The following is a 144,179-nucleotide window of genomic DNA, read 5'->3' as shown; positions in this document are numbered from 1 at the left end:
ACAGGTGTGAATGAAACTGCAACAGTGGATCATGTTTCCCAGGATGAACAGTGATCAATCAAGCTTTAGCTTTTTGAGATAAGTTGTAAGTTTTTCTTTTTCTTTAGGGGAAAGAAGTTTATCCAGTGCGGATCTTAATGTTATGTTATTCTTTTTCTGAAAATTGAGTGTTAATGTAAATCTTATCAATGTTAATTTTTCCATACTTCTAGGGTATCGGTTTCATAAGGTTCAATAGTATTGATGTCATGTTTCCTCTACTGAACAGTGATGATATCTTAAACTTGTTGTGATAGATGAAGAGTTAATTTTCTCTTTTTTTTTTGGGGCGGGGTGGGGGGGGGGGGGAGTGAGGGGGGGATAAAGAAGTTTTCTATTTGACAATGGGGTTTATTTCAGTGCCTCTTTTGTTAATGTTATTTGTGTTTTGCTGTCTGTTTCATAAATATTCTAGGACGGTCCATTTATTCTCTGAATCTACTCCTGTTTTCTATTTGACAATGGGGTTTATTTCAGTGCCTCTTTTGTTAATGTTATTTGTGTTTTGCTGTCTGTTTCATAAATATTCTAGGACGGTCCATTTATTCTCTGAATCTACTCCTGTCATCCTTGATATTTTAGTATAATGTCAGTCCAGTATAATAGCTTTTCATATTAAACTTAGCCGCATGAGGTGCAAATTAATGTATTGTGTTTCTTTGATACACCATCAAAACTATCCATAGCACTGTCATGAACTTTTGGCATTACCCAACAGAGATAACAAAAAGTTTTGTATTTCTATGTTAGGATTGGGATTGCACAATTTGGGTTGAAACTTCAAATTGAACTCCCTCATTCGTTTTCTGCACCCTTTCACTTCCCTTTGGAATCTTCCTATTGTTGGAGGCAGACAAAACAAGTTGTTTGGAAAATTAATGAGGTTGATTCTATTTGCTTGGTAAACTGAATGGATATCTATTCAGTCTTAAAAAAAACTGAAAGAATATCTATACGTAGTAAAGTTTGTATCTGAAAATCCAATTGGGGTGCCTATTTTCAGCTAAATGATCGTCATGGTTCTGAATCCATTTGGCTGTGGCATTAAATGGGGTTTTCAGCATATGATGGACATTCTTTTCATTTTGAGTATCACCATTAAATAGTTTCTTGATAACATTGGTTTCCATATCTAATATGATATAGTGGTTGCTATCACTGACCATGGTTCTATGATTTTATCATGACTAGAAACATTCATATCTAGCAATTGCTTGATGTGTTTAGACTACTTCTTTATGTCAGAAAAATATTTCATCTAGTCTGCTGAAAACTCTCTTGAAATATCAGGTTTCAGCACCTTTTTTTAATTGTTTCTTTTGGATCAAATTCTTTAAGAATTCTATTGAATCCCTACTTTATTTTCCATTTTGAATTATGAAGACATTTTCATGAACCTGTTTTACTTGGAAGGTTCCTAGAGATTGAGGACCATTTAGCTGAAAGACGGATTGTTGGCTTTATGCAGATAGACAATACAAATGGGTTTGATGTTCCACATTATAATATGGTTTAGCATATAGAATCTTTGATTTCATCTCGTCCCATTTTGTGCATCTAGTTTTGTTCCCAAGAAAAACTGATTTTGTAGAGTGCAAGATTCTATTAAAGAATTTCTGGAAAACGTTGCATTTCTGATGAAGTTTTTGGGGTTACTGTTATTGTCCAGGTTGTACTAAAAGGCTATTCAGAAGCAGTCTTACAAAGTTAAGTCTTCGACTCTACATGCTAGTTAGATTTCACATACCAGTATCTCTAGAAACACAAAATGAGATTAGAATTTAAGGGTTGAAGCACGTGGTACGGATGCCCAAGGAGCGTACTCTAGGGCATTGACTCACCAGCATTACTGACATCCAGAAGAAGCATTTTCCTTATGATCCCACGTTCAATATATGGTCCTTCATGCAATATTACTCGAAGTTCTACATGGCAATCTTATGCATCTCTATTATTGATACATCTCTTTGTTTTCCATAATGGTTTGCCTCTTCATTCTGATTCCAGATTCTGATCAAATCAAAATGCAGATGTCAAAACTAGCATTTTGGAAGGAACAAGAAAAAGAACTCTCGTTCTCTCGCTCATACTCATCTTATGGGGGGCCACAACCCTCCCTGCCTGGCCAAATCATGTCCTCAAAAGAACTACAGAAAGTATTCTATGATACACGACTTTGTAAAACCCATAATCACGAGGGTGGCCACCGTACAATCAACGATTCGACAGTGATGGAGAGGGAGTGGGATCCGCTGTTTTAGAACCATGTCATGGCAAGTTCCATTCTCTTCATAACCGTCCTGACATTTAGATTTGGGTTTTTCAGTCAAGTGGATTATAGCCTACTTTCACAAACAATTAATCTTTATTTTGCAACTACCTATAGTAGTTATTGATTGTAAGGCTTATTAGCTGAAAGATGAAAACCCCGAAACGATCTCTTTTGATATAAAGCAATTAGTGTCTTTTCCATTAGGAACTTACATGGTATCAAGGAATCTTCAACTTGGATCCGGATCACAGCCCACCGATTCTGAGCTGGCTCGGCATATTCTAAAGGGAAATTTCTAAAATTGCTGATGAGAGAAGAACAATTTGACAACTTACTTATATCTTTTGATTTAATTTCAAAATACCATGATTTTGTGTTGGAATTGTAGCAAATGAGTGGGAAGAGTTGCAAATGAGTCGAATGTTAAAATATCTTATAGGTATTTTGATAAATTTCCCGATTCTAAAATGGTGCTCCCTCGTGCTTTAATCTCCGGGGCACAAATGCCATGATTCTTCTCTCACAAGGAGTGAGAAAGACTTTAGGTTGGAAGAGAGAGAGAGAGGTCCTCAAACCCGAGGTGGGCCCTATGGAATGGGACATCTCGGGACATCTCAAGCGTTCCTTTGAACCTCCGACAGTTGAAAGGAATCTTACACAAAAATGTTACGATGAACGTGATGTACACTAAGTTTGAATTACATATACAGGTCGTTAGGTGCCCAAATCCTCATTGTCTTATCACTTTTCTTACTCAAAAAGGAAAACAAAGGAAAAATTGCCTAAAACCTCTAAAAATAGACTTTCTAAGTATTTTATCCACTTCAATTTTTTTTAACATATTTTTTTCAAAAATCAAGTTTTATAGCAAATAGCCTCCCATACAAAGAGTTCATTTCTGTTTTACGAAAAGACCTATGCTGCACATAACAAATCATTTTCGGATCCCAATAAAACGAAACTCCGGACCGCAGTTGTATATTATCGGAGCGGAACTGTACACTGTCCGGCCACCTATTCCAGACACAATTTTAAATTTTGCCGGACTGTAGCTCACAAATGCCGGACCTCCATGATGAAGTGTCGGACCGTCATGGTGAAGTGTCGGACCATTTCAAATCAATGACTTAAGCGCCGGACTGCTTCTTCCAAATGCGGGACCACCATAGTGAAGTGTCGGACTGACATGGTCAACGTGTGAGGTAAATGAGGGGTATGTTAGTCTCTTTTTTTTTTGAGCTGGGGATATTTGCTAGAAAACATGTTTTTGGGGAAAAGTTAGGTTATAAGTAAATTGCTTAGAAAGTCCATTTTTTAGGATTTTATGCAATTTTTCCAAAAAAATGTGTAGATGTATAGGTGGTCCGCGTGATAGTTGCCACAACACTATCCCGTAAAGGGCCTTTTTCCCACTGCTATATAGACTGGAAAAGTATATAAATACCAAGAAAGCATATGATGAGACCATTTACGTTTGATACAAAGTAGTCACAACTAATCCCTATACAAAAGGTAAACGGTCTCCCACTGTTATATAGACTGGAAAAGTATATAAATACCAAGAAAGCATATGATGAAACCATTTACCTTTGATACAAAGTAGTCACAATTAATCCTTATACAAAAGGTAAACGGTCTCATTGTATGCAATCCCATGTATTCAGTTCCAAATACATATATAAATGGAAAAAGTCTCTAAACAATCGAATTAGAGCCCACCTTAAAATTTCACTTGAAGAAGTTGTTTGATGCACAAATATCTTCAAATTGATCATCTTGACATCAAGATGCATGGATTTCAAATTTTGAAAATAGCACATATTATAACACATTTTTGGACAGTAAATTTTCAAGATTTTCATAGATCTGCTCGATCGACACTATTTTTGAAGCTTTAACTTTTATAATTATAGATGAAAATATATTTTAAGGCTATCACAAAGATTTTCAATATTAAAACCATATTTCTCGACACTATCTTAAGGTACGCTTTACTTTGATTGTTTAGAGCCTCGGCTCTATGTAAAGCGCAACCTATATAAAGTTTCCCTTTTTGTATTTCACCATGTCCCATTTTCTCATAAATTACTAAAGATAAGAGCTGCCGCGGAGTATTGACCTAACTATTACATTTCCGTAACAAAAACTGAAAATCCACAAGTGCCTTAAATTTTCACAAAATTCCAAGGTATTCAGCTGTAATCTAACTAATTTCCGCAAGATATCGGCTCACTTCTCATTGTAAAGGTCCATGAATCTCCTCTCTGCCTAAGATTATTACTCTCTCTCTCTCTCTCTCATTTCCACCAAATTTTCACTATGTCGAAGTAGATTCTAGTCCGAGTCCTAGAGATAAAGAGTGAGTTGGTCTTCACCAGAATCCACAGAGGAACGCTTCGGTCGAAGATTCTAATGGACCCGAACTTGAATCAATTTTTGATGACTGTAAAGCATCCTCATATTTGACCTGGACATCCGTTCCTGCAATTCCATGCTTTTGCTGCATTATCAGAAACGGGGAATCGATCTTTTGTAATTGAGAAGCTGAAGCATCTGGTTTTTCATGGGGAAGAAGATTCAAATCTGGCTTTGCTTCATCGGCTTTCTCCACTTCTTTGGACTGCTCCATTTCAGATGGCTTCTTGCTCTTAGCAATAGTGTTCTGTAAAAAAGCGAAAAGGGTTGGTTCCGAAGAGAGAGAGAGAGAAAGAGAGAGAGAGAGAGAGAGGGGTTGGGGTGACCTTCCTGTAGGTGGTGCCATCGTCGTCGACGTGCCAGCCAGCCTCTGTACAGAGCGCCTTGAGCACCTCATTCTGGTCAGAGTGGGTGGGCAGGTTGTAGTTGCCATAAGCTCTCAGCCCCGCAAATATCCTGGCCGCCACCGCCCTCCTCTTCCTCTCTCTCCACCTGTTGTTCTCTCTCTCTCTAGCCGATGGCCTCCTCAATGTAACAGCCACCTCATCACCCTTGCTTCCTCCTTTCCGACGTCTCACAATCCACGGCCCCGCGGTTCTCTTTATGCACCCCCTCACATTGCGCCCCCTCTCTTCTCTCCCACTCTCCATTCTCGCCTCTCTCTCTCTCTCTCTCTCTATATATATTTCAGGCTTTGTTTTTCCTCTTTAAATAAGAACCCAAAAGTTTGAGATGCATTCTTCTCCGCCACCCTTCATTCTTTCTCTCTCTAAAAATTTCGATACTCTTCTCTCTCTCTAAAAAACTTCGATTCTCTTCTCTCTCTCTATAAGAAATGCAAATTGATTGGAGCGACAGCAAATATGCCCCCACGAAGTATCCGTTTGGCGAGGTGGGAGGCGAAAGACGAAAATGCCCATGCATTTTGCAGATTTTTTGCTAATTTTCGGCTCAAAATACCATAGTTAGCACAGCATGCACTTACTCCCTTGGCATTTAGCAACTTAGGAATTTTTTTTTTTTTTTTTTTTAATGGAATTTGACGATCCCATTTAGAATCACTAATGAGTATTTTTTAGAAAGAAAAGAAATTCAAATATCAGTTAGTAAACACTTTAAGATTTGACCATTAAAATTTTTGAAGGGTTGTTCACAACAAATAGTTGGGATAAAACTCGGATGATAAAAAATTAGAGATACTATGTTCCATCTTAGTACGTTGTTTGTTTTAAGCAGTTGAAGTTTGCATTTTTTTTTCCCTTACGTTTGTTGCTAGATTGAGAAGGTTTCATTACCAAGATATGGGATCCTAGAATGGAGATTTAAGAGTGAATGGATCATGTGCCCTGTAAGAGCATGTAATCTTTTGGTAAATTTTAGATCAAGAAAATTATTCACCAGGTTTCCGATATAGCTTGCATAAGGTTGCAACATTAAATAATCGAAATAATGCATGACTTCAAATTTTATCATAAGATGTAATATTGGTGCCATAATTTCTTAGGATGACCTGGGAATTTATTTTCATCTCTCTTAATACCATTTCAAACTCCAATAGTTGTTCAAATCAAGTAAATTTATAAACACATGAAAATTTTGAAAAATGGACGGTCTGGACTCTCTTAATAAGACACTACTTTTTGACTTTTTGGAGCTCGATTTTTTTTAAAAAAATATTTTTATACATCATGATGTCGAGATGATCAATTAAGAGGGCTTCCAACATCAAAAACAACTTTTTCTAATGGATTTTTGTGGTGCACCTTATATAAACTTTTTTCGACATATTTTTGGACAAATTAGTGTAGCACGTGCTCCCATCGTGCAATACTTCTCCCTCACGTCAGAGCAAGTGCATGCTGTGCTCCCACAATAAGCACTTTCCACCTATCTTGTCCTTGCCAAAGGAATATATAAAGGTGCAACTTACAAATTTGATGTAGTGGTAGAATTCATGGAATGAGTGCAAGTTGAGCAAGGTTCAAATCCTCCTGATGGCATTCTTTTTACTATGGAGATTTGTCCAAAAAAACGATTATATCCTGCTGCAAGAACCCAATCTTTTAACTTCCTTAGGGCAAAACTCTATGTTGGCATGTGTGGTTTGCGTGAAAATATTTTTTCACATTTTTTCACAAACCAAATGTGCATGCTATTTCATGCAAACCAAATGTGCATGCTATCACCAACCCAAGGACTTCAAATTTTCAAGATGTAAAATCTTCAATTGAACATCGTGGCGGAGCTTTGCAAAATAAAAATCATAGTATTTTACATAAACTTGAACAAAAACAAACATCAAGACCAAATTTTTTAAGAGTTGAATTTAAGTGTTTAGGAATGCAAAATAATCATCTTTTGAATAATCTCCAGTAATTTTGAAGTGGACCTCAAAATTTCACATGGCGATAATCTTAGAAAGTCGGTCTTTTTGCTCAAGGAAAGAAATTTGTGGTCCTCATTTCATATTATTCTCGTATGAATATTTGAAGAAACGTCAATTTGGATCGTCATCGTCCAATCCCGATCGAAAATATGTGGGACTTGTTCGATTCTTCCTATTTATCAGGAACCGACTGGTTCTTTAACAAAACCAGTCGATCCGGCCGCACCTTTTATTATTTTGAATTTTATTTTTTCTATGCATTTTTATTCTTTTATAAAAATACCGATTCACTTGGCTGGTTAGTTTTCTACATGATCAATCCAGGTCCTTGATCCATTTTTCTAAACAATACTTTGTACGATCTTTTTAAGTTGCCAATATTTACAGAAATGCCCTTCAATGAGACCTCCAATTGTGCATCTTTTTGCTTGGGATCGTATATTATGAGGCTTTTTTTTTGTGGTATGGAAAGTCACAATCATTTTTAGCCATTCATGTGAAATCCAATAGATGAAAGGATGTCAAAAGATTTGATAAAATTTTATTTTAGATACATTCTCAACCACCCGATTTCCAATCTGATGGTCAATGATAATTGCGACGTGTCAAAAATAAATATAGAGTCCAGCAAATACCTTAAGAAGACGAAGGCGTCCCTTCCAGTAAAAAGGCCATTTACCCAGAGTGCAAAACCCCAAAGCTTAATTTGCGGCTGCAGGCTACGATGGCAGTATCGTCTTTTGCGTCCTGAGAAGCATGTTTAGATGTGAAACAATAGGAAGTATTTAAGGGCACTACAGTAATTTTGGATTTGTAAGGGCAACAAGTGGACGAATCCTGTCACACGTGCGAAGGAGGCAATGCGTGGGAGACATGACTGGTGCTCCTCAGGAGACAGGCAGAGTGTGCATGTTTGAATCGCTTTTTTCAATTTCCCCCACAATGAGCTATTTTTTCCCATACACCTATGGTGTATCATATATTATACACTTTAAAAGAACATCCACCGTCCAAACCTGGTGATGGACTATAGCAATTGATCGTCTCCCATCGCAATCCCTTTCACATACACCAGTGATTAGTGGTGTCTATGGTACTCTCCCCTCCCATCCCAAACCCTATTTTGGACCCTCGATTCAAAATTTAGAGAGAGAGACTTTAGCTGTCTTTTTCGAGAGAGAGAAATTTTGGTGTCCTCTAGAGAGAGAGAGGGAGATTTTGGTTGTCTTGTGCTTTTACTGTGATCCGGCCTGTTCCCATATCCCGCACACGTGTGAGTGAGTTTTTTGAGGGCGGGGAATATTTACCGGTTTCCTATCGTGCCAAACCGTTTTGAAAAAGAATAACATTGTCGTCCTCCGTGTGCCAAATTTTATCCTGCACAGTCCTAAATGTCAGTTATTACAGTTGTCCTTAAAAACTTGCTATGTTATGTTCGGGTGTGGTTTGTATAGAGCTTAGGCTCTAAACGATCAAATTAGAGCCTACCTTCAAGTAGTGCCGAGAAATGTGATTTCGATACCGAAAATCTTTTTGATAGCTTTAAAATATATTTTCATCTTTATTTATAGGAAAAAATTTATATAGAGCCAAGGCTCTATACAATCAAATTTGAGCTTACCTCAAAAATTGCACTAGAAGAGGTTGTTTTGATGCCAAAATATCTTCAAATTGATCATCTCGACATCAAGATGCACGGACATGAGAAAAAAAATGGATCTCAAGTTTTGAAAATAGTGTATTTTGTAATGCATTTTTGGATCGTCAATTTTCAAGATTTTCATAGATATGTCGATCTACACTATTTTTGAATCTTTAAACTTTATAAATAAATATGAAAATATATTTTAAGGTTATCACAAATGTTTCCAATATTGAAACCACATTTCTCAATACTATTTGAAGGTAGCCTAGGCTCTATACAAACCACACCCTTATTTATAAAGTTTAAAGCTAAAAAATAGTGTAAATCGAGAGATCTATGAAAACTTGAAAATTTTGAAAATTGACGGTGCAAAAATACGTTACAAAATAACTATATTCAAAAGTTGAAATCTATTTTTTTCTCATGCCCATGCATCTTGATGTCAAGAGAGGATATTTGAGCATCAAAACAGCATCTTCAAGGGAAAAAAACGAAATGAAATTGCTATAAAAAATCTGGGCAAGAAACATTGACTCCACTCATTTCAAGCTCCAAACATAATACATTGGCATTAGTTATCTTAGGAATTTCAGCAGATCAAATAATCAAGAACCATGTAGGCCTTTATATATGAGTCTAAGTCATGCTACTATATATACACAAGGTCAAAAACCATATGTTTGTAAAAAAAAAACGAAATGAAATTGCTATAAGAAAATCTGGGCAAGAAACATTGACTTCACTTATTTCAAGCTCCAAACATAATAAATAGGCATCAATTACCCTTGGAATTTCAGCAGGCCAATAATCAAAATGCTACCATATATACGCAAGGTTAAAAACCATATGTTTGCCAAAAAAAACGAAATAAAACTGTTATAAAAAAAATCTGGGCAAAAAACATTCACTCCACTCATTTCAAGCTCCAAACATAATACACAGGCATCAGTTAACCTTGGAATTTCAGCAGGCCAAATAATCAAGAACCATGTAGGCCCTTAAATAGGAGTGTAAGTCATTATACCATAAATACACAATGTTAAAAACCATATGTTTGCCAAAAAAACGAAATCAAATGGCTACCATACAGTACTTTATCAAACCTAAAGCTGTTATAAGAGCCCTAAAGCATAAGAAAGTTTCATATGAGCATATTAAGATATATCAAATGATCATATTCTGATATATTCTTGTTGCTGTTACTTGAACATTCTAACAGAAATTTAAAGAATTGTTTTCAACTCATGCCCCAACGAGATAAAGTAGGTCATCTGAAATAAATTTGGAGTAAAGGTAAAAATCTCATCACTATAGTGTGCTTTAAATTTCTAGCCTATACATATTAATTAGAACGAATCAAAAGTCTTACATTTTCAAACAAAGAGAGGGCATTTTCACCAACTTTTACATTTTCACCCATTTTTACACATATAAACAGTATTGCAACAGTATTCCAATACTAGGCAAAATCTGAGTGAAAATGCTTTAAAAATGAAAACAAAAATCTGGAAAAAAAATGCTATAAAAAAATCAGGGCAAAAAATGCCACAGAGAAAGAACCATATATACACAGGGTTTTGCTCAGTATTCAAGATATTCAAGAAATGAAAACAAAATTTGGGTAAAAATGCAATAAAAATGCAAACAAAAATCTAGGCAAAAAAGGCTATAAGAAAATCTAAGCAAAAAATTCTAAAAACCATGTAGTTACCCGATTTTGCTCAGTATTTAAGATATTCAGAGCAAAAATACTCAAATTGGGTGTTGTTCTTTGGAGCTTTCTGGGTTTTATACTTGAAAAGTGTTAAAACCAAAGGGAGAGATGGAAAAAGAAAAACCAGAGAGAGAGAGAGAGAGAGAGAGAGAGAGAGAGAGAGAGAGAGAGAGAGAGAGAGAGAGAGAGAGAGAGAGAGAGAGAGAGAGAGAGAGAGAGAGAGAGAGAGAGAGAGAGAGAGAGAGAGAGAGAGAGAGAGAGAGAGAGAGAGAGAGAGAGAGAGAGAGAGAGAGAGAGAGAGCATGCCCTGAATGGGAGAGCGCTTCTGTGCGCCTAAGGGTTTGAGGAGCAGGGGCAAATGGTAGCTGCAGGAAGCAAGATCTGCAGGTCTGCAGAGGTGCCTCTGTATACAGAGAGAGGAGAGGGAAGACGTAGAGAGCTTGGCCGTTGAGACAGAGCGGGCGGAGAGCACACAAAGACAAATGGAGGGCTAGGGTGCAAGATCTGTAGGTCTGCGAAGGTGCCTGTGTATACAGAGAGAGGAGAGAGAATGCGCAGAGAGCTTGGCTGCTGAGACAGAGAGAGCGGAGAGCACGTAGGGACAAATGGAGGGCCAGGGTCCGAGATCTGCGAGTCTGCGGAGGTCCTATGTATATAGAGAGAGGAGAGGGAATACGCAGAGAGCTTGGCCGCTGAGACAGAGCGAGCTTGGAGCACGTAGAGACAAAGCGAGAGGAGAGAGAACCTTCAGAGAGAGCGAAAGGAGAGAGAATACATAGAGAGATCGAGAGGAGAGAGAGGCAGTCCTTTCCCATTCATTACTCTGTGGGTGTCAGTACCCTATTTGACAACTCCATTTTAAAATACCCTTTAAATGTTTAAAGCAAGTACCCGAGGGATCCCATCCTGGCCCTCCATTCCAACGCTTTAAATCACCGCCCTTGGGTGCATTTGAATTATATAGGCACGGCGGCCAAGCCCATCCTTTCCCTTTATATTATTGTATAATTCATAATATATAAATATCTTATATTATACTATAATAAATATTTATATTATTTTAATATGAGTAATGATCTTATGAGACCCTCCCACACCCATGTGTGTAGGACCTTAAAAGATCACCATTAAATTTGACACAGATCTCTAGAAAAGTCAAGTTCTACACCCATGTGATAACTTTTCTTGAGATCTGTGCCAAATTTAATAGTGATCATTAGGGATCCTACACACATGGGTGTGGGAGGGTCTCATATGATCATTACTCTTTTAATATATAGTAAAATATAATATATTTAAATATTACATATAATTTAATAATATGAATATTATATATAATATAATAAATAATAATATAAATGTTATTGAAAATTATAGATACCGTCCCAATTAAAACATCCATTGCATAATTATATTGCTTCCTATCGTAGTAACTTCATTGATTTCAGAACAATGGTTATGCCAAAAAAAGATATCACCCAAAATGAGGAGAAGTTGTTTTCAATAAATGACCTTAATCCCATTCCAATCCATAAGAACTCCCCTCTTCGGTAAATCTGTCACGCCCCCAAGAATTTACAATACTGATATTCTTGAGATGTGAAGGTCAAAACATATATACATCTCTTGATAGGAAAAATTTACAGTGGCGAATTCTTATAAAGTAACAAAAGAAAGTTTAAGCATAACTACAATATCTTTCAGAGTTGATCCTGATGAGCACTCAAAAAGAAACCGAAGTTATCTTGAAAAAATGTTTACCATAATTTGATGAGTTTGGCTACTCAGTAAGTGACCATCATAATCCTAAAAATAATCATTATTGAAAGATATCAATATTTTCAAAAAAAGAAATCTATTAACAGAAATGCATTAACAGTTTCACTTTAAAAAATGCATAATTAAGTATAATCCGAATAATTGAAATGCATATAACATTTTAACGGCATTGCATAATTCAAAGGATTTCACAAATTACCCTACTGACGTCCCAAGTAGGTCACCTATATACCCCATCAGCGTTCTGATGGGTCAACTTAATCCCTATCGGTGTCTCAGATACGTCCACTTAATCCCTGCAAGTTCACTTATACCTCACCGGTGTACCGGATGAGTCAACTTAATCCCTACCGCCGTACCGGATAGGTCCACTTATACGTCACCGGCGAACCGGATGAGTCCACTTGCATACTTAAAGTATTTCTAAATCTCTTTAAACATTCGAAAGCAGCAATATCATGTACTCAACATATCACTGAAATTATTAATATGAATTTCACTGAAACCATTAATAACAGACAGTTTCAATAACATCTCAAAAATAATCAGTCAAATATTTTGAGCTCAAATTTAGAAAGGTAGCAGTTTGTAAAGACATTTTAGCATAAATGCCAATCTAATATGCATAGAAAAATTCTTATAGAAATTCAAGAATACGGAATTATCACAATTTATGGGATGTTAATTCGTAAATAAACATTTCACAGACAATGCTATAATCAATTGCAAAAATATCAGTTTTCAAATAATAAGGCAGTCATTTGCACATGAAATTTACAATGTCTAAATATTAAAAAACAGTAGATAGAAATCTCACAATTTTACTAAAAGCAGAAATATTACATTTATTTTTAATAATTTTTCAGTATCTAAAATTTTCTAACAATAGACAAGAAAAATAAATAAATTTATTTTTCTAAGAATTTACAGCATTTAAGATTTCTAACATAGATAAAATATCATAATTTTATTAAAAATATTATTTTTCAGAATAATGAGGTCGCTTGCACATAAAATTTATCGCGCCTAAAATTCATGATAATAAGAAGAAATAATTATTTCATTTCATTTTTAAAAAGAACGGATTATTTTTCAAGATAATGAAGTCACTTACTTAAAGTATTTGAGAGGGAGCTTTCGATAAAAATTCGACTAGAGAGAGAAATAGCTCATTGCGTTTCGACTAGAGAGAGAAAGATCTCAAAATTTTTTTAGGGTGGGAGTCCTCACCTCACCTATTTAAATTCTTAAGATACATTATTATATTATCTTATTAAGTTACACCTCATACATGAGGTGTAATAATTATATTACACTTGAACGTTTAAAGCCCACGTCTACTAAAGGACGTGGCAAGGCAGCAAAAACTTAAACCAAAAGCTTTTGAAAGTAGTGGTGGTTCCTAAGGACCATCATGCTCATATGGACCATCACTTATTAAAAGTTTCTCTATTTTCTTTTCTTTCTTTTTTTAATTTTAGGATTATTACATTCTTCCCCCCTTGAAGAAATTTAGTCCTCTAAATTTGTATACCTGATTATTGAAAAGATAAGGATATTTTTCTCTGATACCATAATTGTCACGCCCCCAAGAATTTACAATACTGATATTCTTGAGATGTGACGGTCAAAAGATATATACATATCTTGATAGGAAAAATTTACAGTGGCGAATTCTTACAAAGTAACAAAAGAAAGTTTAAGCATAACTGCAATATCTTCTAGAGTTGATCTTGACAAGCACTCAAAATGAAACCGCACTTATCTTGAAAAAATGTTTACCATAATTTGATGAGTTTGGCTACTCAGTAAGTGATCATCATAATCCTAAAAATAATCGTGATTGAAAGATATCAATATTTTCAAAAAGGAGATCTATTAACATAAATGCATTAACAGTTTCACTTTAAAAAATGCATAATTAAGTATAATCCGAATAATTGAAATGCATATAACATTTTAACGGCAGTGAATAATTCAAAGGATTTCACAAATTACCCTACTGGCGTCCCAAGTAGGTCACCTATATACCCCATCAGTGTCCTGATGAGTCCACTTAATCCCTATCGGCGTCCCAGATAGGTCCACTTAATTCATGCAGATCCACTTATATCTCATCGGCGTACCTGATGAATCCACTTAATCCCTACCGGTGTACCAGATAGGTCCACTTATACCTCACCGACGAACCGGATGAGTCCACTTGCATACTTAAAGTATTTCTAAATCTCTTTAAACATTCGAAAGCAGCAATATCAGGTACTCAACATATCACTGAAATTATTAATATAAATTTCACTAAAACTATTAATAATAGTTACTTTCAATAACATCTACAAAATAACCAGTCAAATATTTTGGGATCAAATTTAGAAAGGTAGCAGTTCGTAAAGACATTTTAGCATAAATGCTAATCTAATATGCATAGAAAAATTCTTATAGAAATTCAAGAATACGAAATTATCACAATTTATGGGATGTTAATTCGTAAATAAACATTTCACATATAATGCTATAATCAATTGTAAAAATATCAGTTTTCAAATAATAAGGCAGTCATTTGCACATGAAATTTACGATGTCTAAATATTCAAAAACAGTAGAGAGAAATCTCACAATTTTATTAAAAGCAGAAATATCACATTTATTTTTAATAATTTTATAGTATCTAAAATTTTCTAACAATAGACAAGAAAAATACATAAATTTATTTTTCTAAGGATTTACAGCATTTAAGATTTGTAACATAGATAAAATATCATAATTTTATTAAAAAGATTATTTTTCAAAATAATGAGGTCGCTTGCGCATAAAATTTATCGCGTCTAAAATTCATGATAATAAGCAAAAGTAATTATTTCATTTCTTTTTTAAAAAGGACGGATTATTTTTCAAGATAATGAAGTCACTTACTTAAAATATTTGAGAGGGAGCTTTCGATAAAAAATCAGCTAGAGAGAGAAAGAGCTCACTGCGTTTCGACTAGAGAGAGAACGATCTCAAAAAGTTTATAGGGTAGGAGTTCTCGCCTCTCCTATTTAAATTCTTAAGATACCTTATTATATTATCTTATTAAGTTACACCTCATACATGAGGTGTAACAATTATATTACACCTGAACGTTTAAAGCCCACGTTCTACTAAAGACATGGCAAGGCAGTAAAAACTTAAACCAAAAGGTTTTGAAAGTCGTGATGGTCCCTAAGGACCATCATGCTCGTATGGACCATCACTTATTAAAAGTTTCTCTTCTTTTCTTTTTTTTTCTTTTTTTTTTGAAATTTTAAAATTATTACAAAATCTATCCATTAAAGCTAGGTTTAACAATCAATAAATCTTACAAATTATGAGAGAAAGGAAGTACTTTCAAATTAGGAGAGAGAAAACCCAATTGTTTTGAATAAGAATTGGACCAAACTCAGAAAGAAATAGCAAAACAATGTTCATCTAGAAGGGAGAAAAAATCAGAAATGAATGGGTCGGCAATGTTCAGTTCAACCGCTTTATTTGAAGAAGACGGCAGATCCTTTTTTTTTTTCCATATTTCCGTGTCAGAAAAGTAAAAAGATAGAGAGAAATATTGGTAGTGTGAGAAAATGATGGCCAGGGGCTTTAATCGTTCATAGAGAAGAATATTAAGCATAGGCTTCAGCCCGCATTAGATTCAAATGGCGGCTTAGGTTAACCCAACATGTTCAACTGCTTCTAATTTTGTAAAAGATGGCATTCTTTTTTTTTTTTCCTATTAACTAAGTACATTTCCATGTCAGCAAAATAAAAAGGAATATTGGTAGTGATGGCTAAATAGAAACCATTCATACATAGAAAACGGGCAGGCACAAAATAATAGGTCAAATCCAACGTGTATGAGGGCCCCCAAAACAATAGTGCAGTGTACACTATTCGTTTGTAACTATGCCTTGGGAAAATAGTAAAAACTATAGAAAACTTTTGATATCGAAAGCGGTTGGTCCACAAAATTTATGATTTAATTTGTGAAAAAGTAAGCCAAAAAACTGAGTACACTTTTCGACAAAAATAAGGCCCATTCTACTTTCGTCTTGGGAGCTACTTCCCTAACGAACCACATGTGTGGTTCAGCTATGATCAAAATTAGATGTAAAGCTTAATCCTTCTAAGCATGACATATTTTGAGACTCTCTGATAGAATTTTGCTTCTTTCCATTGGTCTGAAACATCGATTCACCATTTTATCTCTTTCAGTATCTTCAAACCACTAATGAAAACGAAATTTATATGTGGATACTGGGACGCTATTTCAATTGTATATGATAGAATGGTCATGCTTAAGGACTCATTTTCTGAGACAAGTTTTTTTGAGGGAGAAGAGGAGGCGGCTTTTTTTGAGCAACAAGAGGTGGCTATTGAGAGAGATATAGTAACTAGAGAGAGTAAGAGTGTGTGGGGAGATGAAGCAAGAGAGAGTGAGAGAGATGTTTGTTTTATAGATGTCGAATCCTCACTCATGATAATTAAATTCCCCTCTTAATGTAATAATACAAGGGAGAGAGAGTGAGATCTGTTAATATGGATTGAATCCATTCGTATGTTGCTACCGGATCAATCTGTATGTCACTCTCTCATGATAAATCACTAATTAAAAGGTACACTTTGTTTGTTATATAGATGACGAATCCGCATTATTCCATTGATCCGAAGCATCAACTCACCATTTTATCTCTCTCAATTCCTATCTTCGAACAACTAATGAAAATGAAATTCATATGTGGATACTTGAACGTTATTTCACTCGCATAAAAAGTTCATGCCCCATTTCAAGTGATTCCCTGCTACCAAAATAATGCTCGGTGAGTTCTTATTTGTGAGTCTTATAACTGGAAACTTAATGGTGGCTAAAGACTATTTTTCTTAGATAGGTTTTACTGAGGGAGAAGAGGAGGCGGCTTTTTCTTAGAGAGAAGAGTGGCCATGGTTTTTAACGAGAAGAAGTGGCCATTGAGAGGCTAGAGAGAGTAAGAGTGCGTGGAGAGACAAAGCATGAGAGAGTGAGAGAGCTATTTGTTATATAGACGATGAATCCTCACCCATGAAAATTAAATTCCCATGTCACTATAATGAATACAAGGGACAGAGAGTGGGATCTGTTAATATGGACCTAATCCGTCTGTATTTTACTACAATCTACATGTCACTCTCTCATGATAAATAAGTAATTAAAGAGAGCAGTTTTGTTTATTATATAGACGACAAATCCTGACTCTTACAATGGTCCGAAGCAACAGCTCACCATTCTATCTCTCTCAATTTCTCTCTTCGAACTACTAATGAAAACAAAATTCATATGTGGATACTTGAATGCTATTTCACTAGCATATGATAGAAGGGCCATGCCCCATTTCAAGTGATTCACAACCAGTAGAATAATATACAGTGAGTTCTTATTTGTGGGCATCAGAATAAGAAACTTAATTGTGACTAAATACTCTTTTTCTGAGGCAGGTCTTTTTTGAGGGAGCAGAGGAGGCAGCTTATTTTGAGCGAAAAAAGGTGGCCATTGAGAGAGATATAGTAGCTAGAGATAATAAAAGTACATTGGGAGGTGAAGCGAGAGAGAGAGTTGTTTGTTATACAGACGACGAATTGTCACTAATGATAATTAAATTCCCCTCTCACTGTAATAAATATAAGGGAGAGAGAGTGTGATCTGTTAATATGGACCACATTTGACTGTATGTGACTACTGTATCAATTCGTATGTCATTCTCATGATAAATAATTAATTAAAGGGAGCAGTTTGTTTGTTTTATAGACGACGAATCCTCACTCTTATAATGGACTAAAGCAACAACTCATCATTCTATATCTCTCAGTTTTTATCTTAGAACCACTAATGAAAACGAAATTCAAATGTGGATACTTAGACGCTATTCACTTCCATATGATAGAATGGTCATGCCCCATTTCAAATGATTCCCTACCACCAGAAAATTGCTCGGTGAGTTCTCAATTGTAGGTCTCAGAATTGGAAACTTAATGGTGGCTAAAAACTATTTTTCTGAGGCGGATTTTTCGAGGGAGAAAAGTAAGCGACTTTTTTTAAGCGAGAAGAGGTGACTATTGAGAGAGAGATAATAGCTAGAGAGTAAGAGTGCATGGGGAGGTGCAATCAAGAGTGAGAGAGTTGTTCGTTCTATGGTCGAGGAATCCTCACTCAAGATAATTAAATTCACATGTCATTGTAATAAATACAATGGAGGGATAGTGGGATCTGTTAATATGAACTAAATCCATCCGTATGTACTACCGAATCAATCCATATGCCAGTCTCTAATGATAAATAATTAATTAAAGGATGCAGTTGGCTTGTTATATAAACGACAAATCCTGAGACCATTCTATCTCTTAGTTTCTATCTACGAACCACTAATGAAAACAAAATTCATATGTGGATACTTGGATGTTATTTTACTTGTAAAGGATAGAAGGGTCATGCCCCATTTCAAATGATTCCTTGCCATTAGAATAATACTTGGTGAGCTCTTATTTGTGGGTCTCAGAACTGGAAACTTAATGGTGGCTAAAGACTCATTATCTGAAGCGGGTTTTACTGAAGGAGAATAATATATGACTTTTTTTAGCGAGAAAAGGTGGTCGTTGACAAAGATATAATAGCTAGAGAGAGTAAGAGTGCATAAGGAGGTGAAGCAAGAGAGCGTGAGAGAATTGTCTGTTATGTAGACAACGAATCCTCACTCATGATAACTAAATTCCCATGTCACTATAATGAATACAAGGGAGAGAGAGAGTGGGATCTGTTAATATGGACCGAATCCATCTATTTGTTACTACCAGATCAATCCGTATGTCACTCTCTCATGATAAATAATTAATTAAATGGTGTAGTTTGTTTGTTATATAGACGAATCATCCCCCTTCCATTGGTCCAAAGCATCGACTCACTATTCTATCTCTCTCAGTTGCTATCTTTGAACCACTAATGAAAACGAAATTTAAATGTGGATACTTGGATGCTATTTCACTTACATAGGATAAAAGGGCCATGCCTCATTTCAAGTAATTCGCAGTCACAAGAATAATGCTCAATGAGTTCTTATTTGTGGATCTTAGAACTGGAAACTTAATGGTGGCTAAAAACACTTTTTTTGAGGCTGGTTTTTCTAAGGCAGAAGATGAGCTTTTTTTGAGCTAGAAGAGGTGGCCATTGAGAGAGGTATAGTAGCTAGTTAGAGTACGAATGCATAGGGAGGTGAAGCAAGAAAGCTTGAGAGAGCTGTTTGTTATATAGATAACGAATCCACACCCATGATAATTAAATTCCCATATCACTGTAATAAATACAAGGGAGAGAGAGCGGGAACTGTTAATATGGACCGAATCCATCTATATGTTACTATTGGATGAATCCGTATGACACTCTCTCATGATAAATAATTAATTAAAGGATGTAGTTTATTTGTTATATAGACGACGAATCCTCACTCTACCATTGGCTTGAAGCATCAACTCAATATTCTATCTTTCTTAGTTACTATCTTCGGACCACTAATTAAAACGAAATTCATATGTTGATACTTGGACGTTATTTCACTTGCATCGCATAGCAGGGCCACACCCCATTTCACGTGATTCCCTGCCAATAGAATAATGTTCAGTGTGTTCTTATTTGTAAGTCTGAAAACTGGAAACTTAATGGTAGCTGCATACTCTTTTTAGAGTTTTTTTAAGGGAGAAGAGAATGCGGCTTTTTTTAGGCAAGAAGAGTGGTCATTGAGAGAGATATAGTAGCTAGTGAGAGGAAGAGTACGTGGGGAGGTGAAGCAAGCTAGAGTGAGAGAGTTGTTTCTTGTATAAATGATGAATTAAATTCCCTTGTCACTGTAATAATTACAAGGGAGAGAGCGTGGGATCTTTTAGTACAGACTGAATCCATCCACATGTTACGACCGGATCAATCCGTACGTCACACTCTCGTGTTTAGAGCCTCGGCCCTATATAAGCTTTTTCCTCCTTGGCCCACGAAAAAATAGAATAAATGTTCAATGGGGTTACCTCCTTAATTCACATAATTTATGTCTCATTTGCGAAAAAGTAGGTAAAAAAATTGAGTTCACTTTCTGGCCAAAATAGCTCCCATTCTACGTTCATCTTGGGGAACTACTTCCCTAACGAACCACATGCGTAGTTCAACGATGATCATAATTGGACTGAAAGGCATAACCCCTCTAAACACATCAATCTTTGATTGCACACTCTCACACCATGTATCCATACTTAGGTTTGAAGGATTGAGAATTGCAGGAGGAATGTTGCGTTCTTCCATTGGTCCGAAGCATCGACTCACTACTCTATCTCTCTCAGTTGTATCCACGAACCACTAATGAAAATGAAATTCATATGTGGACACTTGGATGCTATTTCACTTGCATAAGATAGAAGGGCCATGCCCCATTTTAAGTGATTCCTTGCGACCAAAATAATGCTCGGTGAGTTCTAATTTATGGTCTCAGAACTGAAAACTTAATGGTGGCTAAAAATGCCTTTTTTGATGCGAGTTTTTATGAGGGAGAAGAGAGTTTGAGTGTGTGAGTGAAATAAATAGGGTGAGAGGGACTTGTCGTCATGTAAGAGAGTAATTTGTCGTAAGTCCTTGTGAAAGAGAGAGAGTGAGAGTAGTTTCTTCTTAGTCCTTGAGAAAGAGAGCTTTATGAGAGAGAGAGTTTGAGAGACCATTTATGAGAGAGAGAGTTTGATAGACCATTTATGAGAGAGATAGTGAGGTACATTCAGTATTTCAAAAAGCATTATGCAGCACCTAGACGGTCGGGGGGTCTAGGCCGCTCAACGCCTAGGCAAGCACTCAGAACCTTGGAGACCTAGTAGAAATTTTTTTTAGGTTTTCTCTATCTAAAATAACTTCTAATGGGTTTTAGGTTTCAAATGATCCTAAAACCCACAATTTTTCCCTTTTGGTGTTTAAAAAATGTCCCTAAAGGAACTGCATTTCTACCCCTGGGTGGGGCGCAAGCCCCGGGTGGGCGCTTAGGCAAACGCCTAGGGATATCCACTTAGTTTGGCCGTTTAGGTCGCCCATGCCTTCTAGACCGCCTAGACAGGCCGCCTAGGTGTCCGCTTTTTAAAACTATATCATGGATACATGGTATGAGAGCGTGTACTCAAATGATGACGTGCTTAGAAGGATTAAGCCTTTCTGTCCAATTATGATCATCGTTGAACCATACATGTGGTTCCTTGAAGAAATAGCTCACAAGCTGAATATAGAATGGGCCTTATTTTAGTCAAAAAATATACTTAAGTTTTTTACCTACTCTTTCGCAAATCAGATCATAAATTTCATGAACCAATGAGGTAACCTTTGAACATTAATTTGGTTTTTCTCGTGGACCAAGGAGGAAAAAGTTTATATAGAGTCGAGGCTCTAAACAAAACAGAGTGACATACGGATTGATATGGTAGTAATATACTGTCGGATTCGGTCCATATTAAGATATCACACTCTCTATTCCTTGTATTTATTACAGTAACAGTGATAGGGGAATTTAATTCGTCTATATAAGAAACAACTCTCTCACTCTTTGTTGCTTCACCTCCTCATGCACTCTTACTCTCTCTAGCTACTATATCTTTCTAAAGGGCCACCTCTTCTCGCTCCAAAAAGCCCGCATCCTCTTCTCCCTCAGAAAAACCTGCCCCCAGAAAAAGAGTCTTTAGCTACCATTAAGTTTCCAGTTCCGAGACCACAAATAAGAACTCACCGAGCATTATTCTGGTGGCAGAGAATCACTTGAAATCAAGTAAACCCTTCTATCCTATGAGAGTGAAATAGCGTCCAAGTATCTACATATGAATTTCATTTTCATAAGTGGTACGAAGATATAAATTGAGAGAGATAGAATGCTGATTCAATGCTTCGGACTAATGGAAAGAAGAAACAGTAAACCATGAGTCTCAATCTTCAAAACCTAACCATGGATACATGGTGTGAGAGCGTGCAATCAAATGACATCGTGCTTAGAGGATTAAGTCTTTCTATCCAATTATGATCATCGATGAACTACACATGTGGTTCATTAGAGAAGTAGCTCCCAAGATGAATGTAGAATGGGTCTTATTTTGGGCGGAAAGTTAAATCAGTTTTTTTACCTGCTTTTTCACAAATGAGATCATAAATTTTGTGGACCAAATCCACCTCCTCTTCTCCTTTTGAAAAACTTGCCTCCAAAAAAGAGTCTTTAGCCGCCATTAAGTTTCCAATTCTGAGATTACAAATAAGAACTAACCTAGCATTATTCTGGTGGCAGGGAATTACTTGAAATGGGCCTGACATTTCTATCCTATGCAAGTGAGTTATCGTCAAAGTATCCACATATGAATTTTGTTTTCATTAGTGGTTCGATGATACAAACTGAGAGATATAGAATGGTGAGTCGATGCTTCGGACCAATGGAAGGCAGCAACATTCTACCCACGAGTCTCAATCTTCCAAACCTAACTATGGACACATGGTGTGAGAGCGTGTAATCAAGGGATGGTGTGCTTAAAGTGATTAAGCCTTTCTGTCCAATTATGATCATCACTGAACCACACATGTGGTTCGTTTAGGGAAGTAGCTCCCAGGATGAATATAGAGTGGGCTTAATTATTGTCAGAAATTGTACTCCATTTTTTGGCCTACTTTTTCACAAATAAAATCATAAATTTCGTGGACCTAGGTGGTAACCCCTTTGAACATTTATTCTTTATTTTTTTGGACCAAGGAGGAAAACGTTTATATATAGTCGAGGCTCTGAACACGGGGAGAGTGACATACATATTGATCTGGTAGTAACATATGGATTGATTCAGTCCATACTAAGAGATCCCACTCTCTCTCTCTTGTATTTCTTACAGTGACATTGACAGTGTAATGTAATTTGTAGTCTATATAACAAACAACCCTCTCACTCTCTCTTGTTTCACCTCCCAACACAATTTTACTCTCTATAGCTATTATATCTCTCTCAGTGGCCACCTCTTCTTTCTAAAAAAAACCGCATCCTTTTCTCCCTCAAAAAAACCCGCCTCAAAAAATGAGACTTTAGCCACCATTAAGTTTCCAATTCTGAAACAAAAAATAAGAACTCACCGAGCATTATTCCGGTGGCAAGGAATCACTAGAAATGGGGCATAGCCCTTCTATCCTATACAAGTGAATAATGTCCAAGTATCCACATATAAGTTTCATTTTCATTAGCAGTTCGAGGATACAAACTGAGAGAGATGGAATAGTGAGTTGATGCTTCAGACCAATGGACGGAAGCTACATTCTCCTTGCGAGTCTCAATCTTCCAAACCTAACTATGGATACAAGGTGTAAGAGCGTATAATCAAATGACGACGTGCTTAGAGTGATTAACCCTTTTTGACCGATTATGATCATCGTGGAACCACACATGTGGTCCATTCGAGAAGTAAGTCCCACGATGAATGTAGAATTGGCCTTATTTTGGCCGGAAAATGTACTCAATTTTTTTACCTACTTTTTTGTAAATGAGATCATAAATTTCGTGGACCAAGGAGGTAACCCTTTTGAACATTTTTTTTTTTTTTTCGTGGACCAAGGACAAAAACGTTTATATAGAGCTGATGTTCTAAACACGAGAGAGTGACATATAAATTGATCTGATAGTAACATATGGATGGATTCGGACCATATCAAGAGATCCCACTCTCTTTTCCTTGTATTTATTATAGTGACAGTGAAAGGGAAATTTAATTTGTCATCTATATAAGAAACATCTCTCTCAATCTCTCTTGCTTCACCTCCCCACACACTCTTACTCTCTATAGCTTCTATGTCTTTCTCAATGGCCACCTCTTCTCGCTCCAAAACAGCTTCCTCATTTTCTCCCTCTAGAAAACATGATTAAAAAAAAAACTCTTTAGCAACCATTAAGTTTCCAATTCTGAGACAACAAATAAGAACTCACCGAACGTTATTCTGGTGGTATGGAATCAATTGAAATGAGGCATGACCTTATACCCTATGCAAATGAAATAATGTCTAAGTATCCACATATAAATTTCGTTTTCATTAGTGGTTTGAGGATACAAACTACGATAGATAAAATGGTGAGTCGATGCTTCAGACCAATGGAAGGAAGCAACATTCTACTTATGAGTCTCAATCTTCCAAACGTAACTACGGATACATGATGTGAGCGTGCAATCAAATGATGGCTTGCTTAGAAGGATTAGGGCTTTCTGTCCAATTATGATCATCGTTGAACTACACATGTAGTTCGTTAGAAAAGTAGCTCCCAAGATGAATGTAGAATGAGTCTCATTTTTGGCAAGAAAGTGTAGTCAATTTTTTGACCTACTTTTTCGAAAATGTGATCATAAATTTCGTAGACCAAGGAGGTAACTCCTTTGAACATTTATTCTTATTTTTTGTGGACCAAGGATGAAAAGTTTATATAGAGCTGAGACTCTAAACATGCGAGAGTGACATACAGATTGATCTAGTTGTAACATACGAACGGATTCGATCCATACTGGGAGATCTCACTCTCTCTCCCTTGTCTTTTTACAGTGACAGTGAAAGGGAAATTTAATTCGTCATGTATCTAATAAACATCTCTCTCAATCTCCTCCCTTCATCACCTGATGCAGTCTAACTCTCTCTAGCTACAATATCTCTCTCAATGACCACCTCTTCTCACTAAAAAAAAAGCCGCCTCTTCTTCTTCCTTAGACAAACCCGCCTCCAAAAAAGAGTCGTTAGCCACCATTAAGCTTCCAGTTCTGTGAACAAAAATAAGAACTCACTGAGCATTATTCTGGTGGCAGGGAATCACTTGAAATGAGGCATAGCCCTTCTATCCTATGCAAGTGAAATACCGTCCAAGTATCTACATATGAATTTCATTTTCATTAGTGGTATGAAGATATAAAATGAGAGAGATAGAATGGCAAGTCAATGTTTTGGACCAATTGAAGGAAGCAACATTCTTCTCGCGAGTCTTAATCTAACATGTATACATTGTGTGAAAGTGTTCGATCAACGGATGGCGTGCTTAAAGGGATTAAGCATTTCTTTCCAATTATGATCATCATGGTACGTTAGAGAAGTAGCTCCCATAATGAACGTAAAGTGGGCCTTATTGTTGCCGGAAAGTGTACTCAATTTTTTGACTTACTTTTTTCCAAATAAAATCATAAAATTCGTAGAGTTAGGAGGTAACCCCTTTGAACATTTATTCTTTTCTTTTCGTAGACCAAGGAGGATAAAGTTTATATAGAGCCAAGGCTCTCAACATGAGAGAGTGTCATATGGATTGATCCGATAGTAACATACTGATAGATTCGGTCTATGCTAAGAGATCCCACTCTCTCCCTCATATTTAAGTGACAGTGACAAGGGAATAATTTGTTGTCTATATAAGAAACTGCTCTCTCACTCTCTCTTGCTTCACCTCCCTACACACTCTTACTCTCTTTCGCTACTATATCTCTCTCAGCTCTCTCACTCTCTCTTGGTTCACCTCACCACACACTCTTACTCTCTTTAGCTACTATAACTCTCTCAATGGTCACATCTTCTCGCTCTAAAAAAGCCGCATCCTTTTCTCTTCCAAAAAAGCCCGCCTAAAAAAAAGAGTACTTAGTCACAATTAAGTATCAAGTTCTGATACTACAAATAAGAACTAACTGAGCATTATTCTGGTGGCAGGGAATCACTTAAAATGTTTCATAGCCCTTCTATCATATGCAAGTAAAATAGGGTCCAAGTATCCACATTTGAATTTCGTTTTCATTAGTGGTTCGAGGATATAAATTGAGAAAAAGAGAGAAAATGGTTAGCCAATGCTTCAGACAAATGGATGGACGCAATATTTTACCTGCGAGTCTCAATCTTCTAAACCTAACTATGGATACATGGCATGAGAGCGTGCAAGCATAGGATGACATGCTTACATGGATTAAGCCTTACTGTCTAATTATGATCATCGTTGAACCCCACATGTCATTCGTTGAGGACGTAGCTCCTAAGATGAACGTAACATAGGCCTTATTTTGGCCAGAAAGGGTACTCAGTTTTTTGACCTACTTTTTCACAAAAGAGACTATAAATTTTGTGGACCAAGGAGGCAACCCATTTGAATATTTATTGTTTTATTTTTGTGGACTAAGAAGGAAAACATTTATATAGAGTCGAGGTTCTGAACACGAGAGAGTCACACAGCTTAATTTGGTAGTAATATACAAACAGATTCAGTCCATACTAAGAGATCTCACTCTCTCTCCCTTGTATTTAATACAGTACCAGTGATTGGGTACTGTAATTCATCGTCTATAAAAGAAACAGCTCTCTCACTCTCTCTAGCTTCACTTCCCCAAACACTCTTACTCTCTCTGACTGCTATATCTCTCTCAATGGCCACCTCTTCTCCTACAAAAAAAGCCGCATCCTCTTCTCCCTCAGAAAAATCAGCCACAGAAAAAGCTTCTTTAGCCACCATTAAGTTTCCAATTATGAGACCACAAATAAAAACTCACTGAACATTATTCCGGTGGCAGGGAATCACTTGAAATGGGGCATGGCGCTTCTATCATATGCAAGTGAAATAGCGTCCAATATCCATATATGAATTTCGTTTTCATTAGTGGTTCGAAGAAACAAACTGAGTAAGATAGAATGGTGATTGGATATTTCAGACCAATGGAAGGAAGCAACATTCTACCTGCGAGTCGCAATCTTCTCAACCTAATTATGGATACGTGGTGTGATAGCGTGCAATCAAAGGATGGCGTGCTTAATGGGATTAAGCCTTTCTGACCAATAATAATATTCATTGAACCACATATGTAGTTTGTTAGAGAAGTAGGTCCCAAGATGAACGCAGAATTGGCCTTATTTTTGTCGGAAAGTGTATTATGTTTTTTTACCTACTTTTTCGCAAATGAAATCATAAATTTTGTTGACCAATGAGGTAACACCTTTGAACATTCATTCTTTTTTTTTTCATGGACCATGGAGGAAAAAGTTTATATAGAGCCGAGGATCTAAACACGAGAGAGTGACATACGGATTGATCCAATAGTAACATACAGGTCCATACTAAGAGATCTCACTCTCTCTTCCTTGCTTTTATTATAGTGACAGTAACAGGGGAATTTAGTTCGTCGTCTACATAAGAAACAATCTCTCTCACTCTCTCTTGCTTCACCTCCCCACACACTCTTACTCTCTCTGACTATTATATATCACTCTCAATGGCCATCTCTTCTCGCTAAAGAAAAGTTGCCTTTTCTTTTCCCTAAAAAAACAAACCTAAAAAAAAAAGTATTTAGCAACCATTAAGTTTACAGTTCTGAGACTACAAATAAGAACTCTCTGAACATTGTTTTAGTGGCTGGGAATCACTAGAAATGAGGCACGACCCTTCTATCCTATACAAGCAAAATAGCATCCAATTTCCATATAAGAATTTTGTTTTCATTAGTAGTTCACAGATACAAACTGAGAGAGATAAAATGATGAGTCAATGCTTCGAACCAATGGAAGGAAGCAACATTTTACCCGAGAGTCTCAATCCTCTAAACCTAACAATGGATACTTAGTGTGGAATCAAAGGATGGCATGTTTAGAGGGATTATGCCTTTTAGTTCAATTATGGTCATCGTTGAACCACACATGTGGTTCGTTAGAGAAGTAGCTCCCAAGATTAATGTAGAATGAGCCTTATTTTGGTCGAAAAGTGTACTCAGTTTTTTTTTACTTTTTCGCAAATGAGATCATAAATTTTGTGGATCAAGGAGGTAACCCCTTTGAACATTTAATCTTTTTTTTCGTGGACCAGGGAGGAAAATAGTTATGTAGAGCCGAAGCTCTAAACACAAAAGAGTGACATATCCTTGTATTATTAAAGTGGCAGTGACAGAGGAATTTAATTCGTCGTCTATATTAGAAACAGCTCTCACACTCTCTTGTTTCACGTCCCCATGCACTCTTTCTCTTTAGCTACTATATCTTCATCAATGACCACCTCTTCTCGCTCAAAAAATGCCACCTCTTCTTCTTCCTCAGAAAAAACCGCCTCAAAAAAAGTGTCTTTAGCCACCATTGAGTTCCAAGTTCTAAGACTACAAATAAGAATTCATTGAGCATTATTCAGGTCGCAGGGATCACCTGAAATGGGGCATGACCCTTCTTTCCTATGCAAGTGAAACTGGGTCCAAGTATCCACATATGAATTTCATTTTCATTAGTGGTTCGAGGATACAACCTGAGAGAGATAGAATGGTGAGTCAATGCTTCGGACCAATGGAAGGAAGCAACATTTTACCACCGAGTCTCAACCTTCCAAACCTAACTGTGGATACATGGTGTGAGAGTATGCAACCAAAGGATGACGTGTTTAGAGGGATTAAGCGTTTTTGTCCGATTATGATCATCGCTGAACTACATATATGGTTCGTTAGGGAAGTAGCTCCCATGATAAACGTAGAATGGGCCTTATTTTGGCAGGAAAGTGTACTCCGTTTTTTGACCTAATTTTTTGCAAATGAGATCATAAATTTCATTGACCAAGGAGATAACCCCTTTGAACATTTATTCTTTTTTTTTGTGGAACAAGGAGGAAAACGTTTATGTAAAGTCGAGGCTCTAAACACGATAGAGTGACATGTGAATTGATCTGGTCGTAAAACGCAGACAGATTCGATCCATAATAAGAGATTCCACACTATCTCCCTTATTAATTATTACAGTGACAATGTCAGGGGAATTTAATTCGTCGTCTAATATAAGAAACAACTCTTTCACTCTCTCTTATTTTACCTCCCCACGCACTCTTACTCTTACTCTCTCTACCTACTATATCTATCTCAATGGCCACCTCTTCTCGCTAAAAAAAATCGGTCTCCTCTTCTCCATCAAAAAACCCTGCCTAAAAAAGGGATTCTTTAGCCACTATTAAGTTTCCAGTTCTGAGACCATAAATAAAAGCTCACCGAGCATTATTCTGGTGGCAGGGAATCACTATAAATGGGGCATGACCCTTCTATCCTATATAAATGAAATAACATCAAATTATCTACATATGAATTTCGTGTTAATTATTGGTTCGAGGATACAAACTAAAAGAGTTAGAATGGTGAGTCGATGATTCTGACCACTGGAAGGAAGCAACATTCTACCCGCGAGTCTCAAGCTTCTAATCTAACTATGGATACATAGTGTGAGAGCGTCCAATCAAATGATGGCATGCTTAAAGGGATTAGGCCTTTCAGTCTAATCATGATCATTGTTGAACCCCATAGCATGATCAGCGTTGAACCCCATATGTTGTTTCTTAGGGAAGTAGCTCCCACGATGAACCTAGAATTGGCCTTATTATGGTTGGAAAATGTACTCAGTTTTTTTAGCTACTTTTTCACAAATTAGATCATAAATTTTGTGGAGCAAGGAGTTAATCTCTTTGAGCGTTCATTCTTTTTTTTCCGTGGATCAAGGAGGAAAACATTTATATAGAGCCGAAGATCTAAACACGAAAGAGTGATATACGAATTGATCTGGTAGTAATATCCGGACGGATTCAATCCATTCTAAGAGATCCCACTCTCTCTCCCTTGTATTTATTACAGTGAATGTGACAGGGGAATGTAATTTTTCGTCTATATAAGAAAAAACTCTCTCACTCTCTCTTGCTTCACCTCCCTCAGAAAAACTAGCGTTAGAAAAAGTGTCTTTAACCATCATTAAGTTTCTAATTCTGAGAGCACAAAATAAAACTCACCAGGCATTATTCTGGTGGCAAGGAATCACTTGAAATGGGGCAGTGCCCTTCTATCCTATGCAAGCGAAATAGCAACGAAGTATCCACATATGAATTTCGTTTTCATTAGTGGTTCGATGATACAAACTGAGAGACATAGAATGGTGAGTTGATGCTTCGGACCAAAGGAAGGAAGCAACACTCTACCCGTTAGTCTCAATCTTCCAAATCTAACAATGGATACCTGATGTGAGAGAGTGCAATCAAAGGATGTGGTGCGATGAGGGATTAAGTCTTTTTATCCAATTATGATCATCGTTGAACGACACATGTGGTTCGTTCAGGAAGTAGCTCCCAAGATGGACGGGCATTATTTTGGGCAGAAAGTGTACTCGGTTTTTTGACCTACTTTTTTACAAATAAGATCATAAATTTTGTAGACTAAGGAAGTAAGCCCTTTGATTATTTATTCTTTTTTTTTCGTGGACCAAGGAGGAAAAAGTTTATATAGAACCGAGGCTCTAAATACAAGAGAGTGATATACGAAATGATCTAATAGTAATATATTTACGGATTTGGTCCTTACTAAGAGATCCCACTCTCTTCTTTGTATTTATTACAGTGACAGGGGAATTTAATTCGTCGTATACATAAGAAACAGCTCTCCCACTCTCTCTTGCTTCACCTCCCCCACACACTTATATTCTCTCTTGCTTCACCTCCCCCACACACTTTTACTCTCTCTTGCTGCACCTCTCCCACACACTTTTACTCTCTCTAGCCACCTCTTCTCATTAAAAAAAAACTGCCTCCACCTGACCTCTGAAACAAACTACTGAGACAGAATAAGCAATTTGGGCCCACGAGAAATACAACCCCATTTTCTAAGTTTCACCAACCAAATAATTGAACAATGTAGATTAGTGCAGCCCATTCTCAGGCTGCATCTTTACATAAACTTGATCCTCTAAAAATAGTAGAAATTAAGTAAGATTTCACACGATCACTAAACTAACATATGCATGCTGCATCCTTAAAAAAAAATAGAAACTATGTAAAACTTAAACAAACAGAAACTACAACTTTTTAAAAAACTGTATAAAAGTATACTTTTACAAGATATAAAAGTATAGAACGATGGGATTTAGGTTCATTTGAAACCTAAACCCACAAAAACCCCTTTTAGAGAGAAAAAAACCTCAAAAAAATACCTTTCATTGGATTGAAGTGTTTCTCAAAGTTTGGAGTTCGAGGAACCAAAGTAAGTGCAAAGCTTTGTTTTTTAGATTGCTTGTTTATTTTGAGATGTCTTCTTCAAGAGTTAGTCGGAGTGGAGATCCGGGTTGGAAACATGGATACAACCCAAATCCAAATGACAAAAATTGTGTTAGATGCACTTTTTTTGAAAAGTATACAAAATGAAGTATAAACTGGTTCAAGAAACATCTTGCCGGTGTTAAGGGGGATGTTGCCCCTTGTAAAAATATTTCTGAAGCTATTAAAGAGGAGGTTAAGTAATATATAAGTTATGTAAAACAAAAATAAAAAAAATATCCTTGTCATAGATCTATTTTTGCTATTTCTAGAAAAAGTGATCCGGGTTGGAAGTATGGGTACAACCCAAAACCAAATGATAAAAATTATATAAGGTATAACTTTTGTGAAAAAGATATCAATGGAGGTATTAGGTGATTTAAAAACACCTTGCTGGTGTTATAAGTAATGTTGCTTCTTGTACAAAGGTTCTTGACGCAGTTCGGGATGAGATTAGACATCTTTTGAATTTAGAAGAACTAGAAAATAATGAAAATAAGCCTTGTTCTCTTGAAATATCGTCTCCAGGCCTTGTTCTATTGAAATATCATCTCCAGGTTCTAGTTGAAGTGGTGTTCTAGGTTGGAAGTATGGTTATAACCTGAATCCAAGTGACAAAAATCGTATTAAATGTAATTATTGTGGAAATGATACTAATGAGGGCATTTACCGGTTTAAAAAACACCTTGCCAGTATTAAGGGGGATGTTGCCCTGTGTAAAAATGTTCCTGAGGCTACCAGGGAGGAAATTATATAATATTTAAGTTCAGATAAGCACAAAGAAAAGTGTAAAGCAGTCAAGACTCCTACGACCTCATCTGCACATACTGCACATACAAGTAAGAGGAAGGTAGAAGAAGAGGAGGAGGAAGAGGCAGATTCAGAAGAAACATACACAGACGAGCATTATATTGAAAAGGGAGATGACACTGATGATGATGGCCTCGACTCTGATGCATATGATGAGGCTTGCCCTATTGATATTCCTTCTAATTATGAATAATGATGACGACTGAAGACTCTTGTCTCTTGGTGCTGAGTATTGAGTTTTGACTGTTGTGTTGAGTCATCAGCGTTGACTTTTGTTAACTGTATATTTTCTAAATTTCTGTATATTTCTGTTGTGTTGAGTGTTGACTTTTATATCGTACGCAATTGTATGGTTTTACAGTTTACTGTTTTAACAATATGGATTATTAAAAATCTCTTCTCGACGTCTATCTTTTTTTTTTTTTCAACTTGGACTTGGAATATTGTATATTGGTAATTTGGTATAATAGTATATTTTTTTCAACTAGGCAGCCCGCCTAGAACCTACCTAACGCTATTTGATACATTGATCCATGGTTAGGTTTGGAAGATTGAGACTCGAGGGTAGAATGTTGCTTCCTTCCATTTGTCTGAAACATCGACTCTCCATTCTATCTCTCTCAATTTGTATCCTTGAACCTCTAATGAAAACGAAATTCATATGTGGACACTTGGACACTATTTCACTTGCATAGAATAAAAAAGGCATGTCCCATTTCAAGTGATTCCTTGCCACTGGAATAATGATCGGTGAGTTTTTATTTGTGGTCTCAGAACTGGAAACTTAATAGTGGCTAAAGACTATTTCTTAAGCGGGTTTTTTTTTTAGGGAGAAGAGGATGCGGTTTTTTTTGGCAAGAAAAGGTCGCCAGTGATAGATATATAGTAGCTAGAGAGAGTAAGAGTGTGTTGGGAGGTGAAGCAAGAGAGAGTGAGAGAGTTGTTTCTTATATAGACAACCAATTAAATTCCCCTATCACTGTAATAAATACATGGGAGTGAGTGGGATCTCTTAATATGGACCAAATATGTATGTATGTTACTACAAGATCAATCCATATGTCACTCTCTCGTCTTTAGAGCCACGGTTCTATATAAACTTTTTCCTTCTTGGTTTACGAAAAATAAATAAATAAATGTTCAATGGGGTTACCTCCTTGGTCCACAAAATTTATGATCTCATTTGTGAAAAAGTAGGTCAAAAAGCTGAGTACACTTTCCGGCCAAAATAAGGCCCATTCTACATTCATTTTGGGAGCTACTTCCCTAAAGAACCACATGTGTGGTTCAACGATGATTATAATTGGACATAAAGGTTTAGTCCCTCTAAACACGTCATCCTTTTATTGTATGCTCTCACACCATGTATCCATAGTTAGGTTTGGAAGATTGAGACTCGTGGGTAGAATGTTGCTTCCTTCCTTTGGTCTAATGTATCGACTCACCATTCTATCTTTCTCAATTTATATCCTCAAACCACTAATGAAAACGAAATTTATATGTGGATACCTGGACGTTATTTCAGTTGCATATGATAGAAGTGTCATGCCCCATTTCATGTGATTCCCTGCCAACAAAATAATGCTGGGAGAGTTCTTATTTGTGGTTTCAGAATTGGAAACTTAATGGTGGTTAAAGACTCTTTTTCTGAGTCAGGTTTTTTTTATGGAGAAGAGGAAGCGCATTTTTCTTAGCGAGAAGAGATGGCCATTGTGAGAGATATAGAAGTTAGATAGAGTAAAGAGTACGTGGGGTGGTGAAGCAAGAGAGAGTGAGAGAGTAGTTTCTTATATAGCTGACGATCGCATTTGTGAAAAAGTAGGTCAAAAATTAAATACACTTTTCAGCCAAAATAAAGCCCTTTCTACGTTCATCTAGGGAGCTACTTCCCAAACAAATCACATATGTGGTTTAGTGATGATTATAATTGGACAGAAATGCTTAATCCCTCTAAGCACGCAATTCTTTGATTGCATGCTCTCACACTATGCATCCATAGGTAGGTTTGGAAGATTGAGACTCGGAGGTAGAATGTTGCTTCCTTCCATTGGTCTGAAGCATCGATTTACCATTCTATCTCTCTCAGTTTGTATCCTCAAACCATTAATGAAAACAAAATTCATATGTGGATACTTGAACGCTAATTCACTTGCGTGTATGATAGGAGGGCCATACCCCATGTTAAGTGATTCTCCATCACCAAAATAATGGTCGGTGAGTTTTTATTTGTGGTTTCAGAACTGGGTACTCAACGGTGGCTAAAGACTCTTTTTCTGATGTGGTTTTTTCTGAGGGGGAAAAGGATGCAGCTTTTCTGAACGATAAAATGTGGCCATTAAGAGAGATATTGTAGCTTGAGAGAGTAAGAATGCATGGGGAGGTGAGCAAGAGAGAGTGAGAGAGTTGTTTCTTATATAGACGATGCATTAAATTCCTCTGTCATTGTCACTGTAATAAATATAAGGGGGAGAGAGAGTATTATCTCTTAGTATGGACCGAATTTTTCTGTAGGTTACTATCGAATCATCCGTATGTCACTCTCTCTTTGTCTCGAGCCTCGGCTCTATATAAACTTTTTCCTTAGTTAAATACATATCTCTCAAACTAATAAATGCGAGTAGTACAACGGATGTTATATGGATTTAAAAAGTTAATACATTATCCATCTCTATCTCACTCTCATGATAATTAATTATAGGTCTTTGTCCCCTCCTCATCACTCAAGAACAATTGTTTCACTCTCTCACCTTAATGAATGTGAGTAGCACAAAGTCTGATAATTAATTATGGCTCAATGTTCCCTCCCCCTCACTCAAGAACAATTGTTTCACTCTCTCACCTTAGTGAATGCGAGTAGTACAAAGTCTGTTATATGGATTTAAAAAGTCAATACATTATCTATCTGTATCTAACTCTTATGATAATTAATTATGCCTCTCTGACTCTCACTAATAAAACCCATCCGTATGCCAGTCTCATGATAATTAAATATATCTCTCTTTCCCTTTAATAAATGTTCTCTCACCAACATATCTCTTTCATCCTCTCTCTCTCTAATAAATTTTGATAATGTAACCTACTCAACCTTCTTCTAAGATGTGTCTGATGTTCTTACCATGGTTTATTTGTTTTATTGTGTAGGGGATTTTAACTTTATCAGATGGCTGGATGAGAATTCTTCGAACATTGTTTTAAATTCTCATATGAGAAGGTTCAGTGATTCTATTAATTCTCATGAGATGATAGAACTACTTTTGAATGAGGCGTCTTTTACTTAGTCGAATATCTATGTGCAGAACTTGATTCTCAATAAGCGGGGCCATTTTTTGGTATCCAATAATTGGGAATCATAATTCCCTTTGACTAAGGTTAATGCGGTTGGTAAATTCTCTTTAGATCATATAGGCACTTTTGTTACAAACTAAGTTATCTCTAATGGTTATAGACCTTTTAGATAGGAGGCTGCATGGTTGAAGGAGAGTGAGGATCAAGGAGGTATGGTATCGCACAAAGGTTTTTGGTGGGCAAGCTATAGTGTCTTTTAAAAACTTATGATTTTAAAGCATAGTCTTCTTTAGTGGAGAAGGGAATATAATTTCAATATCAAACTTCATATTGAGGATACAGTAAGTTGAGTTAAAACGATTGATGATTCCTTTGATAGTAATGGACAGGTACCAAGTGAAATGGTTGGTGAAAGAAGAGTTTTAATTAATACCATACATGAGCTGCTTAGGATGGAAGTTTACTGGAAGCAGCATTTAAGAGTGGAATGGTTGAATGAAGGTGATAGAAACACAAAATTTTTTCATGTAATTGCTGCTGCTAAAAGAAAGCAAAATGATATGTCAAGTATCACTTTACAGGGGTGAGTGAAAAGGACTCAGAGGCTTGGAAACTAAAGTTCGTAAATCATGTTTTAAAAAAAAAACTTTTCTTCAGAGCCTTTCCAGGTGAAATTGGATAGAGTTCATTTTAAAGTGCTTCCCAAGGCTGACGCTTTGGAATTGGAAAAGAACGTGGAGTTAGATGAGTTAAGGAGGGTTGTTTTTACTTTACTCGCTGATAAGGCTCCTAGGCCGGATGGGTATCCGCTAGTTTTCTTTCACAAATTCTTATCCATACTGAAAGATGAACTGCTGATGATGATCAATAAGTTTTTGGATAGGGGCATTTTGAATAAGGGCATTATTTCGACTTTCATTGTGCTAATTCCCAAGAAAAGCACAATTTTAGGAATCAGTGATATACGCCCTATTAGCTTGCTCACAAGTGTATATAAGATTATCTTAAAGGTTTTAACTGAAATGTTGAAAAGATTGCTACGCATTGGTTTTAGGGACTCAATCTAATTTTATCAGTGGAAGAATGATTATGGATGGGGTCCATATTATTCAGGAATAAATTCATGCTAGAGTACAGAGTGGAGAGCCAAGGATTTTGATAAAGCTTAATATGGAGAAAGCGTATGATAGGGTTGAATGGTAGGTGTTGGATGAGGTCTTGAGATACATGCGTTTTGGTAATATGTGGAGAAAATGGATTAGTGGATGCCTATCTTCAGCTTATTTTTCGGTTTTGGCTAATGAGAGTCCAAAAGGATTTTTCAGTGCATCAAGGACACTCAGACAACGGGATCATCTTTCTCCTACTTATTTACTCTTGTAGGGAAACTTTTAACTTGATGCTGAATTATGTGGTGAGGAGGCAATGGTTTAGTGATTTTCAAGTTTCTGGTGATTCCCCAATCATCTCACACTTGCAATATGTAGATGATACAATTATTTTTTGTGATGCACATATCGAGATTGTGCAAGTTAAAAAATTTTTGAGGTGTTGTCAAGTGGCCTTGGGACTTAAAGTGAATTTTGAAAAGACTTCCAATTGGGTTGGTATGTGATGGACCATTGGTGAATCAAATGTCAGAAATTATGAATTGCGAAGTTGAACACTTCCCTATTACTTATTTGGGTGTGCCTATTTCTAATTCTAGGTTGCCCAAGGAGGTGTGGGATCCGAATGTGAAAAGAGCACGTGTTAAGTTGGATTTATAAAAGGCTAAAAAATTATCTTTGGGTGGCAGAATCATGTTAATCAAATACTCCATTCCAATTTACCTATTTATCAAATGTCTTTTTTGGTAATGCCCTCAATGGTCATGAAAAAGTTTGAAAAGTTGATGAGGAATTTTCTTTGGGGCTCTGTTGATGATCAAAAGAAATATCATTTAGTGATTTGGGAAAGAGTGTGTACACCAAAAGGTGAGGGTGGTCTGGATATTCGATAACTAAAAAATACAAACCAAGCTTTAATTTCTAAATGGTGGTGGCGATGTTTAGAATAGGAGGACTATCTATGGAAGCAGGCTCTTTTTGCAAACTATGGGATGGACCCAGTAGATCAACTGGTTGAAAGAGGGAGAAGTAGTGCAAGGCAATCACATGTATGGAAATTGATTGGTTCAATGAGATCCTTCATGGCAAGGTACATCAGATGGAGTGTGGGAAGAGGTGATAAAGTTTTATTCTGGCGTCAAAGATGAGTATCGGAGGATGCGTTTAAATTTGAGTATCCTGATTTGTTCCATAGATGCTCGAATGAGATGGCCTAAGGCAAATGAGATTGTGGTGAGTTTAATGGTAAAGATGTGTTTTGGAATATCACTTGTCGTTATAATTGTGTTCCTCTTGTGGTCTTTAACCAATTGCCTGACTTGCTTCATCGGCGGGAAATGATGAGGCCATTTGGGAATTGGAGATGGATGGTAATTTTTCAGTCATATCTGCTTACTCATTGCTCTTCCATGATCGTATTTAGATGCCATTAACCGGACCTTCAGGATATTTGGAAATAGAAGATACTTTTGAAAGTTAAAGCTTTTGTTTGAGTTATGTTGCAGGGAAAGACTCCGATCTTCGATAATTTAGAAAGAAGGGGAAGATGTTAGTTAACATATGCTTATTTTGTGAGAATGATGAAGAATGATGTGCTCATTTATTCTTTTGTGCCCCTTGTATTATCATATTTGGCAGTGGGCAATGCATTATATTGGGGTTATGCTAGTTATGTCAGGATCCCTGATTAATTGTTTGCAAGACTTTAAATTGGTGGGCTTTCCAAAAATTAGAAGCACAATTTGGGGTATATTAAGAGAGGAAATAATTTGGGAGTTGCGGTTAGAAAGAATAGAAGAAATTTTGATGGTATATCCTTAGAGATCCTAAAAAATAGAATTTTGAATACAGTTTGGAGCTAGTTCAGAGTAACTAAGGAAGGCTTTGGGATCTCTAAAATTGATGTTTTCCTAAATTTGGGCAATCTTATTTCCTATTGGTTTCTGAAGGTTAAACCGAGATTGAGGTGGATACCACCGATAATCGGAAGTTTGAAGATTAATTTGATGGTTCTTCCATTGGAAACCCATGAATTACAGGTATTGGTGGGTTGTGTAGAGATTGGATGGGGAACATTATATTCTACTATGCTGGGTCATGTGGAGTAGTGACAGCAAATCATACAGAATTGGCGGCTCTTTTGCAAGCAATTTTGATTTGGGAAGGAAAGGGGTTGGGAAATGCTTTGATTATGGAAGGAGAATCTCTTAATATCATTAACTAGTGTACCTTTGTTTCTAAATGGTCTTGGCGTCGCAAATCCATGTGGCTGTAAGCGATGGATATGGTATTTTTTTTGGTGGTTGGCGTCTCAGATTCATGTGGCTGCAAGTGATGGATGTGGTATCTTTTTTGGTGGTCTCTTTCCACCATGTCTAAAAGGAAGCGAATGAAGTTGCAAATGACTTGGCTAAAAAAGGGGGGACTCTTGATTATGGTCTCTTTCCACCATGTCTAAAAGGAAGCGAATGAAGTTGCAAATGACTTGGCTAAAAAAGGGGGGACTCTTGATTATGTGGTTGTTTCTTCGATTTTTATTTGACCAATGTACTTTGATTATCCAATTATCAATAAAAGTTAAGTATTCTTGTTAAATAAAAAAAAAAACGCTGAAGAAGATGTGAGATCAAGCTCCATGGGTCCATGACTTGGACAGGGAGAAGCTTAAGACTTTAATAGGGAAAAACCGTAGAAGGTTAATCGCTATATGAAATAAAAATAAGCATATTTTTATTTATAGGAATAGTGATATTTAAAAACCCTGGTTAAAAAATTAAAAATATTTTGTATTTCTGTTTTAAACTAATTTATATTCTAAAACATTTCTTGTTTCTAAAATAAAATCTTAATCATTTAAAAAACAAAGAAACAAGAAATTCCAAATGTAGAATGTGCCCAAAAAAGGGAAATGCTATTGGACACTCTATAGAGTGTCGGACATATTTTTAAAAGTGTCGAATATGTGTCCATTAGGTGTCAACATATGGTTAGACCCTCATGCATGTCCATAGCCGTCGATGAATCAAGAATCACTCCTCTACAATATCGTAGTACCAATCTCTTCTATTAATATCCAAAGTGCATAGCGAAGATTTTATTGGCTATTTTGGCCCTGATCATACTTTAGAGAGTTTTATACTCCTCTAAGCAAGGCTTTTTGAGTGCTTCCTTTGGCATCTGATTTTCTTTTTAGCATTAGCATATCCAATTGGATGTGATGATGGGCCTCTTCCATCATCCAATTGTTAAGGTGAATTTTTTGTCATCCTTCCATTCATTCTACCATAAGTTCAATCTTTTTTTAATTATCATGGGCAATACTCAGCTTTGAGAACCAATTTCTATAGGTAATGCACATCTAAACCTAGGCGATGCCTAATCGGACGTTGTATGGAGTTTTCCATATGTACTACAAAACACACTCAAAACAGATCTCCCGTTGGCACAAAACGGACCTCCCGGATGGAGAGAGAGAACTTTGGGTCATCGATCTCTCTACAACCAATTTTTTCGCTCCTTTTTTTTTTTTTTTTTTTTTAGAAATTCTATCTTAAAAATCATCTTTCACAACTGAATTAGGTCACCTTTTGATTTGGAATAATTTTAGAAATATATATAATGATATTAGGGAAAATTGTAAATACCTTTTTTTTGGCGACCTCCCTCAACCAAACTTTTCTCTTCTTGTTCTTTTTTTTTTTTTGCAATTTTTACCTCAAAACCAAGTTTTATAGCAACCCCTTTCCCTCTAAAATAAAAAGTCATAATTTTTTAGACAAAAATGCTTTTTATAATAATGCCGAACCAAGGGAACCTTTTGTCATACTGCTCTTCACCTGTCAAAGCCCATCATGAGATTGCCAGACCGCAAAAGAAATATAAGCCAAAGTGTCGGATCGAGTACAGAAAGTGCTGGACCGCGTTAAGACAAATCAAGCGACAACTGCCGGACCGAGACATGGATGTGCCAGACCGTGCAAACAAGTTGCCAGACCCTTTATTTAGAGTGCCAAGCCATAGGCAAATCACATTGAGAAACGTCAATTTTTTACTAAACAGTATTTTTGTCAAAAAAAATTATGACTTTCTGACTTGAGAGAATATTTATTATAAAACTTAATTTTGGAATAAAAGTTGTAAAATCACTAATTCCAGAGTTTTTATTGTCATGGGCCAAACCAAAAAAAGATACTTCGAGTCTTTTTTCTTTTTACGTACCTTACCCGACATAAAAAATAAAAAATAAAACAATAAAAAAAAAGAGATAATTCTCCATTTTTTGTCCATGTACTCACACCTATCCTATATACAATAGGGGACTTGAAATGTAATCTCCTTTCATTATTTAGATTCAACTTATATTGGTGAAACGTTTATTAGTTTGATTGGGAGGAAGTTGTCAAGAAAGTCTAGTTTTGCGAGGCATCTGCATTTTCCCCAAGAAACTATTTACTTGTCGATCATATTTGAAATCTTGAAAACGTGCCATTGACTGACTCCCAAGGTTTTTCTTTTTTTTTTTTTTGCACTTTACCGTATGTGCCATTGACTAGACTCCAAGGTGTTTCTTTTTTTGTCCACTTTCCCGTATTTCTTTATAGCTCTCCTACACATCCATAAACTTGTCTTACCATCTCTCGTTTGCTCTTTACGACATATTTCCTTCAAATTTTCATACCGCCATGTCCCACAAGATGTGATTGGAAGCTGATCTCCATCTTCCAAATGAATAATAAACAGCGGTAAACCGCTGTAAGTTAACATTGAGTTGCCTAAAAACACTGTCATCAACGGAGTTGGAAAGTGCAGATAAACATCCAAATACATATTGTATGTGAAACCTTCACATTCAATACTCCCTGCCACATAAGGGCATGTTGATTCCTATCAAATTTTATGAAAAAAAAAAAAAATTCCTGAAAATATTTTCATATGAAATAACTCCCTCATATAACTAAGCATGGAAAATCTTTCATACCAATTGGTCTTTTTTTATGATAAACTTTCCTGCTGTTGACCAATTGGTGTGAAAAAATCCCATACCTAATCACATATATTATCACAAAAAAGATTTCATGCGAACCAAACATGGGCTCATGAAGAAGGGATTCTAGAGATGCAAGGTCAGGAAAAGTATGAGCAGAAAGAGAAGGTGAAAGTAAAACACAATATGGGCCCCAACCATGAAAGTATACACAAAGAACCAACTTAAACATGGGAATTAAGGGTTCTAACAAGCCTTTACCACAGAGATGGTGCAGCAAAATCAAATCCTCAATTGCATTAAATCAATGTTTCTCTTTCGTGCCCCTCAGCAATCTCTATCAGCAGCCCTTGTCACGCATACTCTCTCACATCAGAAAGTTCAGGCCCTAGGGTATCGAAAAGAAATCCTCCTAAACTACACCCAACTAGAACCTCCATACCTTTAAAGCTTTATCATAAGAACTAGAGAGACTTACCTCTCATCTTGTGCTCGTTTTCTGCCTTGCCTTCTCAATAAGAGGCTTTAACTGCTTCTTCTCGGCCAATATCTTCAAGAAATTGAACAGGAAGGGAATGTAATTATGCTTCCTCCTTATGTTTTCAGTCTTCCACTTCTTGAACTTCTCCTCCTCCATCAATATCTTCTCAGTCACACTCTCGATACCCAAGGTCACATCTGCAAGAGATTTCTTTAGCCCTTCAATCACACCAGTTTGGGTACTCAAATCTGTTCTCCCCCCCGATCTCTCCGGTTGAGCAGCCGCAAGCTGCTGAGTGATATACTCTCTCCTCTTTTGGAGCTCTTTAACTTCGGTTGTGTAAATCTCTTTCCTATTCTTTATGATAGCCATAAGGTTAAACCTAATCTCATTTTTTGAATACTTCTCTATGCGTTCTTGAATCACTGGTTGAACCATTTGAAGCCACTCCAAACCATCTCTTCCTCCAGGGCACTTTCCAAGGCTAATGGGGCCTTCTTTTAATCCATCGAGTTCATAAAGGACCCCATCAACAGGCAGATAGCTTATGAAATGGTACACATCGTCATCTTTTTCAGCAGGTCTTTGGTCATCGGCCACAAAGGGCTCAGGCCGAGCAAAACTGTTGTGAGCTGTGCGAATTGCTTCGCTATTGTTAATGGCCAATCCTTTTAGCTCAGGCGGGAAATTCTTCGTAAATTCCTTTAACATCGAGAGCTCAGGACCAATGTCAATTTCTGGGCAGTTCAGTAAGATAGCAAGAATTGCCTGGGTTGCACAAGCATTGTTGATTACCTGTAAACATTATTGGCAAATTAGACCATGAAAGTGAGATCATAACGGGAAAATATTGACATCAGTACCTTAAACTCCTGCATAATCATGCGGGTAGCATGCAAACTCGAAATAAGTAAAAGGACCAAAAAATCCTTTTAAATATAATTTACCTCCAGTTTACCTTTTCTCCCTTATTTTCTGATCTCTTGAATACCAGATCAGAGTTAAAATAGTCATTTTAGGGAGAAAAAAGTGAGCCCAGGTACTGTTGCCATCTGGGCCACCTGTATGATCTATGCAGGCAATTACATGCTCTCTCGTTATGTTCAGAGGCACAAGACCAATTTACCTGGCTGGCAAAAAATAAATTTGGGCTGTGATCTTTAATTACAAGTCTTTGATCTGTATCTCCTGGCCTCCATTTGAAAAGGAATATCAGACCATACACAGGCCTGTAATGTCACTACCAATATCATGCATCAAAGAGTTTCAATTGCCAAAGCGATGGGGAAGTAGTAAATTGAAGTCTGTTCAAGATATAGGTGTACCTAAGACAGTTGAGGGAATCCAGATCTAAGGAGTAAAGCTCTTCAACCTGTTGAGTACCAAGTAGCACAAATCAGACGCAGGATTAGTAGAAGACCATAGAGTGATAATGTGTTAGAACTCCTGATCAAAAATATGTCAAATGGTAAAAAGTTAACTAGCCAAAAACATAGAAAAAAGTCCAAGAGGAAAGAAAAATAAAATTTCTAGACCAGATCCAAACATCCCAAACTTTCATGTAACTGTCCAAACACACCTTTCAATGCATTAGCATTACATGCACCTAATTCAATTATCCCAGCACGGTTTCAAAAACGCTAGGCGGCCGGCCCGGCGCCCAATGCCCAGGCGGGCGCCCAAAACCTCGGGTGGCCTGTAGTACAAATTTTTAAGATATATACATATATTTGTTGTCCAAACGCACATATATGCATATATTTGTGTCAATTTTGTATGTATTGCATTTGAAAATATTGTAAGATACGTTTTTATATACAAACATATGACATATCGCATGTTGAGAATAAACTAGTTCAAAATTTCAAAATTCAAATCATACGAAAATAATTTAAATGAGAATAAAAGTTTAGGAAAAATTTTTAATCCACAAAAAATAATTTCGATTCTCAGAAAAGGTGTAGCAAAGAGATTGAGGTCTTTTTTTTAAAAAAGAAAAAAAAAAAACTTTTGGGGGTTAAAAAATAACCCCCATAACATATTTATACTATCTTGGGGTCAAAATGAAGCCTTCTGCCCTTTTGGGCAACTTAAAAAACGGAAAAGGGCCCACTACACTGGGCACCCGCCCAGGTACATCCGCCCATCTTGGGCTGCTAAGTGTCGAGCGGTCCGGTTTTAGAATCCTTGAATTATCCTAGAGAATGGAAAACCTCTGGTTATGTTCGAGGCTTCAGGAACCTAGACTCAAACCATAAAAGTTTCCATCAGAATGCAGGCATTCTCAAAACTATAGTCAAATAACCAACAATTTTTTCCATAGGTGCGGGAACCTGGGGGTAAGGTGACGGTCCCACCTCAGGAACTTGTTCCAGCGGTTCCCATAAGGGAACTTAGAGGGAACTCGGTTTGGAGAAATAGGGATCTCGCTCCCTATAAAATGGAATCTCCATCTACATACTCATTGGATCCCTCCAAGGAGAGGAGCTATACTTTTCATTGAACTACTGCTCCTCTCCTTGGTAGTATAGTCGTATATATTTATGTCTTTAGTATATGTTAAATTGTAGTGCATCTCACATTGTGATATACTAGAATTATAGTATTAAAAAACTATAGTTTAATATCATAGTAAGCCAATTTATAATATATTATTAAATTGTATTATTATATTAAATTGGAGTATTATAACTATGGTATTGGTAATAAACTGAGGTGTGTGATAATGGTTCGAGTAGACATTGATCGTAATTTTATCATATACTACTAATTGATTTTGTTTTATGTATAGTGGAACTTAGATCCCTCCAAGCCAAAACCTCAATTCCAGTGAAATGGGACCACACTCCCAAGTATCCTAGGATCTAGTTCCTTAACTGGTTGAATGTATGGACAGTGATCCTAACCCCAGCAAGCTTCTACCCTATGGCATTTCAGAGTTACCTGAACTGATCTCGCTATCGAACCCACTTCTGCCTCCAACAACTATTACTTTTTCAATAATTATCTGTCCCAGAGGCTGCCATCTCCATTAGGACTAATCCTCTCACACTACAAAATCAGATCGCTTTCCAGCTAACCTTCTAACTTCTATTAAGTTTGGTTCCATACCAAATAATGTTGTACACCATTATTAATCTATATTGATGCAATGAACGTAATTGGACATTCAAACTGTGGCTTGTGGACTTATCACTGTACTCTTGGACATTCCTACCTCAGAACTCCTCTCTAAGATGGAAATGTCCAGGAGTACAGTTATCACGAAACCACTTGGAATCTATAATGAGTTGGCATCACAACAAGGACCTGATGTGAGATCCAGATGAAGTTTCAACTAAGCATTTATGTCCTCTATATTTATTATTGAGCTTGAGAATTGAACCCCCACAACCATCAATCCCTTTAGAAGAAGAAGAACCACCCCAATCATTTGAAGGTCTAAACAAAGTACTCCATATGATGCTTTACACTAAAGTTTTTGCTGGTCTTCTTGCTACAGGCCAACTCAGAAATTGAAATGGGCGCAAAATGAAAGGTTATCCAGCAAATTGATACTACGTTTCCAGTGCAAAAGATTTATTCTCCAAACCAAGTCAACAATTCGAATATCCAATTAAGAATCTGATATTCATAACATGCACAAAACAAACTGTAGTGAAGATCTCTTCAAGGAGGAAGGTATCGAGCCATTTTACTAAACATATTTATATAGAAACGCTTAAACCACAAACCGCCTTCTTAGGGTAGGTCCGCAGTAGGAAGTTTCGCCACATGTTCACTACTAGGTAAAAGAGAGTAAAAAGTAATGTTACATCTCGGACATAAATTATATTTTAACCGTACCTGAACTCAAATCATAATCACGTAAAACTCTGAATCTTCATAACAAATATCCCTTAGAAAATTCATAGTCCATGCCAAATCCATAGTTGATGTAGATGCAAGTAGAAAGAAAATAAACAAACTAGAAAAATAACAATAAAAATAAATTGATGAAAGAATATACCCCCTCTCTAGTCTGCAAGTGAGTCCACCCTAAATGCTAAGAAATTTGACCCTATCTAGATCTACAAGGCCTACATGAAGTTGCAAATGGAAAAAATTACCAAAAAGGGATAGGGTGATCATTTCCTCCTCCCTCTTAAATAAATGAAGTGGGGCATCCAGGCTCTGCTTTAAGCGCCCTACTCCACGACCTTAACGACCTAAGGAGTCATAAGAAAAAAAATATATGAATAAAAATGAAAAAGCAAAAAGAAGAAATGAGTTCAGCCAACCCAGTAGGAGATTGAAGGACTAGGAGGCTGAGAGTTCCAAGTTTGAAGGGAAGCAATTCAAGAAAGAAAGATTCAACAGGAATTCAGTAAACTTTGTCAAGGAAGTGTAGGATATCAAACAAGGGCAAGGAAAATCTAAATATAACCAAGATTGGAACCTCCATGCCCTATGGAGAGGGAAGGATGATCGAGTTCTTATTTGTTTCTTGGGCGAAGTGCCGCAATAAGAAGAAAACACCAATGACTCGACTCTTCTCCTCCTTTGTCCCTTCAAAAGTTGTTAAAAAAAAAGGTTTGTGGATAGAAAATCTAAAAGAAACCCGCCAACCCGGAGCGTTGGAAAAAAGGCCATCGGGATGACCACTTGAAAGGGACCTTGGGATCGATAAAAAAATATATATATCTCTTTTTGTCTCTTCTCCAATATCCTTAGAAATTCTTCTCAACTTCTGAAGAGAAGTCAAAATGGTGTCAGAAAGAGAAAGAAATTTGAAAGCATCAGTCTAGGTAAACTTGAGGGCTCTCAACTATTTGAACTTCAAATGAGTGGTGGTGGATAAACGAAATTGGAAGTACAAGGAGATTCTAAGCACTCAGGAGCAATATCATGTACTATCCAAAACATTGGCTTGCTCAAAAACTTTAGAAAACTCTCCCTTGAGTTGTGATACAAGAGCCAAGATTGGAAAATGAGGGAGTACTTCACGAACCCTCGTCCTGAAAGGTCCAAAGCAAAGGCTAGGCAAGCTCATATTCGAAAAGAAACTCCATGCTAGCATGAGCCTAAACTACTTACCAACCTGTTTTCAAAATTCTCTCTTTTAAAAAACTTTCCCCTATGTGTCAGTGATTTTTAAAAAAATATTAATTTCTTTCTTAAAATCATATGTCCAGGCACTTGGTACTGTTTTCAAAAAATCCTATTTGTTTAAAAAATTGCTAAAAATATTTTCCAAAACGAAGGAGTTGGACAAGCCCATACATGATGTTTCCGTGTTTGCACCTTCTCTGAAAGTCGTGAAGCATAGGCTGAAATCCTTAGATAAACACGATATTTTAGGAAGAACAACCCATAGTTTGCCAAAACCTCAACCTGAACCAGTGGTTCTTAAGAATTTAGAATCAAAAGGTGGAAAGAAATTCAATTAGTCAGAAATTCACCACCAATCATTTCTTCTTCAAATTTCAAATCCCATTCAATTGAAAACCATGCACAAATGTAAATGTCTAAAGCCGAAGATGACTACACTAGCGTCCTAGGTAGCAATGGGGTGACCTCAATAAGAAGAAGTCACCGGCTCAAAGATAGCACAGTTTCTACTAACTGTCACTTCGGATCCCGGTTGTCAAAGACCTCTCCCCACCACTCCCTCAAAGATAACGTAGCGCCAATTCAATAACTTACAGATCAGAATATCCATCAGTGTACCCCCTTGGTACTTGCCCTTCAAAAGAATGACCCCATTTCTTTCCATCATGTCTCTGGTGACTGCTTTGCCATTCACTTGTGTCCCAGGTGAAATGGCAAAGAGGCAACTGTAGACAACCCCTAAAAATTCTGGCTATTAGGATTCCCAGAATTTCTAAGAGGCGTGTCTACAACCCCAAAAATATCTTTTTACAAGTCTCAACACAAATTTTTCCCTCTATTTTTCTCATCCAAAATTTATATATTTATTGAAGAAAAACCCAAAAACCTAATTTTCTCCTTAGGAACCTAACCACAATTATGTCATGGCCCTTCATCTATTTACCATTTAACTTCCAAATACACCCCTCAATTTTGTACAACAAAAAAGGCATGAAATTTGAGACACTTCGAAAGAAACATTGATTAGATAAGAATATCTCTTGGGTACATGAATTCTTTAAAAAATGTTTCAATTGCAATAAGGTAGAAAGCAGTGATTCAAAAAGCGGACCGCCTAGCGCCTAGGCAGTCCAGAAGGCTTGGGCGTATCGCCCAGGCCTAGGCAACCAATCTGGGCGGTACGGAACCAACCTAGGCGGCTGCCCAGGGCCTGCGCCTTGCTAAAGAGGTGCGGAACCCGCATAGGCGGCCGCCCCACCCATAGGCGGAAATTTGTTTTTGTCAAAGTTGATAAAAATTGATCAAAACATCACCCATTGATATTAGACTTAATTTTTGGTGTTTTATAAATCTATTGACGAGTTTTTTAAAAGATTTTGAGCCCTTAGAAGCATATTTGACTCGACATCCTTTTTGGATTCGACTGGGCCGCCTAGGTTCTGGGCGCCCGCCTAGGACCCGCCTAGCGCTTTTTGAAACAATGGTAGTAAGAGTGTGAGTGAATATTATAACCTTAGAGGTATGTAGGAAGAGCTAAACCTAAATTAACCTATTTCTTGTGGTGTTGAATTACAGAGGAAGCAACATGAAGAATTCAGACTTGCCAGATTTTAATCGGATCTAAATCCCGAGCATAGTTACCGAGAACGGGAGCAAGAGCGCGGAGCGAGTCTAGCTCAAAGTTCCTTAGGCGGCACAGTGAGCTCCATAGATGGTTTGGGCATGGGAGCAAGTTCCATGACTTCTAGTGAGTGCATTGTCGTCTGGACGGGACCGGGATCCGTACCAAAAAGGATCGCGTTGTGTCGCTCCTAGGATAGGGGTTCCAGAGTTACGAACGTGTTGTGTTGTTCCTAGAATCGGGGTTTCGGTAGTTCACTAATTCTGTATATTGTAAATTGGGAGCGAGTTATATTAGATAGCATGTTTAACTCTTTCCAAATCCACAATTCCAAGGTATCAATGCAGTAAAAAATCATGGCATTGAGATTGCCATTGAATTTTTAATGTCATTGGAGCATTATTTCATACCGAATTCAATGAAAAACCTTATTGTGATGCATTGGAGCATGATTTCACACCAAATTCAATAAACAACATTATTGTGGTATACAGTGCACCACTACACCTTAATTATACAATATCCTTCTTCAAACCGGCACTCCTAAGCAAGATTTACCCTTCTCAAGTCTATACTATTGACATTCAGGATAGGCTAGATTTCCCATTTCGACTAAGTTTGTAATCTACTATTGAGCACGTGTATTGTGCTCATGCACGAGCATATTGTGCATTACTCCCAAAGTCAAAAGGCGAAAAACAGCACACTAGGTTGATTGTTTTAGGCTAAAATTTTGGGAACCTATAGCAATTGCTAGATGATTTGAGGCACGAATAAAATAAACTTTGTAGGTGTAGCTTGCTCCATGGTATAGGATACTCGAAACCTACTATGATAGAATCATGGTTCCAAATGAGATTGGAGCAATGATCTTGGGCATGTCGATCTAGATCCCACTTGCTAGGAAACTCGTTCCCAAATAATAGGAATCGAGTTCCCATAACTCCAGATGCGAGATTCAAATACACAAGGAAGCGTCTGGAATAGAGATCCGGTCACTCGGAGCGCACGATCAAGTTTACGGGGCAAAAGCGGACCCCCACATGGGCACTCCCAGTACCTATGATCCCGAGTACCATACTGTTAGTGGACAGATTTTGGTAAGCAGTGAGCTATCGTCCCTCAATACCGTTTATGCATGCATTCAACGTGTCAATGTATCTACCACTCCTACGCCTTCTTCGAACACAATTGTCAATGATGGATTAGCACTTAATACATTTGTGGGAAGAGGTGATAAAGGCAGAGGTTGGGAATGTGGTCGTGACTTAGGAAGAGGCAATGGTAGAGGTAATCGAGGCAGGCATCGTTGAACCTGAAAGTGTATGCATTATGGGTATAGAAATCATATGGTTGATAAGTGTTGAGATAAAGTTGGCAAACCTGCTTGAGCAAATCAGGTTAGTTACAAATATGAGAGTGACGATGCTTATCTGAATGAATCCAGTGACCATCAACAACAGCCAAATTTTGTTGGAGACTATGTTGTACTTTCAAGAGAAGAATATAAAAAAATTGTTAAACAAGTACAGCAGCCTATTTTCCATCCTTCCACTTCCATTGCCTCCCTTGCTACCTAGGTTACCTCTGTGCTTTTTGAATCTCAAAAGCCTACTCCTTGGGTAATTAACTCGAGAGCTGACAATGACACGATTGGTGAGTCCATTGTTTTGGTATTTCTAGATCCATGTATTTCATGATTCCTCTGTTATTTTGGCTAATGAATCGTTATCTAGTGCATCCAAACAAGGTTCAATTATGCCTACTTCCTTTTCCGTGTCCTAGGTGCTATATGCTCCAAACTTTCATTCCATTTGTTGTATGAGTAAATCAACCAAATCTCCCCACTGCCAAGTAACTTTTTTATGCATCTTGTGTCTTTCAAAGGACAGAGTAAGATTGGTGGCAGGTATGAATCAGATGGCTATACTATTTGGATCATAGCATGATTGGTGCTGCTCTTCACTCTGCTGCTTCCCCCTTCTTATGGCATGGTCAGCTAGGGCATCCTTCTCTCACTAACTTGAAGTTGTTAGCCCCTTTAGACCATCCTCCTCTCTATAACTTGAAGTTGTTAGCCCCTTCTTTAGAGTTTGTGTCTACTTTGAGTGTGAGGCTTGTCGATTACGCAAGTATCATACGATGTCATTTCGTCCTAGAATTAATAAATGGAGACGTATTCTGTTTATACTTGTTCATTCCAATATATGTCATCTTATTAAACTACAAAGTTTGTCTGATCATAGATATTTTGTGACTTCCACATATGATTATTCAAGAACAACACGGTTATATTTAATAAAAGAGAGATCTAAGATATTATCCATTTTTTATTTTTTTTTAAAATGAGATCCAAACTCAATTCAATAGGAATGTTGGTGTTTTACATGTAATAATGCTCTACTAATATCTTTCCAGAGAATTTCTAAATTATTTTGCTCAAAATAAAATTTTACATCAAACTTTTTGTGCATATATTCCTCGTTAGAATGGGGTTACTGAAAGGAACAATCAGCATTTTCTTGAAATAACCTGCACTCTTTTAATTAATATACATGTTCCAATAGTTTATTAGGAAGATGCCTTGCTGACCTCATGCTATTTAACTAAAGTTTATTGGGAAGATGCCTTACTGACCTCATGCTATTGAACTAATCATATGCCCTCTTTAGTTTAGACTGGAAAAACACCACAATATGTTCTCTTATCTGATACTCCGTTCTTTGTTATTCCTTGAGTCTTTGGTGTTGTTTGCATTGTCCATGTTTTAGGCACTGGAATGATTATTTAGATACTCGAGTTGTCGAATGTGTTTCCCTATGGTATTGAGTATTGACACTCCCAAAAAGGTTATCGTTGCTATCATCCTGGTTTATGAAATAAATTTGTTTGTGCTAATGTTACCTTTTTAAAAAATACTCCTATTTTTTAGAAGAGGGTTGTATGCTTGATATAAATTACAAATTTCTTTTATAGATGCTCTGGAAGAAGTCTCAAAGTCCTCAACTTCTATAGTTCATGTTCCTGTTTTTATTAATACTTCGTCTTCACCTCAGCTACGTGGCCCTGCTTGCACCTATTATTCTACACATCATGATGAACTCAGAAGCAGCCCATAAATATTAACACGAGAAGGAAGGTGAGGATGGACACCCTCCACCGACTCAAGCAGCCACTCAAACATTATCTTCGCCAACAGATCACTTCTTGGTTCACCACGCATTGTGTTTAGTGAAAATAATCTATTGCCATTCGTGAGGTATAAGGTCATGTACTCAACATTCCATCATTGTTCATTTTGTTTCCTTTACAAATTTGTCTCCATTATATCGAAGCTTTGCATTAGCTATGTTATCCTTTCATGTTAGTTTTATCTGTCAATGTTTCAACCAAACTCTGTTTTTGAAAATTTCTGCTAGTCTACCGATATAGTGTACACCCCTAGTCCACCTTAAGGCTCACCTTTTGTTTTAATCTTTTTCTCCTATGGTGATGTGGGGTCTTTCTGTTATGTTTTATAATGCCTTGACACACAGCATAGGACGTGTAAGCTTCATATCACATTTAATGTGAGTGCTCTTTTTCTTTCTAAGCTTGTCATGATGATGCATACCATCATCATTTATCCATTTAAACACTCCTTTTGGTTTCTCTCTTAAGTTTTTTCTTCTTGGAAAATCATATGGCTTCTCACTCCGCACACCAAAATGCATTCATGCCCATTTCGTGCATGATGATCCTCTTCATACTCTGTTGATTTTATGATACGAGGTCATCTAGTACATGATGATTTGGGAAGGAATTTAACAGGTTACTTTCTTGTAACTTTGTTTTGTGCAGGAACTTTTCAGGATCTTTTATTGTATTATCTATTGAAAGATACAATTAAACCTATTCTCGATTTTTTCTGGATCTTTTCTTGTATCATCTATTGATAGATACAAGTCCACATATTCATGTGTTTCATACCCAATCAAAGTCTTTTAGACATTATTACTAATTCGAAGCAGTATTAGTTTCTTAAGCTGCACTAAGTAAGAGAGACATTTGTTGTTACATCGAATTATGGTTTCCAATCGATGTTTAATGGTACCGATTGGAAGACATATTCCAATCGATGTTTATTGGTACTGATTGGAAGACATCAGTTTTCATTGTTGGCGGGTTTAGGCAAGTCACTTGAGCATGCAACTCAAAGAATCAAAAACAGTAAAATTGATCTGGTAGTATCCTAGGGCTGTACCAGCCGGAACCGAATGCATCTCAGATTTTTGCGGAGTCGAGGGCATTTAATACTTCAAAGAAAGTGAGTTCTCTGTACCTCCAGATCCTAAACCTTTCGTCTTCCTAAACCTTGTTAGCAAATTTCAGTGAGGTCCCAAATTTACGGGACTCAACAAAAAACCCAACATTTCAATCTCTAAGTCTTATGAGGAAGCACTTTTTCATACTGGGTGAAGGAAAACAATGGAAACGGAAATGGATGCACTCAACCGGAACGATACATGGCAGCTCGCTTAGTTGATAGCTGGAAAAATGAATATTACCTGTCAGTGGGTTTATGCAATAAAATATCAGTCTGATAGCACTGTTGAGAGATTAAAAGCCAGAATGGTTGCCAAGGATACACCCAAACTAATGGCATTGATTACTCTGAAAGTTTTGCTCTAAGCTTATATGTACAACAACAAACAAGGGCTGACCACCGTTGCAGCTTGATGACAAGAATGCCTTCCTCCATGATTATTTACAAAAAATGTATATGGATCAACCATCAAGGTTTGTTGCTCAAAGGGAGTCAGACAAGGTATGCAAGTTGAAGAAAGTCATTACGGTCTGAAGTAGTTCCCACGTGCATGGTTTGAGAAATTTAGTGAAATTGTTGCGGCATATGGATGTCAACGCATCTATGCAGAGCATTAGGTGTTTATTTGGAAAGAGGACTCCAAGATAATTGTCTTAGTTGTTTATGTTCATAATATTGTCATTACAGACAATGATCAAGAAGGAATCAATCATTTAAAGTGAGATCTAAAAATTGTGTCAGCAAGGGTATTTTCTAAAAATTGATCAGACAATGTGTCAGCAAGGGTATTTTCTAAAAATTGAAGTAGCCACATCAAAACATGGCATTAGCTTGTCTCAGAAAAAGTACATTACTTATTTGCTGACAAAAATTGGAATGTTAGTTCCACGTGCTTTTAGTGAAAAAATTAAAAGAAATGAATCCCTTTTGTTTGGTCAAAACCTCACCTCGATTCAAAACCCAAAAATTATGAACAAAGCTTGTATCAAATCTCTCCCTATCATAGGGATTCTAGATCTAGATTTTTCAGAGCAGCAGTCCAACATTCCAAGGTAGATTGCGATGGGATAAGGAATTTTCAGGCGATGATTGAATCAACACCAGCCAATGAAGCCTTAGCAATAGGATTCATTGACGGCAACTGAAAAAAGGAGTTTCGAAAGGAAAAATACTTGGAGAAGCCAAGGTTAGGGTTTCTAAACTTAATTTTATTAAGTTATTGACAAGAAATTTGAAATTTTTTTTTTTTTGAGAACAGTTAACTGACAAGAAATTTGAAATTACTAATTTCAAAAGGATTGACAAGTGAAGGCAGGGTTACGAATTTGAAAGAAATCTTTTATATTATTTTTTTCCTCATTTTTTTTTCTTTCTTTTTTTTTTTTTTTTATTTATCAGGCCTTTTCCCTATTTTCTTTGCTTTTTCAGGCCATCTTTGAACTCTGCGCCAACTCAGGCAAGTTAGCTTGTTCTCGCTTGAGTAACTCAATCCAGCCAGCAATTGAGTTCCTTGGCCAAGTTGATTTTTCAAGCGCTTTTCTCCACAAAATCCATTGCCCTATTTCTACACCATCAACTTCCCACGCCCTAATAACATAGCAACCTCCTTTTGAATTCCATAAACATATCCTTAAGCCCTCAGAGCCCAATTTGGCCTCGATCTCAGATTGTTCCCTTCAAACCCAGCCAACTACAGATTTCCAGGAATATTGACCTCCATTAAACCTTTAATTCAGTTCCTAAATGTTCCCACCAAATCCATCACCTATTTCTATGCCATCAAATTAACCCTTCCCACGCCCTACTAACATAGCCACCTCCTTTCCAAATCCATAATACATATCCTTAAGCCATCAAAAGCCCAATTTGGCCTCAATTCACTTTGTTCCCTTCAAACCCATCCATCGCCCTAGCTGCACCTGCAGATTTCCAGTAATATTGACCTCCATTAAAAACTTTAAATGCAATTTCTAAATGTTCCCCAAACCATTTTTCCCTAACCCTAACTCCTTCCCGACTGTCGTAAACTTCAAATCATCCTCATGCATTCAATGCCAGAACAGCAACTTTCATTACAGTCAAACCTTAGACCCAAATAACCAAAACCCAAACCTTAGTATCCATAAAACCCAGAATTCCTAACCCTTCGTAAGCCCTCCAATCATGTTACACTCATGCAGTGTTCGAAAATTTGGCCGACCAGCCGCCTAGGCGACCAGTCGCCTAAAATGCCTAGGCGGAACCTAGGCGGCTTGCATCCAGGTGGCCTCGTAGGCGCCGCCTAGACACAAGTTACCGAGGGTGGAAAAATGCCCTCGGCTACGGTCAAAATAGTAATTTCCCACCCCCCCTAAAAGGGGGGAGGGGAAAGGGTTTGGGGGGACATTCTAAACCCCCCAAACCAAATCCGTGCCATCTAGAGGGAGAAAAACTCCCCAAAAACCTCCATTTTGTGATTTTATCGAAGGGGGTGAGGCTTGTATTAGGTTGCCTCCTTATACTATAGAAGTAAGACGCACCTTTAAAATTTACTTAGAGATGTTGTTTGAGCGCTGGAAGCCTTATGATGGCTTCAAAATCTCTTTTTATTGTCAGTTATAAATTTTAAAATTTTAAAAATGGTATATATCAAGCAGATCAAGAAATACTTAAAAATCTTGAAAATAGACGGTCTAAATAACTTCCTAGAAGATGCACTATTTTTGGACTTGGAATTCTTTTTCTTCTTCATGTCCATTCATCTCAAGGTCGAGATGATCAGTTGGAGGGTTCTCCTCTGCCGGAACATGCTCCAATGTAGGACTTTTGTGGTGCACCTTACTTCAACAGTACAAGGTTGCGACCTTATATAAACTTTATCGAAAGATCAATAAATTTTCGATTTTTTCAATTTCTTTCGAAATCAAAGGCAATGCTTCATGGAAGTTTTCGGAGGTTCTAGTGGTCAATTGTGAGGACTTTCGGCAACCGAATAGACAAGGTTTGGGCACATTATTTTCATTTTGATATTCTTAGAGCATTATGCCATTATGATATTTGAATAAGGGTTTTAAGTTTTTTTGCTATAACGTATTATGTTTTGAATCATTTGATTATTTTTTTTTTTAACTTTCATGTCTTTTTAGGATATATTTACATGTTTGTAGTTGAAAGATTGATTTTTTTTGTGATTAATTGATTATTAACTCGTTTGGACGATGAAATTTGTCCTATATCGAATTCATTTATGAATACAATGTGTGATGTTTTGATATCCTATTAGTTTTGTTTCACTTTTTTGATATTTTTACATATTTGTAGAGGGCACATTTACCGATTTGGATTTATATTTTGTGATATTAATAAATGATAATTATATTATAACTTCTATCTTAATTAATAGTCCCTACCCATCTAGGTGACCAGGCCCCAAAACTCCTAGGCGGGCGCCTACGCCTTTTTTAACATTGCACTCGTGTAGGAGCCTAGCCCTAGTGATTCTACATCATTCCTTTTAGTGGTATTGCACAAGCATGGCTAACCATCAGTTCTGGCCTCCTTCACAGCCTACACCTCATGTGTGTGCATCCTATAGGAAAGACTATGCATACATTATAAGAAATGAACCCCGAGAAAGAGTAACATATGATCTCTATAGTGGTTAACAAAGTTTCAGTGAATTTACCTGCAACCCTTTTACTTGCATTTGCTGAATTAGTTCAGTAAAAACACCTACAGATGCAAGCAAAGATATTATTAGAACCAACACACAAAACACTACATGCAACGACATCATAAAGTTTGCAAAGTACCAAGTCCCATCAATATATACTAATCACCACTGCAGAAATGAGAAAACATTTCTCAGATGAGTATTAGACCATATTGAATCTGCAATATATGCCCAAATAACCACTGCAAGCATATAAAAGATGAAGAACAAGAAGTATTTGTTTTTACATTTGTGATTACATCCTAAGCAAAATAGTGATGCAACATGTGAATAGTTGAAGTCCTAAACAAGTATCTAAGAGTAGCTTGGGACTAAAAATGGCATCTAAAGTTTCAAATGAAACCAAGAAATGCATAAGGGACACACCTATTTATGCTTCAGAGAAGGAATGGTTCTAAATTAACTGATGCAATTCTCATGTCCACAATTGGTTTTCCTTAGCAAAACTTGTACTTGTCATAAACAGTGAACAAAAATTCGGCCACCTAGCCGCCTAGGCAGCCTAGCCGACAAACTGCCTAGGCAGTGGGGTTTGGGCAGGCGCCTAGGAGGGCTCAAGGCGGGTGCTTAGGCTGTCAAGGCACCCACCTAGTGCCATCGCTTAAAAAAATTCAAATCCACCAAATCAAAAAATAAAGCATGGTACTGCCCTTCTCTCTCTCTATCTCTCTCTCGGACAATGTGCTCGCTCTACATATGAAAAGTAAAACGAAGATGGACTCTAAGTGTTCGATGCGCAGTCTCTCTCTCTCACACACACATACACAAAGATACACATGGACCAATATGCTCCCTCTTTACATGTAAGAAGAAGAAAAAAGAAGAAAATGACATTCAAGTGTTTGATGCAAGGTCTCTCTCTCTCTCTCTCTCTCTCTCTCTCTCAACATATCCACCATGTGTTCGAGACCTCTCTGTCACAAATACAAATCCAAAAGAAAAAAAAGAGGATGATCTTTAAGAATTTCATGCGAGACCTCATGCACACACATAAGTGTGCATGCACATACATACACTAAACACATACACACATTCATAAAACACACACATACAAAACAACATGTGGCCCCTACCCAACTCCCTTCCCTTAGGGCCGCTCAGGTATCTAGGCGGCCGCCTTGGTGCCTAAGCGGCCCAAACCCCTGTCCCCCTAGGTGGCCCAGACCCCTGGCTGCCTAGGCGGCCGCATCCGCCTTTTTGAACCTTGGTCATAAATTATGTGCGTGAAAATGAATACTACTTTTTATTATTAAGATGACAATACCACTCTAATGCAGATTACAGAGACATGAAGAATTTTGTTGATCTTCCAGGTGGCCTAACTTTTCTTTGCTAAGCTAGGTGCTCTATCTTCTAAATTATTATATGAAACATTCCGATTACCTCAGTTCGCTATCTTCTGCTTCGAGATTTATTTCCCACTTTCCAAACAAATAAAAGGCGACATTTTAAGGAGGGTAACAAAAGAAAAGGAAAAAGGTTTTATAACACCTAGGTTTTATGATAAAAAGTAAATCCACACCTTAAAAAGCTGCCAGAAAAAGTAGTTTCCGTGCCTGAATTAGCAAACCATTTTTCAACCTCTTCCTTTGACATGTGAATATTCCTATGGAAGTAATACTATTAGTTGATGCATAATGCCCAGATGGTGAAACAGATTGTTTCATACAGTCCTCAACTAAAATAATAGTTAAGATGAGAGTTAACCAGTGTTCAAAAAAGCGGACCGCCCAATACCTAGGCGATCCAGAAGGCCTGGGCGATGTGCCCAGGCCTAGGCAGACAAATTGGGTGGTAGTCCCTAAGGGCGGAAATTTTTCTTTGTTTTAGTTGTATTAATTTTTTTTGAAATATAAAAAGTTTGAAGGATGGGTTTTAGGTTAATTTCAAACCTAAACCCACAAGAACTCATTTTAGAGAGAAAGAAACCTCAAGAACACTAAATTTTGTGACTTTCATTGGATCGAAGTGTTTCTCAAAGTTATGAAAAACGGATCCAAACATCACCCAGGTAGATTTGATTTAGTTTTGGAGTTTTATAATCCTACTTGAGGGTGTCTTTTATTATTTTAGCACCAAAAAACATCTCAGAGGCAGGAGTTTGGAGTTTGGAGTTTGGAGTTCGAGCAATCAAAGTAAGTGCACAAATTTATTTTTTAGATTTTGCTTGTTTTATTTTGAGATGTCTACTTCAAGATCTAGTCGAAGTGGAGATCCGGGTTGGAAATATAGATATAACCCGAATCCAAATTGGCCAAAATTGCATTAGATGCAATTTTTATAAAAATATAAGAAAGGGGGCATAAACCGGTTTAAGAAACATCTTGCCGGTATTAAAGGGGATGTTGCACCTTGTAAAAATGTTCATGAAGGTATCAGAGAGGAGATTAAGCAATATATGAGTTTTGTAAAACAAAAACACGAACAAAATCCTTGTCATTTGAATAGATCAATTCTACTACTTCTAGAAGAAGTGATCCGGGTTGGAAGTATGATTCTAACTCAAAATCAAACGATAAAAATTGTATAAGGTGTAATTTTTGTGAAAAAGATACCAATGGGGGGTATTAACCGATTCAAGAAACACCTTGCTGGTATTAAAGGGAATGTTGCTTCTCGTAAAAAAGTTCCTAAAGCTATTCAGGATGAGATTAGACAACTTCTAAAATAAAAAGAACCAAAAAATGATGAAAATGATCCTTGTGCTATGGAAATATCTTCTCCAGGTTCTTCTAGAAGTGGTGATCTGGGTTGGAAGTATGGTTATAACCCAAATCCGAATGACAAAAATCGTATTAAATGTAATTATTGTGGAAATGATACTAATGGGGGGAATTTACCAGTTTAAAAAATAACTTGCCGGTATTAAGGGGGATGTTGCCCCGTGTAAAAATGTTCTTGAGGCTACCGGGGAGGAAATTATACAATATTTGAGTTCAAGGAAGCACAAAAAGATAGAAAAGGGTAGAGCAGCCAAGACTCCTAGGGCTTCATCTGCACATACTAGTAAGAGGGAGGTAGAAAAAGTGGAGGAAGAAGTAGATTCAGAAAAAAAAGAGGAGGACGAGCATTATATTGAAGAGGGAGATGACTCTGATGATGGTGGCCTCAATTCTGATGCACATGATGAAACTTACCCTATTCCTTTTGATGATGACTGAAGACTCTTGGTGTTGAGTATTGAGTGTTGACTCTTGTGTTGAGTCTTGAGTGTTGACTATTGTGTCCTAGACTGTATATTTTCTGAATTTCTCAATATTTTATTTTTCTTATTTTTAGTTTCTAGTTCTACTTTCTAGTTTCTAGTTCTACTATCTAACTTTTGTGTGTACAGTCTACAGTGTATCAAACTATCAGTGTATGCTTGTATCGTTTTACTGTTTTAGCATTGTATGAAAATATGGATTATGTTCTTATGGACTATCAAAATTCTCTTCTTGACTTCTATCTTTTTTAAAAAAAACTAGGATTATGGTCTTATGGATTATCAAAATTCTTATGGATTATGGTTTTATGGATTATCAAAATTCTTATGGATTAATCATTATCAGTCATCACTCGTCAGTTATTTTTTTTTTTTAACTGGCCCGCCTAGGCGCTGAGCGGCTTGGACCCCATGGCCGCCTGGGTGCCACTTAGCGCTTTTTTAAACTATGGAGTCGACCAAGGCAAACAAGGCCAACTCAGCTAGGGACCATGCATTGATTCAAAAAGTGGTCCGCCCAATACCAAAATGAGATGGGGGGCCTGGGCGGACCAACAAGGCAAGTTGTCCCTGGGTGCCTGCCTAGGGACCTTAGGCGCCCGCCTAGTACCCGCCTAAGTGGGTGCCTAGGGTACCTGAGCCGGTGCCTAGGGGATTGCACCCGACTAGGTGAAAAAATACCCATCAGGTGGGGTATTTTTGGTTTTTTTTTTTTTTGTTTGGATTATAAAAAATGCATGAATATGCATACTTTGTAAAAAAAAATATGTACTCAAAACAGGGTTACTTGACACCATTTGCCCCCTTTTGAACCTAAGCCGCCTAGGTTCTAAGAGATTGACTAGGTTCGGAGCAACCGCCCCAGGCGTTGGGCAGCCTAGACCCCCCCGGTCGCCTAGGTGTGCCCAAGCGTTTTTTGGAATACTGGGACCATGTCAAATTGCAAGCATAATCCATTGTTCTAATATTTTCTTAAAATATAACTCGCAAAGGTAAATATAGAAATATGTTTATATATATAATCATCGTCTATGATGCCCACAAATTTTTGTCTACCCTAAGTAGCAACATATCAACCAGGCCTAGAAAGCTCATGTCAACATCAAGATATGGAAAGCCACAAACAAACAAAAAGTTTGCCAAAGCCAAGGATAAGGTAAAAATTAAGCAAGAGGGAGGTTACAGCCCAAACCAACAATTATCAACACTAAACTGCTCTACCAATTGACATCCAAGTGACAACCTCAAGTGATAACTCCACCAAATAGAAGTAAAGGAGAGAACAATTCAAAAGTTAAATCCGAGAGAGAAAAAAAGACAGTGTGTAGAACAAGGAAACCCTTTGAAATGGCTCGTTGCTTCTCAAAAGCTAAGGTTTTGATTTCCATGCAATAGAAACACAAACATCTAGCCATAAACCTTATACCAACAAAGACAAGAAATGTAAAAGCATATGTAAGCAAAAAAACCAAAACAAAAAACAGAACAAACAAATGATGAAATATTCTATCTTGGTGGTTACCAACACAGTTCAATACATGAGCCTGATCCATTCCGAAGAAGGCATCAAATCAAAATCACAAAATTTCTAGCATAGTTACCACTAGGACAAATAGCATATAAATGTAAAACAATAAATTGTTCCATGTGCATCAAACATCAATAACAGCAACTTAAGGTCAATGAACTTCAATGAGTGCCTGAGTGGAATGTTCATCTAATTTTTAATTACAGAAGAAAGACATAGTCAACATGCAACTCATCCTGGTTTTATAATAAAAACAAATGAAAAGAAGGTTCCGGAAATAAAATAAAGTACAATGTTTCACCATCATTCAAACTGACCTGGATCAGACTCAATTGTACACCAAGACATTTTTGAAATATCTGCAGAAGTTGAATATGGATAGAAGGTCACAAGTTGTTTCTGCTTATAAGGCAAATCAATACAATAACAAGAAATTTCGGCAAAAGTAGTTTCCAGTCTATAGGAATAGCAACCTCAGAAGACAAATGTTAAACATATATATATATATATATATATATATATATATATATATATATATATATATATATATATATATATATATATATATATATATATATATATATATATATATATAGTAATTGTAATCAATATAGAACTGCATATTAATTATCTTAAACTGTATGTAGAAGTGGCCAATATATGATTGCTGTATGTTTGATGCATGTTATAAGCTCAATGTATGCATATGTAAGTATATTACTTTCCACTTGATAGAAGTACAACCTGTAACAACGTGTTTATTTAATGCACATACCATGACACACGTTGCCTTTGAAATTTGAGACTACAAAAGCTAGTTTGCTCATGGGAAAAACTATGAGCAGAAAGCCCAAAGAATCCTTAAAAAAAGGAAAAAAAAAAAAGAAAAAAACGAATACGAATTTGTAAATCACCATTGACAATGTATGCTGAATGAAAACACGAATTTGAATATCAAATCCCAAAAGCTAACAAATGCGTGTTTAATTTCTTCCAAGAGAGAGTTAACCAAAACCATAAATTTACAAGGACAAAAAAAGGATTATATGAATTAGAGAAAAATTATTGTCGTGTTAGCATTCTTATTGACATATGCTCATATCGTAATCAGAGATATTTGTGCTTGACCACAAATCATATTAATGAGGCATGGCACTTGCAAAAATGGATCCAAAGTTTTGTATATATACATTATCTCCTCATACAGAAGTGTCATTACTACAGTGGTTTTGGATTGGTTGATGCATTGGAAGATTGACCAAAAATTGCTTATTATTACTTCAGATAATGCAACATATAATGAAGCTATGGTGTCAATGTCAAAAGACTATATTAGAATTCACCACTTGCTCTTGAAGATAAAATGTTTTATGTGCGTTGTTGTGCTCATTTCTTGAACCTTATTGTGCAAGACGAGTTACAAATATTAGACATGGTGCTTCACAAAATCCAAGATAGTATTGAGTCTATTAAGGCATCACAAGCAAGGAAGAGAGGTTTAATGAAACAATCAACCTACTTAGAATTGAAAGTATATATATATATATATATATGAGTAATGATCCTATGAAACCCTCCCACACCCATGTGTGCAGAACCCCCAAAGATCACCATTAAATTCGGCACAGATCTCTAGAAAAGTTATCATATGAGTGTTGGATTTGACTTTTCTAGAGATCTGCGTCAAATTTAATGGTGATCCTTTGAGGTCCTACACACATGGGTGTGGGAGGGTCACATAGGATTATTACTATATATATATATATATATATATATATATATATATATATATATACACACACACACATATACATATATATATATATAGGAAAATGCTGAAATTAGCCCAATAGCTCATATGAACATATGAGTCCATATGAGTCCAAAGGTCCATATTGAATCTGGGCCGATCTGATGGTTACGACCTCATTTCGTATTTGAATTTAAATTTTTATTCTACGAATCCAAATAATTTGAAACTTTAGACGTGTAATCTTCAAAAATAAGAGAATCTAATAAAAATATCAAAAAAATAATTTGCAAGAAATAAATTGTCCAAAATACCCCTGAAGCATTTTGGGGGTATTTTGATCAATTTATTTTTTACGAATTATTTTTTAAATATTTTTATTAGGTGCGCCTTGATGAGAAGAATGGACGCCTAAAATTTCAAGTTATTTCAATTCGTAGAAAAACAATTAAAATTTAAACATGAAATGAGGTTGTGACTGTCAAATCGACCCAGATTCAATCTGAGTTCTTGGATTCATATGTTCATATGAGTTAGTGGGCTAATCGCAGTGAGGTTTGCATTAGATTGCAACCTTGAACAATCAAAGTAAGGCGACTTTGTCATAAGATGCATTTTTGGTATCAAAAATTTTTCGGATGACCCGAGACTTTATTTTCATCTCTACTCATAAAATTCTAAACTCCAAAAATGGTTCAAATCTAGCAGATCCATAAATGCATGAAAATCTTGAAAATCGACGGTCCAGATAATGTGTTGCAAGATGTATTATTTTTTGGAACTTGAAATCTTTTTTTCTCTCTTTAATATCCATACAACTCGATGTCAAGATGATCAACTTAGATGGTTTTCCGACGTCAAAATAGCCTTTTCCGATGGATTTTTGAGATGCACCTTAATTCTACAATTCAAGGTGTCAAGCTTACATAAACTTTTTCCTTTTATTGGACCCAAAAGAATACATATTTTTTTATATTCCAACGTACCATGATAGTATCACACATTCTGAGGCATCACTAGCTTTTGTTGTCTTCAATTTCAAAAGCAAGGTGTATAATGGTACATATATGAAAAGCCATGTGTATCATGGTAACACATATTAAAAGCAAGATGCACCATGGAACGCTTTTGGAAAGTGAAAAATCAGGTGCTACCAAGTTGGACAATGATTCACCTTGTGCAAAGCAATAAAATGTGGCTTTTGACTAAGGCAATCTCTAATATTTTATATGTCAAGTTCCACTGAGTAGGTATATCGAAAACATATGGTTTTTTGCTTTCAATTATAAGTAGGTTGATTTTATCAACCTTTCATGTCTCAATTGTGACATCTAAACATCCTTGATATTATCTTAGATTTTCTAAACCATATCTCTTATCAATGATCCATCTTGCACAATAATGTTCAAAATATGAGCACAAAATGGCACATGAAACAACTTACCTTCAAGAGCAAGTGATGAAATCCATGATAATTATCTTTCGAGGGTTGATGTTGTGATATATATGTTTTGTCAATCTTCCAACGCATTAACAGATTCAAGATCACCATAACAATGCAACTCCTATACGAGTAGATGGTACATATGCAAAACTTAGGTTTTGTTTTGTCAAGTGTCATGCCTCATCAATAAAATGAGCAATCATGCATAAATACCCTTGACTAGAACATGAAAACCATATGTAAATGGTGAGGCCAACACGATTAGGAATTTTCTTGCAACTCCTATATGAGGAGATGGTACATATGCGAAACTTAGGTTTCGTTTTTTCAAGTGTCATGCCTCATCAATAAAATGAGCAATCATGCATAAATACCCCTGACTACAACATGAAAACCATATGTAACTGGTGAGGCCAACACGATTAGGAATTTTCTTTAACTCCCCATATAATCTCTGTTTCTACTCGTAAATTTCCATGATATGTGCTTTTATTGTACCACTAAAAACCAGTACCACAAGAAACTGTCTTAGATAATGGTTGAAGATTACTCACATAAGTTATAAAGCCCATGTGTTCCACAATTGGAAAAGGTGTATTCATGTAGGATGATCATTTTGCAAGATCATTCCTCTCTTGATCACATCTAAAATTCATTAAACCCCCTTCCCCTTTCTTCAAAGATGCTACTAGTAGTTTTTGGCTTGAAGCTACATGCACTCACTTTTGTTAGTGTCGACCTTTCCTTTTATTTGGGGGACATATTTTGAGGCGAAACATGCATCTACACCGAGTATACGTCCTTAAAAATCTCCTAAAGGACATTTCCCTCTCAAAACCAAGGTATGCAAAACTGTGTTTGTATACCACAGGATCCAAACGACCCATAAATGTTCATGGTCTAAAATCTGCATTGCTTTCAGGTCGAAACAACAACTTTCTTGAAACCATCTTAAACCCACAAGAAACCTTCTTAAAAAATGGTCGAAGATTACTCCCTGAAGTCCTAAAGCCCATGTGTTCCACAATTGAAAAAGGATATTCATGTAGGATGATCATTTTTGCAAGATCATTCCTACTTCTTTCTTGGTCAAATTTAAAATTACTAAACCCCTTTCCCCTTCCTTCAAAGATGCTACTATTTTTTTTTTCGCCTGAAGCTACATTCACTCGCTTTTGTGAATGTTGACTTTTTTTATTTAGGGTATACATGTTTTGTCGGGAAATGTGATCCACAACAACTGAGTATAGGCCCCTAGAAGTCTCCCAAATGTCATTTCCCTCTCAAAACTGGGGTATGCAAAACCTGAGTTACTTCAGTTAGCATAACCTATGATCCAAATGACCTATCAATGTTCATGGTCTGAAATGTACATGGCTTTCAGGTAAAACAACCTAAAAACTAATGCAGTGATTAAAGATGCAAAACAAGAACCAAAATAAACAGCAGGATTGAAATAATAGAATTTAAAGGTCAATTCCAAATACAAACAAAATGAAAAAAATCATGAGCTATTGTAAACCAAAACAAGCTGAAATCAAATTTCAGCTCACATGTCAATCAAAGACAAAAAAGAAAAATAAATAAATAAATAAACTAGAACAAAGAAGTTAGGAATATATACCACCCAAACCCTAGTTATATAACCAAACCACTTTCAAGACCTCAACCAACACCTAAAGGCAAAGATAAGTTCAGATAACCAAAAAGTCGAACCCTAATTCTGTTAAAGATACCAGGCAAACGATGAGAAAAGGCAAAATCAACAATTTATGCCGTAAAATATCCAAGACACTCAAGTTTCTAGAGGGAGAGTTACCTGCAATGGAACACCTGCAGCGAGAGAAAGCTCCGCTAGGGTTTGAGAGTGCTCACAAATCCGTGAGGCCTTCTGAGATTTCGTGAGAGAGAGAAAGAGACGGTCGTTGGTGCTTCCAGTGTCCAGATGCAGAGGGTCACGGGGCCATGGACTGATTAACAAAGCGCACCGCTAAAAGTCTCTCTCGCTCTAAGCTCCTCTTTGCTATCAGATTGTCTCTCTCTAAACTCCTCTCTCCGATTCTCTCTCTAAACTCATCTCTTTCTCTCTCTCTCTCGTCCGCGCACATTTGTTATTGGGTGTAGTTTGGCGTATGGATGTATCCGGAGCTGTAGAGGTAAGGTCCACCTTCAAATTATATGGTGGTATATAATTTTGATGGCGTATGGATGTATCCGGAGCTCTAGAGGTAAGGTCCACCTTCAAATTATATGGTGGTATATAATTTTGATGTAACACGTTCATAGTATCTCAAAATCTATTTTTATATTTAATTATAAAATTTTAAATTTAAAAAATAATTAAAATCAAATAAATCTATAAACATATGGAAATCTTGAAAATAGACGATGTAGATAATATGTTATAAAATGTATTATTTCTGATACTTAAAATCTTTTTATTTTTTATAATCATACATCTCGATGTCAAAATGATAAATCAAAGTGTTTTTTAACATTAAAATTACCTTTTCCGATGGATATTTGAGGGACATCCATAGTTCTACATTATAAGGTAGCATCCTTATATAAACTTTTTCCTTTGTTATTTATTCACTAATTTTCACATCTAAAAAAAGTTTTAATAAGGTTACAACCTTATTGCAAAGTTACAGTTGCAACTTTTCTTCACCGTCCAATAAAATGGACGGTGGATATTTAAAAAGAGAGGAGAGACGAAAACTGGAAAACAGAAAGCCCCAATTGTCATTTTCAATTTCCCTCCAAATTCTCTCTCTATCCTCTTGGACATCTCTCTCGTCATCATCATCAAAACCTCTTACCAAATTCTCTCTTTCTTCTTGGACGACTCTCTCTCTCCATCGAGTTCATCGCAACACCCTTTAGTGCGAAGTACAAAGAGGTTCATCACTACAGAGGGAAAGAACCCTTTAGAGAGAGAGGTACAAAGAGAAGATGGAAGGAGTGCATTAGGGTTAGGATTAGAAAAGGCCCTAACACTTTAGAGAGAGAAGGCTGAGAGAGGGTTTACAGAGAGAAGATTGAGAGAAACAGGAGGAGGATAGGGAATAAAAGTAGAGACAAAGAGACGTATAAAGATAAAAGATTGAATGAGACCATTAAGGCTCGGATTAGAAATGGTCATTTGAGCATTTGTTGCCATTCAAAATTAGCCCAATTCAAAAAGTAATTGCAAAGCTCAAAAAAAGTTCAATTACTCTCTCTGCTGGCATTTGCTACCATTCGAAACCTTTGCAACCATTGCAATTCCAGCACTTCAATCAAGCTGTCTCTCTATTGTGGGTTTTAGAGTTCGAAATCCAGAATAATCTCTCTAGGTTTTTTTTTTGCCCTAATGAATAATTTTTTTCCCTAATTAGCTATTTTGGTGCATATGAGTTACTTTTTTTTTCTTCTTCTTCTTTTCTTGGTTATTTCTTTGGGTGTTTGTTTTGCCCATATGAGGATTCTTTTGTGCAAATCAAAGTTATGGTGCATTTGAGTTATTCTCTATAGAAAACCCTAAACGCAATCTACGAAAACAAGAAAGAAAAAACAAACACAAAAGAAAGAGACAACCAACCACAACGCAAAGATATACGTGGTTCGGCAACGTGCCTACGTCCATAGGAGATGAGAGCTACTTTACTGGCACTGGAAAATAGGGTTACAATAGCTATCTTCCTCACGCATCTCTGATTACAAAGAAATTTGCGCTTTTTCCTTAACACTAAAAAGAACTTCCATCGCTACAATATATAGAGTCCTATACAAATTACCAAGACACCCCCATGTACGGATACAAAACTTTCCCTCGGGGCCTGCTGCCCCCAAACCCCCGCAAGGGTCGAGTTCACCGAGTCTACTTGGTAAAATGACTCCTTCAGTCCTCAAGCCTTTCGGGCATTTAACAGCCCTTTGGAGTCGTCTCTTTGACTCCACCTTTGGCAGATATATTTCTTCAGCATACAAGACATTAATCTTCAACATTTTTTTTTTTTTTTTTCTTTTTTTTTTTCTTTTTTCTTTTTTTTTCTCTCTTTTTTTGGCCTTAAAATTTTCTTCCACCTCATTTTGTTCCGTGAATTCTATTATTAATGCATGTATTGCTTGCTTGAATTTAGTGGATGTTTATTCTAGCAAAGTCCACAATTTTTGAAGAACCTTGGGTTCAGTCACAGAATTTATTTTTAGTTTTTTCTTTTACTTTTTGTTTCGGGGAAAAATATTTTTTGGATAAATGGTGATCGAATTAGTGTAAATCATTTTCAATTCAAGTTCGACAATTTGGTTGATTTAGTTTTTTTATTTACTTTGGAATTAGGCTATAAATTATCTAATCTCTTAATCCACCTATTAAATTAATTTGAATCAGGCCTGGCAAATAAAAGAAATCAAACCAATATGTCTAGAAAATAAAAAAAATGAAAGATTTTAACCACTCAATTGAATAATTTTCCTAAAAATTACAAAACCAAAACTATTGTGCATGGTAAATGGATTTTGAAATGGTGGCGATCGTGTAAATTTGCAGCATGTTAGAAAAAACTAAAAATTTTCTCAACCCATTAATTTAAGTTTACATTTTTTTTTTCGATTTTGAGCTCATTTATCCCAGATAAATGAGTGTTATGTACTTATCAATGTACATTACATGCATGGATTAATAGGAATTTTATATGGATGATGTTATGAAATGCCGGTGATTATAGATATTGCAATTTTTCTCTAAATTTGCAGCAACATGCTAGTTGCACTGCTCTTTATGAGAATATTAACTATTTTTTGTATATGAATGAGGAAGAAATGCTAGCTAATTATTTGTATAGTAAGAATTTTTTATGTGTATAAATGATTATGTGAAGAGAGAATGTGTATATTGGTAGCACCCTTATGATATTTATAGGTTCATGGTTTTGTTGATATTGTTGTATGTGATGAAGATAACATCTTAGAAATATTAGGAGTGTTAAAAGAGTAGTAATTAAAGCCCGACAATTATATGATAAGGAAAATCTTTAATTCCAGCTCTAGAATTTTTGGAATAATTATGACTTAAAACGAGTCGATAAATGTCCAATTAGAATTTCCTTTCATGTTTATGGGTCTATAAAATAGGATGGACCTAAAGCTGGACACAAAGAACATAATTGACATGGAGTTGGAGAGTATTTCAGGTATCCATGTTATTGAAGAGTATAACGATAATGAAACAAATAATATTATTCATGTGGATGGTGACAATGGCAGCGACTCTTATGTAAGTCAGGATGAGACTTGCACGGTAGAGCCAATAACTTCGAAATGTAATGATGAGGTTCCACAAGAAGGTATGCGGTTTGAATATCTTGAAGCCGCATTTGATTTTTATAATAAATATTCAAAAAGAATGGGTTTTAGTATTCGTTGTTCTTCAACTCGTCGATCAAAAAATATGGGTCGGTCATTGCTCGTGAATATGTATGTTCAAAACAAGGTCTGTGGCACAAGAAGTGTGAGGGGAATCAATCTCGACCTTATACAAAGATAGAGTGTCAAGCAAAGCTAAGAATCAAGAAAGATGAATATGGCATATGGTTCATTACGAAACAGGAGAAAGATCATTCTCATGCCTTTACTTCACCATCCAAAGTCCATCTCCTTCGGTCACATCATACAATTCCGAAGGCCATCAGAGAGATGATCTACATGTATAACTCGTGTGGGTTAACTGCCCCAAAGATAACAAAAGTGTTGTCTACATAGGTTGGAGGTCCAAGGAGTTTGCCTTTTGTGGAAGTAGATTGCAAGAATGTAATATATTACAATCGGAAAAAAAAATCAAAATTGATAGGTAGGGATGCAGAGAGTTTGATGGAATTCTTTGCTACTAAGAGTGCCACGAACCTATTATTTGCATACAAGATACAAATTGATGAAGATGGGCGCTTAACCAATGTGATATAGGTTGATGCATAGTCAAGGATCGCTTACGACTTCTTTGGGGATGTAATTATATTTGATACAACATACAAAACCAATGCCTATGGGATTCCATATGCCCCAATTTTAGGAGTAAACCACCACACAAAAACTATATTCTTAGGATGTGCTTTGCTCTATAGAGAGGATGAGGAGTCTTTTACATGGTTGTTCACAAAGTGGCTCGAGGTGATGAATGGATGTCAATCCAAGACAATTATCACCGACCAATATAGGGAAATGGCCCTTGCAATAAAAAATGTATTACTGGAATCCCGACATCGCTTGTGTAGATGGCATATTACATAAAAAATTGAGCAGAAAATGGTGCAAGTTGAGCGCAAACATCCATCATTCCGTAGGGATTTATACAAGTGTATTGACCATTGCACCACCTTCATGGAATTTGAAGATGAGTGGCGAAGAATGATAGAAAGATATGAATTGATTAACAATGATTGGATTGAGTCGCTATATCAAATCCGACACCAGTGAATAGATGTATATTTGCAAGATTGCTTCTCTGCTGGCAATAGGACTAGTGGAAGAAGCGAAGCCATGAATAAGGACATCAATGCCTATGTAAATTCCCATACTAACTTGACTACATTTGTTAGCTGACTTCAAGAGTTAATTGATAAATTTTTTGATGAGGTAAACAGTACAGACTTCAAATCTCATAATGAAGCACCAGTTATGAAGATTGCGACCCGCATGGAGAGGCAAATGGCTCAACTTTACATCCCAATTGTCTTTAAAAACTTCTTTCAGTCAGAGTTGATGAAGGCCACTGATCTTACTTGTGAAGTGCAAGAGGATGATGGGATGATATGCACTTTCAGTTTGAAAGAATATTGTGCATGCCACCTTGCCCACGCAATTGCATTCAGTAATAATGAGGAGAAAGTAACATGTAGCTGCTATCTATATGAGCGCATGGGTATCCCTTATAGTCATATACTTATGGTATTTGTTTTAAAATATATCCTTGAGTTACCCCATAACTATATAATGAAGTGATGGTCAAAGGATGTGACAAAGGGAGTTGCTCGTGATGGTTTTGGAATTCAAGTAAGGGCCAATCGTGAGGATGCCTATTCCATGTGCTACAATGATCTATTTCAACGACGCAACATGCTATTAGCTAATGGGGCCGTGAGTCCCAGTGTATGTGAATATGTAAAGATGGTTATAGATGAGGGATGTGACAAAGGTGCTGCTAGAGTGGACGAGGAGAAAGCTTCCACAAAACAAGTCTCTCCTACCCCTAGTAGCCCTACGTTCTTAGGAACACCTGCCTTTGTGTGGATCCCATCTTCTTAGTGGCTACCAACCCACATGTGACTATAAAGGCTCCAACTTGTGCAAAGCTAAAGGGACGACCACCTACCCACTTCAGAATCAAACCTCGTTACAAAGAAAGAACAAGTAAAAGAAAGTGTGGTGGTTGTGGAGTCATAGGTCATGATAGGCGTAATTGTGCAAGGTACGAACAATCATATTTCATAGTTGTGAGTTTAGGTTTTCAAAACTAATTGAAGTATTATTTATTGTTTCTTTAATACTTTGATGACTCAAGTTTAATGATTATGAACGATTTTGTGTTAGCTAGTTACTTAGATCCAACTTGTGAAATATTGTTAAAAAAATGCTCTTAATAATAGAATCTATTACATGAAAATTGCTTTCTCAGATGCTCTAAATATTATTGAGTTGTTTTCCTTTTATGTTTTGGTAAGGGAGTGTCACTATCGAGGGCCCAAGGAACTCCCCAAGAAGTATGGGTAACACTCAAAGCGCTGTGGCTAAAGAGCAACGATGATTGGCCTTTAATTTGATATTTAATTGATTTTTTTATATGTAATTACACATTTTTTTGGATATCTACTTATATATATTTTTTGGCAATTTTGATGTTGGTTACCCTGTAAGGTATGACATTTGTGTAAGAAGCAAGTGTGTATTTAAGTGTGTGATAATTTTCTATGTATATGAGAATGGATTAATGTAGAAAACAGAGGTATTAAATTTGAGCCCTTATGATAAGCATGGAAAAGTGTGGAAGATGACATTTGTGGAAAACATAGCCTTTCTTCAACTTAGGCTATTGATAATGTTCATGGTAATTTGTCATTGTTTATGCTAAGAAGATGTGAAGTATTAGACCTACTACTGCATAATTTGTATATATATATATATATATATATATATATATATATATATATATATATATATATATATATATATATATATATATATATATATATGAGCATATTAGTGGGTCTAATGTGCTGAGTTGATGTGTCTACTCAATTTTAATATATCTTGTCTTGCTCATTATTTTTACAAATCAGCATATTTCAGGTCCCTACTTATGCAACAAATTTGTTGGGATGTGGGATATGTTGTAGTCGATCCTTCAACACACTCTCTCTCTCATTACAATAGATACCAAATGCTCTCTCTCTCTCTCTCTCTCTCTCTCTCTCTCTCTCCCCCCTCCCATAAGTTATGCAACCACAAACCAGAAATGCGTGAAAAAAGTGAAACATTCAACATATAAGAATAATAAAGTTCACAAAACAAATGATGCACTCTTATTCAACCCCCTAGGGATTATAAACCAGAATTTTACCCTATAGACAACCAAATGAAAACAACATGAGCTACAAAGCCCTGAATGATTAAACATATACTTAAGAGGACAAATGAATATCATGCATGTCACTTGCATATTCAGATCTTGCCCAGCTCATGGTCAGGAAAGGCAAAAACGTGCTCGCTTTGGTTAGAGTAACCATTGATGCTAATGGGTGGTTGTGATTGGCTAAGTTAGCAGGTAGCAATAGGCCTTCCACCACTGTCTGAACATTTCTGAAAAATCCTCAAGGCTCATGCCACCATACATATTTAGGCTATTAGTTAGGGTCAAAAGGTAATGTTGATGAGGGGCCTGAGATCAGTGGCCTAGCTTCTGATTCTTATCATCCGGAATGAATCTCCACAAAGGCCTGATAAACACAACACAAAGGATCAAAATAAAATGATTTTGTTTTTTCTTATTTTGTAAAATTAAAAGTATCTCTAGTTCATATTGTCAGCAAAATATTTTGCACTTCCATGTGAATAAATGAATTACCAACATGTGGTTGATAAATGTATAATAACTTGAAATTAAGAAAAAAAATTTGCTTATGTAATAATTATTTGAATGGCTTCCAAAGGAAAGAAACACGTTACTGGAATTAAAATGAGAGAGCATCCAAATAACCAGTTACATGCACACCAAGAAACATATAGCTGTTTAAAGCTTGTGAACATAATGAAGAAGCATAAAACATTAGAATTACTTCACAATACCAATCACAACAACTTAACAAATGCATATAACTTGATTGTGAATAGTTGCATTATTTATATGAAATATCAAAATCCCATCTAAATTAATGAATTATTCACTAATTAGGTTAACCAATTGAAATTTATAACAAAGGTCTTATTGTATAAGAATTACTTGAATTACTATTAAAATAAAATTAGCAAAATTACATGAACAAGAATTTGGGAATTAAATCAGTATTTAAATGACTATTTACATGCCCATTAGGAACCACGTTTGAATTCTTTAGACATCAAAATTGGAAAAACCATTATCACTTACCAGCCTCGCCCAAGTTCCCATTGCCATTGTGTTCAAATATTTTACTAAATCTAGCAAGAAAAGAACGATAAACCAAATAGTTTTTACCCCATCATGAATACTCATAGCTAGCAATACAATCTCTTTTAAAGTCACTAACAAACCAACCCTTCCCAAGAGGTTACACAGTAAGCGAATTAAATCGTTTCCCATATCATTTGGATCAAATTTACTTCAACATTTATCATGTGAAGATAGCGGGCCATTCTTCACTACAATAATAAAAGAATAAGAAGGAAAACCAAAATAAAAAGATCATATTTCACCATTCTTGTAGAAAAATTTATTGCTTTAAAGGGCCCTTGTCTTAATATGGAGGATTTATAGGCATACATCCCTTTGCTCAGCCAAGTCAAAGAAGTGAAAGAGGTCATACACATAAATGGAAGCCATAATATAGCACATAAATTCATATGAAAGCGAGACATATGCAAATATCCATTTGCTCATCCAAGATCGAAAAGGAAATTGAAAGAGAAATACACCCAAATGGAGTCAATAAAAAAAAAACCCAAGTTATCTATAGCAATCCTACCATGCCAATTGAATCATTTCTTTTAACTGGGATAAAAATAAAAACAAATAAAACCAAGAAAGACCACAAATTTTGGTCCATTTGGGTCCCTAAGACAATGAAACATCTGTCTGTTAAAAGAACGCAAGAAAACAGGGAAACCCTAGAATGGTGATGGATATGAACATACCTTGCATTGGCATGAAATAAGAGCCAAAAACCATCCCTTTAGGGTTGGCCTAAAAATCATTCATGACTAAAGAAGAAGAAGGAAGGAATTTACAACGGATAGAGCAAACATCTAGCCAAGGTCAGAGCTGCTTAATTGGGGTAGCAGGAGCAAAGCAGAACACCACCCCATTAGATAAACCCACTCCAATCATAGAGAAAAATCATGTCTTCAGATAAACCCACTCTAACTATACAGAAAGTCCTATATTTTAAAGAGAGAGAGAGTATTATGTAACAAAATGGTTCATCTTCCTTATTTTGATAAAGGATTAGGTTTTCTTTCTATGAGAGAAGAGGAAAGGCCAAAGAGTTATGGAGAGAGAAGTTTGAGAAAGTGAGAGAATGTTAGGGAAAATGGGAGAATCCATTAGAGAAGAAGGTTTTGTTTTTGATTTGTGGGTAGATGGAGAAGTTGATAGAGAGAAGAGAAAACTTTTCGCTTTTGTTTGTGGATAGATGCAGAAGTTAGAGAGAGCAGAGAGAAAAGTAGGGTTGGGCTTCCTTTTTAAGAAGCCAAAATGGTTTTCGAAAGGTCAAGTTAACCAGCAACGGGAAGCCCCCGTTATTTTTCATTGGGTGTTGCGCATAATCCTTGCCATCCAACGAATGGAGGGTGGAAATGACTTGAATCCAACTTCAACAGTTTCAGTTGGTAAAGAAACCGCACCCCAAGTTTAATGAGTTTCATTATTTTGTAAACTGCTTGTACAATTACCTGTATTGCGCTCTTCTTTCATGAGAAACAGGAAATCATACAGTTCTTTTACCTATTAATGTTCACGAAAAAACAAATTCATATAATCTCACTCTTGAAATAAATGGTCCTGCCCGCATGAAATAATTGGGAAAGGTTTCTATACTTCCCCTACAATATAGAAGATCTATGCTTCCCCTACCATCCAACCGCCCAATTTTGATCAAGAGATCCACTCATCGTTTGATCTTAGATCCGACGTCTCAAAGTATTTTATTTTTAGTTTTTTTATACAAATTATAGGAATATGAAATTTGGTACGTGCCATCTTCTCATTGGGGCGCACCTATAAAATATATTAAAATAATTTTTTGATAAAATATAATGACCAAAATACCCTTGAAATTTTCAGGGGTATTTTGCTCATTTTATGTTATTGAAAATATGTTTTTTATATTTTTTGCTAGTGCGAGTTCAATAGAGGATTGGACGTCCAAAATTTGGTGTCAAAATAGCTTATAGAAAAAAAACAAATAGTGTAGACACGTGAAATTGTGATTGGGGCAATCTTAGCCCTCCATTCAAAATGGATAATTGGATAAGGGGAAGTATATAAGTTTTATGTTGTAGGGGAAGCATATAAAGCTTGCCTGAAACAATTTTCCTTATCTATTACTCCTCGAGTGAAACATATTGTTTGGATCTCAAAATTTGGAGATGTAATCTCTACCAGCTATAGATTAATCTTAGTAAAAGTAATAGGGAAAGGTTTCTATCTTCCCATACAACATAGAAGATCTATGCTTCCCTTACCATCCAGCCATCCAATTTTGATCAAGAGAGCCCCTCACCGTTTGATCTTAGATCCGACGTCTCAAAGTATCTTATTTTTAGTTTTTTTTTATAAAAATTGTATGAATATGAAATTTGGTATGTGCTATCTTCTCATTGGACCGCACCTATAAACAATATTAAAAATAATTTTTCAATAAAATATAATAACCAAAATACCCCTTGAAACATTTAGGGGTATTTTGGTTATTTTATTTTATTGAAAATATTTTTTTTTATATTTTTTGATGATGCGAGTTTAATATAGGTTTGGATGTACAAAATTATGTGTCAAAATAATTTATAGAAAAAAATTAAAAATAAAATAGTTTAGAGACGTGAAATGGGGCAATCTTAACCCTTCATTTAGAATGAATGATTGGATAAGGGGAAGTATATCAGTTTTATATTATAAGGGAAGCCTAGAAAGTTTCGTCAAAGTAATATCTCGTATAAACTCCGTGTATTAAAAAAGTATAATGCATCAAGATTGAATGGTGGTCGTCTAAAGGGCTAGATCTAAGTGTGACAAAACTCAAAATTAAAATATTTTCTTTTGAAAATAATAATATTGTATTTTTTATGTGGTTCTGAAAAATTTAGACAAAAAGATTTCCTAATTAGGGGTTTTGAGTGAGGGAGTAGATGCACAATTTGCTCCTGGGAGCATAGAATATGGGTTTTTAAAGTCTTAAAAATAAGCTTTTAACACATGATGTTAACCCACATATTGTAGAAATAAAGCTTTGGCAATAAATATATTTTTAAATATAATTTAATCCTAAGTTTTAGAGTATATATAATTTTTAATATGGAGATTATGAAAATATAAATAAATTTGTTAAAAAAATATTTGCAGCGTTAGTTGCAATTAGTTTTAAATGGACCACCTATTTGCATCCATCTCGCATACTGTAGAAATGCGGTTCAGCTCGCAGGAAACAATTGACATTAACGTCAATAAACGGCCGAAATCGTTCCGAAACTCTGCAAAATTACCGAAAGTTTGGGTGTAGCCGCGCCGAAACTCTAAAGTACCGCCAACTCGAAATAAATTTCAACCGAGATTATGTAAAATACAGGAGTAGAGTGATAATTTAAACCGTTTCTCTTGGTCCCTTTTGCACCTTAATCGATTGCTCAAGCTTCGTTAATGGCGGGTTCCAAAAGAAGCTACAGTGAGTCTGTAGAAAATCCTCTTCCTTCTTCGAAATCAGGTAAACAAAGTGCCTTTGCTTCTTATGCCCATGTTTTCCGGCATTTGAACTAGAATCTCCTGTGATTTCTAGTAAAAATTTGTGTAACTTGCATAATGAGCTGAGAATTGAGGTTTTTCTTGCATTCTTCTCATCGTTTTCTGTTCATCAAACTTCGAATTCAAATTTATAGATGATATTTCTTTATTGTGCTTAATAAATACAAATGCAGAAGTGGAGGTGCCTGGATCGTGAGGAATTTTTCGTTATTGAAATGTTTCGTTAAATTTTAGATCATGTTATAGTCTTACTTTGATTTTGAATACAGGATTTAACCTGAGAATTATTTTTCAGTGGATGGAGTTTGAGAAATGCAGAATCATCCTTATGTGTTTTGTTAGTCTCAAGGTTATTTGATGATATTTCTTCCTATTTGAGACTGTACAGCTATTTCTGATAGTTCTGTAACTCTTTTTCAGTAGTCTGGAGTAATCTGCTTGAGACTTGTCTTAGGAATTTCAGGTCCTTTTGTTTTTTGCGTCATATGCAGAAAACATGCATAATTGTGTTGTGAAATTGTTTCCCTATTTTAACAACAGAAAAAGTCGTGAAATGTTTTGCTGATAAATTGAATGGTTATACTATCTTTTGGTTTATCTCAGTAGAATAGTTATTCATGTTCTAATTGAAAATGTAGCACAATAATCAAATGGCATCGTTAAAACGACAATGAATGGATGTTATTCATGAAATGAGAAGGTTCAGGGTATAAAACATACCAGTATGGTAGTAGGATCTCACTAGTTCCTTTTCCATTCTTTTCTAGTGTTAAATATTATATTTTATACTCATAAATCATGAATTTGGTTTATAATATACATATGTGTATGTGTGTGTGTATATATATACACACACACACAATCGCTTTTTGATGGGAAGATAATACAGTCGGAACCAGAAAGAATGGGCTCTTAGTTTATATATATATATATATATATATACACACACACACACACACACACAATCGCTTTTTGATGGGAAGATAGTACAGTTGGAACCAGAAAGAATGGGCTCTTAGTTTCCCTACAATACGAGGACTTTTCTATCTCTTCATCTCTTATAGCATGTAAACACATGAATAAGACTAGTAGCGAAAAGATCTCTACACAGCCAAACTATTCTAATTTGCAAGCATTCTGTCCACTTCCACAAATCTGATGCACTACATGGTTCAAGATAAAAAACCTTTCTATCAAGATAAAGATCCTTGCTATCAATATCAATACTCTAAGATGCCAATATGTACTTACTTGTAACAACATAGTAGTACTTGCACATGAAATTCAAAACACCTTTACATAACATAAACTATCCATTGGTGCTGTGATGATATATTGTGATCTAAATGAATTATCGATAAATAAATAAACAAACAGATCCTATCCATTGGACTAAATTTCTAAGTTCTGGAGTTAGAAATATTGTTGGTAGAGAATTAACCCCATCCAAATGTAGGCCTAAGGGCACTCATAATATAAAATTAGACTAATGTTAAGGGAAGAATACTTAGTTATTCAATATCAGTACAACTCAAATTAAAATCAACATTTTCAAGCTAGTGATAATTTGTATTCCAACTTAAATCAACAGGTTTGAATCATCATCTTCAAGTAATGAAAATTAAAGCTAAGTAACAGCTTCTTTCAAGTCAATGGACATCTCTGAGACTCCTAAATTGTTGAAATTGGTGGAAAATATAAATTGGAAGCAACAGGCTATCAATTGAATATATAAGAGAATTGGACCTTGGAAGATGACAAGTTAATTATGATCCAAATGGTTGCTGACCAAAGAGTTTAAAGCTGTGGGAACTGAATCGAGCCATGGGAATGAGCACTTTAAACCTAGTTTTGAGACCTAATGAGCTTTATCAAGAGCCAATCTTCTAGTTTATTCTTAGCTGTAGGAACCTTGTCATTATGGCATCACTCCTGCTCTGGAATCTTGATTCACCTCCACTCCCAGACCTAGGTTGCTAAGAACCTTTCCCTTATGAAAATGAAAAGTAATGAATTTAATTTTCTTTCTATATATTTCCTTAGTTTTGAACTTTTATATTTTTCTGCATTTGATGTTATTTAACTTGATGAAATGTCTAAAGAAATTATTAAAAATTGATAATTTTCCTAGTCATGCCTCCAATTGATTTATTGAGTTGATTTCGATGAGTCCCTAGTCAACTCCACCCAACCCTTAATTGAGTTGGGCCTCAACTTTGGGGTCAAAAAACAATCCTTCAAGTTCAGTTTTTCTCATATTGTTTTCTCACTGTAAAAATTGAATGTTATATGAAGGGAATGGTGTATGTATGATGAGTAACGCTTGGAGAGACAAGCAACAACCCGCAATTATCTGTTTCATAGCTTCCTTCCTGTCTGCAAATTCTTACCGGCTTAACTTCCTTCCTATCGCTCCGGTAACTGCATTTGACTGCAAATTCGTATTATCTGTTTCTAGGGAAATTATACCATAATGCATTTGACTATGGTAAATGGCACTCCAAAAAGGAAAACACCTTCATTCCTATTCATGAATGGCTGAAGATTAACAGGATGAGGGCCACAGGGGCATTCATCATGGTGCAGTTAATTGAACAATTCTTTGGTGGGAATGAAGAGTCGATCTAGCGTGGAGGGTAACATACCATAGGCCATAGATTATGGTATACCTGCCTTCTGTTCTTACACTGGCCTCTAGTTCTTTGCTAAAGCTATGTAAATTCGAGGTGAAGGATTTCATTGTCAACAATGGGGGCGTATCTGTAGCTTTCATCTTCATAACAAATTGGGATTATCAGAATATTGCCCCGACCATGAGCAGGTATGAAGCTGGATTAATTTCCGACTTCTCTTTTATTTTTTTATGGCTGTAATCATTGTTTCATTGGCATTATATATCAACATGAAGCTACTATATTTGTAACTCACGATCTGTTTTACAAACATGTTATTGTACAGAATAAAGAAGTTGAAATGCCAGTTTGGCCATTTTTATGCTGTCATAACTGTTTCAACGAAGGAACAAAATGAGTCTTTCATCAAGTTGTTCTTCGAGTAAGTTGCAGAATTTTAACTCTGTGAGTTACTGTTTGTAATCTGTATTGACTAGAGGGTCATTGCCTTTAAAATTCATTGCTTACTGCCATTTGCAACAACTAGTTACTGTTTTCTGAAATTTGGAGCACTGTTCATTTGGACTGTGCCATGAGGGTTTGGAAGGGAACATGAATACCCAATTGCTTCTATCTTATTCAAACACTGCATGTAAAGGTGGAAAGGGGTGTATGTGTTTGTGTTGTGTGAATCTGTACGTATGTGTTAGTTATTTGTCCAAAACAATGTTTCTCTTTCTTGGGGACTTGCCGGAGAGAGAGGGGTCAGCTGTATGATAGGGATCCCTTTGTAACCTTGCTGCCATCTTCAAGCTACTTCAGAAGTCAGATGGCCTTTACCCCAAAATGCAGAAAAACAGTAGCTACTTCTTTTGCAAATGGATGGACATCAATGAATTTAATGGTGATCAACCTCTCATTACTGGTGAGGATTTTAACAGCATAGTTGTAGTGTAGGTATGGTATAGAAATTGGTAGACCGACATTTATTGTTGTCGAGAACCTGGAAATAGGGTTCGAGAAGATTGTGAATATAGCGCACATTAATGGAGGTAAAGTATCAATCTTATAACTATCTGAGAGAAACCATGGTTATTTAAATCTATATCAGATGTCAAATCTTTTTCTTTTACAGAATGTAAAAGGCAGAATGCCATTTCCAAGTTGAAGATTGAGGTCAGTTGGCACACCCATTTTTTTGTTTTACGTTATTGTTGACTTGAAGATGTAGCTAAAGATAATGGCTATGGCCTGCCAAAGCGTGAGCGGTCAGTACAGGGTATGGAAGCTTTCATTAAAGTGGTCACATCTATACCTGGCCTGGAAAACCATGATGCAAATGCGGTAAATAAAAAAGCTGCCTGCTGTGTGTGTTTGTGTGTGCGAGTGAGAAAGAGAGAGAGGGGTGGGGGGTGGGGGAGTTCTCTGTTTTGATGAATAGAGTTTCAAGTTTCTGAATGCATGGTGACAGAGAGACATAGTCTCAACTTTTGTTACACATGGTGAAAGAGAGACTGTATTTCAAATGGCTCTGTGCATTACTAGTATACTTGTGCCCGTGCATGCATGTCTTTTGGGGCTCTTGCAAACTTGTGTGTTGCAATGCTTGTGTGTGTACTGAAACCATAAAGTAACCATTTTTGGGCTATGCATGCCGTAAAGTCACTTTGCTAGAAGATAATATGTATCCTATTCTTCCAGCTAATACAAGCGATTGGTTCCATTGAAGCAATATCCAAGGCTTCCAAGGAATTCATACTAGAGAACACAGATCTTTCGCCAGGAAAGGCAGAAACAATTGTAAGGTTTTTCAAAGATCTCAAGTACTCTCTCTGCCCAAAGATCATCTAACATGTTTGAGACATGTCATCATCTCCATAAGGTAAGGAGATGAGAAATAAAAGGTATGTACAGTCTTTAGAAAGTGAATCAATCCATGCCTTTGTCTTACTCCATGCTATATTCTTAGCATTTCTTATGTTGAATTCAATCACACACATAATAAACATATTGTGTGCATCTTTCTATGTCCATTGCCACAGCCAACAATTACATGACGGTCTCTACAGAATTAAACTGCCCAATAAGTGGAACAAAAAAAGGAGGTGCAAAGGATTAAGGAAGAGGGGATGAGGGAGCTGCTTATATGTTCGATGTTGTTTTACGGGAAGATGGGGGTACATCAGTTGTAGGTAATGCTAGGGGGTAGCAGAGAGTTTATAGGACAAATTTCATTGGAAATAGAGAGTTATTTGTTCGTGTGTATGTGCGTGTGTGTTTGAGAGAGAGAGAGAGAGAGAGAGATGGAACAGTGGAGGTGCATGAGAGAAGGAGAGGAGATAACTCATGAACAACTTTATAAGAGAGAGAAAATGTTGAAGAGAAGAGAGGAACTAAGTAGAAGTCCTGGCTGATTCCTTTGGTGGGGTAATAGTGACCTCAAATAGGCTTACTTGGTCTACGATGAGAAGTTTTGCAAGTCAAAGAACTGTACGGATTTGGCCGTTTGACTCTTAAATAGTGGTATATTAGATCCCATGGTTACTGGGATTTCCCAATCAATGGGTCGATCCTACTCCTAAATCTCGCTCTTATGCTCTGAGGAGGGAAATCTCTCTCTTCTGTGATTTTTAAACTTTGGCATCTTGATCTTTTCTAATAGGGATCTAGGTCTTGAGTTACTTGGGATCTAGATTCTTGAGCATCATATTTGAGGGCTCATAGGTAGACCAAACCAAGGTTCCACAAATGTGGCTCAAAATTCAGACTCTGCTGTATTTATCGGCCTCTTTTACAGGCCATGAGTTCGAGAATTGAGCTTCAAGTTGATGCTAAGTAAGAGCCTATTTTGCATAATGTATTAGTTGTAGGTTTTGGTTTTCCCATATGATCCCCGAAAGGAGTAGACTATACTGGACCTCTTGGCCTCTTTAACAGGTCACAAATTCAAACACCGGGCGTCAGTATGTATCTTAGTAAGTTTTTCTTCAATGAAGAACAATGTCCACGATCCTTATTTTACATAAAGTCATAAACTACACTCAAAAGAATATAAAAAACTAAATCATTATTATAAAGTTTAACTATAAACATTTAAACAAGTACAAAAAATTAAAATCTTACATAATTATTGAATTTAATATGTTTTTAATAAATTTTTGAAATTTTCATTAATTATTTATAATATTATATAGACTGCTCCTGATCTAGGGAACCTTAGTTAAGTGCAGTGGAGGAAATCGACTTTTAACCAGATGCAGCCAGGACCTGTAGAATTTTATCATTTGATTCATGTAAGTTGGGATCCATACACCCTAAAGTTGGGATATTGGTCTAAATTTTAGGGTGTATGGATGGTGATCAGAATCTTGAGGGCCTTCTAGCCTTTCACTATCTCTCGCTCCCAGTCTGATCCCAAAACTGGTCTTGATCCTAATCGCAGTAACTATGTCAGATCCTCCAAATGCAGCTGGATGCTTGATAACAAATCGTAGGAACTATGAAGGGTTATTGTGGTAAATAGAGGTGTGGTAGAAAAGGTTGGTGTGCTAATTACATAAGTAGATTATTCCAGTGTTTTGGCTACTTGGTAGTTTACTTATGGACAAGGTTCTCATTGGTGATCATCTTAGCACATGGGAATTCAATTACCCAATTACTGAGTCGTGTAGAGAGACTTACCTTTACTACATTTCCAGGTCCTATAGATTGACTTGGCAATACTTCTTAGACCTTTTCAGATGGTTTGGTTGATTTTGATTTTAGCGACTGATATTTTCATTACATGGTCTTGGCATGCTGTTGCCCAAATATGCTTCATTAGCTTATACTTGGATGCAGAAAAACAAAATGATAGATTAAGTTCGACTTTTTTTTCAAGAATTTTATGTTTCAATATAATATCAAAGTAACAATTGTGAAAATGTAGGTCCTTTCTACAGAGGAAGTTTGAAGAACCTCTAATGAAGGAAAATGGTGAAAATAGAAAATCGGCAATATTTCATGCTAAACATACAACAAGTAGAAGAAACCTAGGCTTCTTCCTCAAACCCTACCCAGGGCTTCAAAAGCCTGGAAATTTTCTTTGTATTTGAATAAATCACATGAATGAGCCCTCTAGACTCCACACACCACTTTTATCTTCTCTTTAATATTCAAGAGACATTAAGTGTCCATACAATTAATAAAATGACCCAAAAAATCTTAATTTAAGCACATAATTTGTATTGACAAGTTTATCCCTAATATCGATAAACACTCAGTCACTCATAAATACTTTTCTAAACAATTCCTAAAAATAGAAAAAAACCAGAATTCCTAAAAAATTTAGAAGACCTTAAAAATAAATCGTAAAATCAAAATTAAAATGTACATTATTTGAAATTAAATAACAATTAAAAACAAGAATAAATTTTGTCCTGCATTGAACTCCCTTGGTTGGAAAAAACTTATTATCGAGTTTTGAAGTATGCAAAGATGAATCCAACATCCTGATCACCTTCTTCCACCTTCTTTGTTGATTCAAATATTATTCGAGGTAAGAAGAAATCCTTAAGAAATGGATCATGGTATCTACAATTAGGAATTGATACAAGCTTATCAAACTCAACTATCCTAAAGTCACTTTGAAAATTGACTAGGACACTTCAAACTTAATTTTCAAACCTTATGAGGCTTTTTCTACATATGTTTCATTACAGGTTGAATCTAGGGCCACAATTTGTGGTTTATGAGTCAACCACGCTTCTGCTGGGCCCTTGATTCCATTGCCTTAAATCTCTTGAATGCTCTTCGTCTTCGATATCATTGAGATCTTCATCTTGAACCTCATCATAGATTAGATGTCCTAAGAGATTTTGTTATTTATCTAAGTATATATCGAAGATTGGTAGCAAATCCCAATCTACAACTAACTGATTTTGGATACAACCTGCATCAAACTCAATAATGTTCTTGTTTATATCGAAAGCTTTGGAGTGATGATCTCCATGTCTAGTTCTCCTATTACATTCCTATTCACTCGACTCTTCATGTGGAGCACAACAGTGAAAAGGATTAAATTCGACATCTTCATAGGTAAAAAAATCCCTATCTTGCCTGAGTGATGTCGACGAGCTGTTGCGTAAGGTGCTAAATTTGGCTTCTAAGGTCTTCAATCGCCTTATCTCTAGGCTTACGAAGTGGGTCTATGAAAGGCCCCCTTCCATAGGTTCCTTGAAATCACAAAACCTCAATAGGAAATCAATTGAACCTAGCTGAAATTAGCAAGATCTAGGTAAATTTGGCAAACTCTAGGCTGAAATTAATAGAAATTTTGCAGAAATCAGCAAACCTTGGCCTACCCCTGGACTTGGCTATAGTTCCTTGGCCTTGTTGTTGAAGAAACTTGAGCTCTGATACAAATTAATGTAAAAAAATTGATAAAAAATAAAAAATCAACCATAATTTAGGGCAAATGCACTCAACAAGTAGTGAGAAACCTAGGGTTTCTTCCTTAAACCCTACATTGGGCTTCAAAAGCTGAGAATTTTTCTTTCTTTTTCTTAGAAACAAACCACGTGAATGAGCCCTCTACGTTCCACGCACCACACGAACCACTTTTATATTCTATTTAATATTCAAAGTTAAGTATTTATACAACTAATAAAAGGGAAAAGTTTATATAAGGTTGCAACCTTAAAATGTAGAATCACAGATGTATCTCAAAAATCTATCGGAAATGTTGTTTTAATGTTGAAAAAACACTCTAATCAATCATCTCGACATCGGGATGTATGAATATGGAAAAAAAAAGGTTTTTGAGTCCCGGAAATAGTATATCTTGGACCACATTATCTAGACTGTCCATTTTCAATATTTTCATATATTTATAGATCTACTTAATTTTAACTATTTTTGAAATTTACAATTTTCTAATTAGATACAAAAATAGATTTTAAGATAATACTAAGAATTTTGTACAACAAAATTACATGTTATAATAAAATTTTAAGGTGCGCCTTAATTGGATTGTTTAAGGTTGCAACCTTATAGAAACCGCACCCTAAATAAAATGACCCAAAATCAGAATTTAAATACAAAATTTATAATAACAGTTTACCCCTAATAAAACAAGGGAATATATGGAGCCTAGGCGCTAACCAATCAAATTAGAGCCTACCTAAAAAATTTCACTAGAACAGATTGTTTTGATGCCCAAATATCCTCAAATTGATCATTTCGACATCAAAATGCATGGACTTGAGAAAAAAATGGATTTCAAGTTTTGGAAATAGTGCATCTTGTAATACATTTTTGGACCGTCAATTTTGAAGTTATTCAAGTTTTCATATATTTGTTCGATCTACACTATTTTTGAAGTTTTAAATTTCATAATTAAAGATAAAAATATATTTTACCAAAAATTTCCAGTATTGACACCACATTTCTAGACAATATTGGAAGGTGGGTTCTAATTTGATTTTTTAGAGCCTCAGCTCTATACAAACCGCATCCATAAAACAACCATTAACACTAAATACTTTTCTAAACATCTCTTAAAAGTCCAAAAAATAGGAAAACAAAACCTAAAATATCTAAAAACTTTAAAAACCCTAAAAATAAACTCCAAAATTAAAATTCAAATATATATTATTTGAAATTAAATACAAACTAAAAACAAAAATAATTTGGTCGTACATCAACCTTCGTTTCCATAAGACGCTTCCTTATTGCCTTGGCATTCATCCTGTACTAGTCTTCTGCCTTGTTTTTTTATCCTGAAAAATACACATGCCTTGCTAAACTTGTTCATGACCTTCTTAGTGTCAACTATACAGATAAAGGAAAACAAAACACTATATCTTATCGCTTCTCATCTTTGTCTACTATACAGATAAAGGAAAACAAAAAACAATATCTTATCACTTCTCATCTTTGTCAACTATTCAGTAAAAGGAAAACAAAAAAACAAAATCTTGTCAAAACAAGAAATATAATATCTACCTATTTGTTTAATAGTTTAGATAACGCCTCAGCATGTGATTAACAATTCCATTTTCATTTATTTAAGGGCAAGTGCTCTGTTCTGTGAGTTCAGGTTGCAGCTTTCCACCAGTTGCACAAGTTCTAGCCATGCAGCTCTTCTTTTCTTACCCTAAAGTAGGTCCACATGATTGGTGTTTCTAGGTGGATGGTCGTGGGAAGGCTTTTTATGTGACCCTCACAAATTGGCTTTTAATCGTCAGATCTTAATCCGATGGCTTAGAGTTTTTATTTTTAATTTTTATTCTATAAATCATTTTAAAACAAAATTTGGGGTATGCATAGATCTGATATGGACGCACATGATACAAATAATAATAAAATATTTTCGATGATGAAAAATTACCAGATACCCTAAAATTTACAGGGGTATTTTGATCATTTATTTGTACAGAAAATATTTATTTTTTATTTTTCTTAGGTTCACCCTAATTTTACGAAGGTACATCCAAAAATTTATCCAAAAATATTTTGTAGAAAAAAATAAAAAATAAAACAATGTTTGACGCGATATTGGAGGATGAACAATCGCCGTTCGATTCAGATCGAATGGCTAAGAAGTGGGGTCACATGTAACTTATATGTTGTTGGGACCCCATAGAAACACTTCTCAGCTGTAAATAAGTACTTTAAAAACCGGCAAGCCAGTTTGGATCTTCCCGAGCTTGCTTGGAAATGGTATGCTAATCCATGTCTAAAGACATCTTGGGCCAGCCAATTTCCCACCATTTGCAAAATCTAGAAAATTTTAATAGCACTTGAGATTTAGTAATGCTAAATGTGCCTTACTAATTCAATGGAAAATCTTGATGTATAAAATTAGAATATGTATCTATGGGTTTGCTTAGATTAACAACTCTTTAAAACGTAAGGGTTAACTCTTTAAAACATAAAGGTTAAGGTTAGAATGGCTTGTAATAGGTGTATTTATCAAATAATCATTATTTTGTCTAAAAATTTATTTTAATAGATAATTTAATCATTAACTAAAGGTAAATTTGAGATTTTTACCCAACTACAATAGTTTTTTGAAGTTAATGTTATGAAACTTTATTTGTCGAATACCCTTGTCTTTTTTGTAAAAATGTCAACTTTATTTTTTAGAAAGATGACAAAAATACCCATTGTTTTTTGGTGATATTTATGTAAACACCTTTATTTGATGAACAAGATATGACTAAAGGTAATTTTATTTAAAAAAGAAGCAGAAAAGTTAGTAAATTTATCATTCACAACTCATTCTAACATTAGCCTTTCTATTTTATAAGGTTGTGAATTGTACATTATCCTATATAAGGTGAAATATATTAGATCATTTTCTTTTGGAAAATAGTTCCATAAGGCCAAGGCTTTAAGGAAAAAAGTAAAGCCTCACCTCAAAAGTTACCAAAACTTATAGTTCTTACATCGAAATACCTTTAAATTGATCATCTTAACCTTGATCATAATGGTTGTGAAAAAGATTTGGATTTCAAGCACTAAAAATAGTGCATAATTGTAACATATTATCTAGACTGTATATTTTCAAGTGTTCATATCCGTAGGAGTTTTTTAGCTATAAATTTTGTAATCGGTGATAGAAATAGATTATGGAGCCATCATAGTGATTTCACATGCACAAAGTACTTACTGGACAAGATTTCTAGGTGAGGTTTTACTCTATTTGTTTTTCATAAGGCGAAGGCTTTAGAGAATTTTTTTTTGGTAAAATAAGGGCACAATCACCACTATATATAAAAAAAGCATATAAAGAGACTACTTCTAATATAAAGAGGTCACAATCACGCTTGTCCGTCAGATTTTAAATTAAGTGGTTGTGAGTGTGTCATTGACTAGATTCAACGTTAAAAAACAATTTTTTGAACTTTGTGCATACCCTAAGCTATCTATTTTGATATCTAGTGGCTAGTAGCAATTGTGATCTCCTTGTAAAAAATGATAAATGGTCTTTTATATATATATATATATATATATATATATATATATATATATTATTTTTGGTACTATAAGGTCAGAATCACCTCTATTTGTTAAATGTGAATTCAAAGTATGAATTTTTTTTTTATCAAAATCTATACGGAGAAATTGTACACCTTAGCCCTGTGATTTTAAATGGAGGCCTCACCTTTGTGTACAAAAGCATAAATCTCATTATCTACAATCCCATAAAAATTTACGCTGAAAGGATCCAAAGTTATGGAAAACTTGAGTTAAATCATGAAAAGTTGATTTGATAAAAAAAAATAGAAGCGTTCTAAGTAACCGATCGACAAAATTCCAAAAAATTAAATAAAGGACAACGGGATTTAAAATGCTAGGAAAAAGCAAACGGAGTTGCTTTAATTGAAAAAAGATGTTTAGCTTGATAGGGTGTGGTATCCCTAAACCATTTAAGTAAGGTGCAATTCCAAACTTTGTGATGGGATGCAATTTTGATGTCGAAAATTATGAAGATGGTGCGAGAATTTTGACATAAAACTAAATTTCAAAAATGATTCAAATTAAGCAGGACTATAAACGCATGAAAATTTTGAAAATGGACGGTCCTGATAATGTGTGGTACGATGTACTATTTTTAGAATATGAAATATCTTTTTTCTCCATATCTATCCATCTGGATCTTGAAATGATCAATTAGATGTTTTTTCAACATCAAAACAACCTCTTTTAGAGGTCCACTTTAATTCTAATTTTATAGTGTCAATCTTATATAAACTTTTTTTTAGATATTCCCTTAATAAATAAGGTCAATTTGTTAAATAAGGGAAATAGTCTCAAAATGGCGAGCCTTGGGAGATTAACTAAGACAAGCGTGGTCTACAATCAATTTTTGAGAGATGGATCCTTTTCCAATTTGCCCCTCCGGGGGGAAGAGAGAGAGAGAAAGAGAGAGCGCTTAAAAGAAATCGAGATTATAATTTGAGAGAGAGAGAGAGCACTCAAAAGAAATCGGGTTTGTAACTTGTGAGAGAGCACTCAAAAGAAAGTGAGATTGCAATGAGAAGCTTAAGAGAAAGCAGTCAAAAGAAAGTGAGATTGTAGTATGTGTGTGAGAGAGAGAGAGCAATCAAAAGAAAGTGAAATTGTAGTAAGAGAGAAACTTGAGAGAGAGATTGTAATATGAGAGAGAGAGCACTCAACCAAAATTGTGATTGTAATGAAGACGTCGTTTATGCTCCCTCTTTGTTGGTTGTTTCATTTATGTAATATTGTGCTTTTGTTTGAATAACTTGTATTTTATATTTGAATTAATGATAAGTTGTATGTTACTATCTAAAAATCAAAAAAAAAAAAAAAAAAAAAAGAAAAAAAGAAAAAAAAGGTGGGAGAGAGAGAGAGGACTCCTTCCTCTTGTGATTAATCATTGTTTTGGTTAAAAAGCAAGGCTACAAAAAAAAGAAGAAGATTAATCATTTTGGTTCAGTTTGAGATAAATGAGAATGTAGGCTTTCGGTGAATTTGGACTCTAGTCCTAAATCTTCACTGTGGGTATAAGTTTTGAAATTTGAATACTCAATGAATCTGCCAGAAAAACTTTGTAACGAAGTCATAAGGAATATAATTGCGAACACTTCTTGATCTTAGTGGAAGTCTCCTCTGTTTGGCCACTGAAACTTAACGAACGAAAATTATCAGAACTTGCCGAAATCCATCAAAACATACCGAAATTTACTTGTAACGCCCGACCCTACAGGTTCCACGAGTTTGAGCTTGGCAACTGTCACCCAATTAGTGAACGTCACGTGGCATTCCACTACTGGCAAATGATGAGCACTCAATTAGAGAGAGAAAAGCTTACTTTTCGTGGACTTAGTCAGAGAAAGCTGGTTTTTAAGGTGATGATATCAATCATTGTAATTTTTTTCTGATATTTACACGAAAGGGGAATATTCATTCCCTGGTACGCCACGTCATACATAGCCGTTGGGACTCATCCACCTCCCATGACCTGGTTTCTCATTTGAATGCTTTCACTGTGACCGTTATTCATCCTCTGCAATTCAAAAGTTTTCTCTCTCCCCATTGCTTTTCTTCACCAGCTCCCTTTCTCTCTCTCTCTCTCTCTCTCTCTCTCGCTCTCTCTCTCTCTCTCTCTCCCCATTTAAACACCATTTACTTCCTCTCTCTGGGTTTCTTCCCATGCTCTCTGCACAAGTGCTTCCTGAAGAAGCTATGACGAGCAATATTTTGAAATTCTCGGATGAAGAAATGATGGTTGATGAAGGCCTTGGTTACCCAAGGGCCTACGGAAAGCTCTGTAAATATCCGCATCTCGTCAATCCTTATAGCCAAGGACCTCCATCGACATACATTCCGTATATTCTACACCCTCAAGATGTAAGAGAGCCCCATCTTCTTCCTCTTCCCTGTTTTGGGTTTTCTTCTCATTTCTCATATTGGTAAGATATACTGGTCTGGTGGTTTCCTGAATCATGGGGGGTTCTTGGATCATGGGTTGACTTTCTTATTTTCTCGTATTTGGGGGTTAAATTTTTGCAGGTTTTGAGAGCAAGGGAGTTGAACCAGATGTTTCCCGTGGTTGAAACAGAAGGAAAGGCTGCTGTCAATGCAAAGAGATATGCTGATCTTCTATGGAAACGACTTGATCATCTAGGGTAGGAGCTTGGAATTGGCTTTACTTGTTAATTTCGTGTATAAATTTAAGAAATTGAAAATGGTTTCTTATAATTCTTATTTAGATTTTCTTTAATTTCATTTATAAATTCCAAAATCAATTTGGGTTTCTAACAGTTATTGTTTCCTTTAATTTGATTACAGGAATGCAGGCTTCGATCCAACAAAGTTCAGAGTTGATCCATATGGGAATGTTCTGTTCTATCATGCTGATCCAGCTTCTCCTCTAGCTTGGGAAATTGACCACTGGTTTCCAATTTCTAGTAAGAATTCTCAGATCATTTCTCTGTAAATTATCCACCCAAAAAAAAAGCAATATAAGTTTTTTCATTCTGTATTGAGCTTGATAAGTGATTTTCTATTTTAAGTAAAGATTCATTGACTTTTCCTCTGAGTACTTCCCAAAGAAATCACAAAAATTATCTAGGATTTTCAGTCTGTTATAAGCTTGGTGAGTGATTTCCTATCAAGTAAGAATTTCATCCACCTTAAAAGAGAAATGGAAAATGTTTGGGGCTCATGGTCTTTAACGAAACAAATTTAGGTTTCTTAAGTCTCCATAAATTCATTTCCTAGTTCAAGTAAGAATTCACAGACCTATTTCCCAGTTCAAGTAAGAATTCACAGACCTGTTCTCCGTAAATTAACCACACAACCAAAATAGAAGATATATAGGGCTTTCAGGGGTTCCCAATATCACAAGTAAGAATTTGCAGACCTTTTCTAGGTAAATTAACCACCCAAATAAAGGAAAAAAATATTTAGGATTATTGGATTAACTGGGTTTGTAACAATAGATATTCAGATTTCATGGTCTCTAATTTCAGGGGGAGGAAAGACTGTTACAAGCAATTTGAGGCTTCTGCAATGGCAGGTGTGCCAGAAGAAGAATAACAAGCTTGAATTTCTGATGCCATGGTGGGATCTACAATTGGGCATTTCAGTAGACCAGTTCCTTTCAGTGTTTGCTTCAAGAAATTCAGATTTCAGGTGAGAATTGTCCTAATTTCTAAGCTGTTATTGATGAAAAGCAGCTGAATTCTGCAAATTAATGGCTTCAATTAACTGTTCTTTTGTTTTTTGCAGGCAAAGAGCTTTTTATTTGCTTTTCTCTGATGGGGAAAACGAGCAGTACGATGTATCAGAGATTATTCAGTGCCATTCTTTCCCACAACATTTCAAGGAGAAGAAACGTCAAGTGGGTCTTGCTCCAGCTGCCATTGTTCATTCAGGAAGAGACCCAAACTTCTCAGTTCTGAAATCTCTTGATATCAACCGAACCCCAAGACCGAACACCTCTGCAATTGGTAAGTAACCATAAAATTTTTGCCATTACTTGTGTGCTCTCTCTCTCTCTCTCTTTAAAATTGTTTCCATTACTTGTGGGCTCTCTCTCTCTAAAATTGTTTCCATTACACTCTCTCTCACTCTCGTCTTGAGTGGTTATGATATTTGCCAGCTTTGTCCTCGCCAGCAAGAAATGGCTTGGTTGAGGAAGATGAAACTCTCTGTAAAGCTATTCAGAGATTTGGGCCTCATGCTTTGAAGGAAAATGATCTCCCTGATAACAACAGAGAAAGACACATGACCATGTTCACTGATATTCAGAAGCAGAAGGAAGAGGTGGCAAAGAAGCAAGCTGAGATTCTTAAATTGGATGAGGAATTGATTGAACTAAAAGAGAAGAATGACGCAGAGAGAACAGCTCTCCAAGACCTGGAATGTGTTCTGATAAGGAGGAGACGAAGGGTTGAGAAGTGTAGGAGATTAGCAGAGGCACAGTCATCTTACAGAGCCGTTCTCGAGAAGATGATACGAGATGCCATGCACCAGTATGAATCTTTTGCTGCTCCTTGCTTTTGGTCCCTATAAATATATCTCTCTCTCTCTCTCTTTCTCTCTCTCTCTCCTCCTAATTCCATAAATTCTCCATCCTTTTAATCCATTGGAATCCCTCTCTCTCTCTCTCTAAAGTCTCTGTCTTTCTCTCTTTGCAGGAGTATCGTTTACAAGGAGCAGTCCAGGTTGAACCAGGCTGCCGCAAATGCACTTAGAGCCAGACTAGAAGCTCAGAAAGCCATCTGTGATTCCTCTGAGAAAGAGCTCCACAGGCTCTTCAAACAGCGAGAAGAAATCGAAAACCAGATCAAACCAGACATGGAAAAAGCTCGAAAGAGATCGAGAAAGGATGATCCCTCCATTAATGAAAGCCCCCATAAACCTATTCTCTCTTTACCAGAAGCTCCACGAAGAAAGACGTTACAGAAACAACTGAGAATCTTCTTAGCCGAGGAACAGAAGGCCTCTCAAGAAGGTCTCCCTCAAGGGTTTAAGCCAGAACAATTGGATGAATATGATAATAAGTCGGCTATGGAGATTTCAAATAAAAAAGCAAATTTAGAAATCTCAGAGATTGAAGAAGAGGAAGAATTGGAAAACAAGCTTAAGAGTTTGGCTATTAAAGAGAATTGCAAAAGTAGAAGCATGAAAGAGAATAACCAGAAGAGTCGTTGGGTGTCGGAAGAAGAAGAGGCTGAAGAGAGAAAGAGGACCGGTAGAGGTCATATAGAGAGATGGCTCCAAATTTTGCTCGAGAACACGGAAGAAGGTTCACTTTCAGATGCCACTGAAGCACCCCAAAAGTCAAACGAAGCTGAGGAGTCTCACAAAGATACACAAAAACCAGAAAATGAATTGGCTTCTGATCAAAATCATAATTTAGCTCCATTATCCGTGGGGGAGAGCAGTTCGGCCAGAGAGAAGATAAAGGAAACAGACGAATCACTACTTATTGGCCTGAAACTGATTTGTAATGATTTGGAGCAACAGGTAGAGGATAAAGAAGGAAAGGGAGATGGAATGAAAAGAGAGAAAGATGGTTCGGAGGGGAAGAATTTAGAAAAAGGTGGAAGAGAATTAATTGTGAATGGTAGGACAAGTCTAGAGAGAGATAGTGGGGCATCAGTTGAATGTAGGAAGAGTTTAGAGAGGTGTGGTGGGGGAGAGATTGTGGAGAGTATGAAGAATTCAGAGAGAGGTGGGGGTGAAGCGGTGGGGAAATATAATAAGGGGTTTGGGAGCAGTAGCAGGAGCTTTGGTGGGAGAGAGAAAGGAGCAGGAGACAGAAACGGGTTGGGGAGGAGTGAGAGTGCACGGATTTTTGGACATATTCCTCCATCTCCTTCTGCAATTTGGGGGATGAGGAAAGGGGTAGATTGTATAGGGAAGAAGCCTACGGTGGTTGGAAGTGATGATGATGACAATGCAGTGATAACTGGCACCACCATTAAAGCATCCATCAAGCAATGCACTCAAGCAATCAAGAAGGCAGTGAAAAAGTGAAGGTGATTCGTTCTTATTTGGCTAAGCAATGTGCTTAAGCAAATAAGAATGTGGTGAAACAGTGGAGTTCTTATTTGGCTTAAACAAGCAACGCATTCTAGAGGTCGTTCTCTTATGCCATGTTATATTCTAGCTCAGAATATGTGAAAAGGTTGTTTTTCTTAATATTTGAGTAGGTGGGGGGTGTTTGTGTTGATTGTTCCTCCATTTTATTTTTATGTTTTTAAATTTCTGCAGTATTACTTGGATTTGTAGATATGGACTTATTGATTTTAATAAGATCTGTTGTGTTGTTTCTTCTCTTATTTCAACAGAGAGAAATAAGAGTGAGGGTGTTTTTCTCTTACAAGCTTATAAATGCAGTAGGTAGCTGATTACTTTGAAATATAGAAGTTAAATGATATGAATATTTGAATACGATCCGTTCGTTATATTTCTATTTTTGAGAGAGAGAGAGAGAGAGACGTGTGTACCATTTGCTGAGGCCCCCTCTCTGAAAACGAGCCAATGTCTTTTCTCTGAACTTCTCCATATGACCCAAACTACAAAACTCCATGGTTACTTCCTCCAAACAATCAGGTTCATCTCATGTCTAGCCCTCCAACCCCAAAACCCAGTTCGATTCCTGAGAAAATCATGGGAACCAGACCACTCAACAAAAATTCTCTCTCTATTGGAAACCGCCAAAACGTTCAAATCTCTCCTTCAAATCCATGCCCAAATGATCAGAGCCTCTCTCATAGAAGACACATTTTTAGCAAGCCGCATTATCTCAGCTCTTTGCCGTGTCTCGACCCCACAAAGCTTGAAAGTAGCTTACCGTCTCTTCTTTTCACAAATTCCCCATCCTACTATGTTCATATGGAATTCCATCATCAGAGCTTATGCACATAGCCATGAACCAAAAGAAGCCCTCTCTCTCTACCAAACCATGTTAGAGAGAGAAGTTTCTCCTGATAATTACACATTACCCATTGTGATCAGGGCCTGCATTCGCCTCTCTTCACCAAAAACTGGATTAACAATTCATGGGCAAGTGATCAAACTAGGGTTTGAATTTGATATCTTTGTCAAGTCTGGAGTTCTAAACCTCTATATCAATTTTCAAAGACTTGATGTAGCACGATGTATGTTTGATGAAATGGATGAAAGAGATGTGGTTTTGTGGACCACCATGATTGCAGGCTATGCAAACTCAGACAACTCAAAAGAAGCCTTTCTATTATTCGAAGAGATGCAAAATACTGGAATTTCACCTAATCGGGTCACCATTGTTAGCCTTTTGTCAGCCTGTGCAAAACTTGGTGCTCTCAATAAGGGGCGATGGCTCCACAAATACATTGAGGATAAGTGGCCTAGCCCTGATCTCCTCGTGGGAAATGCTTTAGTGAACATGTATGCGAAGTGTGGGTGCTTATATGAAGCGAAAAGAATTTTCGATTCGATGAAAGAGAAGAATGTGGTTTCTTGGAATGCTATGATTGGTGGGTTTGCCCAAGCCAATTCGGGCACTGAGGCTTTGGCTTTGTTCGAAGAAATGAGGCTTGTTGGTCCAACTCCAAATGGTTTCACAATGGTTAGCGTACTCTCTGCTTGTGCTCAATTGGGTGATCTCAAGCTTGCCAAAAAGCTACACTCTTATGTAGAGGAGCTTGAACTCATAGAGAAGGACGTGTTTGTAGGCAATGGTCTGATAAATATGTATGCAAAATGTGGGGCTATAGAGAGAGCAAATTCGGTCTTTAGGCAAATGAGAGTGAGAGATATCTTTTCGTGGACGGCTATGATTACCGGCCTTGTTCAAGGCAATCAGTTCAAAGAGGCTTTATCACTCTTTCAAAAGATGCAAAACTTTGGTGAAAAACCTAATGAGGTCACTCTTGTTAGCATTTTATCAGCATGTGCTCAACTTGGTGCCTTGGATCAGGGCAGATGGATCCATGCCTACATCGATGAGCATGACATGGGTTGCGATGTTTTTGTGAATAATGCACTGATTGACATGTACGCCAAGTGTGGATGCATAGAGACTGCGTTATTGGTCTTTCGTGGGATGACTTGGAGGGATGTTGCATCATGGAATACGATCATGGGCGGCATTGCCATGCATGGCCATGCCCGAAAAGCCATTCAGCTCTTCACAGAGATGCTCAAACAAAGGGACGTGAGGCCTGATAGAATGACCCTTATGGCTGTACTTTGTGCATGCACGCATGGGGGCATGGTCCAAGAGGGGCGCCATTACTTCAAATCAATGAATACTATTTATGGCGTAAACCCCAGTGTTGAGCATTATGGATGCATGGTTGATCTATTAGGCAGGGCTGGCCTTTTTGATGAAGCATGTGGCCTCATAGATAGCATGCCCATGAATCCTAATGCTATTATATGGGGAACTTTGATGGCCTCATGTCGAGTTCACAACAATGTGGATCTAGCAGAGACGGCCGCTCGCCATTTGATTGAGTTATCACCAAATGATGAAGCTGTTTATGTACTGCTTTCCAATATGTATGCTGAATCTCAGAGGTGGGAAGATGCCAGAAAAATTAGAGATTTGATGAGTGAGAGAGGAATTGAGAAGGCGCCAGGGTGCAGCTCGATTGAGGTTAATGGTGTCGTTAATGAGTTTTTAGTGCAAGATTTCTCACACCCGGAGAGAGACCGTATTTATTCAGTGTTGGATGGACTTGCTTTGATTTTGAGGCAGGCTGGTTATCTACCTGATTTAGCTCAAGAATTTGATGCTTGAGCTCCTAATGGAATACGTAGAGAAAGTTTTATATATCATGCAAAGAATAACAATCCTAAGCATTCGTTTATGTGATCAATACACCTACCAATAGATGCCAGTAATTGCAAGGGTTTTGATAAGGAGGACATATAGGGCCTAAGCTGGTTATTATAGGCGCAAAAACTTTATCAAAGATACTTTTGAAATAATATTTTAAAAAATGAATTGGTGGGGTAGAACTGCCGATCTTGATTTGGATCGGCCAACCAAAACAACAACCAGGTTTAGGAATTTCTTTTTTGAAAAAGAAATACAAAAAAGAAATTATGTTATATAATGTATGCATTTTAAACATGTTAGCGCAAACAACTTAGTCAGGAACACCAGATCATTTTTTGAGCTTCAAGAAAGAGCTTTTTGGACCGCGAAAAAGTGGACGTTATTATTATCATATTTTTTTTAAAAAAAAAAGGCATGAGAGAGTTTCTAGCCCCAACATGGAGAATAATGACCGCCCCCTCTAGCACATGTTGTGATTTAAGCTTTATCTTATAAAATGTAGCTCTTATGTACTATATAATAACAAATTGCGGAAGCTGACAAGAAATCGGCTTGATGATGGATGATTCTTGATCAGGATTGGCGATTATCAATCTGGATGGACATATATCCAATCACCTTTTCACACAATTTCTATGCGCACCCAAGTTTTTTTTTGGGTATGTCAGTAGTAGGCCCCCTACCCAAATTTTTTATTAATAAAAAAGAGAATAATGTTGGTACATGTGTGTGGCCATGGAGCCTTTAAACGTGTAATATTTCTCTTTCTTATAATTTAATACTTATCATTAAAAAAGTGAGGCTTCTTAGAGGCTTCTTAGAGGGAGAAAGTGTCCTTATTTAACTGTTAAAAAGGAACTACCCACTTCCCACGATTACAGGGCCACGTTTTTTCAGAGATTTCAGGAGGAAGCCGAACGTTCGAAAACGGCCTCCTCCATCCCTCTTTAAAAAGGGTTTCATAACCATGAAGAAGTACACAGAAATTTACAGAGTTCTCATCCCTCTTTAAGAAGGGTTTCATAGCTATGGAGAGGTATACAGAAATTTACAGAGTTCTCACAGTTCTGGTAAAAACCTGATCTTTACTATCGATAGTCTAAAGACACTGCTCCTAATTCTAGGAGTGGGTCCATCTCTTCCCTCAAGTTTTTTTCAACGTTGGTATCAGAACAGGTTGTGGAAGAGTGGTGGGCTCATAACTAATAGGTCCCAATTTTTTTTTGGTATTTTATATCTTTTTTTTTTTCCGGAGTTTAATTTACAGTAACTTTGATGTTGTAATATTGGAGTAAAGGCTTACATATCAATTGCATATATTTATTATTTTTTATTTTTTTGTGACCTATAATTTAGAGATTTTCGACATATTTTATTTGCATAATAATTGTCATTGCATTGCATAATTATCCTATACTTTGATCTCTTTAAGTTAGAAAATTTCATGACCTTGACTTTGTGAATTTTCCTTCTTTTTTTTTTTGTGATTATGCAATGCCATATTTTTTGTTGAAAAATGTCAAATATCATAGATAGACTCTCCATCTTGTGTTAAGACATATTCACATATTTATGAAAATTATTCTTATGCGAGATTTGATATAAAAGTAGTTGTTGCCTTACTTTATTAATTTTTTGTTGCATCACAGCAATGCGAACATAAACTGTTCGAGAAATTTTTCTTTGAAGTTGCAGCTCACTGAGAGTCAGCAAACTTATTGATTTAGCTAGCAGACAACCTTTTCTTAAATACAATTAAATTCGTTTCTGAACTTTTAGGTATTATCTAAAAATTTAAAATGACATATAGGCTAGTCATGTCAGAATTATTCAAATTTGAAGAACTCAATGGTACCAATTTTTCTATGTGGAAAAGAAAAATTGGATATATTCTTTTTCAAGATAGGGTAGATTATGTCCTAGAAACAGAACCACTAGTTTTAGAGCCTATTGCCAATGGTCAAGCTAGAAGGAGATTTGAAAAATGGTTAGAAGATGACAAAGTAGTTAGGACTACTATGTTGAGCTTTATGGATGATGATTTAATTAGAATCTTTGAGGATTACACCACAGCTCAAAGTATGATAGGCGCCCTATCTGAAAAGTATGAGACCACTTCTGAAACCCATGTACAATTCTTGTTAGAAAAATATAATTCCTGTAGAATGAAAGAAACAGACTCAGTGACCGAGCATGTCAATAAAATGATAGTGCTCGCAAAGGACTTTGCTGCAGTTGGGAATCCAGTCCTCGATCGTATGCAAATATCAATTGTCATTAACAGTCTCCCTCCATCTCGGGAGTTTGTTGTAATTGCATTGAACCATTATGCACAAGGGATAACCATGTTAAAACTTTCCATGCATCTTAGTATTGAAGCTGAGAAAAGAATGGGGAAGAAGTCAAATGAGCTCCCCTTTGCCCAAAGTTCATTTTCTCAGATCCTCAAGAAAGCTTTCAATTATCATAAAAATACTAGATATAAGGGAATGAGGAGAAATTTTTTAAAATCAAAAGAATAAGGTTGAGAAGACCTGTTTTTATTGTAAGGAAATTGAGCACATCAAGTTTAATCGTCCTGAGCTGAAAAATAAAAATAGGAACAAAAAAACAACCATGTTCGAAATAATCAAAATAAGAGAAAGGACTTGATCTGCGTAGTCCTAAAATCAATAGTTGCCGATCAAAACTTGAGAATTGGTGGGTCGACTCAGCCTCCACTCGACATGTCTTGAGAACCAAGGATGGATTCACATAATTGAAAGAGATTGCAACCGATAACCAGCTGATTTATATGGGAAATGACACCTACTACGATGCACTAGGTATTGGTACTTTCAAGTTGTGTTTACCAGGAGGAACAAACCTCTTATTGATTGATACATTGTATGCTCCCAATATGAGGCACAATTTGATTTCTGTTCTATGGCTAGACGACAAGGGTTATGAAATAAGATTCAGGTCTGGTCAGGTTACCATTGGGAAGCATTTTAGAGCTTTGGTATACGGTACTAAAGTTGACAATTTGTATCGACTGAATATTAATGAAAGTTCATCATTTTCTGGTTATATTGATGCTTCTTTTCATGCTTTTATGTATATGGATGATCCATATTTACAACACTTAAGATTAGGATATATAAATAAAGACAAAATGAATCAAATGGTTAAAAGATGCTTGCTCCGCAATTTAGGAGAAATTGTGTTCAAAACATGCGAGCCATGTATTTCTGGTAAATTAATTAAGAAGCATTTTCCTAAAGGGAAAATGTCTAGTGAACTACTTAGGATTGTTCACTCTGATAAATGTGGCCCATTAAATGTGAAAACACAGAGAGGTATGGAATATTTCATAACATTTATAGATGATTATTCACGTTATGGATATGTATACCTAATTAATAAGAAATCAGATGCATTAAAAACATTTAAAGAATATAAAGTTGAGGTAGAAAATTAATTAGGTAGACATATTAAAATTCTTCGAACAGATAGGGAAATGAATATTGCTCTGCCTTATTTTTTGAATTTTGTAAGGAGCATGGTATAATTCATCAAACAACTATGACATATACACCACGACAAAATGGTGTAGCTGAAAAGAGAAATAGAACTCTAATAGACATGGTTAGGTCCGTGATGAGCCATTCAAATTTATCACCTCAGTTTTGGGGTGAGGCTCTCAACACTGTAATATATATTATTAATCGTGTTCCAACTACATCTATAGACTTGACCCCATATGAATTATGGACATGTAGGAAACCTGACCTTACTATATTGAAAGTTTGGGGTTCTTGGGCACATGTGCTTATACCATCACAAAATAGATATAAATTACAAAGTAAAACTATAAAAATACTCTTTTATAGGATATTCAAAAAATTCTAAAGGGTATAGATTCTATAACCATGATACTAGATCATTAGTAGAGAGTTGTGATGCTCATTTCTTAGAAAATATAGATGATAAAAATATTTTAAATAAGCCTATTGACTTACATGAAATTGATAAAGATAAGGGTCTGGAAGACCCTATTTCTCAAACTCCCTCTACATTTGGTGAGAATGATTCAATTGAATCAAGTATACCAGATATGGCTAAAAGAACTAGAACCCCACTTAACGACTTTAGAAGAAATTATGTATTTATGAATGCAGATAATTACTCTTCAATGAGTGAAGATACAATAGATGAACCTCGTAGCTACAGTGAAGTTATTAGCTTACATGACTCAGCTAGGTAGACTTAAGCCATGGATGATGAACTTGATTCTATTAAAAGAAATCAAGTTTGAGTGTTGGTTGACCTCCCTAAAGATAGAAAAGTCATCAGTTGCAAATGGGTCATAAAGAAAAAACTTAATGCAAATAGATTCATTGATAAATTAAAGCTAGGTTGGTAGCTAAAGGATTTACCCAAAGGGAGGGCATAGATTATGTAGAAACTTATTTTTCAATAGCAAAATTTTCATCTATTAGGATCATCCTTGCATTAGTTGCATATTATGATCTAGAATTATTTCAGATGGATGTCAAAACATCATTCTTAAATAGAGAATTAAAAGAAAATATATACATGAAACAACCAAAAGGATATGTAATTTAAGGCCAAAAAGACAAAATGTATAAAACTTAAGAAATCTTTATATGGTCTAAAACAGTCTTCTAGGCAATGGTACTTTACTTTTCATAATGTAATCACTAAAATTGGTTATATAGCCAATAGGTTAGACCATTGTGTATATGTCTGGAATAATGTAAGCAATTTTGTTCTATTGTCATTATATGTGGATGATATTTTGATAGCGGTAATGATATTGACATGATTAACCATACAAAATCATGGCTTAGTTCCCATTTTAAGATGAAAGATATGGAAGAAGCCTCATATGTATTGGGCATTAAGATAACAAGAGATAGAAGTTCAAGACTTCTATGTTTATCTCAAAAAAATTATTTAAAAAGTGTTTTAAAGAGATTTAAGATGAAAAATTACAAGCCCATAGATATGCCTGTTTGTAAAGGCTTAAAATTATCAAAAAAAATGTGTCCATTAAAGGATAGTGACAAAGCTGAAATGGAAATAATTCCATATGCAAAAGCGGTAGGATGCATAAATTATGCCGTGTTGTGTACCAGACCTGATTTGAGTCATGCATATGGTCTTATAAGTAGATTTCAGAGTAATCCTGGGATGGCTCATTGGCAAGCTGTAAAAAGGATATGCAGATATATTCAGAAGCTAAAAATTACAAATTGTGCTTCCAAGCTGACAACTTAGAAGTTACTGGGTACTCTGATGCAGATTTTGCAGGAGGCCTAGATGATAGAGAATCAACCTCAAGAATTGCATTCCTTTTTGGTGGTGGATGTGTTTTGTAAGAAACAAGGTTATGTAGCTCGTTATACTATGGAAGCCGAGTATATTGCTTGTAGCATTGCTACAACTTATGCCGTCTGGATTAAACTCTTCATAAATGATTTGAAGCTAGATATAGCCGACGGACCTGTTAAATTTTTTTTGATAATCAGGCTGCTATTCCATCAATTAGAAATAGAGCTTATAATTCCAAAGGTAAGTATATTGAAATTGATTATCATTATATTTATGATATTATTGGAAAGAATGAAATAACTGTAAGTTATTTGCCATCTTCAAATATGATTGCTGACCCTTTAACAAAGAGATTGCGTGTAAAAATATTATCAAAGCATGTAGTTTTGATGAGACTTAAAAATATTTAAGTCAGGAACTCCCAAATGGGATATTTTTTTATGTCTTGGTCATGAGAGGAAAAACCGCATTAGGGTGAAAAACCATGTCATGACTTTGGATATTTTTTGTTATAAGATGTCTAACCGCACTGTCGTGAAAGCCTCATGATAAAAATATGCACATAAATGTTAAATTCATTAAGTGGTAAAGACTTTATCATATTTCAATATATCTGGCCATCAGGACCAAGTGGGAGATATTGGTACGTGTGTGTGGCCATAGGGCCTTTAAACATACAATATTTCTCTATCTTATAATTTAATGCTTATCACTAAAAAAGAGAGGCTTCTCAGAGAGATAAAGTGACGTTATTTAACGGCTAGAAAGTAACCACCCACTTCCCAGGATTATAGGGCCACGTTTTCTCAGAGATTTCAGGAGGAAGACGAACTTTGGAGAGCGGCCTCATCCATCCCTCTTTAAGAAGGGTTTCATGGCCATGGAGAGGTACACATAAATTTATAGAGTTCTCACAGTTTGGGTAAAAGTCTGATCTTTACGATCGATAGTCTAAAGACACTGCCCCTAATCCTAAGAGTGGGTCCATCTCTTCCCTCAAGTTTTTTTCAACAAATAACACATTATTTTAAAACCCTATAATTGGGTAGTTGTGCCAAGTCATGTAATAATAAAAGAGAAAGAAAGTTTGGTGGTCAACAACGCCAAATTGTAGTGCCTGCATAAGCCGATGCTCTCTTAATAAGAGCATCAGCTACCATGTTCACCTCACAAAAGACATGAGCAATAGACCACATATGGGGCGAGAGCCTTGAACGGCAATTGTCAACTAACGTATGTAATTTCCATAAGGCACTACAACGATCCTGAATAACATATATTAGCATAGATGAATCACTTTCTATCTGAAAGCAGCCCATTTGAATAACTAAGAGAATACCTTCCTCTAAAGCTTGAAATCCTCCATAATTATTAGACGCAGTTCCAAAGTGTTTAGCAAACACTGCCACAAATCCACCATTGTTGTTTATTATGACCCCATTGCCTCCTGCCAAACTAGGATTGTGCAAGGGTGCACCATCAATATTCAACTTATAACACTAAGCGTTAGGAAATGACCATGTAATTGGCTTCGGTTAGCGCTAGTTTACCTGTAAGTTTTCAATAACCACCTTTTCTGACAAATGGAATGCCCATTTTTTAACTTATGCTAAAGCCTTGACATGTGAAGTAATACGAATTATAACCTTCTCCCTCCTTAGAGGATTAGATCTAAAGAGTCATTTGCTCCGTTCCTCCCACAGATATCAGATTGTTGTGAAAAAGATAGCCGTCTAGATGTCGAGTAACCCTTGTGATTTAAATTAGAAAAAGGGTTTTCTATAACTAGTTTTGGCCAGGGAAAATTTATAAGAGATTTATTAGAAGGAAAATGCTAAGGCCAAAGGTTGTAGAAAGATGTCACCCCTCTAGGGGTACTTGTTCACTCTATTTGTCGCGCACACATCATATTGATCTTGGCAAATATCCCTGCAAAAAAAATTAAAAAGAAATAGTTTTCTCTTATCATCATCATCGTTAGAGCGTTTTCCACCTAATTGGGGTCGGGTACATGAATCTTGGTCTATCATTCTGCCCTATTAAGAGTCATGCCCTATTGGATGGTTTTCATATAGTGTTTTTTAGGCTAAAGCCTCAAAAAAAAAAAAAAAAAAAAAAAAAAAGGCTTTCAAGGTGTCAAACTTAGGAGGGCGACTAACTTGAGTATTCCCGTATCAAAATTTCTCATTTGATCTAAGATGGTTATTTTGAAAATTCATACTAATATGTTATGGGTAACAAATACTATGCGACCATTTTTATTTACAAGGAGCTCACAATCACTCATAGCCATTAGATGTCAAATTAACTCATTTGAACTAAGCAGATTGTTTTGGAAATTCATTCTAATATGTTATGGGTATTCTATAACTATGAGACCATTTACTATTGTTACAAGGATGTCACAATCACTCATAGCCATTAAATATCAAATTGAATGACTTGGATGTGTCACAAAGGTCGAGTAATTTTTTTTTTTTTTAGCAATGATCCAATGCAACGGTTGTATCATAGTATAATGCAACAACACTTCTAAAAAACTATGTTCGTGGTATTTGTATAACCTCAAATCTTGCACACACTCTTTTCATCTTAATAATCAATCCCTCCTCCCCCCCCCCCCCCTGCCAAAAAAAATTCGATTTGAACCTAGATATGGTCAAAATGAGTCCCCTCCAAAAACAAATCTAAACCATTTATTTTGTGAATTTCAATATCTTGGCCTTTATAAACTCATAGTCTTTTTTTTTTTTTTTTAATCTAATGATAATAAAGCCATCCAAAAAAATTGGAAATGAAAAAATCCTTTTAAGACCTAGATCTAAGCATCTCACCAAAATGAATTGCCTATGTTAATTAGGTTAAAAAAATACATTCTAGATTGTGTTTTCAATTTTTTCTTTTTTTTGTGATTGTTCATTATAATGAAAAGAGTGTATATTTCAAAACTTGGATCAAACAAATGGCCATAAGATGGTTTTTTAAGGTTGTTGCATCATATTACTATACAACGATTGCATAATATCATTGCCTTTCTTTCTTGATCTTTTAGTTTAGTCAATGCCGACCTTACAATCACTTGATTTAAAATCTGATCGAGAAAAATAATTGCAACCTCCTTGTACTAAAAATAAATAGTATCTTTGTGTATTTTTTTGATATTATTTGTCATTACAGATTTTAAGATTAGTATGCACATAAGATTAACATGTGCTTTGATGATGGGTAGGATTAAGGCTCCCTCAGGAGCCTATTTTCCTTGAGGTGAGTACGTAGGAGTATTCCGAGAACTCTAAAATTTGAGGATATATTTTCTTCGACCCGGCAGCCAACTTTAAAAAAAGAAAACAATTTTGAACTTACCATCGTGGAAAAATAAGGGTGCGGTTTACCCAAGGATTCAACCTTTAAGATCCAAGAAAGGTGCACCTTAAAAATAGATAGTATGTTACAAGATAGTATGTTACAAGATACACTATTTTTAAAACTTTAAAATCGTTTTTCTCCCCTTATATTCGTAAATCCTCTGGGTTGAAATGATTGATTGGAGGGTTTTTTAACAACTTTTTTGGATAGATTTTTTAGTTAGACCTTACTTTTACAATATCAGTTTGATATCTTATATAAATTTTTTTAGAGATAAGTACCATCTCAAAATTAAATATAAATCATCCAAATTTTAGATAGCCAGATCTAACAATTAAAGAACTCAAAATATGAACTTATTTTTGGGAAGATTATCATTTAGTGTTCTTTAATCGATTCTAAATTTAAAATTGAAAAAATCCTAGCTATTTCATGTAAAGGATTGAGCAGGCAGTATGCTTTCAGCGAGAGCATATTACAGAAGCCATAATTTATACGGATATACAGAAAGGAAGGGCCATTATCCCAGCACCCATGTGGGCGTCCCCACGTGTGGTCGGGTTCATCCTATACGGTCTCCATGTGAACAAGGCTTGGTCCCCTACACACGCTTGTGTTTATTGAGCTGGCTCCATGTGATCCGAATTGGTCCCCACCCCCTTTATCTTCTCTCTTCCATCATCCCATCACCCTCTTCGCTATCAATACTCAATCCTGTCTCAACGGTGTTCCTTCCTTCCTTCCTTGGGTCTTGAACTATGTGAATAAGTAACTGTTTGAAAAATGGCCGGTTCCGAATCGGATTGGGATCAGAAGTGACTCAGGATTCGGAGGGCGATTCTGATTTGAGGAACTCTGGAATTGCCTAGAATCTCCATGCTCTATATGCCCTGAATGGGACGACCCAAACTAGAACTAGCGATTTGATTTTAGCGTAAGAACTAGGTGAGATCAGAGTTCCTATTTTTAAATCATCAGAAATAATAAAAAATTACAGATCCTCGTTCGACCTGGCTCAGTTGGTAAAAAACAATTTGTTAAAATTTGGATCGATAGAGCGGACCGATCACCTGTAGATAACGTGTCAGATCGTTGAGTAGGAGATTGGATCGGTTCTGGATTGGTCTGAATCAGTGAACTAAAAAAATATTAAAAATAAATAAAATAAAATAAAAATCAAAATAGAGGTATTGGGCGAGGACCCATACTCACCCTGGTACTATTTTGACCCCAACCGATTCCCATATGAATTTGTAGTCTAGATCGGAAATCAAAGGGTTTTCTAAACACTTGTCAAAATGAAAGCATAAGAAGCTTCATTGGTGTATGGTGCATGTGGTACGCCAATTTGAGATCCACTGTGTGTTCTTTAAGACAGTTGATGGGAAATAAAGTGATTAATTAATGGTCTAGTGGGCGTCATGTGGATCAATGTCCCTTGTGTGCGGTTGGGAACGGACGGTGGATATCAGCATGGTGTAGCAAAAACTATACACCATTTGGCGTACATATTTTCACTATGGAAAGGGCCTAGTTGAACTTGTTTGCGACTTTGAGGATTATGGTACTGATTAAGAATTATAAATTGAAATTAGCATTATTGACTGAGTAAAGAGGGAGAAATGACTTTGCTTTTTTTCTTTTTTTTAACCATTTTCAAATTCAAGTTTGATCTTAAAAAAATGGAGTGCATTGGACCTCTAGTGAAGGTTAGCGATCCCTATTGTTAGTGGTTTTTTTGGGATTGAGGTGAACAAACCGGGCTACTTGGCTCATTGTTACCCTTACTAATTCATTTATTTTGCAAAGTAATAACTAATAAATGATAACACGGAATGTGGTCTGAAAATATATGGATACTTATGATCTCACTGAGATACGGTCTTAAATAGAGCGGAATGACAGACCGGGATTCATGTAACCGACCTCAATTAATTGGAAAAAAACTATGACGATGATGATGAAATGATAATTCATACAACTAATACCAATTAATTGAAAAAAGACTATGACGACGATGAAATAATAATACAGAATGCCCTTGTTATATGATCATGCCACGACCTTTATTTCTATTCACGTATTTGCCAAAAATGTAAGGGATTATTGACGATAATGACTTGATTTGCGAATCTTGAAATTTCTTTTTATTAGGTGGGTCCTTGCCAAATTTATCTTTAGGAATCTACAAAAACTAAATGCCTCTTGCTTTTCCCTTCAGTTCATGTCTACCAATTTCAAGTCTAGAAGTGTGAAAAAATTTAAGCTTCTAACCACGCACATATTTTGCTCCAAATTTAAAATAAATTTTCTTTTTTTATATTTACATAAACTTGTATTAAATACGTAGAAGCAAAGCTCCATATTTATTTATTTATTTTTAGCAATAAGCAAAGCTCCATAGTTACAATAGATAAAAGAGGAAGAAATAGAGAGATGCTTATACTTCGAAAGATGACCACTTTAAACTACCCAAACACAAACATCTCACATCCACAAGGGTCCCAATATTGGCAATTTGAAATATCTGAAAATCTGTACCCATCCACAATTTGTATTTTCTCTCTCTCTCTCTCTCTCTTTCTCTCGCGGCATCATCATCATCACTAGAGCTTTTTTTCAATTTTTTGGAGTCGGCTTCTCTCTCACAACATAAACATGCTTATCAACTCAACTTCATAAATAAGGATGAGGTTTACCTAAGATGTGAACCTCAAACAATCAAAGACACACCTTCAAACTTGTTGGAAAATGTAGTTTTGGTGCAGGAAACCCTAAAGATAGTATAGAATTTTATATTCTACTTCTAATTATGAAATTTAAAGCTCTAAAAATGGTGCAGATCAAACATATCTAAAAAATACTAGAAAATTTTAAAGATGGAGGGTCGAGTTATTGTGTACTATATTTAGATCTTGAATATTTATTTATTTCTATACATGTTGAGGTCGAGATGATCAATTTTTGGTATTTCCAATATCAAGAAAACCTTTTCCAAGGGCTTTTTTAAGTGCACCTTCTTTTTGTACTATAATTTTGATGTGTTATATAAGGCTTTTTTCGATTTGAAACTTCGCTTTCCCCATAAAAATTACCAAATGATTATTTTCCAATAAAAGAATTTGAATTTGAGTCCTTCCAATACTGTAGTACTTCCTTGTTTGATAACAGTACATTAAAGTGGATACCACGGTATCTACTTGCCATACATTTAAGGATAAAAGGCAGAAATTGTCAGCTCCATGGGGACCATAAAACTTGGAGTATCCACAACCATAGTTTCCAAAGCCGCGTCTTCCATATATCAAACATGCCCGAATCTTTTATTTATTTTTTAATGGTCTCCACTCAATCTTAGAATGTTATTAGAAAGTTGGATTTGAATTTTTTCAAAGTAGCGCCGTCAGTAACTTGAATTTCTTTTTTTCTATAGAATCTGACCCGGCTCCGGGCCAGAGCCTCCTCTGCCCTAACAAGGCCATGTCAGGCTTGGACCAAGACTTCTTCGGCCTAGTTAGGGCCAGACCAAGTTTGGGTCCGTACTGGCTTGTTCTAGAGGGAGGAAGGCCATGTTATGTTAGGGTGGGCTGGCTGAGGCTAGTACCTTTGCCTGCCCCTCCTAATATGAGTAAATAGACACTACGGGTAGGCACCAACCACTGGGCTCATGTAAAATGGGATATGATCAACATCCAAAAATAAGAAAAAAAATGTGAGTGGTCCCTAGGTGCTGACGTCATGGAGATTGTGAAGAGGGAAAAAAAGTCGAGGTAAAATGAGGGGAATTGGAGGACCCCCTGGTTCCCTCGGTGGCCACCTCAAAGGAGGCAGCGGCGCATTGAAAGAGATTTCACCTCCGAACACTACCCCACCCACATTCACATGTGTAACCATTGCCTCATGTGACTACCAGCTTTCCACCTACCTACTCGCCCCAAGTCATTCCCCAAGGTTGCTTTTTTTATTTTTTAAATTTAGTTTTATCTATTTATTATTATTATTTTTTGACTTTTGAGGGGAGAGAGAGTAAGGGCGGTAATAGGCCGGTTGGTCCGGTCCGGCTCTTAAAAGCTAGGGCCTAGGCTACGAAATTAAATCTTGAATTATAAAATGTGGATAGGCCTACGCCGTTCGGCCTGGCCTTGCCTGACATTATTATTTTGCTTTGTGTTTTCTTCAATTTGGCCCGGCCTGGTCATGAGGGCCAATATTTAGGGGAATAAGACCAGGCTAGGACCAGGGCTGGCCCGGCTAGTTGCCAACTCCAGAGAGATATGGATCTATCGAACTCGTGGGCCATTTTTCTAAAATGAACATGCTGATACCTTCATTTGAATTTGATAGAAAGATCCCATCTCAAGCATTATTGACTTTCTCAAACTACTGACCCTCATGAGGGCCAATATTTAGGGGAATAAGACCAGGCTAGGACCAGGGCTGGCCCGGCTAGTTGCCAACTCCAGAGAGATATGGATCTATCGAACTCGTGGGCCATTTTTCTAAAATGAACATGCTGATACCTTCATTTGAATTTCATACCATCTCAAGCATTATTGACTTTCTCAAACTACTGACCCCTCTTTTTGTGGAGGGAGGTTCAAATATCATCTAACCCGTTACACAGAGGGAGAGAGGGGTCCCCCTTATCATTGAACTCATCAATACTAAAAAGTAAAAAGGCAAAAGTCGAGATAAACCCAAACCCCAATAAGGGCCCCAACAACCGGAAACCTAGTGATTTTTGTATACAAGAGTCCCAGTTAATGGGGATTTTTATTAACTTATATATATATATATATATATATATATATATATATATATATATAAAAGATTCTTTTGTTATTAATTTATTTTATCTGAAATTACGCATTAAATTTCAGGATTTTTCTTATCTAAGTAAATTTTTTTGTTATCTACGTTAAATTGTTGCAAACAAGAATCATAGGGAGTTAGTCGGGAAGTTTTTCTGACTTCTTTACGATTGTTTAATCAATTGGTTTTGTATGAAATCAGACATCATTTATTTTACCTATGTAAACTATTGATGAAGATATCTTCCCCTCTTATTAAAACCATATTCTCCTCACCATTGAATATTTATATTTATATATGAATACAAAGAAACCATTTACTTTGGGAAAGGTTTATATAGAGTCGAGGCTCTAAACAATCAAATTAAATCCTATCTCAAATATTTCACTAGAAGAGGTTTTTTTTATGCCCAAATATCCTCAAATTGATCGCATCAAGATGCATGGACATGAGAAAAAAATGGATTTCAAGTTTTGAAAATATTATATTTTGTAATACATTTTTGGACCGTCAATTTTCAAGATTTTTAAATTTTCATAGTATATGTCAATCTACACTATTTTTAAAGCTTTAAAATTATAAATAAAGATGATAATACATTTTAAGACTATCACAATGATTTTTGGTATTAAAACCACATTTCTCGCCACTATATGAAGGTAGGCTCTAATTTATTTGTTTAACGCAAGGATCTCGCAATCATTTTGGTTTTTGGATTTCAAATTGATTGGTTTCAGGTGTTATTGGAAGGACTCAAAGTTCAAATCATAATCATCAAATACATATGTGCATATATTCACTAGAAAAGAAAATTTCTATCTCACTACAATAAAACAAACAATAGAAACCCTCAAAGATTAGAAGCGTAAAACCAAAAAGAAATATATAGAATGAGATAATTTATTTTAATACAAGTAAGTCACAATCATTGTTGACCATTAGATTTGAAATTGGGTTCTTGAGGATGTGACTAGGCATCAAATTTAAAATAAATTCTTTTTAGTATTACAATACATTTTCACCTATTAAATTTAATATCCAATAGCTAAAAATGATTGTGGCCTCTTGGTATAAAAAATAAATGATATCATAATATATAATTCCAAAATAAAACATGTTACCTCATTTTCCCACAAATCCGAACCTTTTCTTATTGGAGGAAAAAAGGAACAAAAAAAAAAAAAAAAAAAAAAAAAAGAAAAAAAAAAAAGAAAAAGGGCAATTGTCCACCGGTATTGACATGCTCACTTTCACGAATTTAGTGAGAAAACAAAAGACAAGATTTAGTGAGAAAACAAAAAGACCAGAAAAAGTAAATTTTTATTTTTCCCACCCAAAAAAATATGCGCTTTTCCTTCCTCCTCTCAATCAAACAGTATCACAGAGTAATTCTACTCACACTATCTCACTCATCCGCAGTCCTCATCAACGGTTCAGGCCCTGCCACGTGCCAAGCCGAGGCCGAAATCAACGGTCTTTCGTGCCACCCAAGCGTCAAGCATCCATCCCTCTCCTCCACCCCAAATCCATCTTCCGAAAAAAGAGAGAGCAACATACTCGCCTGTCTAAACGCATTCGAACCGAGTCTAACCGGTTCGAATCCTGCTTGATCGAACCGCCCCCGCCATCGAGTCAGTGGTTCATGCCGCTCCACTCTCTCCGAGCCTTCACAGCAAACAATATTCTTTATCTCTCTCTCTAAGTAAAGCTCCGCAAAAGCTTGGTTGTTTCGATTTGACCCCTCCATCGAATCGAACATGGCCGAGTAATAATGCAGGGCCTCGGTGAACCGGTCCACGAATCCGAGTCCGTTATGACTCGCTTCTTGTTCCACCACTGTCAAGATTTTGGGACCTAGTTCTCGCACCCAGTTCAAGACTGGCTTGATGGGCTGGGTTTGATCGGGGGTCGTATATAATAAGCGGTGGAGTACGAAAACCGAGTTGACGGCCACAGTTTCCGTACTCCGCACGTGTATCATCCAGGGCTTTAGGTCCTCGAGCCTCTGGGTCGCTACTCCTCGAAAAGCGAACCTTACGTTGACCGACCGTGCCAACTCGGCGAGTCTTATACCCACCTCGCGAATCGTGTCACGGCCATCGGGTGACGGTGGGCCGATTCCTGTCAAACGAAGAAAAGGGGGCCCACCTGGCCTCAATGCGAGGGCTTGGATCAAGGCCGGCCACTGTAGACCGTGTATCAGATTGAAATCTATGACGTGGACCTCATCACAGCCGTCGAAAGCTTCCAATATGGCTTGGTTACACGTGAAGTGGGCGAATTTCAAGTAAGGACATCCCTCGTAGAAATGGTGGTACAAGAACTCAGACTCGCCCGAATCCACGCGGTTGGAGGGGTGCCCGGAAAGCCTCCAGAAAAGCGCGTCGACAAAGAACACGGCAACTTTCCCGATCACCCCGGTGATATTCCGGCAAAGGAGAAGCCTCATCTCCTGTACCAATTTTAAGGCGATCTCTCTCTCTCCCCTCTCCACTGAACCAGCGCAACTCATAAGGAGATGGATCAACCTTATGCCCGAGTCTTCCTCATGGGTCAAGATTGCAGCGCCTGAAAATGACCCACGGTTCTGATTCCCCGCGAAAAACCCAATTTCGGGTGACTGAGACTCGCCGGCAAAACCAGAGGTGGCCGGAATCTCAGAGGGGTTTAACTCGAAGAGCATGGACTCGACCCAAGTGGCAAGATCCGAAGGGTTATAATGGACAGTTTCAGAGGCCAGATGGGTCATTTCGGTGGGTTGGGCGTTGATCATTTGGGTCTCTAATTGTTCAAGACGATGGGCTACGTGGGGCAGGTCGGAGGCCTTTATCCGGTAGCCTGCATCTGCAAGAAGGCCATCGATTTCAGGTTTCGACGGTGGAGATGGGGTGCTAGGAAAGGTTTTGAAAGGGTAGTCCATTTCTCTCTGTGCCTTCAGGATTTTGGGTGAGGTTTAGGCCTTTATACAGTTGCCTGCATCTCCTATTTTCGGGTGTTTTAGAGAGAGAAAGTATCAAGTTGAGGGTTTGAGTAGAGAGGAGAGAGAGACTGTTAAGACCACAGATTTACAGTAAGTACTGATCAGCTGGAACGAGAGGGAAAGTAGAATCTAGAGAGAGAGAAGACTTCAGATTTAGAGTGAGAACTGATCAGCTGCAACGAGAGGGAGAATAGAATCAAGATGTAAACTGAGCACTGGGCGGGCGAGAGACAATTTTAAGGCTAGAGAGAGAGAGCGTTCTCAAGGCTTTTTAGAGAGAGAGAGTGTGTTCTCAAGGCTTTTTAGAGAGAGAGGGAGAGAGATTCAAGGATAGAGAGAGAGTGTTCTCGAGGCTTTTTAGAGAGAGAGCGAGAGTCTAAGCATCAGGAGTGAGAGAGTGGGGACCAAGGAGAAAGGAGACGCCGTGTCATCGTGCATGATGCGGCCATGCATCCATCCATGGCCATGGACCTAAACCTACCTTAGAAATGACTATAATGCCCCGCTAATTTTAAAGTCTTATCTGAAATAATCCCAATCGTTCCTTAAAATGGCAGAGGCAGGCCACCATGTCCTAAATGACGCTTTTGCCCCCGACGATTTCCTGTAACGTCCAAAATCAACCGGCTCAGCTTTGTCCCATAATTCGGCAGCGCTCCTCCGTGTTTATTTGAGGATGAGCCCAAAGGGTAGTTTCGTCACTCTTATTTCTCAATTTCTCTGGATCCTTTTTTTACCCTGTATGGCTTGTGACCTGCTCGTCATGATCCTGACACGTGTGACTTGACTCTTCTGAACGCTGGGACGGCACGGGTGGTCCTTGGGCTCCCTATTGATCTACCTTCAGACAGACGGTCCAGATCTAACCATACAGTAGACAAAAACGTGTTTGATTCATCGAGCAATTAGCAGGTGAATAGGGGTGGTAATGGACCCGACCGGATACCGAACTCGGGTTTGGCTACGGATACAAATTTTGAACGCGAATTCCATTTGGATCTCGGTCGGGATCCAGTTGGACCTGATTTATACTCGTAGACGTACGATATATGATAGCAATCTTATGTCTTTAGACGCATGTTAAGTGTTCATATTGTCATAATAGTGATAATATTTATAATATTATTGACAAAAAAAAAAAGCATTTTATTGTGATAGGGTATATAATGGTAAGCAAAAATGACAAAAATAAAAGCTTGTAGTCATAAAGTGGCAATAGATCCAACCATACCCGAGACCCGATGGGTGGACTTAGGACCCAAGATGTCAGGGTACATATCCAAAATTTGGATCCGAATAGTATTAAGGTTTGGGTCTAGGTCCAACCGAATTTGACCATTGCCCCCTATATGTGAACCAAGGTTTAGCCGATCCAATTGGTTGAAAAAAGTGTTTTCGATGATTATGATGATGATGATGATACACACTACAAAGGCTTGAATAAATTGGGCTTGAATAAATTGAAATTATGGAATAGAGTCGACACTTTGGTCAAATTGTGGTGAGTACCTTTCTTAAATTTACTTAAAAAAATTCTAAATTAATATAATATTAGTTGGTGCCATTTGGAGTGGAGAATATTCAAATGTTACCCTTTCTCTCTTTTAAGGGGAAGTCCCAAAGTGCTTTCCTAATATAGAATATACATACCTTTTTAAGTTAGTCGGATTCTCCACGCCATTATGCGCATATGTTCCTATTTATGCGGACACAATAACTATTTTTCTTATTAGATGAAATTGGAGCTAGGGATGGCAATAGCCCAGTGGCTCAGTATAATTATATTAGGGCTTTGGAGGACTGGGTCTTATTTGTTTATTTTTATTTATTGTTATTATTATTATAAGGTTACATAAGAATAGGAATGGAACTTGAGATATTGGGCTATAAAAACCTAGACTCTATCATCTTGACCCAAACCCATTTTCTAAATACAATAACTGGAGGACTGGATCCTATCCAGCCCTTTTTTTTCTTTTCCTTAGTGCATTAGGCCTGTCCTAGACCAGGTGTCTTTGGCTTGGTATTGGCTAGCCAGCTTTAGACCGGCCCTATAAGGACCAGGACCAGGCTAGGGCCAGAGCCAGAGCTGGCCGAGCCCGGTAACAATCCTATTTGGAGCACAAATTTTCAAAAGAGATAAGGGCTTTTAACCTAGTAGTTTAAGCAGATGGCCATGACACCCTGGAGTTGATGTCGTTAGATTTTTCACTTGATGGTGCGTGTGTTTGCAAATAACTTGTTTTTCTTCGTAACTTACTTTCTTTTCCCTTTTTTTTTTTTTTTTTTGTAGGTAATGTGGAGAAGACACACCCCTAACCCTTTTTTAAAGGGAAAATATATAACGAGACCATTTACTTTTGGTACAAGGTGGTCATAATAAATATGGACCACTGGATGTGAAATTGGGTAGCTATATTATGTCATTGACCAAACTCAAAGTTCAAAATAATTTTTCTCGAACTTTATGACACACCCAAGCTATCAGATTTCACATCGGATGGTTGTAAGTATTGAAAACTCCCTATTCCAAAGATAAATAGTCTCATTGTATAAAATCTATTTTTTTAAGGGAAAATTCGTACAGAACCCTAATCCACCATCTTATTTCATGGTAGACCTTCCTTTTATTTATAAAAAAATCCTCGAGTATTTCACGGTACCCTTTCATCTTTTATCTCCCTCATTTATTTATTTTTTACCATAAAAATTAACCCCAACAAACCTTTTTATAACATTTCAATCCAAAAACGTTCCAAAAACGTTTCAAAAAACCTTTTTATACCATTAGAGAAGGAGAGGTTTAGAGAAAGAAAAGAACCGGCTGTAAAATTTAGAGAGATATTAACATGTAAGAGGAGAGGAGAGAGACCAATATGAGACAGAGAGATAGGGAGTCCTCAACGTGGCATCGAGGGGCTGAAAAGGCAAAAAATATAATAAAAAATATTTTTGAAACGTTTTTGCATTAAAAGATAAAAGGGTGGGGAGATATAATGGGGTGGGTTAAAAAGGTTTCTGAAACGTTTTTGGAATGTTATTGAGTTAAAATGTTATAAAAAGGTTTGTTGGGGTTAATTTTTATAGTCAAAAGTGAATAAAAGAGGGATATAAGAGACGAGGGGCTACGGTGAAATCTTTAGGGATTTTTTTATGCCGCTTGATAGAAAAATAGAAATAGGGTCTACCATGAATAAGATGGAGAATTAGAGTTACATATAAAAATTTCCCTTTTTTTAAATACTTTAGGAGTTAGTTTTTTAAAGATATTAGTGGGATGGTGTTAGTGGAAATGAAAACCACAACATTGACCCTTTCCCGGAAAATTGATAGCCCACTAGCCGCCACTTTAGACTGCTAACTTACCCACTCTATAAAAAGGAAACCACAAAGGAAAATTATATTAGTGGAAGGAAATGGGGCAAAGTAAACAACAAACGTCGAAATGGGTAAAAACCGTGAAATATTTCCACTTAATTTGGAACATGCATGACGTTTAATTTACTGTCTCTGATCTAGAAATAGTTTCCAATCTGATCCAAAAATAGTTTCCAGTCGTTTTTAGCATAAAAATAAGGATAACAGCTAAAACTAGCAATGGTTCTAAACTAGTTGAAGGACAGATGCATTTTGAAAACCAATTGACGACATTATCATCTCTCTTCCTCCCTCCACTTGTATTGTGCCTCTTGTTCTCGTACTCCTTGGATGGTCTCACATGGGACTGAGAATGGGTCGGATCGTTCTGGATCCAACGAGATCCGAATTCGGATTCTAAGAGTATATATGAGATTTGGATCCTGATCGGGACTCGATCGGATCCAGTATATTAGGATCCGGATCTTGATCTAAAAAGTATTCATGGAATCTAGATTGGGTCTGATCCAAAAAATTATTGTGTATTATTTTATATCTTTAAAATGATATATTATAAAAAAACTATATAACATATATGTATATATATAAATAATAGATAATATTGTAATAACTGGGTTGGATCAGGATCAGATTTGCCTGTACTCAGATCCGATCCGAATTATTATTTGGATCGAAATTTTGGATCCAAATTCGATCCGTCAAAGACAAATATTGGATCCATACTTGGATCAAGACAAGGTCCAAAATTTAGGTTTTAGATCCAAATCAAGTAAATTCTCAGCCCTAGTCTCACCAGGGCCCGACCTGGCTCTCCTTTTATTTATTTATGTATTTATTTATTTATTTATTTATTTTTTACTTTTATTTTTGGCCCAGCCTAACCCGTCCTTAATACCAATAGGGTAACATCCGGCCGGGCCTATAGGGACAAGGACCGGGCCGGGCTGTTGCCACCCTTAACTCCAACTTTCTTTTTTTCATTGTTTGTTTTGGGGATTTGCTATTGCTCATGCTTACCTTGGCTTTCCCCGGGAAAGTTTTACTAGGTGGGATGGGGTAGGGTTTCGACGTCCAAGTTAAGCATCGAAGTCATGCAATTCAATACTCTATTTGCCTTGATTCTGGCTTTCTTATGTAAGATTGAAGTTTTTGTGCTCATGGATTTCGATTTTTGTTTTTGGATCTCGTAATATAAGAGTTTTCTAGTCTTACGGTTTTTACTGTCCAAATGATTTCAGGTTTCCATTAAAACAGATCGGTGACCTGGATCAGGTATCGCAAAAAGCTGCCCAGATAGGTGAACCGATGGTCCAGATTGCCATTTTATTGTGCAAAAAATACTGATCCAGGGAAAAAATATATGCAAAAATAGTGAACTGGCAAAAAACGAGGATGAATTGGTAAGCCAGCATTTTAATTGTAGCCAAACAACATTTTTACTATAGCAAAACAGTGATTTACTGTAACAAATCGCCTATTCTCTTCTAGACAGAGACGATTTCCTATATATTAATACAATTGGCACGGGATGACCGATTCCCGGGTAGGACTAGGCAATTTTGTGCTGACCTGACATTTTTTAAATTATTGATCTAATGTAAAATGATTTAAGGGCCCATTTGGATAGGAGAGAATTAAGAATCTTGGGTATTTGAAATCCAAAAAAATTCATGGATTTTCAGTATCTAGGATTCTTGCCATGGATTCTTCAAATCTCTTATTTGGATAAACTATACAAAATTCATGAATTCCTTACAATCATTTCCATGTCCATTCTTTGGTGATCATATAGATTTTCACGGATTTTTCAATTTGTACTTTACAAAAAAAAAGAAAAAAAGGTGAACACAATTTAGTACTTTCATGAAACATGATTATTAATTTAATAATTATTATACAATTATTACATTGACATACTACCCAATTATTTAATAATACATTATATTTTTAGAAAACATGAATATTAATTAAACCAAGTCTATTTTCGAAATCATTTTTTTTTTTTAAAAAATGAATATTTAGAAGATGGGGTGATTTAATAAAATAATAATATCAAATAAAACAACATTTATTGAAGATTACATGATTTTATACAATAAGAAATATTTTATAAAACATTAATATTTATTAAAATATTTCATAAAATATAATTATTTAATAATACATAATTATTCAACAAGGCATAATTATTCTATAATATTCATGATCCTCACCTGCCCTACAAATCCATCAAGTATTCCATAATACCCTATCATTCATAAGAAAATTGTTTCATGCGCGCTGACCGCATTTCTACATATGCGGTCCAAATGTTTTGTTATTAGAATTATTATTTCTAGCTTTCAAAATTAAGTCCAAAAATTCATCTAAAAAATTAAGTCCAAAATTCATCTAAAAAATAGATTTATTAAGAAGCCTGCATTTCTACATATGCGGGCTTGGCCGCATAGAAACCGGGTTCACATTCATTACATTCATGGCCATCATATTCCCTATCATTCATAACATTCATGACCATTTCAGGGCATAAAGCTTAATCCATTTGATAACGTTCATACAATCCATAACCATCACATTCGATAATATCCCATAACATGCACAAAATACATGGCTTTGACAAGCCATAATAATCAAACACGATCCAAAAATAGCCATGACCATCAAGGTGTGATTATCCATATCATATTACAACAAAAAAAGATATCAAGCATGACAACCACTATAACTTTCATATGACCCATCATCAAGTATTTTTAGTGGATTGTAAATCAATCACTGGCATTAAGTAAAAAAGCAACTAGTCATTGCATGGCTCCAACTCCATATCTATGAACATTGTTGCAATATCAGTGTGTTCCAAAAGATATTTCACTGCTCTAAAATAATCATAGGATTAAGACCCTCGACACTCTTAAGTTTTGTGATCAACTCCTGATTACTTACAACTCTTTGCCTCTTCCTAATCATCTCTTCCATTGCATTGACAAAAGCTACTATGATCTCGAACATAGAAGCGGCAATTGCCTTATCCAAACGACTTTTACTTCGTTTTTTGTTATTTCTCTTTGAGGTTGATGTTGAGATGTACTTGGTTGCCCGAAAATGTTTTAGGAAATATATTTATGATATCATGCCTCCATATCATAGAAAGAAACCAGACATGGGCCAAATTCACCCTTAAGTTTTATATCATGAAAAGAAAAAGAGTTTTTACATATATATTGGGTATATTGAGAGTTTTAGGAACTTCTAACTTCCGTTACAGTTTACATCAACCTTCTATACGGGATCAAACGCCCTTGATTTGTGCTTGAAACTTATACATTCACATAACTAAAAGGAAAATTTACAGACAAATGGAGAATATCAATACTGAAGAGCTTATGGAGCCCGTATACCTGACTATATGCAAGGGTATTGTCTAAGAATCTTCTCTCGGTCAAATTGAGACTTCAATTGAATCGAGTAATCAATACTTTCTCTCTCTTTTACTGATTTTTGCACAATAGAACAAAAGATAACACTATTAACGGTCAATCTTTTGACTGTCGGTGCAATAAGTATGCAGTTGTTTTCTCCTCTCTCTTTTTATTTATATCACGCACAAAGGATGAGAAATATAAAAGGGGCATATATGGATTTCATCTTCTCTTTCCCACTGAGAAATGAGTTTAAATAGACTTCCTGAAATGATGAGGATAAAGGTTGATGAAACATATCCAAATCATTGACCATGTCCACTCATCTCTCACAATTTGGTTTGCAACAATAAATTTATATCCTTGTTCAAATATGAAAACACCTCCAGATGCCTTTAATGATAACTTTTGTCCTTGTTTGATCTTGATCTTATCATGATGTTCAAATTTGAGAGTGCAACTATCAATAGTCATCGGGATATTCTATGAGAAAATTAAGGAAAGTGGTTGTTGTTATCCATCATTTGTCAATTTGTAGATTGGTTCTGATATATCTCAGTATTTTCACTACCATTTTATGATAACAAATCCTTTTATTATAAAATTTTGTGGAAGGATAAATGACTCAAATACGAACAAAATGGTTTAAATCCCACCTCAAATAGATTACAGATGAGGGAGATATGGCATATTCAAGTGAACTCATTTTTTCTATAGATCGCGACAATAGATCTGAGGATTGCAAACTCAATCTCGTTCTCACCATAGGAAATTATTGACCCTGGAGTTTGATAATTTTGTATAGGGGACCATGACACACATCTTTACCAAATTTAGGCTTAAGATTCTCCATATCTTGGGAGAAATCATACAACGGTAGGTCAAGCTTTTTCACAGTTTTTATGGTTACTACTGTGGAGCTTACCATCCTCGCATGAGAGATTGACAGGATGTCCGCACTGTTCATAGGGCATTGAGTAAAAAATCCAATGGTTTAGCTCCTATGAGAAAAGTCCTTATAGATTGAGAGAAATATCAAAATATTGACTGTAGGTCATCTGGCTATCTGTCTAGCAGACGATGTATAAAGATCTGACTGTTGATGAATATGAGTGAGGGGTTAAAACATCTCAAAATAGCATAAACTTTTAGATTTGGGATATTTATGTCGTAAATATGATTTTCCAAGAGTTCCGGACCAATCCCAAAATATCATGTTTGGGACTGTTAGTCAAGGCATATTGTGGCCTCCTGCGAATTATAGACGATGAGCCAAATGATGCCCAATTTGTATACTTATTGGACAAGAGGCATATGAGGCCTCATCGAATATATATACATGGGAACTTCTCAATGTGATATCATATGATGAGACTTCCTTGTGATCCGGCTGGTCAAAAGACTCATTTTTTGGCAGACGATGAATTCACAGATGTACCATATTGTATCCAAACTCTTCCAATATTTGTGTGGAGATGTATATTGTGGCCTTGAGAATATATAACTTAGAGTTTGTCTCAAATTGAAATGACTAGATAGTCTTTTATAACCAGTTATTAGTCAATATGCACATATTTGACTGACGACGAGTTTGAAAGTGTATCATACCATATCCAAACTCTTCTAATATTGTGTGAAGAGACATATTGTAGCTTGTATCGATTTGAGATGACTTGATACCTTTTGCTATCATTCATCATTACCCAAGTTCATATGAGTTGATTGGTGACTAGGATTCTTAAGGCATACAGGGGCCCTCACAAATCCTAGGCACATTATACTCCACTCGCATACTAGGAGTATGCCCTGCCAATATTTTCTGATAATCACATCCATTGGATTTGTATAGTGACCCATGGTCTGCTGCTACGGTACATAAACATGGCATCCGTTCCATACTTATTTATTGCATCGCACCCTCAAGTTTGTATACATATTTTTATGAGTGTTCTTAGTCTTGTATTATGACTAAAAATACACCCAACAGTACCATCCCCATGTATAGAAGCCGTTGATTCATTGAGGTTATGGTCATCTCCCCCTTCGCTGTCACATCCAATATCATCCATGGGGGCCTACCGCCTTCTAAATCCATCCCAACCACACTATATCTTCCATCGGTCCTATCATCTCCAAGTACACTGGGCAATGAATTAATGAAGGGTCTCGACTTGGTTCTATATATCTTAGCTTTTGAATAATCCTACAGTTGAGCAATATATACATTTATGAGAAAATAATATTCACATTGATAAAATTAAAAATTCATGAATTATGAATAACAACTATTATATTTTTATGTCATCACTCCATAATTCCTATGCAACTGTGACTTTGAATAATATATCATCTTAACCAAAGCCACTTTGGGTCAAAATAATATTCGCTCGATCGTAATATTGCTTCCAGGATTTTATTTTATTTTTTAAATTTTGTAAAGTCAATACAATCCCACTTTCTTCTTCAAACTCCTCGCGTATTTCGGTATACACCTCACGCTTGAAACCATTTTCAGTTGTACTCTCCAATTGCACTTGTTTAAGTGGCTGCTCTACAAGGTAGTTGTCCATTTTGTCAGTCTACATTGGATTTTTCCCTTTATTATCTTTGTTCTTTTTCTTTATTCCTTTTTTATTTTTCTTCATTTATGTTATCAAGTTTCAAGATAATACATGCACACATCAATTCAAATGCACTACACATAAACTAAGGTAAGTTTATATGTTAACATATTCTCAAGTTAAAGGGCTCTAGAGGAACTACGTGTCATGTTGACATATTCTCATATGCCAAGAGGAGTACAATGTAGGGTACACTGATTTACCGTCTTTATTCTTTGGCCTACCATGCCAGTGGATTCTACTAATATTGGTTTTGGTTGAACCTAAATAAGTTGTAATAAGCAACATTGACAATGTCTCTACAATGTCCATTTTCAAGATTTTCATATGTTATAGATCTACTTGACTTTAACTATTTTTGAAATTTAAAATTTTATAGTTAGATATAAAAATTGATTTTGAGATAATCCTAAGAACATTTTACATCAAAATTACGTACCATGATAAAAGTTGAAGGTGCACCTTACCTCTACAGCTACGGATGCATCTGTATGCCAACTGCACCCATAAAGTAAATACCTAATAAATTCATAGTAAAGCCTATTTGACGCCCTGATGGATTTACAGAGTAATCAATAAATTTATGCAGTAATCTAGTAGAAATCCAAAATTACAGACTTACTTGTGTGCTTGCAAAGAGATAGAACAAGCGAACCTTGTGTGTATATTTCCCGAAAATATGCAAAACCCTATAAGAATTAAAAGAGATATAATCGGGGAATGGTAAGAGACCTAGTGAAGCCTATTTGAAGCCCTAATCGGCAAAGCCATGGCAGAAAGCCCCCCAATTTCACACTCACTCACTTGTGTGCTTGTAGAGAGACAGAACATGCCAGCCTTGTGTGTCTATTTCAAGAGAATATGCAAAACCCTGTAAAACATTAAGAGACAGATAATGGGGGAATGGTTTTTTGGATTATTTTTAAGAAGTGAAAGAAGTTGGGGGATGACGTGGCAGAATTTAATTGGGAGCGGTGCGGCAAGAAAACCTTGATGACCAACAAGTTTTATTTTGAATGTGATTCGATATGTGATAAGGCTATTTAATAGGCTCTGTTAAATCAGAACAAAGAATTAAGAAGGATGTGAACAAATCAGAAGATAAATACCAAAATATTTTGTACTCCTGTAGGAGTAGACTGTGCATGTACTCTTTCGAGCAAAACTCATGTTATGGATAATTTTTAGATCCCAAATTTGGGCATTACAATATCTAGAATGTAGCAACCAGGCCTAAAGAACAACAAAAAAAAAAACAAAAAAACACCATGCTCTCTATGGCCTTAAAAAATGACAAAACAAAACTTAGAAAATTACGTATATATCTGATATTTTTCATATTATTTGAATTGCTGTTAATTTTTCTATTTTTATATCTGTACCCATTTTCTACTACCTGTTATTACAATAATACCGGGTAATTTTTAAATGACCAAATTGCTCTTTTTCAGATTTTCAAAATCCGTTTGAAAACTTTGGATGTTGATCATCTGAAAAGTTACATTTTAGAGTCCTCTAACATTTTTGGATTTCAAAAATCCAAAAATTGTAACAAAAATAAAAACCTTCACAACAATTTTATTTGCACATAAAAATTGCCTCAATAATTTTGGGTTTTGAAAATCCAAAATTTATTTGAAAATTGGAAATTTTGGATTTTAAAAATCTAAAATTGCATTTTAGCCTCCTAACAATATCTGATTTTGGAGGGAAAAAAAAATATTTGAAAATTGAATTTTTTGATTTTCAAAATCCAAAATTGCATTTTAGTGTCTTTGAATATTTTCAACTTCCAAAAAAAAAAAAAAATTTACTTTATAATTAAAGTTTCAAATTTTCAGAATCCGAAAATTGCATTCTCCCGCAAATCATTTATTTTTGTTAAATTTGGATACTGAAATCTAAAAAAATTTGTCAAGGAAAAATAATAAAAAAGCCCCAACTACCCTTTAAGATCCGAGAATTTGTAATTTTGGATCTTGAAGGTCAGATATTTTTTATTGATTTCAGATCTTAAAGGTCACAAATATTGCCAATTTTGTGACCACCAAAAAAACTGGATAATAACGTAATTGTGGTGAATTGCAGGTAAATTTTAAATAACATTAAATAAAACAGATATTGACCTAATTTTCTCATGTTTTTGTATCAGCGATGACAACCCACTAGGACCTCATACTAGAATCCATTCTCGAAAATCGCCATTCATTGATATGATGTGGTGTTGATTACACTCATGCGTACCTTTTCCTTGTTGTCATGCGTCAAAGAAGGCTATGTTTGGTTAGTGCGCAAATAGCCCCTGGGAAAATATGTAATATTTACATATGTAAATCACATTTTATATATGTGGTTCGTGCATAATGCATATGAAAATAAAATCCCATGGTAAACAAAACCACACCTACTGAGGTGGGGAAACATTCTTGAAAAAGAAACATATGATTGAATATCCAAGTTGTATAGTTTCTCCTGTGTCTGGTATCTTACAAACTCGCCGGATGTTAGCCATGAAAGCAAATGAAGTTAGGTTTACTTGTTTTTTCGGCCAAAAATAACTCAATTATAGGGTTTCGGAGGAAATGGCTCTTTTGTAGGGGATAAAGACGGAAAGCATTGAAGTCTTTCCTGTGACGTGGTTAATAAATCCGAAGCTTTGCGGAAATTAATGGGTAGATTAACCGCATCTTCGATCTCTCATTCCACACATACACGATATATATATATATATATATATAAAAGGTAATGAGATAATTTAGACTTCACAACCATTCAAATTAAAAATATTCAAAGTAGAGAGAGTTATGAAGAGTATATTTATTAATTTTATAATCTATTTTTTAAAAAAAGATATTTTTTGTGGGGTAATTTTGTAAATATTACTACAAAATAAGAAGTATTTTTGTCATCTCCATAAAGGGTAAAATTGAAATTTTAACTAAAAGACAATAGCACCTTACAAATAAAGTTATAGGACACTAACTTTCAAAACGCCAATGTATTTTTGTGAAAAGTTTAAATTTGCTTTTGTTTAATGGTAATTTTACCTATTTAAATAATTTTTAATAAAAAAATAATAATTGTTTTGATAAATACACCCATCACAACTCCTTCTAACTTGAGCCTTTGTATTTTGAGAGGTTGTTAACTCTAGACAAATCCTATATATATATATATATATATATATAGTAGTATAATGCAACTATCTTCAAAAATCATGTTAGAGATATTTGTTTGACACAAATTTTTAAATGTACACTCTTTTCATTCTGAAGAACAATCACAATTTTTTTTTTTTTTGAAAAAATGCTCTAGAAAGGTTTCATTCTAGCCCAATTAATATAAGTCGTCCATTTTATGGAGATGGTTAGATATAAGCCTCAGAAGTATTTTTTCATTTCCAAAACTATATACCCTTATCATCATTATATTAATCATGCTAAAAAAAGAAGAAGCAATTTTGAATTTGTTAAGGCCTAGATATAGAAATTCACCAAATGGATGTTTGAGATTCATTGTTGGATGGGTACTAATTTTGACCGTGTCTAGGGTGCAAATTGAAAATTGTTTTTCGTAGGATTGATTATGAGGTTGAAGAGAATGTGTGTGCAAAATTTGGGGTCATACAAATGCCAAAAATATGGTTCTCTAGAGGTGTGGTTGTATTGTACTACTGTACAACCGTTGCATTAGATAATTTCCCTATATATATATATATATATATATATATATATATATATATATATATATATATATATATATATATATATAACTCTTCCCAACGCCTATAGGCGAAAATGACTTGTGATTTCACCTACTCTCATTACCATTCAAACTTCATCGCACGGTCACAGTTGTCCGGTAGTGTTTTAATTTTCATTTTTTTTTCAACAAATCCAAATTACTTGAAATTTAGAGAGTATGTACATATAGTGAGGCACACCTAATAAAAATATGAAAATAATAATTCACAAAATATGAATTGATTAAAATACCCCCAAAAATTTACAGGAGTATTTTGGTCAATTTATATTATAAATTATTTTTTTCATATTTTTATTAGGTGTACCTAACTAAGATGTACACATTCTCCAAATTTCATATCATTACGTTTAGTAGAAAAAAAGAAAGAAAAATGAAATATTACCGGACAACTGTGACCATGCGATACCCTCATCACCATCTAAACTTCATCGTACGGTCATAGTTGTCTAGTAGTATTTCAATTTTCATTTTTTTTCTACAAATCGTAATTACTTGAAATTTGATGTGTGCGTACATCTTACTGAGGCGCACCTAATAAAAATATGAAAAACATAATTTGTAATATAAATTGACCAAAATACCCCCATAAAGTTTTGGAAGTATTTTGGTCAATTTATATTTTTTGAATTATTTTTTGATATTTTTATTAGGTTTGTCTCATTAAGATATACACACACTCCAAATTTCAAATCATTTTGATTAATAAACAAAAAACAAAAATTGAAATCCTACCAGACAATTGTGACTGTGCGATGAAGTTTGGATGGTGATGAGGGTAGGTGAAATCACTGTTCATTTTCGCCTATAGGTGCTTTGTAGTATCTTTATATATATATATATATATATATATTTGATTCCATATCACTATGTCATTGTAATATAATGAAATCACACTTCTAAAAAACTATGTTGGTGGCATTTATATGACCCCAAAAAATTACACACACCATCTCTTCATCCCATTAATCAATCCTCAAAAAAAGTAAAATTTAACTAATACCCTGGATATGTCAAAATGAATCCCCCTCCAACAATGAATCTAGACCATCTATTTAGTGAATTTTAATATCTAGACCTTAATGAACTAAAAATAAATTTTTTTATTTTTTAACGTTGTTCATCTAATAATAAAGAAGTCAACAAAATATTTAAAAAAGGGAAAAATCATTTTAAGGCTTAGATTTTACCGTTTCACCAAAATGGATAGCCTATATTGATTGAGCTACTAAAATATTTTCTAAGGCGCATTTTCAAATTTTAAATTTTTGTGTTTGTTTATAAGAATAAAAAGAGTGTACATAACAAAATTGGGTTCAAACAAATGACCCTAACATGGTTTACGAAGATTGTTTTATTATATTATAATACAACAATTACGTGAAGTCATTCCCATATATAAAATGCTGAGATTAGCCCACTAGCTCATATGAACATATGAGCCTAATGGCCTAGATTGAATTTGGGCCGATCTGACGGCCACGATCTCATTTTGTATTTGAATTTTTTTTTTTTTTTTTACGAATCCAAATAAGTTGAATTTTTGGAGTGTGTTTTTCGAAAATAGGATAATCTAATAAAAATATCAAGAAAATAATTTGTAAGAAATAAATTAACCAAAATACATTTGAAATGTTTTGGAGGTATTTTGATTAATTTATTTTTTGGAAATTATTTTTAAATATTTTTATTAGGTACGCCTTGATGAGAAGAATGGACGCTGAAAATTTCAAGTTATTTGGATTTGAAGAAAAAATGAAAATTCAAATACGAAATGAGATCGTGACAGCCAGATCAGCCTAGATTCAATCTGAGCCATTGGACTCATTTTTCATATGAGCTAGTGGGCTAATCTCAGTATTTTCCTATATATATATGGAAAAATTTATATGGAGCCGAGGATTTAAACAATCAAACTTGAGCTTACCTCAAAACATTCAACATAAGAGCTTGTTTTGATGCCCAAATATTCTCAAATTGATCTTCTCGACATCACGATGCATGGACATGAGAAAAAAATAGATTTAAACTTTTGGAAAAAGTGTATTTTGTAACGTATTTTTGGACCTTCAATTTTCAAGATTTTCAAGTGTTCATAGATCAGTTGATCGACGTTATTTTTTGAAACTTTAAAATTTATAAATAAATATGAAAATATATTTTAAGGCTATCACAAAGATTTTCAGTATTGAAACCGTATTTCTTAAAACTATTTGAAGGTAGGCTCTAATTTGATTGTTTAGAGCCTAGGCTCTATACAAACTGCACCCGTATATATATATATATATATATATATATATATATATATATATATATATATATATATATATAGTGATTTCTTCTATGCTCATCACAATCCAAAGTTTATCGCACGGTCACCATTGTTCGGTAGTTTTTCAATCTTTATTTTTTTTTTTACAAATCGGAATGATCTGAAATTTAGAGCGTGTGTTTATAAAAAATAGGAGAATCTAATAAAAATATAAAGAAAAAAATTTATAAAATATAAATTAACCAAAATACCCCCGTAAATTTATATTTTACGAAATATTTGTTTCGTATTTTTATTAGGTGCGTCTCACTAAGATGTACACACGTTCCAAATTTAGATCATTCTGATTTATAGAAAAAAATAAAAAATAAAACACCACTGGGCAATCGTGACCGTGAGATGAACTTTGGACGGTGATGAGCATAGGCGAAATCACTGTCCATTTTCACCTAGGCATTGGGAAGACTTATATATATATATATATATATATATATATATATATATATATATATATATATATATATATATATATATATATATATATATATATATATATATATTTATTTATATATATATATATATAAATTGGACCTCTATTTTCTTTTTCTACTTATAGTAGGACAAGTTGTTTGACATTTTTGTAATTGATATTACTGCAATAATTTTATAATAAAATTTAAGTTCATAATAAAAATATTTGAATTTTTAAATTTAATTGATATTTCTTGTAATTAATTTTATAGTATATATGTAAATACAATAATATGCATCTTTATACTATTGAAAGAAAAATATGGCAGTCTAACCGATAACAGCCTGGTTAGTGGCATGTTCCGGTTTCAACCGGTTCTGGTGACCTGCTAGGTTTTTTTTCTTAAAAAAAAAAATTATATAAACTCCTAAAAAAACAAGGCATTTTATTTGTAATGTATCTTTTTATGTTTTTCTTCATTATGGAAAAGATTAAAAATTGATTTGGCTATTAATACTTATTTTTACATTTTCCTATCTTTTAATAAAATTTCAAAAAATACCCCTTGGCATAAATCGGTCATTTAAAATCCATTTTTTTCATTAATTTTCAATTTCATTTGGATGTGATTGTTTAACTATTTTTTAAAAATACTTTTCATATTTTGTTAGAGCTTTTTTGTATTTTTTATTTTTTAACACATTTTTGATTGCCTAGGACTTGTCCAATCAAAACGGTTGAATCGGCCAGTTTACTGATTAGGCCAATTGAACCACTTCCGGGGCCATGTCTGCTTAACCATTCGTGTTTGATATTTTTTACACTAGTTTACACCCAAAATTTTTTTTACACTAGTTTACACCCAAATTTTGGGACGAAGAGTCACACTCTCTACTTGAAATCGTGCCTAAACTACTTTAACAAGAGGGTAGAAAATAAGGGTTCTTCCAAATTGCAATCCACGTAAAAGTGAACAAAAAAAGCTTCTTTTTGTTGACCACCAGTCACACAAGCAAAATATCGCCAAAAACCAAAAAAAAAAAAGAAAATAAGAAAATTTAGGAAAATAGGGGAGTTATTGAGAAAGATTTTGAAATAGAAATAGAGTTGAAAGAAGCGAAGTATAAAGAAATACTAAAAAAAGTAACACCATAAAAAGTGAGTGGGCCTTACTTGTAAGAAAGCCCATAGGCTAGGCTGGGCCCGAAGTCAAAGAAGTTGCTATGTCCGCTCCTTTTGTCTTTCTTAGAGATGAGCTAGAGGCGTTCAGTTTTTGGAGTTGACGTAGTCAACGAGAAGCCACTAAGGCGTGTAGGCCCATGAGAGTGTAATATATTCAAGGTACGGTTTGAGATGGATTGGAGTATGAGGGGCAAAGTCTGAGTTTGATTAGGGTTTATAGGTATTTTCTATTGTCATTAAATTCTATAGATTATATTTAGAAAGGGGTATAAGCCATCAAAATTGCTTTAGTTACCATCTATTTATTTCAAGGCTATAAATGATGGCATTTTTATTATTGAAAAGAATATTATCGATATTTTTACTAATAGAAAAAAAAGTACTTTTGTCATCTTGAAAATGATATTTTTGAAATTTTTGCTAAATGACCATAACACATTTGTATCATATCTAGTGTTTTACTTCATAGTTACCTTTCTTTTAATAAAAATACGAAGAATATCCCTTTCATTGACATTTTATTGCTATGGAATAAAGAACAGGATAACTACAAGTAATTTTGATCCTTTACACCCATTTTTAATTTAATATTTAAGATTCTATTGGGTATTAACCATAGAAAGACCAACATATATATTACAGTAACCCCAAAATCACCTGCTTATATGCTAACAGTATGAAATATTGTCAAATACTAAACCTATAAAGATATTTCACAATCTGAATCATCTATTTTGTAAGTGATGTCATTTGTTATAACTGTAAAAACGCATTCAGGAAGATAAATTCCAACCTTTAATCAATGATTTATACACTGAATGGTAAAAAAAAATGGCTGTCTCTATCTTTCTAGGTTACCAAATAGGGGAAACTGATGCAAATAGGTTATTGTGTTATGAGCTGCATCTTTTTTTGATGGGTGCAGTTGGCATACGGATGCATCCGTAGCAGTAGAGGTAAGGTGCGCCTTCAAATTTTATCATGGTTTATAATTTTGATGTAAAATATTTTTAGGATTATCTCAAAATCTATTTTTATATCTAATTATAAAATTTTAAATTTAAAAAATGATTAAAATCAAGTACAAAAATGGTTAAAATCAAGTAGATCTATAAGCAAATGAAAATCTTGAAAATGGATGGTGTAGATAATATGTTGTAAAATACACTATTTCTTAGACTTAAAATCTTTTTATTTTTCATGATCATACATCTTGATGTCGAGATGATCAATCAAAGGGTTTTTCAACATTAAAACTATCTTTTCCAATAGATTTTTGAGGCGCACTGTAGATGCATGATAAGGTTGCAACCTTTATAAACTTTTTCCTTTTTTGATTGGTGGATTATTAAGCCACATTTCAAAGCAGAAGATTAAAGAGAACATATTTGGATCGACATGGGCAATTTGGATGAATTTGTTATTACTGAAAGTTCACGATTTTAATAAAATTCATCTAAAAAATGCATTAATTGTTGTTTGGCAATGTCTATCGCAAAGTTATCTGAGATTACTTATAAATTGTTTTACATAAAATTTCATATTTTTGAAAATTTATATTTATTTTATTCAAAATAAATCGTTGAAGATCATATTTCATAAAAAATTTTTTAGCTAGAAATAGCTAAAAGTGGCTAGGAGTAACAAAACAAAAAAATAAATAATATTACAATATACATAATACAAAGTCCGTGTGAAACAACTAACAAAATATTTAGGTACAAATTGAGTTGGAAATTTGCATTTCTTAGAGAACATGTTGGCTTCAAAAAGAAATAAAGAGTTAAATTGTGATCTCATTAAATCAGGTGATCCGGATTAGGACTGATTTGGATTAGATTTGGTGGATAAACAATTCGAGTCCTCATCCCTTGGAATCACTGTACTATATTTTATTAATTTTAACCTATCTATTTAGCCGATCCGATCACCAATTTCGCGCATCTGGATTGGAACATTGGATGGGCAATTCAAGAACAGATGCTGCATTTTAAAAGCCTATTTTAAAGTAATAAAGTACAGGAAAAAAAACATTACAAAATGTTCTGGAAAAGAGTCACGTGTCATTCATTTTAGAGAAATCATATTGCATATGTCATGCATGATGTAACTTCACAAGCATCCCAATCCGGCGATTGTTAGTGAGCATGCGGGTTGGTCTGGCTCAACTGGGCAAATTCCGGCCAGTCAAAAACGTATTTAAAAAACAAAAAATATAGAATAAATAAAAAAAATATAAAAAATATAAAAAATATATTTAAACATGATTAAACAATCCACATCCAAATGAAATGGAAAAATAATAAATTTTTTTTTTTAAAAGATTGATTTGTGCTTCGACGTATTTTTAATTTTTTAAAAATGTAAAAATAAATATTCATGACCAAAACACTTTCTAATCTTTACCACCCCTTATTTTTTGGGATTTTATATAATTGTGTTTTGAATTTTCTTAAAAACTATCTAGCTGATCACCCAAACCGGCAAGTTCCAAGTTGAACCGGCCGATATTCATTCACTACATTCAACTACCTTAAAAAAAAGAACGTAAAAAATCAGTCCTATATATAGACTATGACAGGCCAGGAAATATTGAAACCACATCCATCACACGCTTTCATGAAATGGATCTCCCCAACATCATCTCCATTTAAATTTGATATTTATTTGTCATCTAGGGTTGGGCCCAAGGGATTTTCTTTTTTTTTTAAAATTCTTTGTCACTTAAAGTGGACATGGCGATGGGAACAAATAACCAAATGCAAAAGTTTATATCATGATTCATGATAGGTTTGATGTGGGAGGAATGATAGGCTTTGGAGGCAGAGTACAAACCCAATTTGAAAAGAAAATCATTTGTAATATTACTTTATTTAATCACATGTTTATCAATTGATTTGGAAAATCTCATTTAAAATAAGGGTGTGTGGTTGCATAAGGCTGATGCCTTAAACAATCAAAATAAGTTGTACCTTTAGATAAAGTCGAAATATGTTGTTTCAATTTTAGAAATCATAATGACAACTTAAAAATTTATTTTCATATTTAATTATAAATTTAAATATTAAAAAATAGTATATATCATTGATCTAATACATTATAAAATACATTATTTTCAAAACTTGAAATTTATTTTTTTTCATGTCCATATATATTGAAGTCGAGACGATCGAGTAAAGATTTTTCAGCATCGAAATGACCTCTTTAGATGAGTTTTTTTAGGTTTGTTTAGAGCCTTACTCTTATATAAAAACCCTATTTTTTTCTTATAATAATGATAGAAAACATCCTAACTAATCTTGACCGGGCACCATCTGCTCCCCCAAAGAGACACCTCACACTCATAAAAAAGAGTGAGAAATGAGTGGGGAGTTTTTTTATTCCTGTCAAATATGCTCGGATCTATTCAAATTATTAAACATGACTAACACAATAATTTATAATATCTTCATGTGGCCAAATATTTATGGATCGTCCCCCATAAGGTATCCTATGAATCATTATTGCATACGGCCTCTGTGCTTAGAGGGGGAAGAGAGAGAGTAAGGTATCCTAAAAATCACTATTTCATAGAGAGAGATTTGAATTTAGAGAGAGAGAGAGATTTGAATTGAGAGAGAGAAAGATATGTGAATTGAGAGAGAGAGAGAGTTGAATTTTCTGGTATTCTCCTATATTAATCAAATATTAGGGACCACGCTTGCTTTTTGTGACAAGTGATCGAGATTACTCACATTGGTATTCTCCTATATTAATCAAATATTAGGGACCACGCTTGCTTTTTGTGACAAGTGATCGAGAAATCAAAGACCCGTAATAGTTCTTTGCTGAAAAGTCTCAATTGACAAGAGAGAAAAAGAGATGACAATACTGCTATTTCTTGCACCCATAGTCTCAATCACTTATCAAATAAGGAACCAGAGACAGAGACCATAGAGAGAGAAAGAGAGCGGGAGAGATTGTATTGTAAATTTTTTTTTGGTGATAATAAAATTTGTTAACCATTTCTCGAGAGCATAGTTAGCAAGTCCATTTAAAATATGATTTTTTTTTTTTCAAAAAATCTCTGACTTTTTAAAATCCGTTATGAACTGAGTTTTTTTTTTTTTTTCTAAACATCTATAAAAAATTGGGCTTTTTAAATGGAGCTTATATAAATCCATATTTTATTTTATTTCAAAAAACAACTTTTCAAAAAAACTTCTTCCGTATAAGTGTATTTTTTTATTACCTCAATATTATTGAATGTTAATTTAAAGATATGCACATTAATAATGGAATAAATTAAAAATCTTGATTTAACAAAAAATTCCATCAAAATTTTCACCAAGAAGTTCCCTTAAAAAAGTGTATAGAAAAATACAAGCAATATATTCCCCAAAAAGTAAGATATCAAAATTATTGTGTATTTTAAAATAATAGGTAAAGTTAGAAGAAGAGTAACCCAATGAAAAATCTTTTTTCGACCATCTTTATAAAGAGCAACAGAGATATTCAATTATAGTAAATGTTTAAGTAGCAAAGAATTCAATGTTAGATTCCAATTTGCTTAAACATTTTGTTGCTTTATTTATGCATAGAGAAGTTTGATTAATTACATATTATTATTTTTAAGTTTTTGTTTCATTAGCGTATACAACATATCATTTTGGATGAACTTTTATTTTACATACTTTGGCCTTTTATGTTTTTTTTGGAACAAGAATCCTATTCCTTGGTTTACAGTTCTTGTTATTTATTAATGTAGTTATTGTGTCTAGTATTTTTGTTGTTGTTTCATTTTATGTTCTAAATAAATCTATTATATGCTTGTGCTGTGACAATAAAGTAATCTATTGTTTGATTGTCAAGTATTATTCTAATGATACATAAAATTATTGTTTAATGGATTTAATGTATCTATACAATAACTGCAAATTATAATCCTATATATTTATATAACCAATTTTATCACTCTGTTTTTTTGGCCATCCGTATCTTTTACTTGATTTTATCTCTAACTTTTTAAAATAAAACCAAGTTATTACTGATATTTTGATCTTGATCTGCCAATAAATTATTATTCTCCAACTGTTAACTATGGGAGAGAGAGAACGGAGTAGACATTATTCCTTCTCCGACATTAATTGAACCTAAAATATTTAATTCTCCCAAGGGAGCATACAGTCCATTTACTCCATTAGATAAACCTCAATCTAGGATTATTTTTAGGACCCCAAATTTTGGGAAGTAACCTATTCATCCCATATGCTAAACTCCACAAAAAAAAGAAGGAATTTTCAATTCGCATTTTCTATTGGCTCGAAAAATATAATGCATCAAGATTGAATAAAAACCGTCTGCCAGATCCAATTGCTGGAAAACTTAAAACTCAAAACTCAAACTTTTCTTGTGAACATGAACTATCTAACAATTTTTAGGTCATCCCAATGTTTTGGATAAAAAAATTCTTCCCGAGTAAATCTTCTCTCCAAGGAAGTAAGTGCTTATATAGTATGCTCCCTTGGGAGCACAATGTTTGCATAATTAAGGGACCACAATTGAGCTCTCTCTTAAAACCCTCATAAACCTAACCTCGAGCTTATCACCGGCGCATTTTGTTCCCATCGTCCCCTCTATGCATGGATGCTGCTAAAAAACGCATCCAAACAATATCAAAGGTGGGCAATGCATGATCTCAAATATTGTGAATAAGCTTATGCCAATTATTTAACATTAAAACTAAACGCCCCCAGTTGTACATGGAAATATCTAAACTGGCACAATATTTACAATGTTTATAAATGTTCCCTGAGGCCTTGTTTGGTTCATTGGAAATAAGTGTGACGGGAAGATGCCTTTTCTAGAGTTGGCATCTCTTGGATTGTATGTATATGCTATTTAGATAGTATATGATAAGAGACCTGAAATATGCATGTCTACTGTTTGAATTGCTTGAAAGATGAGTCTCTCATAAATTCGAATATTCTATTGTATCCATGTTTTCTTTTTAAGTTCTACCATTCTCAATATCGTGTAATTCTTGTAATTGTGGGTAAATTTTTTGTAAGATTTTTTTTTTTGTAGTTCGTAACAAGTGAGGAATAAATGGCGACATTTTAAAATTGTCAAGAGAGAGACGAGAGAGCGAGAGAGATACTGGGATAGATAGAGATAGCTTGTGAGTTGACAGAGAGATAGAGAGAAAAAAGGGGAGAGAGAGGTTGCAAATGAAGAGAGAGACAAGAGAGATTGTGTTAATAGAGAGTGAGAGAGAGGTTACAGTGATAGAGAGATGTCGGAGAGGAATAAGTGAGAGCGAGAGAGAGGTTATGGATAGAGGAAGAGCAATTGGAGAGAGGGAAATACAGTAAGAGAAGGGTTACATAGAGAGAGAGGCAGAGAGTGCTTACTGATAGATAGGAGAGTGGGAGGGATATATATATATATATATATATATATATATATATATATATAGGTTTAATGAGGGCTTGGGGTCTCCTTTTTTTTGGGTGGACCTCAATAAAATACTACTTATTGTATTTTTTGGTGGCCCATTGTTCACTTTCAATCTTTGGAAAATGTTAATTGCATCTATTTTGGTGGAATTAACATTTCCACAAAAATGACTTATAGTATAGAAAGACAAATCCCCCCCTATCCACGCATCCAAACAACGAAAATGGGCTTATAATGCAGAAAGATAAATCCCGCCCTATCCACGCATCCAAACAGCCAAAATGGGTCGTTTCCATAGAAAGTCTCCTAGGAGCGACAAGCCCTTAGTCTTAACTAGATTATTAGTTAGGAACTCCATTACGCTCCCACGAGAGCATACTATTTATTCACTCGCTCGGGCAAATCACCGTATTGGAGTATTATTACGACCAATATTATAGGATGTGCTTTCTTCGGTCTAGCAACAAATTTCATAAACAAAAAAATAAAATAAAATCCACACTCACTCTTTGTGAGATTTTTAAAAAGGAAAATTGATAAAAATACAACCATTTCATCAACTATTTAGTATTTTAATAATTTTCAATTATTCCAACTGAACATGCGCATTCTGATAAGATTATTGAAATTAAAATAACTGAAATGGGTAAAATGTTTAATAGTTAGTCTCCTAATGTGCATTTTGATATATTTCAATAAAAAAAGCACTAAATTTGGATCCGTTTTCCCGACAACGAGATGTAAAAATTAAGGAATCCATCCTTTCCCTTTTTTAAAAATAATCCCCTAAGAGTCATAAGTGGATACTAAATTTTCATGTCTAAAAAATTATATTAAACCCCTTCCATCATGTTTTCACTATCCAAATCACCATTTTAACCCTATTATTATTATTATTATTATTATTATAAGACCCTCCCCCACTCATGTGTGTAGGACCTTAAAGGATTACCATTAAATTTGGTACGGATCTCTAAAAAACTTAAGTCGTATACCCATATGATAATTTTTTTAGAGATCCGTACTAAATTTAATGATGAACCTTTGAAGTTCTACATACATGAGTGGAAGAGGGTCCTATAAGATCATTACTCTTATTATTACTATTATTTATTTTTAATGTTAACCCTTTACTCTATGATGTTCTAGCCTTTAACCTAGATTTCAAAAAAAAACTCGAAACCATAACCCATTAAAACCACTCCCTCTATTGCTACCCCTCACCCCTCTCTCAATCTCTACCTACCTAACCTGTCGCCCCTCTCTCCATTGATTGATTCACAAAGAAGAGAGATCTTGGAGAATGGGATAGAGAGAGATAATGAGGAAGGGTTAGAGAGAGTATTAGCAGAGGATGGGAACAGAGGGGATGAGATAAAGAGAGGTGGAAGGGGTGGAGAGGGGAGTTTCATCGGTTATAGGTGGGGAATAGAATAAAATATAGGGTTAAAACAATAATTTAGATAGTAAAAATATGAAAGAGGGGGTTTAAAGTTTTTTAATTAAAAGTTTGGGCATGCGTTTTTTCTAAACCCCGAGGGTTTAGGTTTGGACGCCAACGTGTTTTCTTTAGACCCGAGGGTATATGCAGAATGAAAATCCGTGTCATCTTATTAAAAGTTTGGGAGGTCATGTAGACATAAAGGTGTATACGAAGAATTAAAATATGACAAAGTGGGGGTGAGCATCCTTTTCCTAAAGCAATTAAAGCACATGTGTGTTTGAGAACTTGAGGCTCTTTTATGAATCTATGAATTGCATAGACTCCTAATTCTTCACTGATGGACTACTGCAAGAATGAAATAAACGGGGTTAGAGAGAGAGAATGAAATAAACGTGGTTAGAGAGAGAGAGATGATGCTATATTTTCCCTCTCAAAACAAAAAGAAAGGAAAAAAAAAAGAGAGAGATGACGCTATCAGATTCATTAGCTAAGGTCTTATGCTGTGCGTATCCATTTTCATCACAAGGAAATTGATACTTCTCAAAGCAATTTATAAATTATTTATTGGGAATTTTTTTAAAAAAATATTCTTATTTTATAATAGAAATTGAAAAATATTTTTTATATGGACACATATATTAAGTTCTTGTGGGAGCAATACGGGCAAAAGATTAACTTAGGAAGATATTTTTTTATTTTGGGAACCACCTAAAGATGTCTAGATTCACAAAAAAAATAAAACAAAAAGAAAAGATGATATTTGAATTTTGAGTTTTCTGATACTTAGATATTAACCTTCAAGAAACGGATGGTTTCTATTCGGTTTTTTTTTCTTTTCTTTTTAACAAGAACATAGAGAATGCCATATGAAAATATGGTTTGAAGAGGTGACATCCTCAAAATATGGGCTTTTAAAAATATTCCTAGATTTGGTTTTCCTCAAAATATTTTGGCTTTTTGTATTTTAAGCTAAGTGTATATTTTTGGAAGAGTTTTGTATTTCAATTATTTTTTCTATACATTGGATGAAGTTCAATTTTTGGGAATCCATACCAGTGATCATAACGCGCCAGTAAAAAACACAATATAGATAATTTGAAAGAAAGAAAATGATCAAAACAACCCAGAACCTTGTTGAGATATTTTAATTATTTTATTTTCCTGAATTAATTTTTTTAGATTTGTTTTATATTTGTGACAATGAAAAGTATGGTTACCCAAACTTTGAGCTCAGTCTAATCTATAACATGATAAATACAATATATACACTCAAAAAGTGGGACTTGAGCATAAAATATGAAACACATGGAACTTTTTTTAAAATTTTAAATAAATTGGCATTTTCTTTGGATTCTGCTTGATTATTTAAGATAAAGTATAAGTTTTAGGGGGCGAATTTTGAAAGAAACTTTTTATTTGGGGTAATTCAGTGGAGAGGATAAGGCCCAACCGGTTTTTTCAAATAATTTAGGAATTAGTTTTGTGAAGATGTTAGTAGGATGACATAAGTGGGAATACAAATTAGAACGTATTGACTAAGGTGTGGGGTGCTGCCGCCTTCACAGCAGCCCCTTCCCATTTTGAAAGAAATGAGCAAAGTTTGAAAGAAACTTTATCTTGAGAAAGTTGGTGGCCATTGAATGTTTGATAAAGACATTTAATACAAGGTGCAATTCCACCAGGTTTACGAGTGCTGAAAATAATTGGTTTGGTTCGGAATCTGCTGAGTCAAACCAGACTTTGTGGCTTACCTGACCAAATCTCGCCCGGACTCGTGCACGTCTGCCTAGTAAGCCTTTTCGCGGCCATTCCCGTGTTTTAGACCCTTGTATCTGTAAACTTTTGGACTAGAACAATTACTACTCTCCCCCCCCGAATAATGGAAACACGTATGCATTGATAAATTCAAGCCTAGGTTGCTTGATTTTTAATTTCTTCAAGTTTTTCAATAAAAAAATGACTATTTTACGGGCCCTCTAATCCATCAAAATGTGGTTCTCTTGTAGAAGAGAAGTTTTGCTGCCCCATGGAGCTAGATAACTGCAGAATCACATATATCTCTGTGTTATGCTCTTTTAGTTTTCCGTACTGTTTTTTTATTCCTTTTTTTGGCCCAAGGTTTTTATCTTGCAATCAAACCTAAAGAACCTGTTAGGTTGCTTGGGTGTAGTACAAAGTGTCTGCCTTGTAAGTATCAACACCTTTCATTATTCATATGCAGACCATGCTACCAGAGCTTAATTGTCGATCACTTCGAGTGGAAATTGGGTGCTTGGAAGGCCAAATATATGTCCTCTTAAGGGAGGATCACTCTCCAAAGATCAACCATGGCTAACCTTCCGGTCTATTATATGTCCTTCCTCTGGCTTTCATTATCCATGGCAAAAGGATATAGAAAGTTTGTTGAGAAGGTTTTTTCCGCGATGGCTCAGGGAAGAAAAGAAGCACCCTTAGTTAAATGGGAAAGTGTCTGCAAGTCCAACTGTGTGGGGTCATTAGGCATTTGAAGGAAAAGTAGTTATGCTTCAAGGGATGCATTTCTACATTTGCGTCGCTCAAGACATAAACCATCCTTCTAAAGATGGATGTAAGTGATGGTCCCTCCAAGAAAAAGTTAAAATCAATGGCTCAAATATTTCTTTCTAAAAAATATCAACTTTGGTTTTTTTAATATATTTTTTATTATACACATTAATGATCTCCAGGTTAGGGATCGTATATTACTTAAAAATCAGGGTCAAAATTTATTTTAAGAATGGACGATTAAGGGGGGGCCGCATTTCTATGTATAAGTTTGGGGATTCATAGAAACCATGTCCTCTAAATTTGAAAAAGATACCATGTCCTTCTCGTGTGTCCAAGCACAAAAGACAGCCATGAGGAGTAGCAGAATAATAGGCTCCAGAGTCAATTTGACTGACAATAACTTCAAGCTCTGCAAAGATTATGTCATTAGCTTTTCATTAGCCAAGTGAGCTTCTTACTTGGAGAATGTTCCAATGCTGAGTTTTGGAATGATCAATGATTTCTTAACCAGCCATTACATCAAGAATTCCACACATCTTCCACATTTACAATTGACCCGACGCGGCATTGACTGAGTCGGCTTTCATTGAGGGAAACAATGTGTTCTTGAACATATTTGTAGTGTTAATATTCAAAAAGTATTTGTAGTGCTCATGCATAAATGGTCTAGAATCTATAGAATTCATGAGTCTGCATTGTTTACAAGGTGCACGTTTCAGAAGTGGTAGAGATGAACTTTCAAATTCGGATTTGGATACTTATGAGATATGATAAGTGGATAGATTATGTGCAAACCAGTGATTGAAAAATCGGCTCAGTGGTTTCTACTGGGCGAGTTACTTGGGCTCGGGCCCTTGCCGAGCTCGAGTTGTTCTGAGTTGGGTGTCCAACACTCCAACTCAAGGATATTAAGAAAAAAAAATCAACAGAAAATACAAAATCCTAAAAAAAAGGAAGTTATTTGGGATATAATTTTTTGTATTTTCTATCATTTTGGCAAATAATTGAAAAGGGTTTTGGCCATAAATACTAGTATTTATACATTTTTCCATCGTTTTTGGATTATTTCGAAAATACACCCAGTTGCACTTTCTTGGTGCAAACAAGATGGTGAATCAGTAAGTCACTTCCTCCATTGTGATTTTTCTTCGAGATGTGTTCCTGTATCATGAGATGGTTTGGCTTACAGTGGGCCTTGCAGGTTTCTGTGCACTCCCTCTGGTATGGAGAATAATGATTCTCTCTGCCCTCTAGCATGTCTGCTTTGAGCTCGAGAAAAGGTGCTTCCACAACAATCTGATAGTACCACGGCCCGATCATCACAACCTACTCAGACCCTCTAGGGCTGTGTGAATCTAATGAGGTTAAAGCCATGCTCAGTCCTCCAAAACCTTTCTTCAACCCAAGGAAGCTATTATAGCTTTATAATAGAAGCCAGTAATGTCCGAGATGTGTGGAAGGAAAAACTTGTTCATTGGAGCTGTAGGAAATATTTGAAGAAGCCTGGTTGATTGTGCATAATCTAAATTCCGAAGTCAAATATTCTTTTGGGGAATGCAACATGGAGACCTAGAACCAAGCAAAGAAAGGTGCGCAGACAGGGGTGGCAATGGGTCACGTCAACCGGGAGCCTATTGGGTCCAAACCATTTGGACCCAAACCCGACCTCGACCTAGGTTCTAGAAATAAAAAAAAGTAAAAACATTATTTTATATATGTTAGTATATTTTTCGTATTTTATACCAGGTGGTGTTGGGTCAGGCTGACCCTAACCCAGCCCTGAACCGACCTGATAGGGTCCAAGCTAGGGCCAAACCCAGACCCGGACCCGACCTGGGAACCAGACCCGACCCGGGACCTGGACCAGGTTTGAGTCGACCCAACTTGATTACCACCTCTATGTGT

The 144,179-nt window shown here is 35.6% G+C and overlaps 6 protein-coding genes, 1 long non-coding RNA gene and 1 pseudogene across 27 annotated transcripts in view; 5 read left to right on the top strand and 3 right to left on the bottom strand.

Moving 5' to 3' along the window:
• Window positions 1–2,518, top strand: part of LOC18425033 (PII, uridylyltransferase (DUF2921)) — a 6,360-nt gene extending 3,842 nt beyond the window's left edge. For both annotated transcript variants that reach the window (XM_088867884.1, XM_006829604.4), the window contains 2 exons: window positions 1–85; window positions 1,709–2,518. The exon at window positions 1–85 is cut by the window's left edge. In XM_088867884.1, coding sequence (XP_088724010.1) covers window positions 1–54 — 54 coding nt within the window. In that variant the 3' untranslated portion in view covers window positions 55–85; window positions 1,709–2,518. The remainder of the gene's footprint in view (window positions 86–1,708) is intronic.
• Window positions 2,519–4,420: 1,902 nt separating this feature from the next.
• Window positions 4,421–7,814, bottom strand: LOC18425034 (uncharacterized). Its single transcript, XM_006829605.4, has 2 exons — window positions 5,053–7,814; window positions 4,421–4,973 (listed from the first exon to the last, which is right to left on the bottom strand). Exons 1-2 carry the CDS (start codon window positions 5,374–5,376, stop codon window positions 4,683–4,685), a joined length of 615 nt encoding a protein of 204 aa, XP_006829668.2. The 5' UTR covers window positions 5,377–7,814; the 3' UTR covers window positions 4,421–4,682.
• A 33,885-nt stretch (window positions 7,815–41,699) lies between these two features.
• On the bottom strand, window positions 41,700–66,783 carry LOC18425036 (ubiquitin carboxyl-terminal hydrolase 2). 3 transcript variants are annotated; one of them, XM_088867883.1, is made up of 7 exons: window positions 66,493–66,783; window positions 61,797–61,838; window positions 56,699–56,745; window positions 46,126–46,224; window positions 43,342–43,388; window positions 43,143–43,256; window positions 41,700–42,811 (listed from the first exon to the last, which is right to left on the bottom strand). In XM_088867883.1, exon 7 carries the CDS (start codon window positions 42,725–42,727, stop codon window positions 42,017–42,019), a length of 711 nt encoding a protein of 236 aa, XP_088724009.1. In that variant the 5' UTR covers window positions 42,728–42,811; window positions 43,143–43,256; window positions 43,342–43,388; window positions 46,126–46,224; window positions 56,699–56,745; window positions 61,797–61,838; window positions 66,493–66,783; the 3' UTR covers window positions 41,700–42,016. The 3 variants fall into 3 exon arrangements, with proteins under 3 accessions (XP_088724009.1, XP_088724008.1, XP_011629213.1); XM_088867882.1 differs by having other exon boundaries at window positions 43,143–43,245; XM_011630911.3 differs by lacking the exon at window positions 46,126–46,224 and having other exon boundaries at window positions 43,143–43,245.
• On the top strand, window positions 51,733–53,753 carry LOC148782092 (uncharacterized). The gene is made up of 2 exons (XR_016056289.1): window positions 51,733–51,994; window positions 52,569–53,753. It is a non-coding gene; the product is annotated as an uncharacterized LOC148782092 (long non-coding RNA).
• Window positions 66,784–77,619: 10,836 nt separating the features above from the next.
• LOC18425037 (DNA ligase-like protein) lies at window positions 77,620–83,029 on the top strand. Of its 17 annotated transcripts, none has more exons than XM_088867875.1 (9): window positions 77,620–77,821; window positions 80,155–80,276; window positions 80,592–80,680; window positions 80,818–80,913; window positions 81,429–81,523; window positions 81,607–81,647; window positions 81,732–81,815; window positions 82,173–82,353; window positions 82,514–83,029. In XM_088867875.1, exons 1-8 carry the CDS (start codon window positions 77,758–77,760, stop codon window positions 82,320–82,322), a joined length of 741 nt encoding a protein of 246 aa, XP_088724001.1. In that variant the 5' UTR covers window positions 77,620–77,757; the 3' UTR covers window positions 82,323–82,353; window positions 82,514–83,029. The 17 variants fall into 17 exon arrangements, 8 of the variants coding, with proteins under 8 accessions (XP_088724001.1, XP_088724000.1, XP_088724003.1 ...); XR_016056281.1 differs by having other exon boundaries at window positions 77,625–77,821; window positions 82,173–82,375; XR_016056280.1 differs by having other exon boundaries at window positions 77,625–77,821; window positions 80,571–80,680; window positions 82,173–82,375.
• An 8,159-nt stretch (window positions 83,030–91,188) lies between these two features.
• Window positions 91,189–95,776, top strand: LOC18425038 (trichohyalin). The gene is made up of 7 exons (XM_020661831.2): window positions 91,189–91,832; window positions 91,995–92,110; window positions 92,274–92,392; window positions 92,957–93,119; window positions 93,216–93,436; window positions 93,589–93,961; window positions 94,127–95,776. Exons 1-7 carry the CDS (start codon window positions 91,635–91,637, stop codon window positions 95,469–95,471), a joined length of 2,535 nt encoding a protein of 844 aa, XP_020517490.1. The 5' UTR covers window positions 91,189–91,634; the 3' UTR covers window positions 95,472–95,776.
• Window positions 95,777–95,856: 80 nt separating this feature from the next.
• LOC105421882 (pentatricopeptide repeat-containing protein At2g22410, mitochondrial pseudogene) lies at window positions 95,857–98,261 on the top strand (annotated as a pseudogene). The gene has a single exon (XR_016056279.1). The product of XR_016056279.1 is annotated as a pentatricopeptide repeat-containing protein At2g22410, mitochondrial pseudogene (transcript).
• A 14,820-nt stretch (window positions 98,262–113,081) lies between these two features.
• LOC18425039 (protein SLENDER RICE1-LIKE 1) lies at window positions 113,082–115,092 on the bottom strand. Its single transcript, XM_006829610.4, has one exon. It carries the CDS (start codon window positions 114,698–114,700, stop codon window positions 113,186–113,188), a length of 1,515 nt encoding a protein of 504 aa, XP_006829673.4. The 5' UTR covers window positions 114,701–115,092; the 3' UTR covers window positions 113,082–113,185.
• Window positions 115,093–144,179: the final 29,087 nt, after the last annotated feature.

The sequence above is a fragment of the Amborella trichopoda genome, chromosome 5, assembly GCF_054954075.1.
Source record: "Amborella trichopoda isolate Santa Cruz 75 chromosome 5, AtrichopodaSantaCruz75HAP2 v2.0, whole genome shotgun sequence".
NCBI lineage: Eukaryota > Viridiplantae > Streptophyta > Magnoliopsida > Amborellales > Amborellaceae > Amborella > Amborella trichopoda.
This window is presented reverse-complemented; position numbering and strand designations above follow the sequence as displayed.

Coding starts and splice junctions, on each gene's coding strand:
- LOC18425034 (XM_006829605.4), bottom strand. CDS start 5,376: ATGGAGAGTGGGAGAGAAGAGAGGGGGCGCAATGTGAGGGGGTGCATA. Junction 4,974..5,052: donor ATGGCACCACCTACAGGAAG/GTCACCCCAACC, acceptor GCTTTTTTACAG/AACACTATTGCTAAGAGCAA.
- LOC18425036 (XM_011630911.3), bottom strand. CDS start 61,827: ATGTCTTGGTGTACAATTGAGTCTGATCCAG. Junction 56,746..61,796: donor TACAATTGAGTCTGATCCAG/GTCAGTTTGAAT, acceptor TTGCATCTGTAG/GTGTTTTTACTGAACTAATT. Junction 43,389..56,698: donor TGCAAGTAAAAGGGTTGCAG/GTAAATTCACTG, acceptor GGTACTCAACAG/GTTGAAGAGCTTTACTCCTT.
- LOC18425037 (XM_088867874.1), top strand. CDS start 77,758: ATGGCGGGTTCCAAAAGAAGCTACAGTGAGTCTGTAGAAAATCCTCTT. Junction 80,914..81,428: donor TTCATCAAGTTGTTCTTCGA/GTAAGTTGCAGA, acceptor GTTGTAGTGTAG/GTATGGTATAGAAATTGGTA. Junction 81,816..82,172: donor AAAACCATGATGCAAATGCG/GTAAATAAAAAA, acceptor CTATTCTTCCAG/CTAATACAAGCGATTGGTTC.
- LOC18425038 (XM_020661831.2), top strand. CDS start 91,635: ATGCTCTCTGCACAAGTGCTTCCTGAAGAAGCTATGACGAGCAATATT. Junction 91,833..91,994: donor ATATTCTACACCCTCAAGAT/GTAAGAGAGCCC, acceptor AAATTTTTGCAG/GTTTTGAGAGCAAGGGAGTT. Junction 93,437..93,588: donor ACCGAACACCTCTGCAATTG/GTAAGTAACCAT, acceptor GATATTTGCCAG/CTTTGTCCTCGCCAGCAAGA.
- LOC18425039 (XM_006829610.4), bottom strand. CDS start 114,700: ATGGACTACCCTTTCAAAACCTTTCCTAGCACCCCATCTCCACCGTCG.